Raw genomic sequence first — 144,179 nt, forward strand, 5'->3', positions numbered from 1 at the left:
ACAAGCAAAGAACAGAGATCTATGGATGTTATTGAGGTTTTGTCCAATGCCTTCTAGCAGGCAAGAAGGGAAGGAAAAAAAGATGTCCTTACATTTTAAAAATCCATATATTTATCTTCAACTCAGAAACCTTCAGTTGGAGTCATGCAGGTGCCCCTCAGGTAGAGACAACTGTGTGTGTGTGTGTGTGTGTGTGTGTGTGTGTGTGTATAAGGGAGACAGACAGAGACAAAGAGAGAGAGAGAGTAGTTCTATCAGACCAGAAATTTCTTTTGAGCCACTGACTGAAAATTTAACATATTCTGGAAGATTCTTTTTGGGGTCAAAAAGATATTCTAATGACAACTTGAAGGAAATAAATCTGAAAGAAGTCAAAAGAACTTAAAAAAAGGCTAATACTTGAGTTAAACTAGTCTCCTTGGTTCCAGTCTTTATTGGTACTAATTTAGCCTACACAGAGGATCAGATTAGTCATCTGAAGGCTTGAAAACCCTTAACAGCAGCCATTGCCTCACTGAATTGTCAAATTCAAATGTATCAAGGGCAGAGAAAAGAACAGTAAGTGAATGAAGCTGGATGCTTATGAGTAATAAATGGTGGTGGGGTCTGAAGGAAACTGGAAAATGCATGTCAGATTTTTAAAAATAATGGACCTAGCCACACTTTTGTGGTTCATTTCAGGCCTTAGGCCATCTGTGTGCCTCTGTGGGCTGGTTCAAGTCCAAAGTTTTTAATCTGGCATTTCAGATTCTCTATGGCCTAACATAGTGTCAACAGGGTAAGACTATCACATTCATTTTTAATGCAGCAAAATATAGAGGAAAGATCATTGGGCTTTGGAAGTCTTGGGATTGAATTCCAATTCTACCACTTATTTGGTGTGCCTACAGCCTCATATGATTCATCTCATCATCTCTAATCCATGTTTGTTTTTCATATGTATAACATGAGTAGTAAGTACCCTGTCTTGTTTATTTATTTCCTAGAAAAATAAAATAATATCATTCAGAGCTGTACAACCAATATGGTAGCCACCAGCCCCATGGTGCAACAGAGAAACCAGATTTTTTAGTTATATTTAATTTTAATTAATTTAAATGTAAATATAAATCCTGTTTGATTTAGTTCTTGGTAAACTCTTAAGAATAGTTGGAATAACTTAAATTCATCAACGTACTTTTTTAAACTGTAAACTTTCATGAAATCTAAACACAGATAAAATATTTCTGATGAAAATTTAGCATCCAAATTGAGATGTCTGTACATGTAAAGTACGTCCTGGATTTTGAAGACGTGGTATGAAAAAAAGAACGTAAAACATCTCGTTAATAACTTTGATATTGACTACATGTTAAATAATATTTTGGACATATTGGTTAAATTAAGTGTATTGTTAAATTAATTTCACTTATTTCTCTTTAAACAAATGTGGTTACTGGCCATTTGAAAATTACATATATAGCTCACATTATATTTCTATTAGGCTCTGCTGATCTATATGATTAAAGCTTTCAATAAACTAAGATGTTTTAATCATCAATAAATAGTGCACAAGTAGGTTGGAATATTTGTGAGGACAGGGATTATATCTTGTTCTCCATCAAGTATCTAGGGCCTGGCCTTGTTCCTGGAACAATGTAGGGGCTTGATAAAGATTCCTTAAGCAAATAAATATTTAGATGAGTTAAAATACTTATTAAATAAACATATATTCAAATAGTGTCTTGTTGCATTGCCTGTAAAATGAAGGAGCTATAAAATCATATCTATGTTACTTCTAGCTCTGAAATACAGTAAGACCTGATAAGATAGGATACCATATAACACAGTGCAATGTATTTTCATTCTGTGAAAATGTACAGTCTTTTTCATTTGGCTGTCTGTGGTGATTTTGATATAGTATTTTTACACAATATAGACCAGTACAGGAAAGACAAACAAATCTTTGTTAGATGACAAGATGTAACTCATATTGCCAGATTCTGATTAGTAATGAGGGAAGTTGGAGTAGGTCACTTTATCTTTATTGTTTTTTTATTTTCAGTCAAACCCCTGTTTTATTAGATAGTTCTCCCTTTAGTGGGCTTTCTTGCCTACAGATCAGAGAGTTTTTTTGTGCACATGAATATTCTACACCTTGAAGTGAGAATCTGCCTCTTGGGAAGTAACATGCTTTCTTGGAGAATGAATTGTCACCTCACATTTTCCATCTGTGCTCAAGGAAATATGTTTATTCTTAGTGAACAAGGTGAACCCTTGAGGGGATAAGTTATAGATTCCACTAACCAGTAGGTTCCACTTTCTTTCATTTCATGTGACATTGTATAGTATTCTCTTAATAATTAACATATCAGGTTTCTGAGATCCCTGGAGCTCCTCTTATAAGGGAAAGTGTGTATGGGTGTAAATTTTATACATAATATATGCATATTTATTTCTGTTTCCATGGGAAATGTTATAATATGTTTATTAGCCCTCCATAAAATTTAACATTTGGAAAGACTAACTTTCACTCCATGGAATTGAAGGTGAGGAACTTTACTGTAGAGTGAATTTCTTCGGAAATGAATGGCAACTTGTCATTTTCCTCTGCTTCTTACTCATGGAAGTTCTGAGGATTCCAGTGATTTCCCCTGAGAGATTATCTTCCTTTGGCTGCCATCCTAAGTTTTGAGATGTTTATTCTAGAAGCAATTTAAACAAAAGGGAGGAAATGCCCTGCACTAGTGACTGCATGTAATCATAATGAAAAGTGCTTGATATTGAATCAAAGGAGTAGAAGATGGTGTCATGATTTTAGACTTGGACTCTCACTTCTGGAGATGGGACTCCTTTGGAGAAACTAGGATAAAGGAAAAGCATGTTGTGGCAAACCTGGCCCATGTGTAGCGTACATATTTTCTGCTTTCATCATTTTTATGTCATCATGACCCTGTGGATAAAGAAGCCTGGTGAATTTATGCTAATGCAATTGAAGGTGTTTTTTTTTTTCCTACCTTGTGATGGTGTTTAGTGAATTACATTTCTGCTTTGTTACTTAAATAAAAAAAGAAAACACATGACCATTAGAATAAAGATGGATTCAGGCAGGAATCATCAATGGGTACCAAATCTAGAGGTGGAGGTTCAACGAAAAGCAAAATACGTAATTGCGAAGAATCTGAAAATACAGAAGGGGAACAGTTAACTGTTCAGTGAAGACATGGAACAACGTCTTGGCAAAGTGATAGAAATTAATATTCCCATAAAAGGGCAAGTGAATATCATGGGTCCTGAGATGAGATACTTTTGGAAGAGCACATAATTATGTACTCTTGCAGTCCCAAACCCAATGCATGAACTTAGTCACAAGAAAATATCAGAGAAGCCCAAACTGAGGGACAGTCTATGAAACAAGTGAAAGGCTGAGGGATTGCTTCCAGGTTCAAGGAGACTATAGACACGTGACAACTGAATGCAACATGTGATCCTGAACTGGATCCTTTATCTGAACAATAATTGTTATAAAGGTCATTGTGAGGGCACATGATGAAATCTATATTAGATAGGCAACAAAGCATTACATCAATGTTAAATTGATTGAATTTGATTACTGTGATTATGTAAAACACTCTTTATTCTTAGGAGATAGACATGGAGGTATTGCAGAGTAAAGCATCAAATGTGCAGCCTACCGTCCCATGGTTCAGAAATATACAGGGTGGGTAGGTATGAGACAACACAGCACAATGTTAAAATTTGTTCAATTGGTGTCAATGACATTTAAGATTTGCAACTTTTCTCTAAATTTGAAACCATTTCAAAATAAAAATTTTGAAAAATAAAGCCAACCTCCCTACCACACACACATATGTATGTATCTGTTGGTGGAGAGCTTTCATGGGAGAAGAATTTAGAATACAAATAGTTTGAATATTGAAAGAAAAATATGAAGATGAGCCATGAAAACACCTTCTCATAAATATTGTTGGAAGCAGTCCTTTTACGATGACAAAACCCAGGAATTCTGTGTCCATCGGGATAATCCCATTAAAGAAATTTCAGATGGCTGCAAAGCTCCCAAAATCCAGGGTGTAGGGTGATGAAGCCCTGGTTTGAGGGTTGATTTATTGGCTGGCTTAACCTGTTTTTTATCAGGAACTTGCAGAGCAGCAGTCTGGGTCAAGCTTGTGTGCTGTGCACTGTTCCTCAACAGGGAGAGATTGAGATTGAGCCCGGGAAGAAGCACATTCATTGTACTTTAAGTGTTGCATTCCCAGGGGTGGTGGTTGGCCATACATCTTGTCTTAGTGGACTGGTGAAACAGCAGTACGTGAGCCCCACAGTCTCTTGGGAAGCATGTGGAGGGAAAGTTGGTCCTTCATGCAAGGTCCTTTGCATCTACTCATGAGATTTCAAGTGTGCTAGCTTGCTTTTCCTGCAGACTTGAGGCTGAAGCAAGGCACCCATGTACTCTGTGCACAGAGCCTTCTAGGAAGACTAGGGCTTGTTCACCAGCCCATTAGAGTGAGAGAGAATGGAGCTGTTGTTTAACCAGTCTAGAGAAAAGTCTCAGCGGGATCTCCCTTAACAAACACCTGTAATCTGGTGTTACACCAACACACAGTTAACTCTTTATACAGACCTTTGCAGTGCTCTAGAAGCACCCTGTGGGGTTACATAGGAAGGGAAATCCAGCCTTTTATTACTTAATCACATCACTCAACGTTAGAGGTTTTCATTATCTCATAAAATGCTTGCCAGGGGTAGGGGAAGGTGGTTTAGAAGAAATTTTATTGACTTGCCTTGTTTCCAATTTTGTGAGCTTTCAAACAAAAATACTTGTTCCTCTCTTTATTTGTTGTTTTTAAAGAACACGACTTTTGTGCAGGTTTGGTTCATTTTGTTTTGTCCTAATTGTGACCTGTTTTAAGAATTATTTTTCTTAAGTGTAAATGGCATAGAGAGCTATAAATAATCAATGTGTATTTGATGATAGCAATAATCGTTTCAGAGTGTCATAGATCAAAAACATAGCATAGGATGGAGCTGGTTTTGGATCCAGCAAGCTTTTAAAACTGTTTGCTTTAAAAGAAGAATGAGGTCCTAAGACTAAAGTTTCTAGTTTTCAAAGTGCTGTGCAGAATTTCAACCTCATGATCTCTTATCAACTCTGAAAGGGGACACTTTTGTTGTCTTTGCTTAGTAACACTTTAAAAAGGTTCCATTTTTATTTCAGTGGGTAGCATTGTGGTTTTTTTTTTTTCACATGATATGAATTGTTTTATAAGGGGCTCTCCATTCAAGTTGGGGATTACAAAGCTCTCTACTGTTCCATTTAGTACCAGGAGAAGAAGCAAAAGAACAAAAGAAAAGGAGTTTTTTTTTTTTTTTTAACAGATAAGAGAATACACTAGTGACACACCCAGGCACAACCTGGGGCTTTCTTGCAGGGGGTTCATTTTCCATGAATGTGACTTATTTGGTAAAGTAATATGGACCCACGTTTTCTGATTTAAATTATCTTTAAAAATTCCATGGCTTAGGACACAAAATGAGTGTGAGATTTTTAAGGACCAATTGTGGTGGAGTCAAAAGCGTATGGAAGCCCAGTAATTAAGGCAAATTACGGAGATCTCTTCCCTGACAGAGGGATGCTGATGACTCTTTGGGAAGGGGCCTGCCTAGAGAGGAAGCAGGAGGTTGCATTTCAGGGCAGGGTAAACTGGGGCAACTATTTTGAGTTCTTGAGATGGAGCTACCCTTCAACTGGTTTTCTTGCCTGGATTGTGACTTTCTTGTGGGAGGAGGAAAAAAAGATGTCTTGGGCTTTTGGTCTTCTTCAGCTGGTGTCATGTTTTGTGATGTGTTTTGTGTGTGTGTGTGTGTGTGCGCGTGCGTGCATGCGCATGCTTTGAATTTGAAAATTTCTAAATCTTTTTTTTTCATTAAGAGTCTTGGTTTCCATACATGCCTCTACTGTGGCAGCAAGTCTCAACTGGGAGAGTGACAGGTGACAGAAGGCTTTCTCTTTTAGGGCTTAGCATGAGATCCTTTTCTTCCCAGTCACTGTTCATAGCACTGATGGAAAAGGAGATAATTTCCCTTCTCTGTCTCTTCACATTCTGGCAATTGGACAATTTTCCCTTGGGACCAAAAGCATTAAGCCTGACCCTGCATTTCCTCAATGTGGCAGATTGACTTTGGTTAAAGAATCCAGTGACACTCCCCTGTGAACCCAAGGTCCACTAACTCTGTTCCCGAAATGCTGACATTCTACATGGCTGTCCTCTACATGGTGCTTTTTTCCACCATTTCTTTTAATTGCACTGAGCTCTGGCTCTATTTTAAACTGTGTCCAGCCATTTACCATATTAAGGAAAAAGCAGGTATTTATCCCATCCCATGAGGTGCTGATTGGTTGTAAAATGCCCTTGTAAAATCTGTTCTTGCTGTTAACCTCATTTGTATAAAGGAAAGTATTTGGAATTTGCCAAAATTGCTGAACTCAGGGCAGAGCCAGACACTTGTACAGGAATTATTAGAAAACCTTGAGCCTGTAGGGACCCTAGGAAGTCTTCTAGTATGTTCCTCTGGCTCTGGGTGAATTGGCCCCTTGAAATGGTTATGCCCATTACTGGGCTTTGTCTGTCTCAGCGTCTCTTGGGAGGGAGAATACAAGATTTCTCTTTGTAACCTAACATGATACCTATCAACTTATACACCAAGAATTCATCCTAAAAGCTAAACTAACATATTTCTGGACTGGGTTAAAGCCAATTTTTGGTTGTTTTCTCCTTGGAGAGAGAGGACCGTGATGTAATAACACTCCATACATCACTCAGTTGCTCTGAGGAGCCAATCTCAGTTTCTTTAACCACCTCTCTTCCCTGCTCTTTCTTAAATCTACAATCAGTTTACCCTTTGTCTTCTCTAAGTAATATATTTTTGTGATATCCATGACTCATTTTGTTTTTACATGCAAAATTTTGTTCTGCTTTTGCTTGAGTTTCCATATCTTCTTTATCCATGTGCCAGCTGTGCCAAGAACACACATGTTTTCCTGTGGTGGCACATCCCTGGTGACAGAGATGGTCAGGAGAAACACACACAAAGCAAATAGAAAAAGGATCAGGCATAGGAAGCTGTGCTCTTGCCTGCACCATAAATCAGACTAAAAAGTAAGTGCTCAATAAACAAATTCTACATAAACAAAATTTCATTCATATGTCATTTTGCTTGCCACCTATAGCACTTTTGTTAATAGTAAATGATGTTCTTCTTGGGATGTTTTGAAATTTAAAAGCCATCCCTTTTTTTTATGTCTTTAGAATAATAGAATACATTATATTGGAGATTTTTTATATTGATTCAACCACTTTCTTGGGGTAAAGAATTAACAACTTGGTTGATGTCCGAATGACTGGCATTACCCAGAAGCTATTGTGTTCCCCAAAGTAACACTGATAAGATGAGACAACTCCCAGAATTCCATGGGCTTTTTCAGTTAAAACTAGGATGGGTGTAACTTCTTTACTTCCTGAAGCTGTATCAGTTACAAATATGTGGAAACAGAGCAGATTAAGCTATTATGGAGAATTTTCTTCGGAATAATTAATACTATTTTTCCTGTGTAGACCTGTTCAGTCTCCCCCTCCTCCCAGATATGAACTAAATATTAAAGGTTCATTACATTTCTAAATATCAGAATTCTAACCATGATATTAGGTTTGGGAGCAGGCGGAGTTTCTAGTGAACCAACGAACCGGATGTAATAAAAAACTCCATAAAGAGCTAACTCTTTGCCACATACTTCAAACATTATGCAACATTTGAGGGAAATTAACTTACAGTCTTAGCTTAAAGATGCATGGCTCTAAAGTAAATCAAGTTCATCTCTCCAAATCATGTTTTAGTAAACATCATCCTACTCTCAACACCCCACATTTTAAATCAATGAAATTTTAGGTTTCAACATCTTAGCGATAAGTTTCTTTCCTTCTGGAAGCTTTGCCAGCAAACTGGCTCTCTGCGTGATTTGGTTTCCCATTGCCTTTTTTGAACACAGAACCATCTTGCTCAGTAGGAAACGAGCACATGACTCCCTATGGCCAAAGAGCTGATGTTGTTCAAGGCTTTTTGGTGCAGGGAACCCCTTGCCCGTTTAACTGTACCTGACCATTTGACTTGTCAGTCTCCCTTGTCAAGTAACTCATCTAGAGTCTTGGGTCTTTCTTCTGTCATTTTCCTGGAGATGGTATAAGGTTTTGTGCTTTCTCATCCATGCCAAATAAAAAACTTGAATCTAGACATAGAACAGCTGGAATTCTATTTAAATACCCACTACTTCATACTCATGTTCTCCCCTCCAGTGGATATAACAATCCCTGGCTTTTCATGGCAAAATATTTACAACCCCAACCCTTTCTTGCTTCCTCTCCAACTCTTCTGCCCTTTGCAGGACAATCTTAGATAGAATGATAATTTTTTGGAGTACCATGCTACAGTCTGAATGCCTCAGTGGGGAGGGTTTGGAGGGCAGATTTTAATTACTCAAGTATTTGTTGGGTATGTATCTGATGTTAACCACTGAGGTCAACTGAGATTGGATTGTGTGTCCCTTACCTCCAGAATGGCAGCAGTAGGGGACAGGCTGAGGAAATGGTGTTCTGATGTTATTGGTGCACAAGAGTTATTAAAGATGGCTTCACAATGGAAAATCGGAATGGAACACATGGAACCTGGCTAATGTTATCCTTTTGATACCAAGGAAAGAGCAAACAAAATTATGTCCTTCAATTAAGAGTCACAGTCATCCGAAGGAGCTCTTTCAAGTCTGTCTTTGAGGAAGAAACAGAAGTATTTACTGGCCTGAACAGTCGTTAACCTGGTTGAACAGGCTTCTTAGTATAGACAAAGCCAAACAATTTGAGAAGACAATGGGCCTCTGCTGAGGTGGTGGGACAGATGGCTAATAGGAACTCTTTTTACTTATTTTGGCTCAAATGCTAAAGTCCTGCAAGAAGAAATAATAGCTAGCACTCATTGAGTATTTACTATGTGGCAGGATTTATTTTCAGGCTTTCATATATATCTAATTTAAATTTCATAGAAACCTCTTAGGTTATTATTATTATTATTATTCAATTAGATAAACTGAGATACACAAAGCATGAGATCTTTGCCTAAGTTCATGTAGCCAGCAAAAGATGAAGTCAGTCTGTCAGATTCCAGAAGCTGAGAGCCTTTAACCAGAAAATAGGGTTCCTTGGGATCAGGTTTCCTATGCTACAAACCAGGAGAAAGAAGTACAACATCTTCTTAAAAGTTAGTTTCAGAGCATTTGGGTGATTTTGTTTGTTTGTATATAGGAACCCAGTCATATGATATGGGGGCAGGGTACATGGTCATGTTTAGTGAACAAACACATTTCCTGGAAATTAGCTTGGAGTTTGGAAACTTTTCTGCCTATGAAGCTCTTGTAGGTGTTTTTCTCTTCTAGAAAAACTTGCACTCTGGATTTTGCAAAGCAGAACCCTGGACTCCCAAGACGTTTTCTCTTAAGCTGACCGAGTGAAAGCCCTAGCAAAGTGGCATTTTATAGAAGAGGTTCCATCAAAGCCAGTAAGGCTGAGCATAATTCCTTAAATGTATCTTTCTGTAAACAGGGAGGACTCAACAAGATTTTAAAATAACACAGTTGAGTAAGTGAAACAATTGAAGATATGCATCTCATTTAAATCGAATTCACCAACTGCAACAATATTATCTTATGAGGGAGATTTTGTATCACATGTTCAAAGCTGGCTTTAAGTCCTTAAGAGATATCAAAATAATCAAAGTGTTTTCTTTGCTTTTAGGCATCTTGTGAAAGGATCATAAATGGTTGAAACATTTATGTTGATCAGAAACTACAGTTGAGAAGTGAAAGGAAATTGTGGAAGGAGGGAGATGGGAAGGAGGAGAGCCCATCCAATATTTAGCTTCTGTCTTAGAAATGTTATGCTCTTTCTGCCCCTGATCCCCAACTCCAGCTTGTCGGAGGCTCTTTGGAGAGGAATGTGTCTTTAATGTGAGAAGAATCAGAGTTGAGAAAGGGATTCCCAAATTTGATTATCATAATCACCAGGAATGATTTTCTAAGGTACAGATTTCCAGGCTTCTCCCCCCTGGAAGTTCTGATTCTGTAGGTCCAGAATGGAATCCAGGAACATGAATTTTTACAAATCTCTCTCATTGGGTATCTATGATTAACCAGAACTGGGAGCCACAATCTAATGTATACATTTCACAAATGAGTAGAGTGAGGCTTGGCTAAGATAATTAATATATTCAATTCCTTTTCTAGAGGTGGAGCTGAGACTGGCATTCCTCTCTTTCCTTCCTTCCTTCCTTCCTTCCTTCCTTCCTTCCTTCCTTCCTTCCTTCCCTAGATTCAGTGCTTTTGTCAAGTCTCTGAGTACACATGCACTGGACATCTAGGGATGAGTGTGTGTGTGTGTGTGTATGTGTGTCTGATGTGTAGGCACATAGAGATGACAACCTATCACTTGAAGATGGTAAATATTGGGCTATTAACAATAATACTGTTTTTTAAAAATGCAGTCAGATGAGTAAAAATCTCTGATTGTTGGAATTAAAATGTTAATTTTGTTAAAATAGAATTATTTAGTACACTATCTCCTGGAAGAAGTAAAAAGCACCCCAAAGAGAGAGAGAGAGAGAGAGAGAGAGAGAGAGAGAGAGAGAGAAGAGATACTTTCTAAAGAGTTATTCAATAAAATATTAAACTTACTTTGTACAAGGCTTCCAATTATATACAAGAACCATGCCTTACATCCTAGAAAAACAGATGAGATAGTGAAGAATTGTCCTATTAACTGTGTCTCCTTTCCCCAATCCATTGTTTTTCCACTGGATTTTGAGCTCCTGAGGTCAGGGACTATATCTTATTCTACTTATATCCTGATAATAATAATTCTTTATTGAGAACTTTAAAAAAATTTTAAACAATCCTATTAAACAATCCTTATATAATGAATGTAGAGGAAGCATCTCCTCTGGCCTGGAATGGACAAGAAAGGAGTTCAGGATGAGATGGGACTTTAGCCAAGGCTTGGAGGATGGGTACACATCAGATGAAGAATGGTGAGGGAGGAATGATCTCTGGCAGAAGGAAGGAAGGTGGGAAGGAATCAAGGTAGGCATGCTTGAGGGTCAGGTACAGGATGGTCTCTTCAGAGAACGCTTGGGCATAGAGGCAGTGGGAACTGGCTGGAAAGGCAGTTTGGGGTAGACCCATGGATGGCCTTAAAATCTGGGTTGAGAAGCTTAGCTTTGATTTTTGTCCACCTTGAGGAGTTCTCCAAGACTTTTGAGCAGAGAACATTATGCTGGAAAAGTACTATTCTAGAACACTATGAGCAAGGGAGAGTCTGAGTCTCAGCTTCAAGTATCTGTTCAAAGAAATAGGAAACATTTGGAGGAAGTACCAGTTAAAGAGGAGAGGAAAGGTGAGTTTATCTTTGCTTTGATTGGGTTGTGATGCCCAAGCTAGGTGATCATCTCTAGCAGGCAGTTGGAGCTCTGGGGCTGGAAATAAATATATGGAATGTTGATTTTTAAAGTTGATAGTAAATGAATCTCTGAATAGAATGAGGAGCAGGAAGAACAGAAGGTCTGGGATCAAATCTTGTTTACCTGACATATTTGGGGTCATGAAGATAAACCAGGGAAACAAATAGTTAAATGGAGTCTGGTATGTAATGAGCTTTTTCGCTTCATTAAGGAAATACCCCCTGTATATGATTAACTGCTTAATGTGTTCATCTCTTATGTGTTTATCCAGTGAGATTCCCCCCCCCCCCCACCCCCCACAGACTGCAAGACATTCCCACAAGCTATTTGCCCTCTGGAAATCTTGCCAGAACCTCAAACGTGATATTTCCCAAACTAAACGTGGCTTCTCATTTTCCAAACTTGTCTTGTGTTCTGTGTTCTTTATTTCTAGTGGCAGCACCCCATCTTCCAGGCTCAAAATTCTTGACTTCTTTGTGTATTTCCCTTGCTTTCAAGGCCCAGAAGGTTGACCTCTTTGTGCTCTTTAAGTGTCCAGCCTCTTCTCCCACACCACTGTGCTTGGCTGCAGGTCCTCAGGTCCTTTACCTGGACATGTTGTAAAAATCTTAGTTCATCCTCCCAGATTTACACTCTCCTCCCTCTAATCCATCATACACACCGCTACCATTAGATTCATCTATTTGGCATCTGATCTTCTGACTCACCTGACCCTGTTAAAAACCTTACACAGTTTCAGTTTGCTGACAGCAGTGGTTTCATCTGTGGTCCCCCAAATGAAATCTTATCCAGAAACTCCAGTATGTCAACTAGATAAAAGCAGGCAGTTCTGGTCACACAGGAGAGTATTTTGGATCATTGCCCATTCTGTCTTCACAACACCCAGAACTCAGCAGAAGAGATTTTGAATAACTTCCAGCTCCCGAGCCTCACAGTCATGGCCCTTTGAAATTTCCTCTCAACTTACTTGTTTCCATCTTATTTCCCATTAGTGCTAACCATGTCCCCTACAGTTGAGTCCAAGGGTACTGTTATTTCTGTAAACTCTCACTCTGTGTCCTTCACTCATCTGAATAAAATTCTCTTCTGTTTAGAGTGCCTTCCCTTCCTTTGCATACATCCAAATCTTGTCTTCAAAGACCCACCTCAAAAGCTTCCTCAGTGGAGAGTTCCTCCTCAATCCAACCCTTGCCCCCACCCTTACTTCTAAGTAATTTCTCCTTAAGCCCTCATTGTCCATTATCTGGGTCTCTCTTAGGCACATGTCATTTTCTGTTTTGTATTAGAATTATTTAGTGTCAGTTTTCTCTCCCCTTGTAGACTGCGAATTCCTTGAAATTGGGGTACTTGATTTATTTGTTCTCATATTCTTCCTTGGGGATTGGGACACACTTTGAGCTTGTGGCTCACAGTTATTTGTGGAATGAATACCTGCCTTGTGGGCATCTTGAAGGGAGGGATGAAGGCTTCATCGTTATTATACATTTCCCATCATGCATAGTGCAGGGCTGGGCTTACCACAGACCTCATACTGAGTATATAAAACTGGCAGGCATTTTGTTTTACTTTGTAGCTGTAACATGTATTCTTATCTTTTCAGATACGTTTTGGAAGTCATGATGGGAGACCCTCTGAAGAGCCACAATAGGACAATTTGTTCATCCAGCACAGAGGTAAGGGGAATGAATAGTATTAATATTGCCATTTTGTTCATGACACTCATCGTCTAAAAGAGGCAAAATGCCTGTCAGAGAATTAGAGGCAGGATCTTAAAATGCTTTTCTTTGTTATTCCTCTCCCATCTTAGGTGATCTTTCCAGTAAATATTTTATGGCATGTTACCTTTGAGGTCATTTACTGCATGTCACTGTCTTTAGGGCAGACCTTCTGAAGAGGTCTGGAAAGAATCTAATGGTTTGGAACTTTTATAGTTATGCATCTCTAGTTAGGTGTATAAGTGGTTTGAATTGAAAGAGCCTGGTGTTCTGTGGCAGTAAGCTTCTGGTAAGGGCAGTGGGAAGTCTGAAGGAATAAATTTAAAGTACCAGATGCCCTTTATACCGCTCAACTTCTCTGCATGAGTCAGTCCCAACTTCCCAGCTTGGGTCACAAGTTTATCTTCTCTAAGGGCTGTGAAAGCAGTCACAGTGGCAGGGGATGATGGATGGAGTTGTCTTCAGGAAGGGTGTATATGGAAGTTCTGTTGGGGTCTTGCAATTCCCCAGGAAGTTTCAAGAATTTCTTGAAGTCTAAATTCAATAAATGAAGAAAAGGGGGGGGGGTGTCACATTAACCATTTGACTAAACTGTATACATTTTAGTGTCATATAGGAAACTTTTGATTGTAAGTGAGAAATAACAAGAGGAAAGGTTTCTGTGATTGCTACTTTTGAAAATTAAAAAGAAACATTTAATTAATTATTTAAAGGTTTAATTAAATGCAAGTTATAGTTCCTTGTTTATGTTTCTCTTAAAGGCTTAAATCTCTTAATGCACACAGGCTTAGAAATATGCCTGTTCTAACCTGTTCTTCATCTCTCTTAAAGTTGGAGCTGCCCTGAGTTTTTCATTGATAAGAAAATCACCTGTTTTTCAATCATAACTCATTACCTCTTGAAAATAGAAATAATGTGCATATTTCCTGAAGCAATAATTGAACATTTTGGTGTCATTTCTTTGGTTACAATATTCACAGTAATCATACCGTAAATGCTGGCCCATTTATAGCCATTGGCCATTTAAGATTGCTTTAAAAGGTCTAGGAAAAAAAATAACTGAATTTTGGTTTGAGGTGGAATTCAAAGATCTCTTAACACATAGAAGTTATATACTTCAGCTTCTTTTGGCTTCCAGCTCAGAGTAGGCGAAGGTACAACCGTCTTTGGTCATTCTGAATCCAGGTTTGTCCACCAGGCTGCCTAAGTTTGACCCCAATGAGTTCAAAGTCATGCATGTGAGGTGCACCCATGGGGAAGTCAGTGGGTTCCTTCTCTGCCTTGGCCCCAAAGATTGGTCCCCTGGGTCTGTCTCCAAAAAAGGTTGGTGATGATATTACCAAGGTGATTGGGTCTGAGAATCATAGTGAAACTGACCATTCAGAACAGACAGCAGTGGTACTTTCTGCCTCTGCCCTGATAATCAAAACCCTCAAGAAACCACCAACAGACAGAAAGAAGCAGAAAAACATTAAGCACAGTGGAAATAGCACTTTTGATGAGATTGTCAACATTGACTGACAGATATGGCACCAATCTTTATCCAGAGAGCTCTCTGGAACCATTAAAAAGTTCCTAAGGACTGCCCAATCTGTGGGCTGCAATGTTCATGACCACCACAGTCATGACATCATAAATGACATCAATAGTGGTGCAGTGGAATACCCAGCTAATTAGGAGCTACAAAGGAAAATATTTCAATAAAGAACAATTTGGCAACCAAAAAAAAAAAAAAAAAAGTTATGCGCTTCACATCAAATGAAATTATAGTATTTATCTCAAGCTCTGAATATACAATATAAAACAGGGCTTAAGGACACTGCTTTAGAGTTTTATTGCTTGGTTTAAATTCCAGCTTCTTCATTAATTTAGCTATGTGACCTTGGTCAAGTCATTTAGCTTCTCTGTACCTGAATTTCCTCATCTGAAAATAGGAGTAAGTATAGAACTTGTCTATATTAGTCATCTTTTACTACAACAATGTTATGTAAAAAATAGCTCTCCCCAGATCTCAGTGGCTTATAACAATGAATTTTTTTCTCTCTCTCGGGAGTTTGTAGGTCAATAGTGCAACTTTCTTCTAGGCTAACAGTTTGGTTTAGATCAATTCCACAGGTGCCAGGCTGAAAGAGAAGTGGTTCTCTGAAGGAGATGTCAGGATCACAAGAGGATGAGCCAAGCCATTTAACAATTTCAGTCAGACCCTCTGCTTATATACATTCATATTTCAGTTGTCAGACAAGTAATATGGCCAAATTCAACCCTGAGGGGGTGGGTAATTATGCTTTCCCCATAGAAAGAAATAGGCAGAGTGAGTAGTTGTTGAACAATTATTCCTACCTCACTATCCGAGGGTTCTTGTGAGTGATCACTGATATAATGCTGTATAGTTCTTAGCACATTTGCTTGCCACATAGTAAAAGATCAATATGCATTCCTTATTATTTCTTATAAAAATAGTGTCATAAACTTAAAGAGCACAAAGAACAGAGGAACTTCTGGAAACCCATGCAGACCTTGCTGAGATTCATGTTCCAACTTGCTCTGAGTCTCTCCTTTATTGCCCTACTTCTTTGACTCCTGTTAGAACCTGAAAGACTGTTAGCAATATGAGAATGGAGAGAAGTTTCTTTTTTTTTAATATTTTTAAATTTATTATTTATTTTTGAGACAGAGAGAGACAGAGCATGAATGGGGGAGGGGCAGAGAGAGGGAGACACAGAATCCAAAGCAGACCCCAGGCTCTGAGCTGTCAGCACAGAGCCTGATGCGGGGCTTGAACTCACGGACCGCAAGATCATGACCTGAGCTGAAGTCGGACGCTTAACTGACTGAGCCACCCAGGTGCCCCTGGAAAGAAGTGTCTACATCTCTCTTCCTCATCTAAGCTGGTGTTCAGTTGACCATTGACTACTACTTCTATAATGGTCCCAAAGTGTCACAAATTCTATTTTCTTGGGGCCTGTGGTAGTGAGCTGTAATTCTTGGGGAGTGCATTACTTCTGTTAATTTCCTCCCTCCTTCCCTCCCTTTCTCTATCTTTTCTATTATTTATATTTTAAAAAATAAAATGAGGCTTTCATTTAGTAAATAAATTGACCTCAGTGCTTACTATAACCACAGATTCTTTTTTATTATTAATTTTTTCAGAGACAGAGAGCAGGAGAAAGGGGAACCTGGGGAGAGGAGCATGGGAAGAGAAAGGGGGCAGGGACAGAGAGAGATGAGAGAGAGAGAGAGAGAGAGAGAGAGAGAGAGAGAGAGAGAATATGAATGAATCTTAAGTAGGCTCCGTATGACCCTGGGATTCTAACGTGAGCCAAAATCAAGAGTTGGACACTCAGCGGACTGAGCCACCCAGGAGCCGCATATAACCACATACTCTTATAATGAATTTCTTAGGGTCTTGGAAGCAGACAATGAGGCAGAGTTTGAAATGCAAGATGTTTATTGAGATTAACACCTGTGGGGGTGCCTGGCTGGCTCAGCCAATACAGCATGCGACTCTTGATATTGGGGTTGTGAGTTTGAGCCCCATGTTGGGTGAGGAGCCTACTTTGAAGGAAAAAAAAAGATTAATGCCTGTGAAAGGAAGGACTAGGGAGTACAATTGGGACAAAGAAGAGGTTAAACTGTGGTGCAGGTCTGACGAAGCCTCAGCCAACAAGGTATGAACTCTGGAGCTACAATAGCTTTCCAGAGCTCTCCTGAGTTGGGTCAAGATGACCAATCCTTTAAATTTCTTCATAGATCAGTCATTTGATGTCAGCTGCCCCAAGAAAGGCTTAGGCCTGGGGACTGTGTGGCTGAGGCTGACCCTGGAAGCTCTGGGTAGAAGGCCTACCCGCAGGTAAATAGCCTGCCCTTCCTGAAAAGTGGTCTGTGTGGTGCATCTCCAGGTCAGCCACAACAACCTAGCTCATTGTACATATTTTATAAATGTTGGTTATTATTATTATTTGTGCTAGTTACCAATATTTGTGTATATATACGGTTTTGCTATCTCAGCCCTTTTATTGTCTACCTCTACTGCTTCCCAGTGGGCTATCCACCACCACCATTCTCCCCAGCTTGTCATAAGCTTTAAGAGAGAGTCATGATGGGGGTGCCTGGATGGCTCAGTTGGTTAAGCAACTGACTTTGGCTGAGGTCATGATCTCATGGTTCATGGGTTCGAGCCCCACGTCGGGCTCTGTGCTGACAGCTTAGAGCCTGGAGCTCTTTGAATTCTGTGTCTCCCTCTCTCTCTGTCCCTCCCCTGATTGTTCTCTGTCTCTCTAGGTCTCTCAAAAATAAATAAACGTTAAAAAAAAAGAGAGAGAGTCATGATGGTAGCAAGACCCATCAGATGACAATGGCTTTGGGCCTTTGAGAATACTCCAGAACCTATGTTCACTCTTGAGTTTCCAACTCAGTTCATCTAACTTCAAACAGGCTAGGAAGGAGATTACAGCAGAACCCTAGTGTGGATTTGTGTTCAAGTGTATTAAGAATGATACCATACAATCTCTAAGATATGCCTCTACCATTCGAGGCAGAAGAGACTTACACTTAGAGAACTGGGCTTATAATCTTATGGTATAATAGAGGAAAATAATAGAGGAAAAATACAAATCAATGTGTTCACCTTCCTCTTGTTATAGTTGAGGAAACTGATACATGGAAAGCCATGACTTGTTCAAACTCACCCAACTCTTTAGTACAAAGTACTGGGGTAGAACCCAGATTCTCAGGCCAGTGGCTTTCCATGCAGTTATAGTGTTTAGATAGCACTGGGGCTTAAAAATTTGGGTCAGAGTTGGAGTTGAACAAGTTGTTTCAAGTACTGGTTTACACACTTACAGTGCATGTGATTATGGGCAAATAATTTAACCTCTATGAGTCTTAATTTCTTCATTTTTAAGAGGCCACTTTATAAGACAGTTGTGAGCATTAAATTAGAAATGGATGAAAAGAGTTTAGCTGCTATGATGATAATTTTATTCACAAATCTCTATTCTGTTTTTATGAAAACACGATAGGGAAGTATGCCTGTTATCTCTTAGCACAATGATGCAGTGTGACAACACAAAACTTCAGTGGCATGCAAAATTAAACATTTATGGCTCATGTATCTACGGTCAGCTGTTGGTAAGCCAGCCACCTCTTCTGATCTTGGCTGGACTCACTCACATGCCTGGATGTCAGCTGGCTGTTGGCTAATCTAGGATGACCTTTGCTGGGTCAACTGCAAACAGCTCTTCTTGTGTCTTTCATCCTGCAGCAGACTAGCTTGAGCTTGCTGGGTGATAGTAGAGGCTCAAGAAAGTGGGTGGAGACAATCCAGGCATTTATTTTAAAGTTTAGGTTTGGAATTGGTACATCATCATTTCACCACTTTCTATTGGCTAAACCAAGTCATGAGGCCATTCCTAGAGTCAGAGGAGAACACTACAAAATTTCATGGTGGAACTAAAATGGGAAGGGGAGGGGAAGACCACACCTCTTGTGGGAGGAGCCCCAAAGTCACATGGTAGTGGGCATGGCTATAGAAAGGGGTGGAGATCATTAAGGAAATCACTTTAGCTGTAGGAGATACTTTATAATTGCCTCAAATGACCCTTTGGATACAAGGTCTGTGATGACTCTACTTCATGCTGAATTCTGCTTGGGAAGGAAGATTCTTTACAGTGAGATTCCTTTTTATGTGAGTAAAATAATCCTTCCCTCATCATTATCCAGGGCTGACACCCCACCTCTAAGGACCAGTTCTTCCTCCTTTTGCTTCTTTTATCCACCAGCTCCATAGGAATAAAGAGTTTTTGAGCTGGAAATGACCATCACAATCCCCTTCATTTTTTATGAGGAACTAAAACCTAGAGGTTTTAGTAATTTTCCCATGGCTATTCAGTTACTTAGAAGAGATCCAAAACTGGCACCCACATGGTTGTGATAATCAGGCTCAGGTTCTCTACACTGCTTCATCCTAAGCTTTTCTTCCCAGACTCTCTTTATACTTAGGAGTTTGAGGGAATATCAGACAGAACCCACTGCCTGTCACTCCAACATTATCTTTTTGTTCCTTCAATTTAAACCGTTTGGGTTCTTTAAATTACTTAAGTAAGGCACATGCTCTAGGGAGACAGGAATCATTCTCTTTGTAAACATCTTAGTTATCCGTTAATAATTTAGCAGGGAATGAGAATAATGAGGTGTATGTGTGCATATGCAGTAAAAAGACTTAAGGGGATTATTGGTAAAATAGAAATTATAGGCAGAAAGAAGTTTCTATCTAGACTGAAATGCTTCTTAAACTTTAAGGTACACATGAATCTCTTGGGAATTTTATTAAAATGAAGACTCTGACTCAGTAGGTCTGAGGCAGGGCCTGAGGTATTGCATTTCTAGTAAGTTCCTACTGATTGATACTGCTGGTTCAGGACTCCCTGAGTAGCAAAGGTCTAAAACATTGGTTCTAACAGAACTTTCTGCAATGATGGAAAGAAATGTTCTTTACCTATAGTGCTTGACACACTAGCTATTAGCCATGTGTAGTTATTCAGCACTTTCAATGCACCTAGTGGAGCTGAAGACATAGTTTTTAAATTCTGTTTAATTCTAGTTAGTTAAATGTGGCTAGTGGTGAACTGGTCTAGAGGACAGGATCTATGTCCTATCTCACTCTGAATCACTAGGACATAGCCCAGGACATGCTGATTCTCAATACACATTTATTGTTATGTACTAGGAGCAAGTTGGCAAGGCAGGGACCTCGAGTGGCATGGAAGACATTTCCAATCTGTTCTACCTCTCTGTGCCTCAATTTCCTCATATGTAAAATGGGGGATAAGTGATGTGTCTCTTATAGGACTGTGTATATTCACTAATATTTGTGAAGTTCTTAGAATAGCCTTTGGAACATATCAAGTTCTGTCATGTACACATAGTCTTACCAAGGCGGAACCCCACCTGGATTAAGCTCTTATATATCTTTGCATTCTTTCCACCTCTCAGAAAAGCTGAGGAACTACTTGAGCTTCAAGGTCTTCCGGGGAAGTTTTTTTTTTTTTTTTTTTTTTCCTCACATTGTTGATGCTTCTTGGGACAACTCAACCTTGTTATATTGTTAATCCGGAAACATTTAACCTAACCCTCCATCCCTAAATGGAGCTAGTTCACCAAAGTGTCTGGTGTGAGGGGAAGAAGCGAACTGCTAAAACAATGAGGTCAATCTTCCGACCAAACAGGGTAATGATAGCTGGCCCCACAGAAGATACGACTGCTAGGAAATTCTGCACCCATGTTTATACAAAACCAAGCAGGAAATGTTTGCCAATGGAATAAATAAAGGAGCCTTCTGGTTACATAATGGTTCGTTATGCCCCAGTTTGAGGCTGTTTTGGAATTGTTGCTTGGTCTAGGTTGGAAGTTTGGAGCTCAGGCTACCCGTCTCCTCTTTTGTTTGCTTGCTCTTGATACTTGAAACGCCATTCTTCTTCAGTTCCCTAATGGCCTGAGTTAAAGCTGGACCAGAATGTGACTTCATTGCTTTGGCTTAAGACAGCCCTCATTTGCTTTTGAATATCTCACCTAGGGATAGATTTGGAATGAGGCAGAGGTGATGGGCTGGGGGTGATGGGGCTTAGGGTCAGTTGTCCCATGTGGCTAGAGAAAAGACAAGCTCTAATATTACCAAAACCATTTGTTTGTTGAGATCCTGTTATGTGTCAAGCATTATGCTAGGCACAGTCTTAGGCTCCCACAATAAGCTTGCAGAGTAGGCAATTATGATCCACAGATATGGAGTGTTCTTAAGCAAAATGTTCTAGCTCAGAAGCTAGGATAAGTTAGCCCCAGGTCTCTGTTTTTTTCCCCTCTGTTACATTGTCTCTCCTGGATTAGAAATTAAGGCATATATTTCAATTCAGTTGCTTAAATGTCCCCTGTGTAACACAGGGAAACAAAGCATATTCTCACCTGGAGGAAAAATATCTAGTTGTAAAAAAAAGAAAAGAAAATCCTCATGATTCAACAAATTTTATTTTGTATAGATGAGTGAATTTCTTTTTTTTTTTTTTTTAATTTTTTTTTCAACGTTTATTTATTTATTTTTGGGACAGAGAGAGACAGAGCATGAACGGGGGAGGGGCAGCGAGAGAGGGAGACACAGAATCAGAAACAGGCTCCAGGCTCCGAGCCATCAGCCCAGAGCCTGACGCGGGGCTCGAACTCACGGACCGCGAGATCGTGACCTGGCTGAAGTCGGCCGCTTAACCTACTGCGCCACCCAGGCGCCCCTGAGTGAATTTCTTATAACATATTTTGAACTGGTCACTACTACTCTGAAAGGGAGTTACCTTCTCCTGATCCTAGTAAAAATTCTGTGAAAGCATTTACTGAATGCCTGCTGGATGCAATGGCTGCATGTAAGTCATAGCTGCAGCAAAGTGCAAAGTCCTAACACAGTTCTGACAGACTGGGGAACTTGGTGAAACCCATTTTACTGTTTTGGGCCTCAATTTGCTTAAGTATAAAATGTTGGTGTTCAGGAATCCTTTTTGTTGAGGATTGATTTATTTTCTGTGAAATGCACAGATCTTACATATACAGCTTGAGTTTTGACAAATACATACCCCCATGGGCCCACCACCACAATCAGGATTTGGAACATTTTCACTTTTCCAGAAAGTCCCTTTCTGTTCTTTTCCAGTCAATCCCTACCTCTTTGCTCAGGTAAAGGTAACAACTGTTCTGATTTTTATCACTATAGATTAGTTTTACCTATTCTAGACTTCATGTTAATGGAACCAAACAGTATGTACTCTTTTGAGTCTGGCTTCTTTCATGTAGTACAATGATCTTCAGGTTTATCCATAGAGCCTCACGTGCGAGGAGTTCCTTTTTACTCCTGAGTAGTAGTCCATTGTAAAATATATCACAACTTTTAAAGCCTTTCCTTACTGATGCACATTTAGGTTGTCTCTAAGTTGGGGCATTATAAATAAAGCCAGTATGAAAGTTCATGTATGAGTCTTTTATTGGCATATACACTTATTTCTTCCATGTAGAGATGCAGAAGGGAATCATTGGGTCAGAGAGCAGGCAAATGTTTGACTTCATAAGAAACCATCAAGCAGGGTTTCAAAGCAGTTGTACCATTTTCCACTCTTACTCAAGACTTTCTCTCAAAAGATCAACAGTTCTGGAATGGGATTTTTGTGCTACTTTCTATCAGATCCCCAATTGTCTTTCCCTATCCGGCAGGCCAGCTAGCCAATCTGAACATGCGGCAGGACTCAATTAGTGAAAATTCCATTTTAGATTTGTTTTTATTCACTCATTCATTCTGTCAAAAAATCATTCTTTCAAAAGTTACAAAGATATGGAAGAGTGAAGGACTTTCAAATACAAAGAGTAAATCCAAGCTAACACCATACTTACAGGTGGCTACTCAGTGTGTTTCCCCCTACAATCACGAAAAAGACAAGGGTATCCACTCTTCCCAGTTCCATTGCCATTGTAGTGGATGTCATATCAATGCAATAAAAGGAGAAAGAGAAAAATAGGCATAAAGATTGAAATAAAGAAAATGCAACTTCTTATTCACAGATGGCTTTGTTATCTATGTAGAAAATCCTAAGGAATCTACAAAAAAACTTCTAGAACTAATATGTAAGTTCAGCAAGGTTTCAGTACTCAAGGTTGATAAACAAAATCACATTTGTATACCCAACTGCAAACAATTGACAAATAAAATTAAATATACCATTTACAACACATCAAAAAGCATCACATACTTACATTTATTTCAAACAAAAAATGCAGTAAGACATGTACACTAAAAAAATATAAAACATTGCAGGAAGAAAAGACCTAAATAAATGGACAAATATATTCATGGATTGGAAAACTCTATATAAAGATGTCAATTTTTCTCAAATTCATCTCTGGTAGGGGTTGGCCCACATGGCCTTTTTGTGGGCCATGTGATCTTCATTTAAGCTATTCAACTCTGCCTTTGTAATAGAAAATCATAGACAATATACAAATGAACAAGTGTGGCCATGTTTCAACAAAACTTTATTTACAAAAACATATTATGGGTCAGATATGTCCCTTTTCTGTTAGCCATCAGCTATGAAATGAGAAGTAAAACCAGATGGTCTCTAGGGTTCCTTCCAACTTTCTCTTGGAAAAAAAGATAAAGGGTTTCTTTTCCTCAACATTTCAGATAAAGAAAGCACATAATAACTTATATTGCTGTTTATTTGCCTACTAATTCTCTTGACAACCTCATCTTCATATACAAGATGGTGAAAATAAAGCCTACTTGGTAGCATTGATGGGAAGACTAAGTGAAATAATGTAAAGATGTGGAGATCTGGGACAGAATCATTCCAAGACATTCATATTCCCTATCCCTTATTATAATATTTTCTCATTTGTTTTTAGAACTTAGCTTTAGGGTTTGAAATTTTAAATACTGTTTTCAGTCAAGCAACTGAGACTCAGATGACAAACTTGTGTGTGTCTGGGGAACCCAGCGTCAGGTGTTCACACCTGCCGACTGGCCCTGCTGCTATACTGCCGTTTTGTATAGCTGAAGTGCTGGGGTTTGATCTCTCATAATTCCTACTGTAGACTTCCAGGTGCCTATCTGCGAAGGAATTGGCTTTATCTCAGAGGCCACAGCAAAGAAAGAGTTCAGGAAGCCCTGGGGTGGCAGCCTAGAAACATCAGGCGCTTAGCTCCCATTGCCTTTTTAAGAAGACATGCTTCTTATTGTAAATATTATACTCCAGCCTCCCAGCATAATCCCACATAATGTCATCTCTGGGAAAAGCTGATAAGTGGTGAGAACTTAAGGCCTTCCATCTGTTGGGGAATAAGAGCTGGTAGACATGCAGGAGTTTTCTTCTAGCTTATACAATTGGACCTTCCCTTCATTCACTTTCCTTTTGCTTTCTGGTCTTCAGCTGGCCAAAGATGAAGGTTGGTATGCTGCTTCCTTCAGCCCTGCCCTGTGTGGCATTTGTCTTGCAACTTTCCCATGCTTGTTTCAACAGGAAAAAAAGCAAAGAGATTGACATATAGCTGCCCTGAGGCTAGATTGTCACTGAAATAGATTTCTCCAAATAAAAATAAGGGCCATTTTTGCTCGCAAGGGCTTGCAATGAAACAGAGTTAATAAAAACTGCATGGGAAACTCACATTGCAGCTATAAAAAAATTAAAAAACAGAATTCTTAGCTAAAGTCAGCAGTGATTGTTGGCTCAGGGTAGGAATTAGGGAGGAAAACATTCTGAAACTCATTGAAAGTGAAGAGGGAAGATTTATTACCCTTTATCCATTTGTTTAACCCTTCAGAAGTAAATCTAGAGTCACGCTTGCTTAGAAAGTGATTAAGTCCAGGGTTTTTAAGAGCAGGCCACACCATTTTCTCCTTGGGCATGAGCTGTTAAATACAAAATAGGGCTTCTTAACTAAAAAACAAAAACAAAGGAAAACAAACCTCCAAAACATAGAGTCAATAAAAATCATTGATGAAAATATTCCCAATTTTATTCTTCTTCCTCCATCATCCTCAGTCTTGGTGTGTGGGTGTATCAGAGGTCCCTGAGGTCAAAGATAGTGTATTATTCCAGGCTGAAGATCAGGGACACCTCTCATCACCTTCCAATCCTCAAACCCAGCATCGTCATCTGGAATATCTCCTGGAAGCCTGGAGAAATGGTTTGTTTCTAGAGCACCCCACTGAGGAGGGGTCTTCCCTTTAAGAATGGAGCATCCAGGATCCTTCCAGCCCCAGTGTGAGGTGCCACTAGATCATCAGGAAATGCTGATTGATTATCTGAGAAATTCACCATCTTTCTGTATTCAGGATTCACCAAAACCACTACTTTAATGGAGAACCTGGGGCCTCTATTAATTCCCACTTAGGGCTACCAACATGAAAAATAACAGCATCTAAGACAAGTGGGCTATTAGCTCCTGGTTGCTTTGGGGGAATTTATAAGAATATTTAGAAGTGAGTCAAGGTCCTTTCTTTCTCTCCCCTTCAAACCTATAAATGCTGGTCCCAATTTTCACAGGTTTTTGCTAATTAATGCCACCACTGTGGAAATGGGGGCTGTTCTGCAAATAAGCAGCAACAAATGGGATTTTTATTGCTGGTGGAAAAGTCTGGGGAATAATTAGCAGATCCGTGGAGATCCCCTGACTCTGGGCATCTGCATGGTAATGGCCAACCCTGGAGATCACTCAGGGAAATGGGGTCGGACTTTCTACCTTAGGGCACATTTATATTGTCAGTTACAGCCTTCAAACTGCAGTTGGACAAATGTGGGAAAATATTTTGTGAAATGCTAGACAAATGAACCTGATGTTGACCAATCTCAACTAGGAAAACTGGCTCTGCTTTGCTAAGTGCTGTACAGCAGCCAAGACTTGCAAATGAAATATTTTGATATCTCGTTAAACTTGAGTCCCCAGAGAGGTGCACACACATATATGGATGGTTGACTAGGGTCCCCCTCAAGGTGGCTGGCTGGAGAAGATTACAGAAATGAGAGATTCCTGAGGCCAGAAGAGAACCTGGAGGTCATCTGGTCCAGAGGTTCATAACTGAGGAATCCTTGGAAAGAATACAGGGGATCTGAGAACTTGGATGGGGAAACAATTGCATTTTTGTTTTAACTAATCTCTAATTGAAATGTACTATTTCTTTTCATTTCAACTGTGAGCAACAAACTACAGGGGCATCACCTGTACCCATGATTCTGACACAGTAGAAATCAAAGATGTCTTCATATCACATTGTAAATGTTACAGGTATGATTTATGGTAATCGCTTTTTTGAAATTATGGTGATTATTAGATTTACTGCTAGGGATTTAGTGTTATTAAAATACATATATTAGCGGCGCCTGGGTGGAGCAGTCGGTTAAGCGTCCGACTTCAGCCAGGTCACGATCTCGCGGTCCGTGAGTTCGAGCCCCGCGTCGGGCTCTGGGCTGATGGCTCAGAGCCTGGAGCCTGTTTCTGATTCTGTGTCTCCCTCTCTCTCTGCCCCTCCCCCGTTCATGCTCTGTCTCTCTCCCAAAAATAAATAAACGTTGAAAAACAAATTAAAAAAAAAATAAAATAAATAAAATACATATATTAGTATATTTATGTTTAAAATTATTTTGAATATTGTATTTTATGTAATTCAGTTCCTTATAATTGTATGTATTTTTTTCATCCATTTAAAAATATTATTTTAAAAAGAGGTCATAGGCTTCATTGGATTGTTACAAAGGTCCACAGTACAAGATTTAAGAATGCTTCCTTGGGGCGCCTGGGTGGCGCAGTCGGTTAAGCATCCGACTTCAGCCGGGTCACGATCTCGCGGTCCGTGAGTTCGAGCCCTGCGTCAAGCTCTGGGCTGATGGCTCGGAGCCTGGAGCCTGTTTCCGATTCGGTGTCTCCCTCTCTTTCTGCCCCTCCCCCATTCATGCTCTGTCTCTCTCTGTCCCAAAAATAAATAAACGTTGAAAAAAAAAAATGCTTCCTTGCCCAATCTCTTCTACTTACAACTGAAAAAATGGAGGCAATTTGGTGAGTGGCAGAAACACAGCCAGAACTCACAGTGCTCTCATCTGTTCCTACCATTATAAGAGTACAGGAGAAGAAAGTATCCTTGCTAAAAACAACATGTACCCTTCCTTAAAACCATGTTTTTAAGCATAGGGATCAAAGATGATAAATAATTTCTGAGGCTAATCTTAGCCAGGGAATTTGTTTTCAAATTCAAATATACTATTCTATTTTCATTTCGGGGTGGGGACATTGCCAAGTTAGGTATATGTCATTATTTGAAAAGATTAACAAGGAGGCACAGTGATGTAGGTTATATTTGAACAGTCTCACAGAATACAATATGTGTTGTTTTCTGCATTCCTAGCAACAGTTTTATCTCCTGAAGATTTCAGGAGCATTGAAATGAAAATTTTAATCTGTGAACACTCTAGCTGTGAGCCATGGAAGGTTAAGTGTCAGGCCAATCTAGGGTAGAATGAGTATGGATAATTTGGATTATCATCTTCATATGTTATCTAGAATGAGATGCATTAGTGATACACACATGTGTGTATATCCTCACAAGTAGGAAATATAGGAAGCACATTCATTTCAAGCAACCAATGTCTCTCATGGAAGTGTTAGCTGATCCCACATCCTGGGTGTGAACAGGAGGTTGTAAGAAATTCAAATGAATTCTCTCTCTCACAGTTCAATTAGAGGCAGATTTTCTTCAAGCAATTGACCCTGACACATTCTGGTTTTCTAAATTTCATAACTTGTGGAATTGTAAAACTTTAGCATAAAAAGATGTATATATTATCAAATTCAGTAATTCTCAGATCTTTAGATTTTCAATCATTTTTTCCTTCTGTAGCAATTTATCAGATATGACATACATGTGAATATGTTTATCTTTTTAGAATTTTTTATGTTTTAAGTTTCATTTTGAAATAATTTCAGGCTTATTAAAGAGATAACATATAATATAAATCATTTCAGTATGCCCTCATCCAGACCCCCTAAATGTTAATATTTCTTATAGCCACATTACAGTGATCAAAATGAGTAAATTAACATTGATACTACCCTATTGCCTAAACTGTAGACTTTATTCAAATTTTACCAATTATCCCACTAATATCCTTCTTCTGGTCCAGAATCCAATGTAAGATTTTTTGTTGTTTTTAGTTTCTTCCTCGTTTGTTCTCCTCTGAAACATTTCATTCATCTTTCTTTGCCTTTAGTGGCCTTGAAACCTAAAGATGTTTGGCCAGTTATTTTGTAAAAGTTTCCCCATTTTGGGTTTTTCTGATGTTTTCTTGTGATTCTTCTCAGGTTATGTACTTTTTGTAGGAATACCACAGAAGTGACATGTGCACACTATTAAAAGGCACATGGTGTTGCTATCTCATTACTGATGTTGTTAATTTTGATCACTTGGTTTGACTGGCATCCGTTAGGTTTCTCCACTCTAAAGTTACCAATTTTCTTATTGTAATTGATAACTCTTCTGTGGGGAGTTACTTTGAGAGCAGGAAAAAGTCCTGTTTCTCATCATACTTTCACCTATGGATTTTAATTGATGATTCTTGCCTGAAACAACTGTTAGTTTTATAGGAGAAAGGAGCAAGTTCATTCCTGGGAAGATTCAGTATTAACCATGAAGTCCAAAATGTCCTTTTCTTGAGATACAGATTGTTTTTCGTAATTACTCACTCATTGCCTCATTGAATTCCTTTCTTTTACTGTTTACCCGAAGTTATAAATGCCACGAGAATGTGACAGTTACGAATGTGCACACAATGTAAATGTACTTGACAGACAGGTGTGTTAATTTCTAAAGGTTCTTACTGGATTTCAAGTATTTAAAAACATAGAAAAAGTGCAATGTGGATTCTTTTGTGCACAAACGTAATTTGATCACATGCCATGAGTACAGCACAGCATAATAGTTTATGCCTTCAAGGCCACAGACACCTATTAAGTACACACAATATTGAAAAAAACCTTCCCTGTTACATAAGTATGAAAAACGTAAGCTTCATGCCGCACCCTAATGCCTATTAAAGTGTGCTGGAGCCTTAAGGAGAAAGAAAAGGGGGATTGTGATCGGGGAGTTTCTTGTGTTAACATTTGGCCATTCACTAATTCTTTTCATAGCACAAATCTAGATCTGTAGAAGTAAGCAGATAAATAAAATCTGCCTCAGAATTTCACTCACTGTTTTGGAATGAGATATAAGACTCTGAGATGTATCTGGGCCTTCACCAAAGAGAGAAGGGACTTGCCTACTTGTTCTTGGAATGCACAGGCCAGATGACAAAAAGACTCCACAACAGGGTAATCCTAAAAAAATGTGAATGAGCATCAGCTTCCCACAAGACTGATTTTTTTTTAGGGCCAACTCTTTTAAAAATATGGATATACAGAATAGAAATGTTGGTATAGGAGGGATCGTTTTTCTTTTCCAAGATACCAAACAAAACAATTTCATAAACCTAATGAGGTTATTTCATTTCACCCTTACTTCATAGAAAGCCATCTCTGTTTGTAAGTCCTTCCACTCTTGGGAAACCCAAGTGCTATAAATGTAACACCTCTATCATCTCTCATCAGATTTTACTGTCAAAACTCTTTCCTGATGTCTATCGGAGGACCTGCATCAATAAAAACCCCAATATTTTAAAATACCACCATAATAGTGGGTGCCAAACCTCATTTCTTGACCTGTCCTTACCAACAGTGTAATAAGAGAGTTGGATAAAGATCTTCAAGTATAGTTATTAAGTGTGTTGTGGACACAATGCTGAGAGAGAACACAATTTCTCAGAGACAGACTTATTTTAACTTTAAGATTAGCTTAACATCCAAAAGGTCATGACAACTGAGTTTGGGGCAAATCTAACAAGTTGAAATTAACAGGAGCATATATGTTTGATTGTTCACTTGGATCAGAAATGATCAGCTAGCATAAAGAGAGACCAACAAGGAAGAAAATGGACAAAACCAAAATAAAACCAAACTTTGGTTGGGAGTTTTCACTGCAAATAAACCTATGCTAGAAATGTGGGGTGGCTGGAAATGTAACTTTTCTCACCTATTCCTTGTGGAGTCTTTGAATGCAGAACCTAGTGGCCTAGAAATGAAGATCTTGATCAAATGTTGGGGGGCTTTGGGCTCAGTACATACTGATCAGGTTAGAAGGCTGTCAGCATCTGAATTCTTGAGAAATCCACTGGGCAGATGTTTTCTTGGTGAGTGGAATTGTGTGACTGTATATTAAGTATGACTTTTTACTAAAGTTCGAAACCAGTTGCCTATTTTTTCCTTATGACAAATTTTCAGAAACAAATTTTAAGATAACATAATAACAAGGATGAAAACAAGTAGAAAAAAAGATAAGAGAAACAAAAATTTGGCCTAAAGAATAAATAACTTATGTATGTGGAAATTACACATGTGTTATAGAAAAAACATCTCAGGGGTTTGGAGTATAGGAAATTTAATTGAATGCCATTCAAGTAGAGAGGTACATACAGTATTTTTCATTAAATTAACACTTGCAAATATTGTTTCAAATCCTAATCTGTTGTCAGTGCCAAAGAAATGATGCCTGTTTTTGAAAAAAACAGAATCTAACTATAAAATTAATTTATGGGTTTTCTTTGTTTATTTTTTTGTTTGTTTTCACTATTTTTGCTCTTGACCCAAATCCATGAAATATTTAACTACAGAGTGAAGAATAAGAAATGAGTGAAAGACATATGAGTTGAGAGGTTTATTAGGAAGATTTTCTGCAGAACATGAAGAGAGCATATTTTCCTGGACCCTAAGTCCAATGATCTCCTATTTTATTTTGTTGTCATTACCCCATCTTTCATTAAGGCCATCCAAGGAAACCCATGCAAACTTAGGAAGGAAAATCGGTTCTGAAGATGTACTGACAATATAATAGACAACACAGGGGTAACTCTTAAGAAGGAAGACTTCCAGTAAGTAAGCAGATACAACTATCTGTAAATGAGGTGTTTAAATAGAAAGAGGTTGCCTGTTTTTTCATGATTTTTGATTTTTATTTTGAAGGCTCTGAAGAGTTAGATACACACCAAAACTTTATCTTTGCTATGCCCTAGTCTCTGCAGCAACTGAAGCTGTGAAGCCACTTAGAACCAGCACATAAACTGCTTCTAAATGATCACAAACCTCCTGAGTTTTGTGCTTCAGCTCACTGTGTGCCTTTAAGCAACAGAGATTTAAAAGTCCTGAGATTATAGGACCATAAAAATACACATTTACATGTGGTCACATGCAATGTTTAAGACTGGAAATGAACCACAAAGGGAATGCTTTATACAAGTACAAAAATACAAGTTCAATTAATGACACAGAAGCTCTAAGAGGAACATGAAGAAAACACCCAAACCAGAGTCTCTTAGGAGGCCTGGATGTGTTTTCTGGAGCTGCAAGGATACATGGTTGTTAGCCCCTGCACTTTTCTATAAGTTCCTTCTGGAGCCTTCTGCAGCCATATAAAATGCAGCTAGTAAAACAGGTTTCCGTGGGAGGGAGACTTGGGAGTGTCCGAATTTTCTTCTTCTTCTTCTTCTTCTTCTTCTTCTTCTTCTTCTTCGCTGAACAATTAAGCAACAAAAGCAGTCTGGGAAAATAGAAGATGTTTCAGAGTTGGCCATGCATTCTGCACATGCCAGGGAATGGGGTTTTGTAGCCTTTTGACTCCTAATCCTCTATTTACTTATTGGCTAAGTAGAATTAATTTATGTGGTCTTACAGAATGTAGGCTTTCTTCTCTCTATTAAGTTTCTCTTCTCCCTCTTTTCCAAAAAGAATGGCAAGCTTATCTCAGATGGTTGAAGGCAGCTGGGTGTTCTACTATTGTTTGATTAGAAGACATGATCTTAGTTTAATGAACAAATTATTCAGTTAATTCAAAACAAAAAGCTATTTCAGTGCTCACTGTGGGCCAGGCCTCATGCTAGGGCAGGGATACCTGCTGAACAGTTTATTCAAAGATATAGAAGTATAAAAAGGCAATTACAGTCAGCATGAAAAAAACACATATGGGGTTACTGTATGGGGTTAAAGCAAGACAAGCCATTTGGAGGACTTGGATCTCATCCTCATGTGGGGCTCAACAAAGGTTTCCTGCAGAAATTTAAACTGAGGCCTAGGGAATAAGAGGAAGTTTATCAGGTCACACGAAGTCATCAGAAGCCAGACTCCTCAGGTCATTTCTTGTGGTATTAGGGATTTGGAATCTTACCCCAAGAGCAAGAGGCAAAGGTATTCTTCCTACCTCAGTAATTTTTGCAGGGCTAAGTGGTGGAGGAAACTCTACTTTCCCTGATGTTAACTGTCAACATGTGTCCCCATGATATCCCAATGGGCTGCATGAACACATTATGGCACTATCAACTATGATATCATGACCTTTTCAAATGTCTATTTTGTTTCTTTTCTCCTTTTCTTTTCTCTTTTCTTTTCTTTCTTTAAATTGTACCTACTTGGGGATTAATACATTGTTGGGTAAAGTAATTAAACTTAGCTCCAGGTAAGAAATGAAAAGGGACTCACTTGTTCTGTTAATGTTGGAATTGGGGGAATAATTTGGTGTCTACCTCATACTTACCTTCTGAGCTAGTCTTTGCTTCAGAGTCTGAGAGAGTTGTCTCAAAGGAAATCCACAAAAGTATTTGTGGGTTTAGCCATACAGAGGGCAGGAAAAATCATCTAGCAATTCATGTTCCTTGACATTTCAGAAGCCCATTATCAGGGCCCCCAGGTTACAAAGGGTCGTTTTCCTTCTAAACACATTTCCCTTGAGGAGCAAATGTTTGATAAAATGCTCACTACCCATTAATGCAGCAAACAAGCGCAAACACCATTTCTGACATGGGGCAGAAGTTACAACTGTGGAATCCCAAGCATCAGCAGGCATGGGTGTGTTTTGGAGAGGGGAAGGCCCTCCTCAGATCACATGGCCCAAATAGAAGGAGTACTGGATGTTAGCAGAAGAAGATTGGGATTCATGCTGGACCTTATGAATTATGTGCTGTGTGACTTTGAGCTTTGTGAGGATTAAGTCAAATCAAAATAAATAATGCGTGTAATGTGTTTAGCACACTGCCCTGCAGGTAATGGCAGGCAGTAAGTATTGGCTATTATTGTGAGCTATGGAGTACAGGCCATGTGTTAAAGGACTCCCAGTGGTAAAATTGCAGCTGACTTGGTTGCTGGGTGTTGAGAGGGGGAAGGGATGTAAGTTGCACAAGCAATGTCATGGGGGCAGGAGGGAAGCCCATTTTCAGCTTGTCCCCAAGGTCAGAAGACATGACACAGAACACAAGGACCAGGCTAGAGAGAGAGCTTGTGACCATTCCTGTTATTGTCCCAAGTTCACATTTATTTACATCAGCCTCTACCTGACTACTGCAGAAAGTTCTGGTGTGAAGCCAGTAGGCAGTAGCCCTTTAGCTTGTTGCATTCACAGGACTTCTTTCTTTCCAGGTGTTCCATAGATTCCCAGAACATTTTATAAATTGAAAAAGGTTATTTAAATGTAAATTATTACTATTATCATGTATCAACTGGTGAAGTGGTCCCTGAAGATGGGACATATTGGGCACAACCCAGGTTCCTCCCTCTCTACTCCTTCCCATTTTGAAACACATATTTATGTTTACTGACTGTTCCTGGATCTGGAGCCCAGTCTTTTCCTATTTCTCCTACTTGTTCTTTGCCAAAATCCCAAATTTCATTAAAGGCTATCCTGGGAGACCCAAGCAATGGTGGGAAGGAAATACATTTCTGAAGTCAAAATGTGGGATGGTAGAAAAAGAGGATCCTATTACAGAAATTCAATTTAAATGAACCATTAGGGAGAAGGGCAAATCATCGAGCACAAAAGTGAGTTCCATGTGCATTTGATAACAAGGATGCTGTCCAGTGGCTCATTACATTTCCACGACCCTCATGTTTTTCCTGGAGACTTTGTGATGCTCCCTCAATTTGTTCTCCTTGTATTCATTTCTTGTCTTTCATTCTTTGAGTTGAATACTTTGTGTATATGAGACAGAAGTAGAAATGTGAGGAGGTGTCACCAGATGGTAAAAATGGAAAAGAGGGAAGATTCCTACTGTTGGTAAGGATGTGGGACACCAATGGTGGGGGTATAAATGGATACAAACCTTGGAAAAATGCTTAGTCATACCTACTAAAGCTGAACGTAAGCTACCCTGGGGCTCAACAAGTCTACTTTTCAGTATGTTCTCGGTAGAAATGCATAAAATAGTCACCAAAAGACATGTAGTGGAAAGTTCACATAACTTCAAACTGGGATTCCTCAATGCCCATTAGCAATAGAATGCATGAATAAATTGTGGTGTGATCACAAAATGGGGTGCTCTACAGCATTGAGAGTGAACGACCCAATCTCAAATTATACCCATCCTACAGTAGAGGTAAATCTTATAAGTGTTGGACAAAGAAGCTGGACATGAGAGACAAAGAGTATGATGTCTGATTTTAGGTATAAAAACAGGCACCATTCATTGGTGCTGTTAGATGTCAGGATGGGGTACTTGGGTGGTTCACTAGGTTAAGCATCTGACTTCGGCTCAGGTCATGATCTCACTCAGTCCATGAGTTCGAGCCCTGCCTCGGGCTGTGTGCTGACAGCTCAGAGCCTGGAGCCTGCTTCAGATTCTGTGTCTCCCTCTCTCTCTGCTCCTCCCATGCTCGCACTCTGTCTCTTTCTCAAAAATAAATAAACATTAAAAAAATTTTTAGATGTCAGGATAGTGGTTACCCTTGGAAGACTAGTGGCCAAAAGAAAGCATGGCTGGGAACTCTTGGGGGTGTCCTGTTCTGTTTCTTAGTCTGGATGCTGGTGGCAAAAGTGTGTTCAGTTTGTGAACATTCATTGGACTGTATGACTAAGTGTATTTTCAGTATATCATGTTTCAGTAAAAAGTGTTTAAAGGTTGGCAAGATTATTATTTCTACCACCTTCACAGCCCTAGATACCATTAGCAATTTTTTGCATAACAAAGCTGGCCAGCTGAGCCAAACAGCTACACACAATTCCTCCCGTCTTTACATTTATACTTCTCATACAGAAAAGAGCACTCTCAAGATGTTATAGTCAACATCTTCATCTAAAAGCTGAAGCTACAAACATCACTCACCTAAGGTGATGCAAAGAGTAGCTGAGATCTTGCATATAGTCACAGTTCCTGGTACTGGCAGGAACTCAGAAGGGTGGCAAGTCCTGAACCCCTGATTCATTTTGTAATCAGAGGAGATGGGGGTTGGAAACAAACAATTGCCAAACAACTGTTATGTGCCAGACATCACTCAGAAGTTCATAAGCTGCTATATAAGTCATTTTGCTTAATCCCATATCAACCCTGTGGGGTAAAACTGATTTCCTTCATTGTCCAGAGAAGGTGAGAAAGCCAGTAGGGCAACATCATAGAGCAGAAGGTAACACACTGATGTTGGAACCCGGGCCTGCTTACTTCCAAAGTTTATTCCACCAGAGTACACTGCCTCCCAATTAGGTAGAAAACTACCCAAGTTGTACTTTTAATTTCTCTAAACATAGCGGTTTCCTTCTGAGGTAGGAATCATCTGCTTAGCTGGTTTTAGAGTACCATTTACCTTGTTGAGTTGACTTCGTGGTAAAATACTTTTGAATGAAGTGGGCAGAGGGATCCAGAGAATAGCAGGGAAGTCTCAGAAGACGTTGTGATTTTGGGCTCTCACTGTGGGAGTTGTTATGCTTTGTAGTAATTGCATATTGAATAAATAATTCCAATTTCCATGGAGTGGGATGTCTGAACCCTCCAACTTTTAATACTTACTGACTTATTTTATATGGTTTATCAGTTTGACAACTAAAACACTTTCCTCTTGGTCAAGAGTTTCCCAGGGGTTTAATAGAAAAAGTGGTAGATGCAAATTTGTTAGTATCTACTTTCACCTCCACTGAAAGGAAAATAATAAAAAGTCCAGGTACTGGCCAAAAATAACTTTTACTAAAATAGGCCCAGAAGCCCAGCTCTGGTCCCTGCAACCAAGATATTATATGGTCTGCCTTCTTTGTAAATTAGAATTTTGTCTCTTGGCCTAATGCCTCTGACAACTACACCAAGAAAGGCACGAGAAGAAGACATGGCAAAAGATCTAATATATGTTGTTCCAAGCATTATTCTAGACACCTACAGATTAGATACCACTACTCATAATTTAGAAAGAGAAATTGAGGTCAGAGAGGTCAAGAAACTTGCTTAATGCCACAGAAATATTAAGTGGCAAAATCAAAGTGTAGGTCTATTTCATGGATTGGCAAAAATTTTTCTGTAAACGGCCAGATAGCAAATTTTTCAGCTTTGTGTGCCATAGAGTCTTTACTGTAACCGCTCACCTCTTCTCCTCTTCTGTTGTACTGTGAAGGCGGTCACAGACAATATATAAGCAAGTATGTATAGTCCAATAAAACTTTATTTATGGACACTGATATTTGTATTACATAAAATTTTTATGTGTCTTAAACTATTATACCTCTTTTTGCATTTTTTCAACAATTTAATAATATTAAGACCATTTTTAGCTTGCAGGTGTACAGAAACAGGTGGTGAGCCAGATTTGGCCTAGAGGCCACAGTTAACTGACCCCTGTTTTATCTGATTCCAAAGCTCAGGCAAGCTGTTTTGAGTTAGCAGATTGTTTTATCTAAAGTTTCTTGGAATCAAGACCTCCCTGCCAAGCAAGACTTGGCTTTATGCTCAAAATGCTTTGACTATTAAAACCTTTGGCATATAGTGGAGGGATGGTGAGCGTGTGTGTGTGTGTGTGTGTGTGTGTGTGTGTGTGTGTGTGTTTGTGTTTTGGGGGGGGACAGAGAGACAGACAGAGAGACAGAGAGACAGAGAGAGAGGAGGCACAATGAACAGACATTAATGCAAAAAGCATTAACTAAATGTTTTCTCTTATACCAACTAGCAGATATTGACTTTTCCATTTTCAAAACGTAGAATGTCTTGCTACCTGTTTTTTAAAATAGAAGGGAATTAGTGTGTCATATTGTGACAAGTCAGGAGAATTTGCCAACTCTTTGGCCTCTGGTAGATGGACTCCAATCATTGTCTAATCTGGAATATTGTGAATGTTGACATGGAGTCTTTAGTGGTCACAGGAAGGTTTTCAGATTTTGTCTCCTGAGGTTTATAGATGGCATCTGCTGAGGTTCTCCATATTATCAGCTGCTTCACCAGGTTCTGGGGATGCCAGTTCATGGATCAGGAGGCACAGCTGTGTTTCTAGCTAAACCAGGAGGAATCTTGGCACAGATTCACCCAGGGCAGAAAGGTCCTGTTGGAGAACCATACGTGAAGACATGAGAGAAATAATTGACACCATGAAATGTTAAACTGGAAGGAATCTTCAGGCAAACCCAATTCATAAGAAAATGGACACCCAGATGTTAACCATTTAGTGCTGAAGCCAAGGCTGGTATTTGTGCAAATATTGATATTGCCTTTTCTCTCCTTTATCTAGTAATCGAGGCCTATTTAAAATTATTAAAATGCTTTAAGCTTAGTTTCCCCATAAAGAATTCAAAATAACAATACTAAGCCTGAAATAAATGAAGTTCAAAAGAGTTCTAGTTTCCCTCAATATGACTATGTCTGATACTTTACAAAATAATGCAAATCAAATTCAGAGAATGAACATTTTGCTCCTACTTTGCTAGTGCTTTAAGCAAGTGTATAATCTTCCCAGCCCTTCCCCAAAGTCTCTAGATTAATTTTTGGTGACATTGCTAGGGAACTCCCATGAAATCTTGTGGGTCCATGGAAACTATATATAAGTCTCCAACATATTATGTAGATTACAGAAGTCCTATCATGTGAAAATGTTCTGTTCCAAAAGTCACTTGGAACTTTGGATGCATTTTTCTTACAGAACAATGTTCCAAGGGATGGTTATCTTCCCAAGCCATCATAAAAGCCTATTGGATTCCCCAAGTGGCTGAGCTGGAATGAAAATGCCTGGAGCCTGCTGAAGCCCAAACTTCTAACCCTTCGAGAGACAGCTCGATGGATTGGGAAACCGGTAGAGGCTCTGCCATATCCTGTCCTCCTCTTTTTGGGAGAACTTGGCAGCCCTTGAGTAGCAAGGGAGGAGTGTCTGTGGGAGTGAGGGTTTGGTGGGGAAGCTAAGGTCTCCTTTGGAAACAACGGAGGAAGGCTCCATGTTAAAGGGGAAAGGAGGAGACAGGAAACCTCCATTAAATTGTTTATAACTTGAATTGTTTCTAAGGCCGGAACTGACAACTGTGTTTTTACAAAGTAAAAAAGGATCCACTGAGTTCCATAGCCTTCGTGCAGGCATATACAATACTTAAGAAGGTCAGAGTGCAGTTTTCTGTTGACAGGTAGATTTCAAAAAGCTGAGTGTTGGGACAGCATATAAACCCTTCCAATTTGAAGATTATTGAGGGTTATTGCTGATGCCATCTGAACAGGGTTATAATAGTCATGGACTGTGGAATGGTTCAGATCGCTGTCTAAGCATGCAATTATTTTGCTTCTGCAGTTAGACTAGGGAAAATATTTTGCATTCTATCAGCTGGGCCTTTATTGTTTTTCATGTTAGGACAAATGTTCTTTGAGAGGTGGGGTCTTGTTTGAGGAAATGTCAAGCTGTCCAGTTTAGATTTATTGGTGAGTGTAGCAGGTGCCAAATGTTTCAAGAAGCTGGTGTATGCATTTTTTTCCCTTCTTCCTTGGAAGACTTTTCTGGAACCAGGATATGTTCTCTGCAGGAAGAAAGCAAGTGTGTTACACTTAAAACAGTGTACAATAGAAAAACCTAAAGAAGGCTTGTAGTGGATGGATTTACATAATCTGAAAGGTATTTTATGCACTAAGTTCCAAAGTTAGGGAAGGCAGCTAAACAAGGAACTGTCATTTAAGGCACAGGCTTGTGGTAAATGGTGTCTGGGTGGCCAAAAGGCATGATTTATGGGGGTATCATAAGTCTTGCTGGCTCTAAAATATTTGCTGTCCAATGTTCAGAAATTCCCATCTTTGGCATAGTCCTCAGAGGAGCACTAATTTAGCTCAACTTCCCCACCAAGTACCCCACAAGCAGGTCAAATTCAATGTGAGCCTTTTGGCAGGGAATGCTTTGGAGGATTATGCTTTATCGTAAAACTTGCTAGGAATTTTGCATCTTCTCCATAGTATACTCTAATGTTCTATTTAGTTTAAAAATGTCACCCATCCTCAAATCTTTGAGCAAAGCTGATGTTCCAGGAGGATGGACCATGTTTATCCTGCATTCCTGACTAGTCCCCTGGTACACTGTCTTGTCTCCTTGGCAGGAGGTAGATCCTCTTTTGTAACATGAGGACTTCAGTCATTGCCCAATTGGTGGTCCAGCCACCATCCTTTGAAATACACAGATTATCTCTTAGAACAGAAATGTGTGAGTTTGTTTTTTTTTTTAATTTTTTTCAAAGTTTATTTTTGAGAGACACACAGTATGAGTGGGGGAAGGGTGAGAGAGAGGGAGACACAGAATCTGAAGCAGCCTCCAGGCTCCGTGCTGTCAGCCAGAACCTGATATGGGGCCTGAACCCACGAACTCTGAGATCATGACCTGAGCTGAAGTCAGATGCTTAACCAACTGAGCCACCCAGGCACCCCAGTGGGTTCATTTTTACATTAAGAGGAGGTCATTTGTCAGAAGTCATTGTCATTGTGGAAAACAGTACTCAGTCCTCTGAGGAATTAGAAACTAGAAAACCTTTGGTGATGGGAAAGGGGAGTCTTGAAAATATGCAATGTTACCCTGGGAAGGTAACTTTGAGGGGAGATACAGGGGATCTGGGTTGGAGGAGGAGGAGGAGTATAGTTGAGCTGAGGAAGAAACAGAAGGAAAGAAAAGGACGGAGTTGTAAGTGGCAAATTTTGCCTGAGATTTTCTTAATGGCCTTCCACATTTCCAAATCTATCCCCAACCTCAATCCCATTCCTCCACCCCATCTCCAATTCCTGTATTCCAATGGCAACATCAGTGCCTGAAGACTCAAGTCAACATATCTGGTATGCTAACTCATCTGTGAGCAAACCTACTCATTCCTTCCTCCTACTGCACCACAACTTGCTGGTTTCTATGCACCTTTCTGGCTTCAATCTTCACACCATTGACTATCTGCCTCACTGTTACAGCCAGAGCCTGAAGTGTCTTTATTCTTTTCCTTCTCCCCAACTTCGCATGGACACATCCCACCGATCATGAAGTCTAACCAAGTGACCTTGGAAACAATCTTTTATTCTCTGTAAAAATACAGTTTCTGTAGGAAACACTCAAAAGACTGAATGGTAGAGAGTTTAATAAGAGCCCCCCACCTCCCTCTGCAAAGTAAAGATGAGGAAGCTAAGAAAGAATGACGAAAGGCCCAGGGTTAACTATGGGATGCTATTAACATCTTAGGAAACAAGGGGCAAGGTGGCAGTGGATTATCAAAAGTACTTTATATGTGAGTCTGGAACCATGGAAGAAGGGCCACCCAATGGGAGCTGAAATGACAATGCAGCCACTGTCAGAACTGTGGTGGACAGGGATAGGGGAGCAGGGAAATAATCGCTCTGACCACTCTCCCTCTTTCCACCCTCTGATCTTCTACCCATGCTTCTTATTGCCAAAAACCAACCAAAAATCACAGGGTATAGGAGTTTAGTACTGTGGGCCATAGGGATCAGACTCTTGGGGCACAGAAAGGGCTGAGATGGGAACAGAAGGGACCTGGTGAGGTAAGCAACAAGTGGACAATAACAAGCCCAAATTCATCTTCTCCCTTCAGTACTTGAAAATTCAGCTTTAGTTCAAGCCCACTGACTCTTTCCTGGATGGCTGGAAAAACTCTTTCCAATTGTCCTAGTTGTTTCCAGTTTGTGATCTAATTTAATTTTAATAACCAACAGTATGGAGGTTCTTCAAAAAATTAAAAATAGAACTACCCTCCAGCTCGGCAACTGCACTACCAGGTATTTATCCAAAGAACACAAAACTGCTGATCTGAAGGGACACATGCACCCCAATGTTTATAGCAGTGCTATCAATACTAGCCAAATTATGGAAAGAGCCCAAATGTCCATCGACTGATGAATGGATACAGATGTGATGTGTATATATATATATATATATATATATATACCACACACACACACACACACACACACACACACACACACTGGAATACTACTCAGCAATGAAAAAGAATGAAATCTTGCCATTTGTAACGATGTGGATGGAACTAGAGTGTATTATGCTAAGCGAAATAAGTCAGTCAGAGAAAGAGATTATCATATGATTTCACTCATATGTGGAATTTGAGAAACACAATAGATTAACATAAAGGAAGGGAAGGAAAAATAAGACAAAAACAGAGAGGGAGGCAAACCATAAGAGACTCGTAAATACAGAGAACAAGGTGAGGGTTGCTGGAGGAAAGGTGGGTGGGGGGTGGTTTAAATGGGCAATAAGCATTAAGGAGGGCACTTTTTGGGATGAGCACTGGGTGTCATATGTAAGAGATGAATCACTACATTCTACTGAAGCCAAGACTACACCATATGTTAACAAACTTGAATTTAAATAAAAAGATTTTTTAAAATTCCAACATTTCTTAATAATTTTAATGCTAACAGATAGTATTCATGTTTAAGATATATCCAGGGAGGGCACCCACAGCTAGCACAATACTCCATGGCTGTGGCTCCTTTCTTACATGCTCCCACTCAAGAGAACACATGGAACTGGGAATAGGACTGATAACACCTGATGATTACAGAATTATCTGTATTTCATTAAGAAAAATCACTTGCAAACTCTGTTTAAAATGATTGGAAACAGATTCTTGAGGCGTAACAGATGTTTATAGTGGGTTCTCCATAGATATTTGTTGAAAGGATGAGTGTTATTTGTGACACACACACACAATAGTGGATCTTTACACATCAATGTTTTGAATATAACTACATATCCATAAGTAGATCTACTGTTCTAAAATGAATTTCTATGAATCTGATCTTATTACTCTACTATTTACACACTCTGGTGGCCTACCATTGCCAAGAAACTCTTAATATGGTGGAAAGATCTCTTCACCAACCCAACCCCCCACCCTCACCTTGATCTTACAGTTACCTTCAATCACCTCTCCCAACACAGTTTGTTCCCCATCTACACTGGGCTCCTTATCAGTCCTGGAAGATATATTTAAAGCACATGATCTCTGTGCCAATGCATATTCCCTTAACATTTAATGTTGTTATGGATGCTGACCCAAATTCCAACTGCAAGCACCTGACACTCTCTTCCCAAGGGCCTCTCTAACCACCAGAACCCACTCTGCCCATGCATGGAGAAGGCTTGAGATGCTAGGAAGTTCATGGCCCCTGGAAGCATCTCTCACTAGTAGCTTTCAGCAATGGTGTATAAATACCTCAACTCCCTCCTCCTCAGGTGGAGGAGGCTCCCTGAGTCACATGCTCTACATTGTTTCACAGAGTTTCCCCTGCAGAATTAAGTTCCACTTATCCTCAATAGTAACTGGGGCTTGGTGCATCCTTTATGTCCTTCCTTTCTTTCCTGTCTCACTTCCCCACTTCCCTACCAGCATTTTCTGGGATTACCTCCCAAATAAACTACTTGCCGTGGAGTCCTTAGTTCAGGGTTGGCATTTGGAGTAATCTAACTCAAAAGACATTTTAGTATTCTCTTTCAGTGTGGTCTTGCCTTTACATATGCCATGATTTGTGTCTGGATTCTCCTTTCCTTCTTTTTACAAACATTTAAATTGATGCAGGAAAAAAATAAAATAACATGTTAAAGTCCCCTTCATTTTGTGTAAATACAAATGTAAATGCATATACCAATATATTTTTATAATAATTAATGCATTGAATACATACCTGCATAGGCCTTTTCACATTAATGTAATCAAATTACACACATTACATGTACTGTACTGTAATTTGCTTTTTACCCAATGGTATGATACCCTAATATTCCACAATATAGTTTGAGTGAACTCTAATTAAGCATTTCTCCTCTTGGACACTTCAGTTGCTGACACTTTCTCCACTGTGATAAAAATGCTGCAATGACTGTGTACATATATCTTTGTTCACATGTGTTAGTCATCCCACAGATGAATGCTTCTGCCTAGATTTTTTAGTTGTAAGTAACAGAAAGCCCAACCCAAACTAATTTAGGCCAAAAGCAACTTTATTGGCTGAGAGAGTGAATCTAACTTTACAATCAGATATCAGGGAGTTTCAAGAGGTATCACTGGACTATTCCCCTTCCCACCTCTATACTGTCCATTCTTAAGGCCTTCCTTTCTAGTGGCAAAATGGCTGCCAGTGTGTCCAGGCTTTGATTCTCAAAAGTTCAAGTTCACTGGAAAACAGAGGCCAATTTTCTTTCAGTAACTCCGGAAAATGTCCCTGAATTGTGTAACATTGATTTATATGCCCATCCGTGAGCCAATTATTGTGGCTAGAGGGATGTAATGCCTTTGTTAGCCAGGCCTGGGCACATGCCCCCTTGTGACATGGGCTAGAAATGGAGAAAGAAAGTGATTCCCCAGAGTTACTCTTGCTCCTGTTACTAAGGGGAAAGGAACACTTCACTGCAAGGAATCCAGATGGGTTTTTGCAAACTAAAATACAGGGTTAAATGGTGTGTGAATTAAAAAAAAATTGGTAGTTACCACCAAATTGCTCTCTCGAAATTGTATCTCAATTTATATTCCCAACAACAACAGCAATTGAAAAGCCCTCTCTCCACAAACTTTAGACACTGGGTATTATCAGTATTTTAAAATTTAGCTGACATGATAGCTAAAAATGGTATCTTGCTGCTCTGATTTCCCTAATCCCTGGTCATAATTCAGCTGGGTTGCTCTTTTCTTATTATTTGTGTCAGGTGTCTATATATTAAGGAGTGTATTATTTTTTTATTTTAGAGAGAGAAAGAGGAAGTGTGTACATGAGCATGCATGTGAATGGAGGAGGGGCAGAGGGGGAGGGAGAGAATCTCAAGCAGGCTCTGTGCTCAGTGTGCAGCCCAATGTGGGGCTCAACCCTGAGATCATGGCCTGAGCCAAAATCAAGAATTGGATGCTCAACCCACTGAGCCACCTAGGCACCCCAGAACTATGTGCTTCTTAAGGGTGAGGACCTCACTGTAATCCATCATGACACTTATTACAAAGTGGAAATCAATAATTGTTTCTTATGTGACTAAATAAATGAATGAGTGAATGACTGAGAGAGTGAGAATAAATGAATGAGTTAATAATTGTGTTTGCCTTGTTTAGTACTAGGACCTGACAGATAATGAAATGTCCCTTTTCCAGTATGTTTTCCTGGAACTTTCTTTTTTTTAATCTTTAAACAATGGATATTTATTTTTGAGAGAGAGAGAGAGAGAAACAGAGAGAGAAAGACAGAGTGTGAGTGGGAGAGGGGCAGAGAGAGAAGGAGACACAGAATCCAAAGCAAGTTCCAGGCTCTGAACTGTCATCAGAGAGCCTGATGGAGGCTTGAACTCATGAACCTGGAAATCATGACCTGAGCTGAAGTCGATGCTTAACCAACTGAGCCACCCAGGCCCCTCTGGAACTTTCTCTTTAAAGTTTCTCAATTAACCTTTCTCTTTCTTTCTTTCTTTCTTCCTTTCTTTCTTTCTTTCTTTCTTTCTTTCTTTCTTTCTTCTTCTCTTCTTTCTTTCTTGTTTATTTTTGAGAAAGAGAGAGAGCCTGGGAGGGGCAGAGAGAGAGAGGGAGAGAGAGTGTGAGTGGAGGAGAGGGGCAGAGGGGGAGAGAGAGAGAGAGAGAGAGAGAGAGAATCCTAAGCAGGCTCTGTGCTGAGTATGGAGCCCAACATGGGTCTCAATCCTATAACCAACCACGAGATCATGACCTGAGCCGCAATCAAGAGTTGGACACTGAACTGAGCCACCCAGATATTCCTCAGTTAGCTTTTCGGTAAGCTGTGAATTGAGTTCATAGGGGGCATATTGTACTGCACTACTTTTCTGAAGTTTCCCTCATATTGTCTTGAATTCACTCATCCAATTGATAAGAGCAAGTGGCCTACTGTGTATGATTCAGAATCACACACACATTTACTCCTTCTGAAGTGGTAGCCCTGGAACTCTGTTGAGGCCTGCCTCTGCCACAGGAGTCAGCTAATATGTTGCCCAATTAAAACATCCATCCAGGATTTCACAGGGACTGGGGAATCATTGTTTTTGGCTGGAATCCTGGGTTTGAGGTTTTTTCGTGTAGGACTCTGAAAAAGGATTTGGAAATGTTGTCTCTAATCCCAAAGTATGTATTTGGGAGGCTGCCTTCAACATTACCCACCTAATAACTCAGGCTCCGGGGCCCATTTCACCTAAGTGCATTCATTCCTTTGATAGAGTCTAAAGGAACTAATCCAGGAGCCAGAGTACCTGGGTTCTAATGCTGGATCTGATTCACTGCTTGCAGTACCATTTTCCTTATCCTAAAATGAGATGTTTGGATTTGACGATCTCTCAATCCCTGTCCAACTCTAAAATTCTGAGTGGGATTCTGAATCCTGCTCTGCCACCAACAGTGTGTCCTCGGAGCTTTGCCCATTACTCATGAGAATGTCAACGTCTGGGTAAATAGATATTTTGGGGTCAGCTCTAAAAATCCCAGAAGTACATATCAAATGTTGGTTTTGGCACATGGACAAGATGGAGCAGGGCCATGTCAGGCATTTCACCATGATAGCTGCTGGAAGGAAGGGCCAAGGGAGGCAGTCTGGGTGAGATGCTTGGAACAAAGAGGACCAGCTCAAGTCCCATGGTACAGATGACCCTGCAGGAGAAGCAGAGGGTAGAGGCCAGCAGTGGACCTAGGTATCACAGAGAAATCATTAATACCTCAGTTGGAAATGGCTAATTATACTGTCTCAAAGCCACATTCTCAGACAATAGGGAAAGCTGTAAATAGATCCATATAGTTATCCAAGCATAGCAAAATGAAACCAAGGGAAAGCCAACTTAAACAGGCTTAACCAAAGTTTTGGGTGAAAACGATAAATGTTGCTCATGCCTTCATAATGGGAAGCTCTGTTCAGAATACTCACAATGGGGCCTTTGGAGACAGCTATGGGTTCATAGTCTGGATCTACCCTCCCACTAGGAGCCAGCTCTACAAAGAACCAGAGGCAAAGACACTTTTAAAGGGGTGGCCTCACACTTTCGAGGACTTGCAGCATTGCTCCATTGTTACTTGAGTGGCAAAATTAAAAACAAACAAACATGTTAGCCCCTTAGGACCACATGACTGAGAATTATACCACATGACTGAAAATTATAAAAATATGGTGGAATCTTCTTAAAACTTTTTAAAAATTTTGACACAAGTTTTAATTTTTAATTAAGTTTTAATTTTTAATGGAAAAGTTGCAAAATAGTAGAAAGAAGTACTATGTGCCCTTCACATTCACATTCAGTGTTTTACTAATATCCCCTCTTTTCTTTCTTCCTTTCTGTCTTTCTCCCTTCCTTCTTTTCTCCCTCCCTCTCTCCCTTCCTTCTTTTCTTCCTTCCTTTCTCCCTCCCACCCTCCCTCCTTTCCTCTATCCCTCTATACGTGTGTGTGTATTTCCCCCAGAATTCTGAGAATAACTTGAAAGATATCTTTTTACCTTTCAATATTTTGATGTATATTTCCTAAAAACAAGGACATGCTCATATAATCACAGTACTATCATCAAAGTAAGGAATTAACACTGACATAGTACTATTATCCAGTTTATAGACTTCATTTACTTCCCCAATTATCCCAATAATGTTCTTTAAAGAAAAAAAAATTTCTGGATCTGAACTGCATTCAGTTAACACGTCTTTAGTCTTTTTTAATCTGGAAGAGTTTCTCGGTATTTCTTTGTCTTTCATGATATTTTTGATGAATACAGGCCAGTTTTTTTGTGGAATGTCCCTCAATTTGGGTATGTCTGATGCTGTGGAATTTCCTTTTAGCTTTATGCACCGCCTACTGAAGTACTAATGCCCAGTTGGGATGTGAATGGCTGCAGGAAGCATTTTATCCAGCCCAGCTCATGCAAATTCTGCTTTGCCTTGTCTTGAGGGGTTTCCTCCCCATACTTCTCAAATATGGTTTCTCGTTCTGCAAGGGTTTTGGGAAAATCAGATACTTTGCTCATTGAAAGTTGTACTTATATTGTTGCCCACACGCATAGTGTTGGATTGGCAGATGGATCCCTCAATTCTATCACAGTTAAATTGTAGGAGGCCACTGAAAGCAGGCCAGAGGAATATTTGTGATGTATAGGTTAGCTTCTTTGGGAAAATAAACTTTGAGTTCTGAACAAATCTAAGTACACATTAATTTCTGCAGTTTAGCTGGCTCTTTGCAGGTGGTTTCTACTTGTGATTAAGTTTGCTATCATATAAATCCATCTTGGTCTCTACTTGGATGGGCTTTACTATTTAAGTCCCCAAATATCTTTACTCTAAGGCAGTCTCCCTATTAGTTGGTACTGTGGAATGAAATCTGGAAATGAAAATGTTACAAACTTACAGTGGATGTAAACGTGATTTATTAGGCTCATTACTCCCACATTTTGTTGTCAAATGGGTGGAGTGTGGAAAAGATGGGATGCTGTGGAATGAGAGAACTACTTAAAGTGTTTCATCTGTGTCTTGACAGACATATGAGGGTATCCTCAAAGATTGGGGCATTTCTGGACAAATCTTCCAGCCAACTGAAGAATTCTGATGAGAACCATGGCACTAGAAATGCACTCATTGGGGCATCTGGGTGGCTCAGTCAAACATCTGACTCTTGATCTGGACTCTGTCAGATCTGGTCATGATCTGACAGTTTGTGAATTTGAGCCTATGTTGGGTTCTGCACTTATAGTTTAAACTTGCTTGGCATTCTTTCTCTCCCTCTCTCTCTGTCCCTGCCCTGCTCATGCTCTCTCTCTCTCTCAAAATAAATAAATAAACTTAGAAAAAAATGCATTTATTGTTACAAATTGTAGTTGAATCTGAGACTGCTAAAGATGTCATCCCTGAAATTAACCTTAGCAATTTCATTTATGTGGAAAGGGCATCTCTAGCTTTAACCAAAAACAAGAAGTCAACATATATAAATACTTGAATGAATAACTTAATTCTCAGGACACAATAAAATAAGAACTAAATCAGTTCTTGGAACATAGTTCTAGTTACCAGGTCTTTGAAATCATAGGAGATTTGTAAAATTTCATTTCTGTACAGTGTGAAAAATATTCTCATGTTTTACAGATCACTGTGATTGTTGATATACCTCCCTCTTAAATCAACCAGTCAGTTATTACTTTAGGCGTAGTGTAAAGAATACTGTTCTAGAAGCCTGAAGAAAGATATACTAATTTATTAATTTATCAGGAACTGGCTACTAACTGTGTGATAGAGATCACATAGCTCCCAGGGACAAAAAGAGATGTGAAAAATAGTTCCTATACTTGAGGAGCTACAACTATAGGAAAAGCTAAATTGAAATTTTTCTCTAACTTTTAGTGCAGCATGAAGCACTAAAAATGGAAGCGCAGAGGATCATGGAGTTAGAGGTGGACAGTAGCTAATTCAGGTGGAATTGGTATGAGGAAGACTATGGTGAGAGATCCCAGAGGAAATTGTAGTTCAGCTGAGTTCACAGAATGGATAGATGTCCTCTAGGTAGATGAGACAGTCGAATTCATCACAGCAGAAGCAATAACACATTTAGCACATGAAGGTAGGCTGCAGGCTGGGATTTGGGGACTGTAAGTTGTTCAATAGAAGTGGAGGTGGGGGAGAAGTAGATGAAGCTGGAAAATTAGGAAAGGGAAGATCATAGAGAATCCTGTAGATCATGTAAGGAGCTTGGAATGTTATCTCAAGTTTACTGAGTCATTGAAGGGACTTAACAAAAAAAGCAGAGTTATAGAATGGCAGGTGTTGGAAGGGAGATTGGCAGAGATTGGAGGCAGGCACAGCAGCTAGAGCACTGCTGTGATATAATATTGAGCAGTAATAATCACCTAAACTAAAGTAATGGCCCTGGGAATGGATAAAATGGCACAGATTAGAAAAGTATTTCAGTGATGGAGGTATTAAGATTTGGTGACTGATGGGATGTGAAATTTGGAAGAAGCACCAGTTAGAGACGACTAAGATTTCAACCTTCCGTGACCAGGAAGGTGATGTTACTGTTCATTAAAATGAGAAATCCACTAGTCTTGGGGAAGAATGATTAATATGTTCAGATTTCTGTGCATGTGGAGTTTGATGTTCTTGAGGAATGATATTCCTCTAATGACATTCCATAGGAAGTTGCTGATTAGGTTCCAGATCATTGAAAGAACTAGAGTTGAAGACAAGATGTTTGGAAGCCATTGGTAAGCAGGTGGTAATAAAATGAGTAGGAAGAGATGAGCCTAGGAAAATGTGTAGACTGGGCCAGGGAGGTGATAGAGAACAAGCATTTCTTTTTCTTTTTATATGTTTTTTAAAATGCTTATTTATTTATATTTATTTTTGAGAGAGACAGAGAGAGAGGGAGAGAGAATGTGGGAAGGGCAAAGAGAGGGGGAGACTAAGGATCCATCTGAAGTGGGCTCTGCACTGACAGCAGTGAGCCAAATGTGGGGCTTGAACCCAGGAACCTTGAGATCATGGCCTGAGCCAAAGTTGGGTGCTTAACCAACTGAGCCACCGAGGTGCCCCAGAAAACAAGCATTTCAAGAGTGGGATGAGGAAGAGGGTTCTGGCAAGGAGAGATTGACAGGGAGCAATGAGGGAGGTTGGAGGAAACCCAGGAGAGACGGCACTCATGGAAGATGGTGAAGGAGCAAGTGCTAAGTGTGTCATGTATGCAGAGAGATTCTTATGGTAAAGACAAAAATGGTTTGCCAATTACAGTTCACAGGGAGAGAACTTTGTGTAGGTTTGGGGAGGGGGTGGAAGTTTAACAACAAAGATAAGGAGATTGGCAGAGGAAGAGGAGACAGTGAGCGTAGGTGAAACAATCCAGAAGCTTGTTGGGAAGAAGACAGAGAAGACAACGCTTAAAAAGAAGACATAGGTTACAGGAGAGGGAAGTATGAATTTATATGCTGGAGTGAGAGAGACTGGTAGAAGTTCTGGAGAGAGAAATGAGAAGATTCTGCATTTAACAATGCTGCTACAGGACTCTGGGAAAATCTCTTTGCCTCTCTAAACTGCAATCTCTAATTTCCCTTTTGGTTTTAAAAGTTGTGATTCTGTGGGGAGTGTATGCAATTTAAGAAGCACATTTTGAGAAATAACCACTTAGAGAAAATATCAGAGGCTTTTTATATTTTTCTGAAGATTTTGTTAATAGAAGTTTAAGGTCTCCAGCAACTCTTGATTTTAGAAAATATAGCCAAATTATGGAAAGGGCCTAAATGTACATCAACTGATGAATGGATAAAGAAATTGTGGTTTATATACACAATGGAATACTACGTCGCAATGAGAAAGAATGAAATATGGCCTTTTGTAGTAACATGGATGGAACTGGAGAGTGTTATGCTAGGTGAAATAAGTAATACAGAGAAAGACAGATACCATATGTTTTCACTCTTATGTGGATCCTGAGAATCTTAACAGAAGACCATGGGGGAGGGGAAGGAAAAAAAAAGTTAGAGAGGGAGGGAGCCAAACCATAAGAGACTCTTAAAAACTGAGAACAAACTGAGGGTTGATGGGGGGTGGAAGGGAAGGGAGGGTGGGTGATCGGTATTGAGGAGGGCACCTGTTGGGATGAGCACTGGGTGTTGTATGGAAACCAATTGGACAATAAATTTCATATATATAAAAAAAAGAAAATATAGCCCTTGGATCTTCATTCCATCCAACTGCACTCATGCAAGGGACTTGCCTTCTATTGTAAGCATGTCCCAAAGTCCTCAGAGATTTTGCAGTTTTGCCCCACTGTGTCTACATTTTCTTTTCTTTTTAAAAGCCAGCAGTTTACATAGGAAAATTCTGCTATTGGATAGCAGAAAGGGCACTTATTAGAAACTGGAGTGTATGTGGGGCTGGCTCAGTTGATTAAGCGTCCAACTTTGGCTCAGGTTGTGATCTCACGGTTCATGAGTTGGAGCCCTGCGTCAGGCTCTGTGCTGACAGCTCAGGGCCTGGAGCCTGTTTCAGATTCTGTGTCTCCCTCTCTCTCTGCCCCTCCCCCACTCATGCTTTGTCTCTATCTCTCTCAAAAATAAATAAGCATTTAAAAAATTTTTAAAAAAGAAATGAGTAGATGATGTGCATGTCAGTAATGTCTCTGGCATGTGTGTACCATTGGGGGTAGGGGTTTTCCAATTGTGGCAGGGAAGAGGAAAGGATAAAACATGAGATTTGTTCTGTACCATTACTTTTTCATTTTGAATCTATTTCAAGCTGCATGGAATAATGTCCGAAATCAATTTCAAGGCCTCTCAGGAAGAATGAGTAAATGCAAGCTATGCTTAGGTCTATTATCTAAAATCCACCTTGAAGCAACTAGCAATATGGCTATTTTTTTTTTCATGATTCCTCCGGATTTATTCTGGAGACATTCTATTTTTATAATATATGTATACACATACATATATGTGTGTGTATATACATATATGTGTGTGTGTGTATGTATGTGTGTGTGTGTGTGTATGGGTATACATATATACTTTTTCTTTTTTTCTACTCAAATGGTATCATACTATCTACAAAATTCTGTATTTGCTTCCTTTCCTGTCAACAGTACATTTTGGAAATTTGTTCCATATCAGTTCAGGTAGATTACTTCAGTCTTCTTAATGATTGTATATTATTCCACTATATGGATTACCTGTAATTTATTCAGCTGGTTCCTTACTGATGGATCAGATGGATTAGATTGTTTCCAATACTTTGTTATCATGAGCCATTCTGTTATGCCTCACTTTGCACATGTTCAAGTACCTGTAGAAGAAATATCTAGAAATGCTATTGCTAGATCAAAGGGTATGTGAAATTTTAACGTGTAAATATTTGAACAAGTTTGGAACTAGCATGAAAGGCAACTGATTTGGACCTAATGAATCAGCAGAGAAAGTAGGATGTATGTCACTGGAATCAGATATGTGGCCACACATCTGTTTACTTTAGTAAAACTAAGGGGTAAGTCAAGACAGAATAGTTTACAACTTTACTCTTCTAGAGCTAGTGACCCAAAGGCAATTGGCCATTGTATGGCTAGTGTTCCTGAAAATCTGTCCTAGCCAATGATATGGTCCATGAGGTTGCACCTACACTTTGTATGTGAGATGCCTAACTCCTGGGAAAAGCTCAAAGTCTTCCCATTGAGAGGGGAGACTCCATCGACTTCTGCCTAGAAGCTTGTAGTCTCAGGCAAGTGGCTTCTGGAAGCCAAGTCCTGGATTAAGCTATAAAGTGGGAACTTCAAGGTGAAGGGGCAAGTTATGAGACTAGTTAAGTAGCATATCAAAGATGGAGCAGTAACAATAAAGGCAATTCTCTATTCAGATAAGAGCTTGGTATCTCTGTAAAACATTTTCCCACCTCCTGCCCCCGAACATCAAAGAGATGGGTTAGACAAGGCAAGAATTGGGTGTCATAAAATCAAGAAGCTTTTCTGCTTAAGGTGTCCCACCCCTTGCAATCAACTCCCCATTGGAGCCTCAAACCATAGTAACATTTCCAGGGCCAGAGTCCCCAAACACCAGGTGATGTTCCCACAAGGCATTAGGTGTTTGTTTCAACAGAGAAAGATAAGTAAATCTAAAACATCACCTCTGGTAACAGGAAACCCCCTTCAATCTCCTGCACTTTAACACATGAAGCATTTCCCCTTGGGTTAGCAGGTAAGGTCTAGGAGAAATGGGCCTGGAGGAGAATGTTTGCACTTCCCAGAGGAGACATAAGAATGTAAAGCAGGGAAAGAGCTATGACTTCCCATGCACCTGTGTTTATTCTTTTATCAAGGAACACTGGAAATGGGACACTGGAGGATCTAGTGTTCCTGGAGTCCAGGAAATACAGTGTACCATGGTTAAATCAGAGAGTCATGGGTTCTAGATCCAGCTCCTCCATCCTCTAGGAGATTGACTATGGATTTAACCCAATAAGGCTGAGTCTACACTATAAAACAGAGGTAATAAGAGTAAATTTATCTCAAAGACAACATGGGTAGAGACTTGACATACTGCCTGGCACATATGAACTTGTTGATAACTGTTAGTTGTTATTATTAATATGAATCTCAGAGACAGTTGTGTTGCAGCTTGGTTTTCACCAAAGCCAGAGTTGTAACACCTATCGTTACAATCCCTTGGGTAGCATCATCTGTTTGGTTTATCCTCCTTGGTACATATATGACTTCTGTATGTGCAGACATGGCCCAGGTGATTGCATTGCATGGTAAGAAGATGCAATGCAATTTCACATAACTGGAAGTTAGGCTAGTGGGTTTTTTTTGAATGTTTATTTATTTATTTTGAGAGAGAGAGCAAGAGAACACATTGATACAGACAGGGGAGGGGCAGAGAAAGAATCCCAAGTAGGTTCCATGCTGTCAGCACAGAGTCCCATGTGGGGCTTGAACCCATGAAATGTAAGATCATGACTTGAGCCGAAATCAAGAGTCTGACACTTAACCAGCTGAGCCACCCAGGTGCCCCAGGCTAGTAGTTTTTAAAGTGTGCCTCTTGGACCAGCAGCAGCAGCAGAATCTAAAACTGGTTAGAATCCACTGCAGACCTAATCAATTAAAATCTTTGGGGAGGTGGGGCTCCCCTACCTTACTTCTCAAGGCCCCAGGTGATACTGAGGCATGCTAAAGTGTGAAAACATTGATCTAGATGCTGGGATGCTAGTGAACTTACCTACTTCACACAGGAAGCTGGAATGGAAGAAGAAATCCAAGATGGCATGCTCATAACTCTTGGCCAAATTTGGGTGAACGGTTTAACAACCTTGCCTGTTCTCGTATGCTCACTTTCCTCTTTGGCTGGGAACAGCTTGTCAAGCTGCAGATATTTCCTTTCCTCTTTCTGTCCCTGCTTCTCTCCCACAAGACACAAGATAGTTCCTGCCCAGGCATCTCAGATTACCATTTCTTCCTCAAAGCCAATTAAAGTTCTCTAATCCCTCCTGTGTTTACTGAAAGGATAAATTTGATCGGAAAGGATGAATGGGAAGGGCAAAATCCTAGAAGGGCTTGGGAAAGGAAGTTTCTGCTCCAGTGGTGGGAACACACCCTTTCTCGCTAAGCTCATTATGAACTGGTGCATTTTTGAATCAAAATACTCTATCTAGCCTGCCTCTTTCATCTAACGCCCTTGGTTGTGCTTTCAAAGTCAGCATCTGACTTCACCCTTGGTATTAATACTTTTGCGATTCTTTTTCCCAAATACATCTCAGGGACACCACAGTAATAATTTGAATCATAGAAAATATACATTCTTTCAGGTTAAAAACAGGTAAATATCAGCAATTTCTTATGATTCATCTTAATATATTCACTCCAGGCTGCTTATCTAAGAGCCATCCTTCTATCTTAGTCACAAGGGAAGGCAGATTATTTTCTAAGGATGTCTAGACAGCAGATCATCTCCTTTGTGAGACCACCTAGAGTTTGTACAAGGAACCTTCCAAGTCTCACTTTCCTGATCCCTAAAATTGGGATGCTATTACTTTCCTTACAGATTGATGTAGGATTAAATGAGAAATCATGCAAAGAGTGCCTGGTGTGCTGCCTGAATTCTAATTGGTATTCTAAACTTTAGTGTCCTTTTTTAGTGAGGCTGGAGGTAACCCTCTCCTACGTACCTATTGATGGTGAGCTTCCAAATTATACTTGATATGCATCTGGAAATAAAGGATCTCGATATTTTTAAAAGGCTCTTAGATAGAATGCTATGTTATGAGATAGGAAGACGGTGAAATATTTTTTTCTGCCTTAAATAACCATTATTATTCTTCATTTCAGAGAAGTGTCAGATTAATTTATTTATGTATTTTGGAATCTTAGTAAAAGAGAAAGCAGCCCAGTAAATGAATGAGGAGAGTTCCAGCTTCATCATTAATCATATTATGCAAGCTCTGAATGTCTCTGTTTTTCTGTCCTTTACATGAGGATTGCATATATACCTCATCTTACCTCAGTGAAGTTGGAAGTGAAAGATAGAGCTAATGCTTCATGAAAGTGCTTTGGGTTTTTGCAAGGCAGAGATGTTTTATAGATATAAGGTGTATTTATACCATGTAAGGATTGTCATTAATCTTTGATAATAGTCATGACATCAGGAAAACCTATTTTATGTTATAGCTCAAAAGCAGAAGGAGAAATGAAGAAAGGGTTTTTTTTTTAGTTTTGTTTTCCAGGAGAACTGTCATCACCTCAGAGATGTTTTAGAGGGTGTAAAGGGAATGTTCTGAATGCCCTTTAAGAGCAAAGTTAAGAGCTACCTGCACTTCATGCTTCCTCCACTACACAGTGGTCAGAACCCTGATCGATTATCTTTCTGGCTAATTACTAGATGTTAGGAAAGGTAAGCTGGAACTTCATACCCTAGAAGTTAGGCTGTTGACAAGAGACACCGTGGATTTTCATAGACAGGTGTTGATTGGAAATTTGCATGTGTTCCCAGCCAGTCTTGTTTTTGGAGCCACCCTATTCTTGGAAGTAAACAAGGAGAAGCAATTTAACATTCCCATTGACCAAATGGCTTGCTCCGTTGATGTAAAATGTTCCCTGGCTTATTCGTAAACAGGGATATGGTACTGTGCATGAGCAATGAATTGGGAAGCTTCACTTTCCTCAATGTAAAGTTGTTTGTGTCTGTAGAGAGATGGGAAAGTGATGTTTGAATGGGAGAACTGGAGTGTAAGGGGTTTGTATTTTTTCTTTGCTAAGTTAAAATGCTGTTAGCTTTTTCTTAATATCAAATGATTCAGATGAAACCCATGCACATAAAGAGAATCGTATAGGACTGGCAAAAAAAATATTCAATGACCTAGGTTTTTGCCACCCACCATGAGAGGATCAGTAGGTTTGACTGAGTACAGATTTGTACTTTGAATACCTTTGTTCCTTAAAAATATTCCAGCCATTGTCACTGATGCCCCATGCATGGGACACATATCCAGTCCTTCTGTGGACATCCTTTGTTTTTCCTTAAAGAGTAAAACATTGTAAGTATGGCCTAGTCTTCCTCCATTCTCTTGCTACTTCTTTGCTCATGACTGTGATTGCATGTTTACATGCAGAGCCCTGCGTTTTTGTTTTTAAATAGTGACGCAGAAGTAGAAGCAGATCTACAAAAACCTCTCAACCAAACCTGTGCTAGTTCCAGCCACATTCTTTCATCTCTTTTGGAGAAGAAAGCAATCAGTATTGTGCTAACAGTGCTTTGGAAGCGGTTAGTTGAGCAAATGAGAAGTGAATTAATATCCTTACCAGCTAACCCCAAAGCAAGTCAGGATGGGAAAATTTCCTAGTTGCACCATTTGATGCCAGCAAGATGGTAATTAAGGGTTTTTTCTTACATTTTTAATTTGGCAAATACAAGTTTTCTTGTGTGATTCTAAGTAGATTGTGGGTTCCATAGATGCAATTTGGCATCAAATATATAAGTATATATTTTAAAACAGGATTTGGCATTTTGGCTTGATTAGAGACATAGGAACTGAATGTTGAGGTATGGTCAAGGGCATTGCGCTTGAGAACTGCCTCTGTTCTTTCAGCTCTTCAGAAGCCCACACCTCCCCCCTCCTCCCTGAAATAACTTTGCAACCAAAGCAGAAAGCCTGAGTTAGCGTCACTATTTCAGATGTCATTGGAGGAGCTTGAGCTGGGAGATGCTTTAACTGTTAACAATGACTTCTCGCTAAAGATCCCAGTGTAAAGATGCCAGTTGGGGTGCCATGCTGATATTCACTAGGTTTCCTAAATGCACCTAAGACAGCAGAATTGGCTCTGCAGCCTTTGGAATTGGCATAAATTACAGATGGTACCTCAGTCCAAACCAGCTTTTCCCCTCTCCATGCTGGTCTGAGCTGTTTTCTCTCAATTCGGTGTTTTCTCTCTCTCTCTCTCTCTCTCTCTCTCTCTCTCTCTCTTGTTTTTAAGTTTATTTATTTATTTTTGAGAGAGAGAGAGAGAGGCAGAGAGAGAGGAACAGAGAGAATCCCAAGCAGGCTTCATGCTGTCAGTGAAGAGCCTGATGTGGGGCTCCATCTCACAGTCTGTGAGATCATGATGTGATCTGAGATCAAGAGTCAGATGCTTAACCGACTGAGCCTTCCAGGTATCCTGCAGTTTTCTCTTTTTAAAAAGAATCCTCTGAGACATGGGGCATCTGGGTGGCTCAGTCGGTTAAGCATCCGACTTCAGCTCAGGTCATGCTCTTGCAGTTTGTGAGTTCGAGCCCCACGTCGGGGTCTGTGCTGACAGCTCAGAGCCTGGAGTCTGCTTCAGATTCTGTGTATCCTTCTCTCTCTGCCCCTCCCTGACTTGTGCTCTGTCTCTTTCTATCAAAAATAAATAAACGTAAAAAAAATTTTTAAAAAAAGAATCCTCTGAGACAATAAAGCTGTAGCACAAGGGTCTAGGGATTTCTGCTAGTTTACCAAGAGCATTACCTAAGGGAAGGCTGCTCAACATGGGAGGGTATGAAGCGGCTGTTCTTGAGTAGACTGTCTCCATTTACACTGAAGTTCTGCCACTTGGCAGCTGGGCATCCTTGGACAAGGTATTTGCCTTCAGGTTCCTTATTTGTCTGATAGGATGATGACAATAGGACTGTTGTGAACATTTGGTGAGTGGACATGAACCCTATTAAGTTGTCAATAAACATTAGCTAATAGTATCAGTGATTCTACTGAGGAGTTCAACTGAGCAACATATTCGCGTCAACCTGAAATATTGAAACAGGAGAAAGGAGCCTTATGAAGACGAGTTTGGAAGGAAAGATGTTTCTAATATGAGAAGAAACCATGTTACTTTCTGTCGTCTTTACTATTTGGTCATTGGAAACCACGTCCATTTTGGGAAAAAATGTTTCAGTGTAAACTGTTCTAAACTTTTGCATTTTCTATACAAGAGTTGTGATCACACTTTAAAGTACTGAGATGTTCTGGGAAGAAGGGAACTGGTAGCGAAGAATAAGAGAGATGATTGGTTGGTAGGAAAGGAAGGCCTGCAGGAAAGTTAAAAAAAATTCAGGGGAGGTCTGAGTCAGTAAAGAATTCTGAATTTTGGATAAGCATATCAGCTAAGACTTATTAAGGAAAAAAAGTGAATTTTATGGGAGGGAACATTAGGGGATGAATGGAAACATTGTCAGTAATTACCATTGTTAAATTACTGCTCTCCTTTGTGTTGGTCTGGGTTCCCTCAAAAGCAGACCCTGAGACAGGTAGTTGATTTGGAAAGTGACCTCAGAAAGCGCGGTAAGGGAGTGGGGAGATTGTGACAGAGAAGAGGGAAAACCAGTACAGGCTGCATTGATGAGCCAGTTACTGCTGCTGGCTACTGGGGCTCTGTCCTGCTGGGGACCCTCTTGGGAGCCATGTGGAACAAACCTTATAATGCCAGGGAATCTTGGGTATTTATCATTACTGGTTCGGGATTGCCATGTGGTGTTAAACCCTGGCACTTCTGGGCTGCCTTGTGCATGGGCTAAGCAGATTCTCACAGTACTAGAGAAAATGCTCAGAGTAGAGAAAGCCATCAGGCTGAGAGGCAGAGAGATGCTGGAGCTTGAGTGGGAGGTGGCCAACTTGCAGGGGAACTGGCTCCTGCAAATGCGGGTGCAGGTGAGCTGAGGGAACTGCACTTGCTATGCCCAGTGACATAAGAGCTAATTTTCACAAGAGGAATAAATAAGTGGCAGAGTTGGGTATAAATTCCTTGTTTTTCTGGTATGATAGAACTATTTCCTTAGATTACTTCCTTTTTCTTCCCCTTTTTCTTTTATAGTATATCTTATATTCTCTTTTCTGCCTTTAATGCATTATCTTATGTTTTTAGATTTCTTTATGAGGCCATTAAGGGCAGAGTCTTATATATCTGTGTAACTGGCCACAATATCTAAAGTCTGCTAAAAATAGATGGTTAATAAGTACATTGAATGGCAGATTTTTTAAATCCCAAGACAGAATCTTTAGATGTCACCTAGTCCAGCATTCTTATTTTACCTCTGTGTGTTTGGCCTCCCAAGGAGGTCCTGTATATCTGCAGAGTCTTTTAAATTTTTGTATGGGTAGCCCTTTTCACATATGAAGGACTTAGGATTCCTTCCTTCACAGAGAGAAAAGAGCACGGGCAGAATGCTTCCTAAGGCTAGGAAGTAGGCTTGAAATTCAGGAAACAGTAAATTTCTGTGTTTGGCTGGAAATGTTCAACAATTACTCTTGGTACTCATAATTTTGCCTCATACCCGACAGCTTAGCTCAAAATGTTGACTCTGAAATTCTAATACAAGGAATTTTAACCTTGACTTTTGGAAGAGATCATTTAAAGCACCATTGAGAAGAGTTACCAAAGCCTCATTCATAGGAACAATTTTTCTTACTACATGTGAGAGAGCTCATTTTCTTCAATTCTCAACCCAAATGATTTCACAGAATTCAGCCTAGTTCAAATGGGATTGCCATATATGGATTTTATTCAGTATCAGGTCTTTGTATCTTATAAAGATGCTATGGAAAAAAGTGGATCAGAGACTGTTTCTAAAAATTTTTCAGACTTACTTTTATTGTAATACTAGAGAGTAGGAACTTTGTCTTTGTTCTCTAATATAATCCTAGCACCTAGAATATTTCCTGGCACTTAGTATGTGCTCAATCAATAATTATTGACTGAACAAAACAAAATGAATAGTTTTTTTTAGTAGCTCTCAGAGTATGTGGTTCTGACAGCAATCAAAGTCTATGTTCTAGATTTTCATCCTACCGAACCACAGTTATTGTTCTAGGACCTGAAAGATGATCAATTCTAGCCCTTCCTACTATCATATATAATCACTCCTAGACACATACACACACAAGCATGCATGCGTGCATATACTTAAACATGCTTAGACTATCTGGGCATGTTTTCTTACCTGATAATTTGGAAGGTGTCCCTGCTGTCTGGGTAGGGTAGGGCCATTTGAACATCTCCAGATATATATAGGACACCATTGTTGATGTTCAACAAATATTTATCAAAAAATTACATGAATGATGAAAGTTTTAATTTTTATTTCTAGAGTTCAAAAAGAATTAAAATTTTACATGACATGATTTGTAAGAGACATAAGAATGTATAAATCCATCTTTAACAAACAACTTGATCCTCTGAAATATCTGTGCTCACATTACATTTAACACAGAGGCTACTAAAAGATTTAGGTCTTTACTGCTTCTTAATAGTTTGAATAGATTCCAAAATGGTTTAAAAATGTCCTTTGAGTTTCCTAATTCATATTAACACAGTACTTTTTCCTTATGGATATTTTGTTTTATTTTATTATTATTTTTTAAAGCTTATGTATTTATTTTCAGAGAGAGGGGCACAGAGAGAGGGAGAGAGAATCCCAAGCAGGCTCTGCACTGCCAGCATGGAGCCCGATGTGGGGCTTGAACTCACAAACCCTGAGATCATGACCTGAGCTGAAATAAAGAGTAGGACACTTAACCGACTGAGCCACCCAGGTGCCTTGGATATTTTATTATACAGACATCATTTCATTAATTTTCTTAGGGTTCTGGTCTGTTTATTACAGGACTGATAATCTCCATAGTTCTTCTCTGGTGAGCCTTTGCTTCATTAGGTATATAGCTCAATAGAGAATTAACCCATATTCAATTAACTTTGTTAATTTTGAAGGAATTAGAACATAGAGTTTATTGAACTTTTCAAACCCTATTGGAGATCATTTGCTCTTTTCTGAATGGCACAAGGGGACCCTAGCAGCTTGTCATGCCTCATGGTCATCACTAATGCAAAAAGCATTATTGCATTATGGAAGTGTGGCTGTGCCAGCTCATAACATGCCACACACACTGATTTCTATGTATTGAATATCTAGTAGGCCCAGCCTTTAGGACTAATCAGAAGAGCTTTTTCCTATTCATATCTAACTGCCACTGATTATGCCACATAAGTAGATAATAAATACATCAATTAGAAATTGTCACCCACACTGCATACCACGTAGATTACAGGAATTTTGTCTCATGGTTAACTAAAGTGTGAGAAACTTATTTGCTAATCTTTGTGTTATGTATTCAAAGACATTTCAGGGAATGATGCCGAATTCCAACAATGTGAGTTGCAGAGCCTTTGTGATTTTTGACTTTGCCATTATTCCATCACCAATGGGCAACTTTAAGGCACGGGATGTTGCTTTATTTGACTTTTATGTTGTTGTTTTGGGTCTGAATGCAGTGGATGCTCTCCTTTCTGGCCTTGATATATTGAAGGGAGAAGTTAACTTCTGTCAGTGAGCCACTTCAAGAAGGAGCAGTTGCATTTTGGCAGCTGCAGAATTCAGATACTTCTGTAGCCATTTCATGTCAACCCCAAAGTTGATAGATTTATTACAAGCTGGGCTCTTGGTTTTAGTCAAAATAATCTGATTTCCTTTCTGAAAAAAAAATTTTTAGTCCATTTCCTTTATTTTCCTTTTTTTTTTTCTGTGTCTAATCAGCCAGATCAAAACTTCGGGGCCTTCTTAACCCTAATTCAAACATCACTTTAGAAGTTAACACATTTGAGCTCCAAAAGCAATGCTTTTAACTTCTGTCCTGTGGTCAGTAAGGAGCTAAATCGATCTATAAACAGTGTCAGATGGTGTCTCACACATGGCACTTAAGAAACCTTACTCCTGATAGTGCCTTGACCTTGGGGCCCCCTGATCAGGCAGTCTCAGTGACACTGAACAGGAAGGCATCAAAGAAAGGGGCTGTGAGGTCCCGTAAGCCTAATAGCCACTGAGCCTCCAGGAGAGTGTGTTGAAGACAGGGCAGGCATGGAACTTATGTGGCCACTGAGCATTTTTAATTCAGCTAGTTGTATGACTGGGGGAGTCAGGTTTCAGGCTCATTTCTCTTCTACTGATTCCATCTCTCTTCCTACCTATTTTCCATTTTATCTAGAAATTTTACTTTGGGCCTGATGTCATGCAGGGGTGCCTTTCAAGGAAGCCAAAAGAAGGCAAGCTGAGAACTAAGGATACTCAAAGTAGTCTCTGAGGATACCAAGATGATCATTTGCTGAGTAGAAGAGCATTTGGATATAGTAAAAATCCTGCCAAGAGTATCTGGCAAACTGTTACTTTCCCAGAAGTTCCTTGTAGACAGTTTGGCTAAACACTGAGAAATTCTGGTGTTTCTGTCTAAAGGTGTTCTGTGACCACAAGAGGGTATGTGCTTGGACTGTTTGCAGGGCATTCTGGGAAACCTGCAAGCTAATGCCTCCACCCCCCCCGCCCCCCCCGGCCCAGGATTGGTGTTAGTGAATCAGCACTCAGTTTCTTGCATCCCAGCGTACAATTCTGAGGTATGTTCCATACAAGCCTCTCTAGGGAGCCCTGTTGGGGTTGTGCCTACAGTTTTGCATAGAAACTTGCTCATGGACACACTTTGTATAGGCTTTTTTTCCCTTCCTTGTCTCCCCACTGTACTCTCTCACTTGTACTTCCTGGGATACTTCCCAATAAACTACCTGCGTGCAAGTCCTTTTCTTAGGACCTACTTTTGGGGAACCCAAACTACACCAGAGTTAGATACAAATTCAGTTGTCATAGCAAAAAGAATCTAAGGGAACCCTTGAAAGCTCTATTTACACCAAATTCATCCCCCTTCCCCATGCCTTGGTTTGGATTCTCCAGAAGCAAATCTTAAGATAAGGATTCTACCACAAATATTTTATTTGAGAGGTGATTCCAGGAAATGCTGGCAGCAGAGTAGGAAAGTGAGATAGGGAAGGGACAAAAGAAATAAAGGGAGTGTTATCAAGCCAATTACCACTGTGGGCAGCTGGGGCCCAATCCTGCTGAGGCACTCTGGAGCATTGTGTGACTCAACATTGTCCACCCAAGGGGTGAGAAAGCTGGGGTGTTGATCCACCAAACCCTCATCCATCACTGATGGAAGACTACTCTAGAGATTCTTTCCAGCACTTCTGAGATGATCTGCATTTGGGCCAATTGTGATCTTGTGGCCAGAAAAGAAGACCTCAGAAGGACAGTCTCAATTTGCAGTAAGCAGCCTTTGGGTATAGAGATAAATGCTGAGAGAATTTGGGAAGTACCTCAAAGACCCTGCTATACCAAGACTCTAAATGTACACCAAGACTCTAAAAACATACAAATATGTCTCTGAAATAAGAGCAAATGCAAAGGAACACTCATTCTCTCATTCAACAAATGTTTATAAAGCGCTTCTTATATGCCAGTACTGCAGAGAAATGTGGAGAAGGTTGTTTGTGTTGCTTTTGGTGACCATGCCGGTGTGTGAACACTTTTCTTCTGTAAGTAGCTCCATGGTGACCAGCACAGAGGGGCAACTTTTAATTCTGATGTGACTTCTCAAAGCCTGGATTCTTGAGTTCATAGGTTATCATGCAGACCATTGGACTAAGAGTTAGGAAATTTCTATTCTACTTCTTCTCTGCCCTTGACCAGCCATGTGACCTTGGAAGAGTTATCTTGTCTCCCAGGACCTTGGTTTCCTCTAGTGCTAAATCAAGTAGCTGGCATAAGATGTTTTGGGGGCCCCTCCTACCTCAAATGCAGTGGCCAAGGACCCATGTGCAGAAGTGAGTGTGGCCACGGGGTTACTTACTGTGAGCAACCTCCAGTCCGGAGGCATTTCAGGTCAAGGGATATCTGGGCTGTAATAAAAGTTAAAACTGAAAATTTATTTTTATAATTAATAGCAGTGAAGCTTAGGGAAACAACATGTATTGTGCAAGCTCATCCAGCTAATTAGGGGGCAGAATTAGAGCCAGAACATAGTTTCCTGTTACTTAATTGATGGATATTTCTATTAATCTATGAATCACACTTTTTGTAGCAAGCTATAAGGAATAAGCATTCTGAGATGGCCGACTAATTGCTAAAGAATCCTACTTGATGCAAACACTGTGATTGTGAAACTAAAAGACATTCTCATTTAAGGGCTCAAACCAAATCTCAGAGGCTGCGGCTCTTTAGAAATGCTCTCCTGCTGAATTGGTTCTATGTGCTGCCCAATAAAATTCCCAGTCCCTTCTATAGGGATTGCTACTAAGTGGAAAGGTGAGTCAAATAACTGGATTAAAAAATCCAACTTATATATATTTTACCATGAGTGTTTAGATCATTAGATAACACTACTGTTACTTAGCCTGTGTTGGTACATCTTCAAGATGTCAGGTTGATAAAAGGGAAAGGCAAGGAAACAGAATTGAGGAAAGAAATGGAGAAACTAGACACTATAGAATGTGAAAGTAACTAGATGTGAATTTAGAATGTCAAGATATCCCAAAACTGCTGCTTTCTATGTCAACACAAATGAGTATCTTGATTTAGTTTAGCAAATGGTAGGTGGTGATACTTTTGGCATCACATAAGACTGAGTTCAGGGTAGTGGTCACAGGGTGAACTAAAGGTGTTATGCAAACCGCTGCCTATTTTCTGGCCCCATCTTCATGTGCTATATAGTGTCCTATCTGAATAAAATTTTAAGTATTGGAAAATCCAGCATAGTAAAAAGTCCATTCTTGATTCTTGTACGTTTCATGGACCAGCATCATCAATATCACTTGGGAATTTGTTAGAAGTTCAGAGTCTCAGTATTGACCCCAGATCTACTGCATCAGAATCTGCATTTTAACAAGATCTCAGGGGGATATGTAGCATGTTGAAGTTTGAGAAGCATTGTTGCAGACAAGAAGTGCTACTCAAAATAAGTGACTACTTCCTTGAGTGGAACCACTGAAAAATCTCTCAGCCAAAAATAGACTGCTCAAGGAGACCTTGCAAACAAGTGGAAAAACTGAATGTAATTCAAATAATCAATACGATGGTGTAATGCTTAGTGTTGTTGTGAGCTAATATTGAAACAATGTTAAATCAAACACATAGCTTTTAGGAAAAACCTGCTTCAGTTTTTTTCAGATGTGAATGTACAGGAAGATGTTATCTATAGTTATACCTTAGTTCATCCCACAAAGGATAAAGGTATGTTTCTATTAAGCATAACAGTTATTATTGCAGAGAAAAACACCAGACACTGTACAAGGGGTGTTGTGATTCCCCCTCAGTGTCTTCAGATTATTCATGAAATAGAACCATTAAAACTAACAAACTCCCTCCTCATCTTTGAGCCCATAGAGGTAATTGCCATTCTTAGTTCTGAAACATCTTCAGCCTTTTAATTAGAAGTGACTATGAAATATTTGTAAAGGAAGGGGATTAAAGTTGACTTTTTCTTTTCTTTTTCAAAGACCACTGAAAGAACCATTTACAAACAAATCTCAACTAAATACACTTTGTTGGGAGAAATGTTTAAATTTCTAAAGAGAACAAACTTTTAAAAGCAACTTTGATTTGATAAGCATCCTTTCATAGGCAGGGTTTAACAGATTAATTACAAATCACTTTTTATATCCATGCAAAAGTATGCAGTACGTCTTCAGAGCTAACCTTGGAAATGGCACACTGTGACTCCTGTTATGTTTCATTTGCCAAAAGCAAGCCATGTGACCAATCCTATGTTCAAGGGATAGAAAATAGACCCCAAACCTTGATGCAAGAAACTATTAAATCACATTGCTGAGGGAATGGAAAGGAAATAATTGGGAGAAATTTTGCATCTATTTACCACACCAGGGTAGGCTGATTGCTTTAGTAAACAAACCCCAAATCTCAGGTTTTTAACATAATAAAGGTTTGTTTTTTGCCTGTACTATAGTCCAATAAGGATGGGCAGGGGGGTGGGTGAGGGGCTGCATTCCACACAGTCCTTCAGGAACCCAGGCTCCCTCTGTTTAGTTACTGTGTCATTCAAGGCCATTCAAGGCCTTTCATGGAGTCTTCTGTTTCCAGCCAGTAGATGAAAGAAGGGAGCAAATATGTAAAAGGAACATCTCTTAATCATCTCAACCTAGCAAGTGACTTACATATCACTTCTTCCCACTTTCTGATGGCTAGGACTTGGTCACATGGCTGCATAGAATGACAAGAGAGGTTGGGAAATGTGGTCCCTCTGTGTTAGGGAGGAAAAGGGAAAATGTTTTGTTGAACACTTAGGTAGACTCCACTATGGTTTTAGATTCTGTGACCGAGGAGCTCATTCCAGGAGAAGGTTCACTGGGGCGCATTTAAAAATGCTGATGCACGACTTTGTGGGGTAGACAAAGTTTAGAAAGACAAGACCATAATTAGGAAGGGGAAGCAGGCCCAAATACCTATATAAATACCTGGGATAGGAGGCAACAAGTCTGGGGAAGGATTTGGAGAGATGTTGGGATGAGGTGGGCACTTTGGAGTCAGTGGAACTTTAATAGGAGGAGACAGGAGTGAAGGGCAAAGGAAAAGCTCTGAGCCACATGGGGAAACTGGGTTTGTTTGCTTGTTTAACATTGTTGCCTCTAGTGGGGCCTAAAGTTGATGCCTTAATGTAGGACGGGTATGTTAGTGCTGATCAGAATAATGTACCCCTTAGGGCTACATTAAAAAACTATGCTCAGTGCCTCATTTGCACCTTCAAAATATGCACATACATGTGTGGGCCAGAAAAGGCTGCACTCAGAACATGCATTCTTATGTGAACTGCAAGTAATTGCACAAGCAAACAGGAAGTTGCGTAGGTATGCAGGCAGCCGCCCGTTGGAGAGGTGTGTGTTGGCACAGGCAGGCGTGTGCCTTGTCCATTTGAGTATGGATTTTAAAAGCTTCTGCTGAGGGAAAGGAGGGAAAGCAGGCCTCTGGGCATCTGCTTCTCTAACTATGGCTGCAGTTTGTCCTTCTCAAGGTTTCCTTCCTGGGCTGGGCCAAGTTCAGGGTATGTTTGTGGCTGTAAGAAAACAGTACTATTTCAAGGGCTTCACAGGAGGGCAATGCAGGGGTGCTATGGTCTGAAGGTTTGTGTCCTTCTGAAATTCACATGTCGTGATCCTAATACCTGATGTGATGGCCTTAGAAGGTGGGGCCTTTGGGAGGTGATTAGGTGTCAAGGGTGAAGCCCTCTTAAATGGGATCAATGTTCTTAACAAAGGAGTCCCCACCAAGCTCCCTAGCCCTTTCTGCCATGGGAGGACGCGACAAAAAAATCTGTGACCAGGGTGCTTACCTGACCGTGTTGGCACCCTGATCTCAGACTTCTGGCCTCCAGAACTGTGAGAATTGCATTTCTATTATTGATAAGACGCACAATCTGTGGTGTTTTGTTATCAAGCCTATCAAAGAGAAAGTGTTTGAGGCAGTTCATTTGGAGGTATCTTAGTTCTGTGCTAGGAGTTCTTTGTTGTCTTTTTTGCTAATTCCTGACCTATTGAATAAACTCTTTTGAAATCCTCTTTGCTGCTATCTCTGTGTTCTGGTTCTCCTAATTCTGCAGGCCACTCTCCCCACTCTTTATTCAATGTTCTCCACCTCTGTTTGTCCCTCATATATTTCCCTGTGAGTCTGTCCTTAACCATTTCTGACTTTTTGGATGAGTGCTATCCAGTAGAACTTTCTATGATGGTGGAGATATTCTCCATTGACGCTGCCTAGTACCAAAGCTTCTCATTGCATGTGGCCAATTGAATATCTGACGTGGGGCTAGTGGGCCTGAGGAACTGAATTTCAAATTTTATTTAATATAAATTTAAATAGCCACATGTATCTGGTGCCTGCCATATTAGAGAGCATAGCACTAGAAAAGTCTTTATGGGTAGTAATTTCTCCCTTAGTGTCAATCACCATCCACCCCATTGATCCCGGTCTGAATCTCTTGCACTACCTGTTCTCCTGACCCGTATTTACAAAGATCTGCAACATCTTGACCTGGTTGCTCTGTGGTCCCCTCAAACACCATGTGGTTAATGTTTAACTCTTTATCTGTACCCACAATACACATTTTCTCCCAGTATTCCTTCTATTACTTTATCCTTGGTCACCCTTGTTCACTTTTTAGAACACAGTCTGCTTACAGCATGCATTCATACGTTATCATTCAGGTGGATTCTAAACTTTCACAAATTTGGGGGCCCTCTTTAGGAAAAAGCATACAAAAATGTGAATACACAATTAGATTCAGGGCTTTGGAAGGGCCTGTGCAGGTGAGGGAGGGTCTCCCTGAAACTTAAGCGTTATTCACTTTATTATAAATTGGTCTCATTTTATTATTAGAATATTTTATAGTTTTGAGGTTTGAATCTTAGTTTGACCACTTTCTTGCTGTATGAACTTGGGCATGGTACTTAACTACATTGAGATTCAATTGGCTTATTGGGGAATAGTAATACCTATTCAACTGGATTGTCACAAAATTAAATAAGATAATATATGAAAAGATCAGTACACCCAGAAGGTATTCCCTGAAAATAATTTTATTCCTTTGTTTTCCTTACATCAAGAATAGTACCAGCAATTACAATGATAATAATAGTAGCTAATCTATCAGATACTATGTTCAATACTTTACGTAGAATGTCTCATTTACTCCTACAAGGTAGGTACTCTTCTTGCTCCTATTTCATAGATGGTATAATTGAAGCCCAAAGAAAGTTAGCAATGTGCCCAAATTCTTACACAGTGGTAAGTAGGGAAGATGGGATTCAAACTGAGGCAGTTGGATCCCTTGGGCTATTAACCTCATGTCTTGAGCAGGGCATTCAGGATTCTTCACAACCCCCTTTCTGTCAACATGCTGAATTCCTTCCACACACATCTCTGTTCTTGCTGACCACTAAACATACCATGACTTGTATGCTTCATTTTCTTTCCTCAGGCTGCTTCCTTTCCCTAGAGTACCCTTCCCAACTCCTCAGTCTCCTGTGTTCCCATGGGCTCCATCCATGTCCTATTCTAACAATCTTTATTGCTGTCACTGTAAAGGAGTTGTTGAGAGATTTTTTTTTTTCCCTCATACAATACAACATCCTTTCTATGAGCATCAGGGATGATTAGCTCCTGAATAACTGGGCTGTTTTTCTCTCAGGGGGTCTTTAAAAAATATAGAGGCCTCCCCCCACTCCCCCGCCACACCAGGCCACATATATCAGGATGTTTGGGTTGTGTTGAGATTCACTGACTTAAAGGACTATGTTTCTCTCTTTCAGGTGGCTAGTAGAAGGTCAAGAACCAAGTCCTAGCACAACTCTGCAAGGATACAGGAACTTGGGCTTCATTTTGTCTCTTAGTCTTATTTTCCTTCACTTTTCATTTTAAATTATACATCACCTTGCTTTTAGGTTTACATTTTTTTAGGTCACCTAAATTAATTTTGCAATCATTCGAATTGCATATATAGATGATGATGATGATGATGATGATGATGACAATGACAGATTTATCTAGAATAACCAGAAAACTCTACTGACAGCTGCGTAAGCATGGTCCTATCTCAAATTAGACAGGGGTAGAAAACACAGGATGAAATCAAATTGGAAGTCTTGAAGAAAAACGCTCTTCAAATCCAGGGACAGTAATCACCCTAGAACAAGTCTGTGACCATGGCCATCTAAATGCAGTTCACATGTGGCCATTCATCTGATGGATTCATCTTACTTGGACAATTTGACCTAGCTTTATTGAAATTAAAAACTCTAAGAAAGGAGTATTAAATGAAATCTTGTAAGACATACAAATTCCTTTTTATATTTGAAACTACTGACCTATACAAATACTGTGTCTGACTCTACCCCCCCCCCCCCCCAATTCTTGTTATTTTGGTGACTTCCTGCTCAGGTGTCCTGATCTAGTCAGGTAATGATCCCTGAGTGCATTGAGCACATATGCCAGATATACTGCAGGGTTTTTAATTTTCCCATCTGCTGGCCTTTGCCCTGACTCATCTGAAAGCCAGCATAGAGGTTGTGGCTGTGAAATGGCTTTTTGTCCTCATATTTTAGGCTTGTTGAGGACCCCAAATCACAAAATAGAGAGGAGTGGCTGGAAGAAGAGGGCCTGGCGAGATTCCCTTGGTTTCCAGCCGGCTTCCTGCCAATGCCTGCAGATGGTGGGGGCTGAGGGCAGGCTCTCAGGTGGGGGCCCATATGCCTCTGCCGCCCACTCAGGCCCTGGCAGCCTCGTGTGCCCAGAAACTCCTTAAAAACTGATTATCCAGCCTGTCTCCTTTGTGAGCCGGCTCATTACCATTTCATTGTGTTGTGGCAATTCTTACCGCGCAATGAATATTGACTTCATGCTTGCTTTTCTAACTGAATTACAGGGGGACAGTCTGAGGGGCCGCATTGCTTGCCCAGCTCCAGCCGCCCTGGCAGCCACTTGAATGGTCTCAAAGAAAAGCTGTTTGCTTGAGCATTTAGGGATAACAGAGACCTGTCACAGGCTGCTACAGTGATTTATTAAAAGACAGGAAAATGGGAGAAAAGACCCTTACTTATTTCTTGCACCAGCTGCCTGCTGGCTTTCTTCCATCCCCTGTCTATCCCTCTCTCTGGCTCCTCTCTTTCTTTCTATTTCTTCTTCCCTCTTTTCCTTCCTCCCACTTCCTTCCTTCCTCTCTATTTTTTTTTCACCCTTTCTGCCTATCCCTCTCTCCTTGCCACTCTCTATCTCTCTCTGCCTCCTCTTTGTTTTCATTTTTAAAAGGAGAGAGGTAAAATGATGGCTGCGTTTTAGGCAGGCACTTTCAGGGACCTCTCTGCTTGCTTCCTACATCTAAACGTCGCACCCCAATAAAGGTAGCCGGGTGCATAAGTTTATCACATTAAGGATACAAGGGGGTGGAACACTTGCGGACGTGCACATCCATGCATGGACATGCACGTGCGCACGTGCAGGCATGTGCAAAGCACGTGCACACACTCACAAGCGAACACATACTGCGAATGGTACCCAGCTGTCCTGGAAAAAGGAAGTTCCACTCCGAACAGGAGGCAGGTTGTCCTTCCCTTCTCACCACCCCCTGCTCCCCAGACACACTGCAGTGGTCCTGGCCTCCTGAATCCCTCCCCTGAAGCCCTGTCTGTCTTCTGAAGAAGCTGTCCCAGCACCCTCCTGCCTGGGCTTCTCTAGGTACTGGGTTTCAGGCAGGGTCTTTCCAACTAGATCTGCTTGTTCTCCATCCTGGATTCACTTCCCCTGTGTCTCTGATGGCCTCTTCCTGCATAGGACATCTGAGAGGTGCAAATGTGGCTGGTGTGAGGGCAAACCTAACAAGTGATAAAACAAGGAATTGCCTTGGATGACAGTCTGCTCAACAAACCAACTTACAGACCCCTGAGCAGGCTGTTTCACGGAGACACTGGGATAGGAAGGAGAGGGATTGCATGCTGGGTGACCCTGGGCATGCTGGCCACTTGTGTGCTGTCATGGGGTAAGGGGTTAAGAGGACAGCTGTTCAAAACTAAGCCGCAGGGACTGTGTTTTCAGACCTTGTCTGAGGTGCAGGAACATAGGCCTCTTCTTCGTGCTTTCTAGAAGCTTTCCAAACATGAGATTTCCTTGGAATCCATACACTGTCTGCTTTGCTTCTGGAGCTTATTTCTGTAGCCCCCTCCCTTCTCCAGCTCATTGTTTGCTCTATGGACTCTGCTGTTCCCCACCTTTCATTTTGCTTTTCCCAAATGCCTTTGGTCCCTCTTATCTCCATTCATGAGGCTCTAATTAGACTCCTCACAACCCCATAAATCAGCTGCCCCTCCTCCTCCGGTTTGCTTCCTTAGTGGAGGCATGCAAGCTCACCTTTCCGTTCCCAGATGACAAATCAGCCATTAATCTTGGTTTGGAAAACGTTTATTGGCTGACTTCCTTCAGTAGCTTCTGAACTGTTTGCAAATACAGAGGAGGGATTTTTGGTGACCTCAATAGAGATAGGAACTCACAGGTGGATTTGTTCTCAGGTTTGATTTTTTTTTCTTTCCGTTTTTTCAGAGAAGGGTAAATACACAACTCTGTCTTTAAGTGCTTGTGGTTTCTTATTTTTGAAAAGTTTTCAGATCTTCCGTTGGGCTGAAATGCATTTGTGTCAGTCGGGCTGGTTTGCTGCTATGTATGCATCAAGACCGGGTGGCCTGTTGGGGTAAAAAAAGGAGTGGCTTGACTGGGTGCTCAGTGACTGAACGGATCAAACAGGGTGTTCCATGATGTTTCATGGTCAACAGACAATGGCTGGCTGCATAAGAGTCATCTAAAAGTTTAAGAATTGGAGTATTGGGGTGCCTGGGTGACTCAGATGGTTAAGAGTCAGGCTTTCAGTTTCTGCCAGGTCATGATCTCACAATTTCATGAGTTCGAGCCCTACATCGGGCTCTGTGCTGACAGTGCTGAGCCTGCTTGGGATTCCCTTTCTCTCCCACTCTCTCTGCCCCTCCCCTGCTCATGCTGTCTCTCTCAAAATAAATAAATAAATAGGGGCGCCTGGGTGGCGCAGTCGGTTAAGCATCCAACTTCAGCCAGGTCACAATCTCGTGGTCCGTGGGTTCGAGCCCCGCGTCAGGCTCTGGGCTGATGGCTCAGAGCCTGGAGCCTGTTTCCGATTCTGTGTCTCCCTCTCTCTCTGCCCCTCCCCCGTTCATGCTCTGTCTCTCTCTGTTCCAAAAATAAAAAAAATAAAAAAAAATAAAAAAGAAAAAAAATAAATAAATGAAAAAAATTATTAAAAAAACATATTAAAAAAAAAAAAAGAATTGGAGTGCTTTAGGCATCTTTCTCAGCCTTTAGGTTTTCCCTGCCTGATTCCCAGGTGTTAATAGTGCTCTGGCCTCCCTTCTTAGGCTCCAGGAGGGTGGGTTATCTTATAGTCCAAATTTAGTCTCTGGGAAGGGATGAATTCATTTGAGGTGTATCTTTAAGGGTGTAGGAAATAAAGCTGGAAAGCTTGTGGGAGGGTAAGAGGGATATCTCTTGGGGGAGAATCTGCAAAGATGAGGTTTTCAAATGTCATGGGATAGAAGTGGGAAAGATTTGGGGTGTTAGATCCTTAAGGGACCCATCTCTGCTTTAACACAAAGGAATTTGTGATCTGGGCATTTTGGGTATTGGGGGCAGGCAATGGGAGAGATGTTTTCATGGTCCTTGGGCCCCATGTATTGTGCCTTAAAGAGAAGATTAATAGGGCTTTGTGACCTCAGTGCAATGGATAATCTTAAAACTTAAAGCCCTTGGGAAATGATATATAAAGTGGTCACCAAAATAGTGATGTAAGAGTTTGTAATCTTGATGTTCACTGTCTGGTGACAGGCAATTTTGCCTGCTGGCTCCCCCCCCCCCGCCCCCTCCCGGTTAATTTAGACTGAGGATTACACACTCAACTGATTAAAATAAAACATTTTTAGTCACCAGAGCTTTAAAAAAAGGAGGCCACACGTGTTCTGTAAAGTGTGTTCAGCATCTCCACCCTTTCTTCTATAAATATTTTACGCTTGTCAAATAGGTGGTGTTTCCCCCATCAATGGAAAGTCCTTGACGATTAGAATATTGTCATTTTTATCATTGTCTCATCATCTCCTTCCCCAGGATCACCTCATCTTTTTTTTCATATATTTTAATTGATATATAAATTCCTTACAGTGACATTCACAGATATTTAGTATGAGTTCATTTTTTTTTTGGTAAGTTCATATCCATGTGTAACCCACAGAACATTTCCATTACTCCAGAAAGTTCCTTTGGGCTCCTTATCATACAGTCCTCCTCTCCTTGCCAAATGCAAATATTTTGATTTCTACTCACATAGATTCATTTTGCTTGTTTTAGAACTTCATACTGTTAGGATCATGCAGTATATATTCTTTTTTGTCTGGCTTCCTTTATTCAACATACTGTTTTTGAGATCGATCCATCTATAGATGATTGCGATGGCTGGGCAGATGATCCAATCCACAGAATTCATACTCCCGTGGAAAGGGTCATTACTATCAGGGTCCATGGGATACTACTTTTACCTTGGATAATTAAACTATTAGTTCCTACTTCGAACAAGTGCCTGAGGATAAAAGAAACTGCCTATCTAGTATGTGTGTGCAGGGGCTGGGAGTAGGACGCACTGCTTTCTTTCTAGTGCTTGGAAGGTACTTTTTCTTGGAAGCATTTTTACGTATAGCTTAGGTCTCATTGAAACAGTTATATAATTACTGTACTTCATTCAGGGGGTGTTCTTTGTTGGGGCTCCTGCGGGCTGGCTAGGACACCTATCCTTTGTGCAGATTGTAGCTCCTATATGACTTGCAAATGAATTCAGCTTGTTGAAAATGAAGGGTTGCCTTGATTCTGGTTTTCTTTGTCCTGTCACAGGGCCTCAGGTGTAAATTCTGGCCCTGGAGAATTTTCTAGATGTGCATATGTGCTCTGTGTCTCCCCTAATCTCAAGCAGCTTAGGTTTGACTGGTCTTGGTCAAACATTCAGTTAATTCTTAGGTGTTGTACCAGGCTAGCTGCTTAGGGCTAGACCTTAGGCGCAGCCCAGAAAGTCACCTTAGTATATACTTAATTTTACTACCTTTGCTAGCGGTACTTTGTTAATTATTAATGTCCTGTGCTTCGTAATTGAAGATAACAATACTGTCCCTGGGGTTTTAAGTTTATAATTCCCTGAAGCAATGCTTATGGACTTCTGCAGTTACATTCTCTCATTTGGTTCTTAGACATCACAGAATTTTAGAGCATTGAATGCTCTTTTAGGTTATTTTTTAATAACAGAAATGAATATACATGCCAGAAAGCTTCACTGATTCATGAAAGTCACCCCACTAATTACTGTCAGTGGCTGGATGGCAGAGGGGGAAGACCCTTGCCTTCTAGACCAACATTTATTTAATCTTTGTACAAATATGGATGCCAGGACATCTGTGTATTACAATAATTGACTTATAAAGTCCCACTGATAATATGTGTCCACTACATTCTTCATAAATGGGTGATGATTGAAGTATATTTGGGTGACTTGGTGAAAAGATATTTTAACATATCTCCAGTTAGTTATACTGTTTGACATTAATAAAATTTCTGTGGTCAGGAAATTTGAGAATCATTTGTAGTTCAGCTCAAATATATTATTTCTTGCTTTTGGCCTTCTGTATTTGATAAATCCAAACTCTGACTCTTTAGTATTTAATCTTCAGGTAAAAGAGGAGAGAGGTGGGTAACCCCCATCCTTGCTCAGAGTCTCAGGAGACCCTCCTGTTGATGCCCTGTGAGAGTGGAACATGTGGATATGAGGGGGAGTATCTGGCCTTGGCGGTTATGGATCTGCTGGCTATAGAAGAAGTCGACCTTGACTGTGAAATAGAGAGTTTAAAAACCAGCTTTGCCCAAGGGCTCAAAGCTAATGATTCCAAAGTGTTGACTATGGTATCAGAGTAAACAATAGCAGGCTTTCATAGTGTTTACTTAGCTTTGCAGCTTACAAAGGAATTGCATGGGCTTCCATCCACACCACATTGCTGGTTTGTATCACAGCTCTCCATTTTGAAGCAACTTAAGTGATTTTGACCTTTTGTTTAGGTTGTGGGTCAACGCAGAAAGGAAGTTTTCTATAAACCACCATGATGTTTGTCTCAAATTGGAATGGGCATGTCTTTGATTAGGATTCCTTTCATAACCAGGAATGGCATCAACAGACTGCAGAGAAGTGTCAAACAGGAGGGGCCTGTGCCTTAAACTTGTCAGATGTTCACATTCCTTATTTTGTTAATCAGAAGCATGGCAAATGATGTGAGATGTTTAATTATGGTTTAAATCATTCAAGTGAAGCATGTCCCATTCAAATGTGCTTATTCTATTGTGTGTTCCTAAGCAGCATTAGGTGTACTGGTCTTATACCCAACGGCTGTGGTGGAATTTCTCAAGTGGAGACATTTTTCTCGAGTTTCATCAAACAAGTTGAGTTTGAACTCCTAATTGCAGGTAGTACCATTTTCAGAGGCTGGTACTATGTTCATACAAAATTAGCTATGTGGACTCTGCCCAGAGCTAATAAGTAAAAACTGATGTAAAATTAGCATACTGAGTGTGCTGGATATTATTATTGTTATTATTATTCATTTCTCCAAATTCTTTTTGAGATGTGAGGGGAAGAAATGTACATCCATTTTATCAACCCAATTTTACTAATGTAGAACCTGAAGTTCAACAGACTCAAGCAGTGTAGATTAAGTCATCCAGTAGCAGAACTGGGACTATGTCCTGAGTTTCCCAATTCTTGTTCCTGGCCTTTTGTCAGATGGCCACACTATTCAGGGCACCATGCCAGCCTCAAGTGGACTGTCAGATCTTTTTACTCTGACCAAAATGGCAGCTATGCTCTGAACCACGTTAAGTCTTGTCACCACCCATTTAGGTTTATTCCTACCCCATTTCATCCTGTTACCACACATAAACCCATTAGATGCCAAGTGATTGCCACTGTGGCATTTCTTCTGCAACTCCCCGTATTTTACACTTTTCTTGACCCCTTCTCCCAACAAAGTTTACCTGTCCTTTGTTCCACTCTGACTTGAGAAGTGAAAAGAAGATAGCAACAGGGGTTGTCATGGCATCATGCATATTGGAGCCCCTCCTGGAGAGCAGATGACATTCTTTAAGGCCTTGGATCAAAGCAGACCTGCAGACCTATAGGCTTCATTCTAAAAAGTCAAGACCATGTGGTATGGATTGTTAGTCTTGAATAGTGAATGAATGAACAAACGAATGAATGAATAATTAGAATCAATGTATTTATTTTAAGGGGGGAAATTAAGGCCTAGAGAACTAGAATAGTCTGAAGTCCAGAGAGTAAAGCCTGCTCTTCTTAAGGCCAGTCATGCTACTATTTTTCACTGACCTCCTTCAGGATCAGTTCAGGTACTGTTTGTTCTACGAAACCTTCCAGAGAAACTTCACCCTCTCTTGTTCAATCTCTTGCCTCCCCTTGAAACATTATTCTTTCTGTACATCTTAGCACTTGATTCCACTGAATGCAGCACTTTTTAACGTTCTATTTTGCATTATTCACATCTAAGCTCAATTCCTAGTATATAAAAAATACTCTATAAGCATCATTGAAAAGTGAAATACAAAAGTCTTCCAATCTTTAATACCTGTGAATCTCACCTCCTGAACAAAAAGGTAGACATCTGCCTTCTATTTTTGTTTGTGCTTATGCAATTCACAAATGTGCCACAGGCACGTAGTAGGTGTTCAACAAAGATTTACTGAATATAATTGAATTTCCTGGTAGCTGAACAACTAGACAGACTGGTAGATAGATATAAATTAGCAAAGCAGATTTAAACCATGTGTTGATCATTGAAAAGTCGTTTCATTTTTAGCCAAGGTAAATGCTTTTTTAATGTGTAAAGAAATCTATAATTTTCTGTGCTTTGAATTAAAGCTTCTACTTCCCAGGTTTCCTGCCTGCTTCTGGCTTCTCTTAATGAGCTAATTTACCCCACTGAGGTGAGAGATTTCCTCTTGGGAAAGGGTTTAGCTGTGCCTCTCTCACATCCAGGGCCCCAGAGCGTTTCCTTACAGGGCTTTAAACACTCTGAACGTATTTAAGAGAGAAGCCAAGAAACAAATCTGTTGTTTTAGCTTTATTTCTCGAGGCTCAACGGCTCGGCTTTCCTCTCTTTGATCACACTCACTGGATTGGCAGGCCTGGAGACTGTGCGAGAAGGGCTGGGTCTCTTTAGGAAGCTCAGTTCAGGGGGACCCACCCAGCTCTACACAATGAAAATAAAGTTGTCAAGCCTTTGAGGTGGCTGTGCAGATTTATTCTTCCTGGGCAAAGTGGTAAGACATTTATATTTTTTAAAAATGCTTTGATGAACTTGATAAGGAAGCCCGGGTTTGAATGTGGAAAAACATTCTAGAGCTTTTTCCACTGTTGAACTGGGTTCTCAACATTCGTTGCAAAGCTTAACCTGTGGAAATGAACTTTCCCTTCAAATTAATGACAAGACCATAAAGGGAGCCATTTGGGAATCACAGAACACATGCTTACACTATTTTAGAATATAAGCTTCCCTGAGACAGGAGGTCTTAGAAGTTTTCCACAGATCTTGACATCTTCACACATTTCCCAATCCTCAGCTGGCAGTCTTCTGATTGCTCTGTTATGGTTCCATTACTTACATCACTAAGTAAGTATGGTTCCATTACTTCTATTACTTCCACCAGCTGAAGCAATGGAAGATGCGATTTTTAATTATGCATATAATGGAAATAGTTTCTGTTCTTCTGAAGTCCAAGTGTTGTTTGTCATGGAAGAAGTGTCCTACACTGTTCTGAGTGTATCTTGGTCACATTCAGGTCTAGGAAAGGAAATGGAAATGGTTGTAAAGTATCTTTCTCTTATATTCCAGAAAGACTTTTTATCCAAGAAACATCTGCTAGCATCCTTGAGATGGTGCTTTCAACATGCTTGAATTATGCAGACCACTATGAATGGCTCTTAAAAGGCTGTGAGCTACAGACCAAAAAAGACATGGGCATTTACTGGTTGGTAGTGGCAGAAAATCTACAATCATTGGGGGAGTTTCTTGGGAACATCAGAAAACTGTCCTTCAATTCTGTTATTGGGACAGCTCTCTTTTGGGTTGCAACTGGCAATGTGTCTCGGTGGAGAACCTATGGGCTTGTGACAGATGGAACCAGGTTTGAATTCCTTTGTAGGTACTTATTTTCTGTGTCACCTCAGGTATATTCTTAATTCTTGCTCAATTAGCTCAACTGTAAAATCAGGGTAATTGCATTTTGCTGGTTGGAGCTATTTAGGTTGTAAGGATCAAAGGTAGGCTCAGGTTACACTGGAGATTAGGGCTTGCTATAAGAGACACAAGCGGTTAAGGAAATGTAGCAAAGGATAACCATGCAGGATACAGTAGCCCCTTCATAGGAAGCCCTGCCATATTCGTGACACAGTTTCTTTTCATCTCCTCATCTCCCTGAATGCCTCTCTCCCCTATGTTTTCATGGCTTTTACTTCTCTTTTACTCCTGTTGCTCTCTCTTTGTCCTGTCTTGCATTCAAACCTCACTAACAGAGAAGATACCATGGAATCTTGTTACTAACCAAGAGGAAACCACCTATTGGTCAGAGTTGTCATACCAGGCTTCCTCAGAGTTGGCTCAGCCTAAGGATGGTTGCCTTTGGCTCAGGATCCAATCTCTGAAACCATCTGCAGTAGGCAGGCCAAACAGAGTCACATGACATCAACATGGTTATTTTATTCAGTAGAGGACTGTGCTTGATAATCTCCGTTTGCCCCTCCAGATCCATTTTCCATTCTTTGCCTGGCTATGTGCCCTGGGTGCCTCTGTAAACTACATTGCTTGTGCCCCACTGTTGTCTTATTTCCTATTCAGTTTAGCTAATGGGAAGCATTGGAAGGACATCAGATGATGGAGGAGAGAGAAGTTGGGGTATTTATTCTTCATTTCCCACCTGGCTGTGGTTTTGACAGTGCCCAGTCTCTGTTCTATCATGGCTATAACTCTCTAGCATTTTATTGACAGTCCCCTTCTCCAGGGTAATGGTTTCCCACTTATGCTGGATCCTAGTTGCTTCCCTTAACTTTGACCACAGTGTTGTAAATAGTCCCTTCATTCAATCCTTATCAATAAACCCTTTGAGCGGGCCAGGTCTTACTTGATGGATTCTTGACTGATACAGAAAATTAGGTGTAGGTAGATCTAACCATATCACATGCTGACCAAGACAAACGCTCAACTTCAGGGATAGTTGTAATAAGTAAATAGGTTGATGTTTCTAAGAGCCTAGTACATCACAAGACTCAATGACTTGAAGTTCCTATGATTATTACTTTTTCCCTCTTTGTGTGGAAGAAGCTAACCAACACTATGTGGTTTGGAGACATAAAGTCCTGGAACATGTCCCATCTAGTTTCTTCATCTAGTTTTTTTTTTAATAACCTACAAGTGGTCATTTTCAAGATGATGGGAATGATGTGAATAGGCTCCCAGTGGCACAATGTTGAATTTTCTGTAGCAAATTCAGAGAGATGGGAATATGACAAAGCTTTGTGGCCTGTTGTTTAAGGGCATGATATGAGGCACCTGTTGTTATTACGTATGAAGAGGGCAGAAGTCGTGACTCAAAGTGTGAGGGAATAAGGACTGGGGTGGCTCTTGTTGGATTGCTGCTGTTGTCCCTTTGCAATAAAAAAGTTCTGGGCAACCAAGAGTCTGTGACACAATATCAGGTAAGAGATCACATTTATAGCTAATTTGAAAAAATTCTGAAGTGTCACACATGGAGGGCTCCTCAGAGATAGCATAGTTCAAGTGTCTTCTTGTTTAGGTAAGTAAACTGAGGCCTAGAAGTCTCAATGCCTAGGTCAGGGATGACAAATGTGTGGTACATGTATGACCACTAGTTCTCCTATATCTTTGACAGGTATAATCAATTGAGCATGGCACTGGTTCCCATGTAGCCCAAACAAGACCTCAGATTCCTTCGACTGAAGTGTTCTCTCTCTGAAACCTCTAAATTAAGATAGGCACCACCTAGAATTCTAGTTTCCATCCCTTGGAATAGAAGCAGTCTGTCACTCTCAGACCTAGGGTTTAGTGATTATAATGCTCGTGAGTGATAGAGAGCAACAATGCTGACTTTGCCCATTGAATCGTGAGTTTTCAAGTCTCATAATTATACAGATAAGCTGAAATATAGGTTGTTGTTGTTTTTTTTTTAGGTACCATGTACCATGGTGCCCCCTTCTCCACAGCTTCAATTTCCATGGTTTTGGTTACCCACAGTCAACTGCAGTCTGGAAGCAGATGATCCTCTTTCTGATGTATTTTCAGAAGATCAATAGTAGCCTAACATTATGTTATAATGCCTGTGTCACTCACCTCACTTCATCTCATCATGAAGGCACTTTATCATCTCACATCATCACAAGAAGGGTGAATGTGGTATAGTAAGATTATTGAGAGAGAGAGAGAGAGAGAGAGAGACCACATTCACCTAACTTTTATTATGGTATTCTGTTATAATTGTTCTAGTTTATTATTGTTGCTAATCTCTTACTGTGCCTAGTTGATAAACTTATCATAGACATGTGTATATAGGAAAAAACATAGTATATCTAGGATTTCGTACTATCTGCAGTTTTAGGCATCCGCACCGTTAAGAAAGGACTGCTCTAATTCATAATAAGCTGCAGCAGCAGGTGTGACAGAAAAGGGGGTTGGATGCCTACCTGTTCATTTAGCATTTGTCTGAAAGTTACCCAGGCTTATGATTTCTTTTTTTTTTTCTTTTTCTGCCTTACTTTGGTCTATTTACCTATTGATTAAGACCGCATTGATAAGGCCACTTAGAGGAAATGTAAATCAATCTCCTTTTCTCCTTGTTTGGCTAAAATGTTTGGTAGGCCCAAAGTTTCTAGACTATTTGCTTTTTGTTTTAGTTATTCATTGTCATTTACCTGTTACTCTGGTGAAAGACAGCATTGGTTTTTTTTTTTTTTTTTTAATTTTTTTTTCAACGTTTATTTATTTTTTTTGGGACAGAGAGAGACAGAGCATGAACGGGGGGAGGGGCAGAGAGAGAGGGAGACACAGAATCAGAAACAGGCTCCAGGCTCCGAGCCATCAGCCCAGAGCCTGACGCAGGGCTGGAACTCACGGACCGTGAGATCGTGAACTGGCTGAAGTCGGACGCTTAACCGACTGCGCCATCCAGGCGCCCCAGACAGCATTGGTTTTAACAAACAACTGTGCTCATTTACTCTCGTTGCACATCATTCAGGCATTTAAAAGGACCATGAAGATTTTTCTACTGCTTTCAGTAACCAGTGAAGTTGAAACATGTGAACATGCTGTTTTTAAACTACAAAATAGCAATTTCTTATGGTTCTACTTAAAACTTAGCACTTACATTTTTGCATTCTTATATAGAAATCCCTGAAAATTTAAGTCCACAAATGATGGAACTTAGTAGCTGACAAGATTGTTTTTGTCTGAGAGAAATTATGTGACATACAATAATAACCAAAGATATCTGTTGTCATTAGGTCAATGTCAGAGCAAGAGAAGCCAGCCCCATCAAGCCCAGTGATCTGGTTCATGCTGCTCAATGATTGTAAGACCCAGGCAGAGCAGATGCACTCAACAACTCCAGGGGGCACCTTTCACATTCCAGTTAATGTGTGTAAAGGTCACAGAACCAAGAGAGCATCTTCTTCTTGCTCTAAGTTACCACCATATAGAGTAAATATTGTAAATATGGGCCCTGAAGACTTACATATTTAACCTAAGTGAGTGTTGGCTAGATTCCATATGTACATAGTCTCTGATATTAATGATGAAAATAAGACAGACATGAGGAAGATTCAGGAGTCTCAGACTGTCTCCCTCTGGGCTACATAAGCCTTGTCAAGGGTTTTGTTTAGAGTTTTATTTCACCCAGGTGTCTAATACCTGCCAGTTGTGTGCATTGCCATGATGCATTTGAACCCTGTGAAGATGGTTGCCATCTGGCCCTTAATTTAGAGGTTTCAGAGATAGGAATAAGACTGCAATTAGGAACTTGGGCTCTGGCCTCTGAACTTAACAGGAATAGGGTTCTCACCCCAGCTTTACTGCCTCTAGGGGTATGTGTAAGCAGTTTACTTTGTCTTCAGCCTCAGTTTGCCAACCTACAATGGTGACAATAACTGGACATTTTTCATAAGTTATTAGCTAATGCAGGTAAAGTGCTTCGTGAGTAGATATCTAATACCGAAAATTGTTGGTAGTTGTTACTGGTGTGACACTTCCCCAACACACTTTGTAAAGCAGGCTGCATGTTGTGCTCTGCCCAGATGGCTTTTACCTGCTGGGTGCACCTATGGCACCTTCTGCCAACAGCTTGAACCTGTGACTCAGAAGGTTGCTTCTGGGCACTTGGGGCTGCCTCACCACCTGAGAACTGGGAGGACCTGGGAGTTTACATTCCTTGCCAGCTTGGCCATTTGTAGCCAAGCACCTATGAAAGTCCAGCTCCTTTGCCTTAATGCAGGACAGACTGAGGTGGAATTTAGGCCCTCGAGCTTCCCGCGGGATCAGGCAGAGTTTGGAAATCTGTGGGAAATGTCAGCCCTTGCTGAGCTTCTTCCCCTTTCCTGCCCAGTGACCCTGTACCCGTTTTCTGCTGAAAGCACTACTTCCTTATGGAGATCACTGGCACATGAGTCCCTGCCTCATGAAACCTGACCAGCCGTGGAGAGTATTGTGTTTCACCCACACCAAACTTTCGAGGTAGGAATCCCATTTTGCAGATAAGGGAATGGAGACTCAGGGGGCCACCTGGCTCTCCAGAGCTCACTCGGTTCGTAATAGCACCTGGACTCCTGCCTCCACTTTCTCTGTCCTGGATGACGGGCACCTGTCCCCAAATCATTTATCTCCATTTCCCCAGTTTCTTAAGAATAGGGCAAAGGCTAGAGTCAATGATCTTATGAGGCATTTGGTAATGAGGAGGCAAACTTGAACTGGGTTAAAGAAAAAGGTCGTAAATCTTATCACAAAGGCTGGATCCTATTGCTTTTGAAACCACGTGGCAGAGAGATATTCTCTGATAGCAGCAAGAAGGGCCTGGGAGGGAACCTGAGAGCTATTGTATTTCTATGTGCAGGGTATAGTGCAGCCTGCTTGATGCTGGCATCGGCTTGCTTCGTGCTTGAACCACTTATTAAAGTCTAGACGCAACATAAAAGCATGTAAATTGGTTCCAGCCATCTCTAGTAAAAACTTCAGCTGGAGCTGGGAAGTGATTGGAGCATCTCTTGGTGTAATTAAAATTGACTCTTAAAGTTTCTTTAGCTTAATTGGTAACACTTTCTTTGGAGGTTGGTGAAAGCGTCTTGCTGGGAAGGTTAAATGCATTTCTGTGTATAAGATCAGAATTCAAATATAGTTTTATGGACACATTTACAGTTATGCTCTACCCGGGTGGTCTTTTTTTCCTGTATCTTTTCTATTTAAGATTTATGCTGTCATTCACCACAGTCTAAATGTGTTTTGATAAAAAGAAAAAAAATGAACCGTTGCTGACGCATTTCAAACAGAGAGTTGGTAATATTTTGAAGCTTTCAGTAAATTGAACGGCAGTTTGGCTTAACTCAAGCTCCCTCCTTCTCCAGAGCCCTTCACTTTGGAGTCTAGTGTTTGAACTTTATTTGTTATCCAGAAATTCAAAGTGGCTACTACTCTGCTGCTAGGTCCAAAGGTAGGAAGCTGGGCCCTTTCTAAGATGATCATGTCCTTGGTGTGGCCAAACCCATTTGACCCCACTATCTGAGAACTCATGAGTTTATGAATGTGGATGTGTTTCTATGCACTGGGACTTTTTCCCCTTGGTTTTTCTTCTTGGGTGTCCTGTATTTATAATAGATTCTTATGGTCAAAAGGCCTAAGCCCACCAGAGGCACCTGGGTGGCTCAGTTGGTTAAGTGTCCAACTTTAGCTTAGGTCATGATCTAGCAGTTCATGAGTTCGAGCCCTGTGTCAGGCTCTGTGCTGATAGCTTGGAGCCTGGAATCTGGTTTGGATTCTGAGTCTCCCTCTTTCCCTGCCCCTCTTCTGCCTGTGCTCTGTCTCTCTCTCTCTCAAAAATAAATAAAACATTTATTAAAAAAATGAAAAAAAAAGATATCTTGTTTAATTTGCATATCTTTGACTAATGGGGATGTCCAGGTCTTCCTTTATTATCCAACTCAATTTTTTCCTCAAGCAAATCACTTGTTCTCATCCTTTGCTCACATGGCTATGGAATCTTTGTGCTTGAGAAACACTGATATGTGTTGTATATGTGTCATAGATGTTAAGTACATCTTGATCTTTGCAGTTTTTGAAGAATGGTGTTTTGTTTGCTTTGTGCACTAGGCAATGTGAGCATAGATACCATTTCCACTTAGTTTTTAATTTTTTTGAAAATTGTATTTATATATTTTGAGAGAGACAGAGACAGCATGAGTGGGAAGGGGCAGAGAGAATGACAGAGAATCCCAAGCAGGTTCTGCAAAGTCAGTGCAGAGTTTGACATGGGGCCTGAACTCACAAACCATGAGATCATGAACTGAGCTGAAATCAAGAGTTAGACAATTAAGCAGCTGAGCTACCCAGGCACCCCTCCACTTATTTCATGTCAAATCTGGGCATTCTAGAAGGGCAGTAGTGGTTTCATGAGATGGCATTATCTCTGCTTTCCAAAGAGACAGACATGCTCCCCAGCTCTGATACAAGTGATACTTTCCATATATCAGGTGTCAGCCCAGGTCATATCCACATCACTTCTTTGTATATGGAAATCCTATTTATCCTTTAATGCCCAAGTGAAACATAACCATCTCTTCCAATTTTCTGGTCTTCTTCCATTGCTGCTTCCTTTTTAATAACCCTGAAGCTCTATGCTTAATTTGAGAGAGAACCCTTCTCAGGATGTAGAAGAGAATTAGTTGGGAGGAAATTTTCAAGGGAGTTTTATTTTCTTGTAGAACCAACTAGTAAAGCTATTGAGGTTCATTTGAAAATGGACAGAAAAAATGCAGTTGGGTTTCTAAGCTAAACAAAGAGTAAAAGGAATAGTTTGTTGTGTTTTCTTAGCCTTCTGCAGGTAGTTAAGAGTGTGTGTGTGTGTGTGTGTGTGTGTGTGTGTGTGCATGTGCATTGGCCTAGATTCTACTGAAAAGCAGACCCTGAGGCAAGGATATGTGTGCAGTAGGTTATTTTGGGAAATTATCTCAGGAAGTAGGAATAGGAAACTGAGGAAGGTGAACCAATGAGGGAGGGAAAGACAACATCAGGGTGCATTATTGAGCAGGTTCTGGCTCTGGGGAATTGGGACTCAGTCCAGACCTGCCAGGAGCTATGTAGAATTGTCTTCTGAGAATAAAGGAGTACTTGTGCACTGGTTTCTGTCCCTCATTGTCCAGGGTGTTCCATGGCTTCTTAATTCTCTCACAGTTGCAAGCTTGCACATGTATCAGAATGGCTGGTTGGGTTCCTGCTGGAATTTTACATGGCCATGGCAGAGAAAGCCATAGGACAGAAAGTGAGAGGTACATAGTGCAGCTGAGGTTAGGTGTCAGGTTATGTCCCATGCATCCAGTTGCCACAGCAATACTGCTGTGGATAGGTGGAGAGACTGAAGGTAAGGCACAAGAATGGTTAGATATAGCATGTGTGTACCCTAACTTCATACATGCTTTTCCTTGTTTGGTTGGTTGACTTGGCACATGAGGAATCCATTTACTCTAATCTGGATGTCTTGTTCTTTTAAAAAAATTTTTTTAAAATGTTTATTTTTGGGAGAAAGAAAAGTGGGGGAGGGGCAGAGAGAGAGGGAGACACAGAATCCAAAGCAGGCTCCAGGCTCTGAGCTGTCAGCACAGAGCCTGATGTGGGGCACGAACTCAGGAACGTGAGATCAGGACCTGAGCCAAAGTCAGAGACTTAACCAACTGAGCCACCCAGTTGCCTCACCGGATGTCTTCTTTTTGAATTCATACCCTCATTTTCTCTTAGTTGAGTTACTTACCATTCACTCCTTTCATGTCCTGTGCCCTCAAGGCCTCACCAATTGGGACAATGCATTTCCCCCACCAAGTGATTAGTTCAAGGGAGGGACATGTGATACAATCAGAGTTAAGCAGATCCATCAAGACTTTTCTGGGACTGTTGGGAAAGACATCCTCTCTTTTCTGTTGGAAAGATGTTAAGACTGTAGCTTCTGGGGTACTGCTCAGAGGTTGAGAAAAAAACAAAGTGGAAAACAGGTTCAAGATCCAAGCAGGACCAAATCAGGTCCTGATGGGATGGTACTTTAATTCTGAGAGTCAGCTATCCATAGAATTTTTCAGTTACATAAATCAGTGAAATTTCTGTTTTTTGCTGAAGCCAGTTGACTTGGGGTTTCTGTCAGTTACCACCAAAAGAGACCAATAAATACCCCATTTTAGATAAATCTATTTAACTTCATTCATTCATTCATTTATTCAAGTGATATTTATTGAGTGCATATTCTGTGCCTGGCACTATGAACAAGTTGAGTTTCCAGTTGTGTGGAGAAGGAAGTTCAGGTCTGCTGTACTCCCTGGAATACAGAATATACTGCCTACAGGTAAGTATGGCTATGAATGATAGCTGAAGTGCCAGGAGACACAGAGGAAATTTTATGAATCTCAAAATATCCCAGGAGGTGGCAGAGAATCAGGCCTATGGGAAATTGTGTGTGTGCCTGTGTATTGGGGGGAATACATTTTATTGATGATTTATAATGATGGTAGTATTTGTGGAGTATCTAGAAATGGTCATCAAATATAATTTTTATTATTTGATGTATCAGTTATCTATTGCCACAATAATGCAACATAACAAGTAAGCCATAAAGCCTGAGATGCATATGACAGTAAGCATTTTTGTTCACAATCAGTGGCTTGGCTGGGTGGTTTTGCAGATCTGAGCTAGGCTCAGTAGGGCTTAGTCCTGTGCCTGTTATCAGTTTCAATTTGGCTGGGTAGCTTTGCTGATCTTGGCTGGACTCACTCCCATGTCAGAGGCCTTGACTGGGACAAGTGGGGTTTGCTCTACAGGTCTGTCCCTTGAGCAATCTAGCCAGGGTGTGCTTACATGTAAAACAGAGGAGGAAAACACTAAGTGGAAACATGCAAGCATGTTTTAAGACTCTATTCAAATCACCTCTGCTGGTATTTAGTTGACCAAAATAAATCACATGACTGAGTCTGGGGAAAAGAGGTGGACATTGCACTATTGTGTAACCAAGGGCAGAGATCCAAGGGGAGGTGAAGAATTGAGACCATTTTTGCAACCTGTCTACCACATTGGGTTGACTTGTATATAGTTCATTAAAATAAATATTCATATAATTGGTTTGGTTTGTTGGAATGTAGACCATTTAGTCCCTGAGATCCCTGAATAATAAAGCTCTCCCTGGAAGAGTCTTGGTCAAGTCAGCTTTCCTCCAAGCACATGGGATTTTTCCTTTTCTCCATAGAAAGAACCCAGTATTTTGAGTCTTTTTTTTATAAAAAAGAAAAATGTGTCTTGGACTTAGAATATCCTGTCTTCCTTTATGGAGCTTAAATTTCCTAAGCTGGAAGCTGTGTATGTATTTTTTTGCCAAGGTCGACTCTGGGCCTATGGTTTCCACTGTCTTCTTGAAAGAAAGAAAAAAAAAAACCAGCAAAATTCCTAGGGCACTATACTATATCCTTATTCCATATCTTATGTAGATTTCTAAAAGGGCTGATTGCTTTGGGTATGCATAGACCAGAAGAATTATTGCAATTGGCTTTTTAAAGATTATTATAAATTTACTTTTGGTTTTCTGATGTTCTGCATTTTTATAGTTTTTGGCCTTTACAATCCCAGGAAGTTTTATTTAAAACAAGTCTCAAACTTTTTACTCTCTGTGCTTTATAGAATCCCAACTCTAAAGGGTGACTGGGGTCAAGACAATGAGTAGGCTTCTACATGTAGCTACTATTTTTGGTTAACTGCAAGTGGGTAGTCTAGATTTAAAACCAGGCTCTACTACTTATTAGTTGGATTGTTTGAAGCAGATTAACGTATTGTTTTTAGCATTGGCCTTCCCTTCTGTAAGTTGAGTGTCACAATATCTGCTTCACAGTGTGATCATAAGGGTTAAATGAGGTGATGTATATAAAGCCCTTTGCCCAATGGACTTAAAAAGTAGTAAGTGTTCAGGAAGTGGGGGCTATGCTTACCTTGTGACTTTATCTCCCATTCACTGTTATCAGTAGTGTCCTTGACATCAGCCATAGGCCTGGGATAGTTCTAGGAAAGACCCCATCAGGTGGGACATGGCAGGCGGAAGCACATGGAGGCAAAGCCTTGTCCTGCTTTTCATGGGGGTTTCATGTGTCTGTTCCCATCAGTATCCAGCTGCTCTTCTCCTGTCTCAGATGGGAGATTTTTCCTGCTTCTGCCCCCCATGTCCTTTCAAGGGGTCCTCACTCTCCAAAAGGATGTTATGAAGATCCAGATATGAAGATGAGTGTTTCTCAAATTTGTCTGCACAATGGAATTGCCTAGGAAACGTGAAAAAATACTAATGCCTGAGCCCTACCCCCTAAAATTCTGATTTACTTTATCTGGAGTGGGGCTCAGAGATCAGTGTTTTTATAAAAGTCCTCCATGTGATGCTAATGTTTAGCTAGAGTGAAAACTATAGGGCCAACCTATCTCAGGGCTTTTAAGCAAAATTTCCTAGTTCATTCTACTTTTATTATCATCCTACTTCTTATCATTTGGTTGCTCCAGCCTGCAAACCTTCCTTTTGGAAGAGATGTTTGTTTTCTCAGTAGGAAACCAGCATCTCTGGTGAATAAGCTAATGGCTTTATCATGATGTCCTGGGAGCTGCTAGTGCCTTAAAAATCATTAGACTTTTAGGCTGATTGGGGAATTTTCCTTTACGGACCCCCAAATTTCCTCCTGAAACGTATTACCCACATGTGTGCAACAAGAACAATTTCACCTTACACGTAGGCAGTGATTTATACTCTTCAACAAGCTTTCACATTCGATACGAGAGGTATTGCAGTATACTGAACTGTCCCAAGTTAGGACTTGAAACATCCAAGTTGCACTTTTACTTATGTCACTAATTTGTTATTGTGATTTTGGCCACATCTCTTAAATTATCTGAGAGTGTTTCCTTACCTGTTCCCTTTAGAGAATTCCAGCGTGATGTCTAAGTACGTCACTTGGTAGATGGGGAAACTGTGGCAAAATGAGTCATCAAGTCGTATGCCAAAGTTTGGGACTTATCAATGTCAGGCACCCATGGCTGAAGTTCTTAGCCCAATGTAGGTACTACTGCCTTACACTAGCAGATTATCCAGAGGGCTGGAAGGTGTGCTGTCTCAGCTGAAAGAAATGGGAATTAAAAGGACCAGCTCTGTGTAGATACAGTAGGTTCCTTCTGCCTCCCCAGTCCCATTCCTCTGCCTTCTCTCTCACTCCCTGGCCAATGGGCTGCCTGTGAGCAATAGATTCCCTTTTACAGGTGCAGCTGAATAGTCACAGAAGCTGAAAGCCTTCTCTACTGTGTTGGTATTTGCATGTGTGTTCTTATCTACTTCTTTGAGCACAGAGTCAGAGTAGAGACTGCCTAGATGTTTCCCAAATGTGCTTTTACTTCTTCCTGGCACATAACTAAATGACATCCTCCAGCCTCCCTTGCAATTAGGTTTGGCCATTAACTGAGTTCTGGACAATAGAAAGTGGGTGGAAACAATGTGTGCTGCTTCTAGGCCCTCGAAATCTCCCAGGGGCATCTTCTGTGAACTTTCCATATCTGTTCTTTCCACCATGGAAGCCATGTATTGGAAGACAGTGAAGCAACAAGATAGAATGTAGGTCCTTGGATCAGTTTGAAGACAAGCTACCTGAACAAGAAAACTTGAACTGAAAATTATGTAAGCAAAGAAAAAAAAATCAAACCTCTGCTATTTTGTTAAACCTTTGGGATTTTAAAGTTTGCTTGCTCTATTCCTTTAGAACTAACTTTGTTGGAATAGAAAGCATTGGTGGTTTAGTGAGAAGGTTCCTCTCACATCCAGAGTTGTCTGTGGCATCACCTGAAACCATATCCTTCCTCATCTCCTTCCTCTGCTCTGTGCTATGTCCCTCACTCCTACAGGTTTCAACTGACAGTCCTCCCTTATAAAGCACGTGAACAAGAATCCCCATCTCAGGCTCTGCTCCATGGGCTTCTGATCTAAGCACCTCCCCCACCCTGCCCCTAGAATAAAAGCTTTAAAGGGCAGGAATGTACTTTGTTTCATTCTCCACTGAATTTTTAGTTATCCAATGAATGAATGTATAAATTCTTCATATGTGTAAGTAACTAGACACTGGATAAATCTAAGGAAATGTAAGTCATGGATTTGGCTTTGTGTTCTATCAAGTCTTATCTAAACGTTTTCTTTTCTATGAACTTTAGAAGAAAGTAGACAATTTCATAAAATCTGTTTCTCATCTTTTTTCTTAATGTGCAACAATAAAGTGATAATACCATTTATTTAATGCCCTTATTTTAAAATCCAAGTGAGATTTAATTGTGGAAGTGATTTTTAAGATAATTTGCCTTTTCCTCGATTAGTTCTTTATATGCTTTTTAAAAATTTTTTTGGAAGAGTGGGCATCTGAGAGATTTTTTTTTTTTTTTGAGTAAAACTTGGAAAGAATTTCATATAAATTGTAAGAGTTAGCCTGGCTGTAGAAGCAAAGAATGTATCCACTTTAGAGACCTTTTAAATCCAGACATAATTCCTTTAAAGAACACTCTACCAGACAATGTGGCCATTGCTTTGGAAGGCCTGCTTCTGGCACAAGGGAAGCAGGGGCTTCTCATTCAAGCAGTGGGAGAGAAATGATAAAGAGCATGCAAAAAGCGATTGCTTTAAGTGTATTGGCTTTTCCTTTCATATTTGCAGTGTGATCCTATTATTTTGAAGCAATGAGGTCATTTAAGTGTGCCTGGCTGGAGGTTTGCTGTTTTCCTCTATTCTTTCCTTTAAATCTTTTTGTCAACCATGTTCTCCACTAGCAGAGCAGCTGTCTGGATAGTTATAATCCCATTAAAAAGGCCTCTATTATGTCAATAATATATTTATAGAGAAATTAGTCACCTGGGGTTGTTGGGTGATTCTTCCATTTAGATATATTGTACCCCAGAAAAGTAGGCCTATCCTCTTCTTGTTAGATAAGGTCCGCTGCCTTGTCACGGTGCCATATTGGCTGAAACCGATTAGCAATTAACATGGAACATGCCTTCCTCTGTTGTAAAGCCCCCTTAATCTTTGCCACTGATCATATTCCTTTCAAGTTTTGCTGATAAAGCTGAGATTGTAGATGTGTCTGGATGTATGGGGCTTATAGTATTAAGTGAAAATATGACCGGCATTAAATGACCATCCTGATGGGAAAGGTGGAGCATCTAACCACAAAGACTTTCTAAACCCGTTCAAGTGTGTTTGAGCCATGTCCTAAAATTAGGAATACATCTTCCTGCGCAGATTGCATTCTTTTTTCTAAAGAGATTTTACATTCTTGCTGTCTGAGTTCAGGTCTAATTATATTCTCCTAAGAGGAAAGGCAAGAGGCTGAATTGCAGTAAAGGAATATATCAGATTATTAAACTATCTACCATTAGTGGGTTGAGGTTTAGTTTTTGGAAGCTCATCATGTTTTGCAAACCATAAAAAAAAATAAGGCACTTTTTAGCAGACTTTGTAATAAAAGAGGGTGACATTGAAGTCAATCCATATACTACCACATGTCCTTTGTACTGATTTTTTATTTTTCAAAACATGAAGGATTGATTTTTGAGACACCAAAAGTATCCTCTTCAAGGATGACCTCAAGGGCTCTCTCTCACTGCAGAAGAAGCCACTGGCTAGCTGGTGCTTGCTCGCAGAGTATTGGTGGGAATTGCAAATAGACATGCAAAGAAAGGCAACCTTCTGAGTTTCAACTGTTGTTATCAACTTTCAGTGCCAAGTAGACTTTCAGAAAACCCTAATCAAATTTGCAGAGTCGACCAAAAGATTTAAATAAAGGGGTGTAAAGCAGACAAGTGAAAAAAAAACCCAGCATATTTATATAGCATAGCTGAAATTTCCTCAGCTGTTTGGAATTATTTAAACATCAAATTCAAAGTGAAATTCAGAGAAACAGGAGGGTTGGTCAGGTCTTTAGTTCTACATGTCAGATGTTCTGAAAGTCCCTTTTGGTTCTGCCCTCAAACTCCTCCCACTTCTTACCTGGAGAAGGTTTCTCACTGGTCTTTTCTATGTTCTGCCTCCCCTGCCCATTATATAACACTTTGTCCTATTCAGAAAATATGTACTCCTCTACCTTGGACATATATGAGTTTTCAATTGTGAAAACTGGAGCCAGGGCATAGAGCTCTTACAACATTGAATTGCATAAGTTCAGGAAAACTGGTTATTTTTGTACTTTCATAAATCATGCATTTTTACAAAACAACACACCCGAGTGATAGTCATTTGAGAAGCAATCTGTGGCAATTCAGTGGCCCCCATAAGCTCATATTTATTTTCAAGGCCCCAAGGACTCAAGATGCCATTTGCCCTCAGAGCTGGTACATGGCCATACGATGGCACATCCTATCCTGATCCTCATTGTATCCTCTCAGGTTTACTTCTCCTTGTGACTGCAGGGGAATTCTCTGAGGGCAGAATATTCTAGAGCAGTGCTGTCCCATAGAGCTTTCTCTGATGATGGAGATAATCCCTGCACTGCCCTGTCAGCAGACACTAGCTACTTGGAATTCGTGGACACTTCAAGTATGGCTGGTATGACTAAGGGACTACATCTTTAATGCTATTACATTTTTAATTAATTTAAATCTCAACAGCTTCATGTGGCTAGTGGCCAAATCCAGTGAAGTAGGGAAGTTGTCCAGTAGCCAAGATGGGGGAAAGATAGTATGAATCACATATCTTGAGATACAGTACAATTTAGAGCCAGACAAGATGGGTTCAAATTCAACCTCCACTTTTTTGGACCATGAAGTTGTGGTGGTTACTTAATGCCTCTGTGCCTTAGTTCCCTCATCTGTAAATTAGGATATGATAATAATAATGTCTACCTCAAAGTATTTGTATAACAATTTATTGACGGATTAATAAAAGACACTTAGAATAGTGCCTAACATATAGACAGAGTTAAAAGTAGGCAATACCAATGGCATAATTGGCCCAAGATTCTGCTCTTGGAACTAATGACATAAAATTGGGAAGATTAAGTAAAATGTTCAACTTTTCATAGGTGTTCAATCACAGGAGTTTTCATCCCTCCTTTCCTTTCAGCATTATTAGTTGATTAAATCTAACTAACAAATAAGACTGTTTTGTGCCACTCTTGTCCTGGGGCCTGGATATAAAACAATGAACAAAACATTGTACCCGTCCTTGAGGAGTTTATATTCAGGTGAGGGAGACTGATGAAGATTGAATATAAACACGGCCCCAGCTCTTTGCCCCTCTCTTTGTCATGCCCCTCCATTATATGACTTTGAAGCACCTCTTATCAAGAAGAGTCCTTTTCTCACTCATAAATCCAGGGTAGTCTTGTGACTTGATTTGACCAATAGAATGTGGCAAAAGTGACATCATGTCAGTTCTCAGCCTAGAATCCAATGGATCTTGTGCAAGTCCTTCACCTGCCCCTTCTCTCTTTCTCTCAGAACCTGGCCCAGCTGCTTTGTGAACAAGTTCAAGCTGGCCTGCTGGAGGATAGAGACCACACGCACATGGAGCAGAGCCAAGTTTGCCCAGTTGAGACCGTCCTAGATCAGCTAGTATCTGCACAACAGACCACAGATAGAAGAGCAAGAACAGCTGGGCACAGCCCATGGGCTGGTGTTTGAAACCACTGAGTGTTAGGAGGGATTTATGTGCAGCAGTCACTCACTGATACAGAGATAGTCCAATCAATGTGTCAGCAATCATTGTATAATCTTAAAGATAAATACAGGGCCTCAGAGGAGGCTTGCTAATGGAAGACATTACTAAGTTAAAGCCTGGATGATAAAGAAGGAAGGGGATGTTTCAGGCAGAGGTATAGCATGAGAAACCTGGACCTTAGCAAGAGAAACTCCCTTTTTCCCTGCATGCTGTAAGGGGCATATACATAGAAATGTTATTCTCCTCAGGGAGCTTCTTATGTAGATATGATGTCAAGATTCACAAAGAGGCCAATTATTACATAAAGTGAACTTTATGAACTTCTGAGTTCAGACTCTGGTGCAGGAAGTGGAAAGAGCACAGGGAAAGATCAGTAATGACTGAAATAAAGAACCGGGGAGGCTACAGAGATAAGTGAACTATATGGGACTTAAAGAATGGGTAGTACATGGCTGGGAGTACAGGAGTGAGGAAAATGTTCCTGGAGCCATTTGGGGCATCTTGTGGGAGAGCCTATGTGGTCATTCCTACCCACTGAACACCTACTGTGTGCTAAACCCCTGTGGGAGGAACCATGCAAGAAGAAGAAGCAGGAAACACTACCTCATCTTCATGAAATTGAATGTTATTATGCTTGCCTTTGGGGTGCCAAGCTCCTTTTTTTTACATCTTGACTTTTGCGTAACATAAGCTCAGCCTATCATTAATTTCCATCTGCATTGTTGGGATGTTGCTTTGTGGAAGGGAGTAGAGAGAACCATGAAACTAGACCAATGAGTACAATTTTAGATGTTCTCCATAGCAGCTCAGGGCTTGGTTGCTGTTTTTTCCAGGAGATATTGTCTCCTGACTGCTTTTCAAAGAGACTGGGGTGTTCCCTTTCTTAGCCCCCTTAAGTGTATATTTCATGCTGAGCTGAAGATCAGAACCCCAGGACATTGGCGCCTATTGAGAACTTTATCTTCTCTCCTTAAGGTTTCTACTGAGCTTGCTTGGGATTTAGAGGCTTATATGGCGTTTTCTTAGCCAGAAGACTTTGTAAAGCTTGATTATCAGAAATAAACAAGAGCACCCCCCACCTTCTGAAAATAGTGCTTAGAAAAACCTTAATTTGGAATGAAGGACAACCCAGACAGTTCTGGCATGAGCTCAGAGCTGGCAAACCTATGCTGAAGCAGAAAGTTGCTTATTTGTGAGAGATTTATTTGTTGAATCATAAAAGAAAGCTGCCATCAAAACTAAGCCCAGACATTCAGGGACATGTGTGGAGATTATTAACACTGTCTCCTTTTTCAGTTTGCAAAGTGTTAGGACAACAGGGTTGGGGAGGGCAGGGTCATAGAGTCTTTTTAAAGACCTATATGAGCCCCCATGGCTAGTGGTGTCACCATCTCTAACCCTGTCTGCTCTTATCTAGGCTTTCCTCATGAGCTCTCAAAGGCATTTGAAAATAAACAAGTGAGAGAGTTTCCCAAGACCATCCCAGCAATCCACTCTGATACTTGCTGTGACAACGGGCCAAGGCTGGCCCCTCGCTATGATTTCTCATGGTCTATGACTCTGAGATTCTTTTCCTTTTTAGTTCAAGAGTAAAATTCTACACATTAGTGTCAAGTGCTCTGGTCAGAGATTTTGCCTTTTGCCACAATTTTAGAGAAATATTGTTTGAATGGAGATATATACTTTTAATATCATCTGTGGCTTCTGGATCCAGAGTCTCTTACTCATTTCAAATGTATTTCAGTGTGCGGTGTAGTTCATAGGCTAAAGGAGAAAGTTTCTGTGATTAACTTTTTTTTTCAACTTATAATAATCATTCAGAAAAAATTACAATTCATGTTAGATAAAGGGGACATTTCTATAATATATATAGACCGCCTACATATTAGTAAGAATAAGCCAAAAACCCAATAGAAAAATGGACAAAATATATGATCAGATAGTTTGCTAAAAAGCAAATTAATGAAACAAATTTATTTTGTATATATAAAAAGTCACTCAATCTCATCCATAATAATAAATACACATGTTAAAACTATAATAAGATAGTTTCCACTTCCCAGATTAGCAAAGATCCAAATGCTTAATAATATACTTGGTTGAAAAGATGTAAAGAAATTGGAACTCTCGTACATTATTAGTGGCCATGTAAATTGGTATTAACAATTTGGAGGACAGTTTGGTAATAGCTACTAAAATTGCAAATGTCCTTTGACCTATTCTACTTCTACTTCTAATTCTACTTTCTAGGAATTCTAATTCTACTTCTAGGAATGTATCCTACAGAAATAACCACACATGAGTGAAATGACGAATGCACAGCATTATTCATGGTGGCACCATTTAACTGCAAAAGGGTGGGAACAATTCTAAATGCCTACCAATAGGGGACTGGCAAAATATATTATCATATACCACACAATATTATGCTGTGGTTAAAAAGAGTGAGGTAGATATTCCTTTTGTACTGCTATGGAATAATATCCAAGATATATTATTATTAGAAAAAAAATGCAGGGTGCAGAAAAAATTGTGAGCTATCATCAGTGTAAAAAAGAAAAAGAATGTATTGGTATGTGCATAAAATATCTTTGGATACATACACAAAAAAATGGAAATGGCATTTTCATGCAGAAGGGGGATACTGGGTGGTTGGAAGACAGGAGGTGGGGAAGAAACTTATATTTTACCATATATCCTTTTGTACCCTTAGAATTTTGTGCCATGTATATGAATGTATGGCCCATTAAAAATCTGAGCTTAATCAGAATTCCCAGATAAATGTTTCTTTTAGAATTTTCCTACCTAAAAATTTGGAATTGTTCTTCCTCAAGCCCATCTGAGAGACTGTTTGCTGTCTTCTCTTCTTTGTCTAATCTAGTGCTTAGCAGAGAATAGAGGTTCACAAATATTTGTTAGAAATATAAATGAAGGCTTAGGGTGAGTGAGGTGACTTCACACAAAGTATCCATAGTAGGGCTAGCTTTTTTGCCTGTCATGGTTTCCAGTGGCGCAATTTTATATTGAAATTGATCACTTCACTTTTTAAAGAAATACTGAAGAAAAGAAATGGGCTACTTGAGAACGTGGTATCAAGAACTTGTAAGACTATATTGGTGGAGCCACTGTGCTAGCCACAATCATGGTCTTTGGTCACTGATAAATTCCTTCTGACAGGATGGAGACTGAGAAGAAGATTCTGTAAGCATGGCCTTGACAAGTGATATATAGTAAAAGTTTAATAGTTGGTGTCTTGGGGGAAAAAAAAAATCAAACCCTAATTTGTAGTGCTTGCCAATGTCCATGGTGTAAATATTCCCACTGTAGCTGACTTCAAGCTACTCATGTGACATGTCTGAATGTGAAGTTGGGAAGAGATGGTAACAATTGGCTCCTGTGACAAGTGCCAGGTTCAGCACATCCCTGGTTACAATAGGCAAGAATTTCCTGTCTGTAGTTAACAACAGAGGCTTCAGAATGTAAACAGACTCTTTAAAGAACTGGAGTCTAAGAAATATTTTGTAATTCTTCTTAGCCAGTGATTCTAGAGGTGTGGCCTGTGCAAATTATTGGGTTTCTGCCCCCAGACCTACAGAATCAGGGACTCTGGGGATGGGGCTCAGCAATCTAGATTTTTAAAAGCCCTTCAGGTGATTCTGGTATATGCCAAAATTTGAGGACCATTGCTTTAAGCCTCTGTTTTCTCTGGGAATGGACAAGAATATTGACAAATACAGGTACAGGGGTAAACAGAATAATGATTATGAAGTACTTGGCATAGGGTATATAAACTGTGATAATGATGAAGATATTTTCTGTGGCTCATCCAGGCATTTAAGAGGCATTGAGTTTGAGATACGCTCATTTTCTTTTCTTATCTTAGAGGGGAAGAGATATACCAGAAGATGTATCCATAACTTTCTGTACAATTGGACCATGTGTAGTTTCTTTTATTTATTTATTTATTTATTTATTTATTTATTTATTTATGAGAGAGAACACACAGGGGGGGGGGGGGTAGAGGCAGAGGGAAAGAGAGAAAATATTTTTTTAATTTTTTTAATATTTACTTATTTTTTTTGAGAGAGAGAGAGACAGTGTGAGTGGGGGAGGGGCAGAGAGAGAGGGAGTCACAGAATCCGAAGTAGGCTCCAAGCTCTGAGCTGTCAGCACAGAGCCTGACATGGGGCTTGAACTCATGAACTGTGAGATCATGACCTGAGCCCAAGTCGGTCACTTAACTGACTGAGCCACCCAGGCACCCCGAAAGAGAGAGAATCTTAAGCAGGTTCCACGCTCAGCACACCAGTCTCGAGCCTGATGTGGGGCTCGATCTCACAATCCTGGGATTATGACCTGAGCTGAAAACAAGAGTGGATACTCAGCCAACTGAGCCACCCCAGGCACCTCCCATGTGTAATTATTTTAATCCTTGTAGCATCATTTGGGAGAGGTGAATACCAGCACTATTTCCCTGTAGCATGCTTATGTAGAGCTAGATGCCTCAGACTAAAGCCAGAGAGGCGATTTCTCCTCAGTGTCCAGCCCATTGGCAGCCCATAGCCTCAACTGATTAAACCAAGTTGTTTCATGTGCACCAAAACCCAGCCTCCATGAAAAAAGGGATACTGGGAGATGTGGGGAACATGTTGGAGAACTAGGACTATAGACTCAGAAAAGCCTCAGGAAGCAATACTTGTGGTTTTGGAAAACATTAATTTCATTTGTTGAACACCTATTACCTACCAGATATTGCAACATGACTTCTCACCACAGGTACTATCTCTATTTTATAGATGAAGAAAATGAGATGGAGGGCTCCCGTAATGTGTTCAAGGTCACAGGATAGACAGTTGGTGTCTTGGATATAAGAAAAGACACAGAGCCAGTCTCTTAACTACTATTGTTCCCTTTTCCTTTTTACATCTTCCTTTTACATCTCAGGCCTGTCAATAATACAGATCTTGGGCATAGAAGGACCACTAACTCTTGTTGCAGACTTTTTTTTTTTTTTTTGCCTTTAGGCATATTTCAGAAATTCTCACACCAGAATGGTTCATGGCAGTCTTCCCTAGGCACAAAGATGAACTTCCAAGGGAAGTAGTGCACTGAAGTGGTGAGAGCATGGGGTCCTGCACACCTGTGGTTGAATTCTGTCCTTACTACTTATTAACTCTGTAACCTTGAGTATATGATTTTTTTCCCCTAAGAGTCTTAGGTCAAATTCCTTAGAGGTAGAGCCTGAGATGGAGATTTTTGTGCAAATGATTTATTAAGTGAGCAGTCTCAAAACAATCTGAAATAGAATGAAGGAAGCAGGAGAGAGATAGGGAAGATGCTGAGCAAGAATGAAGAATCTGGCTTCACTGGAATCTAGCTAGCTTCAGCCTGCTCCCACAGGGAGCACTGAAGTATAAACTGTACCAGAGTTGGTCCCAAGGAATTAAATTTTTTTTAAATCCCTGTGTCAGTCAGTTTTCACTTTTTGTATAGGGGCTTCCATAGAAGGGTGCAATCTCCCTCTGAGGTGTTTCTATCATAAGAGGGTGATTATCAGGAGAAGGGGGAAGCTCTGAGCTTTAGCAGCCATTATTCACAGTTGCTAGGTCTAAATGGGATCTGGATAGGGCAATATAGCTCCTACTATAGTCATTCTCAGATTTTTATTTTTATTTTTGCATTTATTCATTTATTTATCTACCTATTTATTTATTTATTTATTTATTTATTTATGAGTGCATGTGTATGCAAGTGGGTGGTGGGGGATAGGCAGAGAGAGAGAGCGAGAGAGGGAGAGAAAGAGAATCCTAAGCAGGCTCCCTTCTCAGCATGGAGCCTGACACAGGGCTGTATCCCACGACCCTGGGATCATGACCTGAGCCAAAATCAAGAGGCAGATGCTCAACTGAGTGAGCCACCCAAGTGTCCATCAGATTTTTATTTTTAATTTTTTTTTTCAACGTTTATTTATTTTTGGGACAGAGAGAGACAGAGCATGAACGGGGGAGGGGCAGAGAGAGAGGGAGACACAGAATCGGAAGCAGGCTCCAGGCTCTGAGCCATCAGCCCAGAGCCCGACGCGGGGCTCGAACTCACGGACCGCGAGATCGTGACCTGGCTGAAGTCGGACGCTTAACCAACTGCGCCACCCAGGCGCCCCAGATTTTTATTTTTAAAATGAAGATACTAATGCCCACTCAGTGGAGGTCTTGTAAGTGTTAAGTGATATAATGCATTCTAAGGATTAAGCACAGTACTAGGTACAGAGAAAACACTAAATCAATGCTAACTTTGTTTTCCTTCTTTCCTATTGAAAGTGAGTCACTTCACCTCTCTGGTTGAGGTGAAGGATATTTTCTCAAAGGAATCAGCCTATTCCCTGTTCCCCCTCTACTCTTCAGATTGTAAGAATATTAGGGGAGGGTATTCACTTTTTCACTCAAAAATATATATTTAGCATTTACTATGTGCTAGTTACAGTTCTAAGTGTTAGGAATATCATCGTAAATAAGACAGACAAAATCCCTGGTCCAATGGGGCTAATATTCTACTGTAGAGGACTAGACAATAAGCAAAGAAATTAGCAAATATTAGCTGGTGATAAGTACTATAAAAATACCTGTTGGGCAAAATGACTGGAGAGCTACATTAGATTCAGTAGTCAGGGAAGTCCTTTCTGAAATGGCATTCACTTGAAGGTCAAGAATGAGTTGGCTACTCAGAGTTATGGGAGAAGTCTATTTCAAGCAGAGAGAACAGTGATTGGAAATGTCCTAAAGCAAGAAGAAAGTTGGCAAATTCTAAGTGAGGAGGAAAAGCCAACATGCTGGAGTAGAGAACAGGGGACAATGATAGGAAATGAGCCTAGAAAATAAGGTTGAAAGGTAGGTGTAGGCTAGGTCCTTCAGAATCACAGTAAGTTGTTCTTTTTTTTTTTTTAAGTTTTTTATGTATTTTGTGAGAGGGAGACAGAGAGAGAGAATCCTAAGTAGGCTCCACACTGTCAGCATGGAGCCCATGTGGGACTTGAACTCACAAACCATGAGACCATGACCTGAGCTGAAATCAAGAGTCAGATGCTTAACTGACTGAGCCACCAAGACATCCCCCACAGTAGGGTGTTCTAAGAAATTTTGATTTCATTATAAGTCTCAAGGGAAGCCATTGGTGAGTTTACACAGGAGAGTGGAATGAACTTATATATATTTTAAAAAGATCATTCCAACTGCTTGTGAAGGACGGATTGTAGAAGAACAAAAATGGAAGCAGAGAGACCAATTAGTAGGTCATTGCAAAGATAATGCTGTCTTGGAGCAAGGTAGTGGAACAGAGGAAATAGATGTAAATGGATTCAGGAAATGTTTTAGAGGCAAATTCTGTAGGCCATATTGACAGATTGGATGTGGGCCATGAGAGAAAAGGAGAAATCAAGGATGTGTCCTACATTTATGGCTTGAGCTTCTGGGGCAGATGGTTTAGCTATTTACTGAGATGGCAAAGACCAGGGGAGAAGCAGGGATCTTGTATATCACAGAAAGCAGAAAGAAAATGAAAGAAAAGGAATATTGCCACCATGTACAAAATAAAATTAGAAGAAAATAGAGTAAACAAGAGTTTAATACTATTAGCTAAAAAATGTGATGCCTAATATTATGAGATGAATTGAACTTTGAAAAGTCTATTCAAAGGAATTTGGTGTGGTGATCAGCATTTTCAGAGAATGGCAAATGCAAATTTATTCTTCCAGTTTCTGTAAGAGGAAGCGTCTGGGGGTATTTAGGTTCTGGAATTTTGGAAGGTCTGAGGGTTTACTTACTTTAAGAATTATTGTTTTTTTCTCTTTCTTTCTTTTCTTTTCTTTTCTTTTTTTTTTTTTCAAATCTAGTCATCAAAGCCGTAAGTACCAGGGATGAAGTTCTTTTCAAATAGGGATATTTTCTGAGTGGTGTACTTTGAAAATCTCAATAGATGGGTAGAAAAAAAGCAAAGTCTCAGCTTTTTCCATTGGCCCAACTTCTTTTGGGGGGACAAGAGGCGGGTGCTACCATTCTCTTTCCATCATATTCAGTAGTAAAAAATCATGAAACAAATGTAGCATTTCTTTTTCAAAGATTTAAAATTAAGAAAAATATTTTGGGGTTGGAAACTTGGGAGCAATGTGCTGTGCTGATCTGTCTGTCCAAGACCAAAAATTCCGAAGAGCTTAAAAGAAAACAAAACAGAAACCCTCCTGTAGCTTTGTTCCTGGTTAACTCTACGTCCTTCAATGCAGATCTTATTCTTCCCAGTTAGGCCTCTTTCTATTTTTAATCTTTTAAGAACCCCAAAGGTTAAATAAGGAAGATTAATACAGAAGTTGTTGAGATATTTTTCACGTCCATGTTGTTATTTATCTGAAATCAGCTCCCAGGGAGCCAAGGGAAGGATTGGGAATTCTTTCAGAACTATTTGAAATTATTTAGTGGCTATCAAGTTGGAGTTGGGACCCTCCAGTCAGGAATTTCTCTTGTTTTCTGCTCCTCCAGTGGCAAAAGGATAAGAGCTTGGTGCAGTTGAAGGGAGATAATTGTAGGTCCTATTTGAGAGTTTTGATTATACTAAATTCTCTGTCACCCATGAACTTTTCTGGGTGGCTTTAATTTGAAACCATAATAGAATCAGCCAATTCGTTACATCAGGAAACTATGCCCAGTTCCAATACGATTGAGATGACTAGATGGAAATGCATTATTTCTTGATATCTACTATACTCCTCATCCTACACTGGACATGTTAAGCTTTATTATTGTACTTATTCCTCACCTCAACACCTGAGTATTATAATTTCCATGTGACTGCAATCCTGTCTAGCTGGATCTGACACATGTGGCTGTATATGCCACATAACAAATTTCCTCAAAACTCAGTGACATAAGACAGAATTCATTTATTCTTGCTCACAAGTCAGGGAAGTAGCTGGGATGGGGTGTGTCATGTGAATTCATTTAGGAACACAAGGAAAGTTTTTTTCATGGAAATGGCAAGAGAACAAAAGGGCAAGTAGAAACTTAGTTCTGAAGGTGGATGCTCAGAACAGTCCTAGTATCACTTTTATCCACATTCTCTTGGCCACAGTGTGTCTCCTCACTAAGCCCAAAGTTAAGGGTTGGGGAAGTACTCTATGCCAACATGCAGAAAAGAAAACTATGAAGTTACATGGAAAGAATATGGTTCAGGGAGCGGTGAATTGAGACCCAAAATTTGACCTGCCATAGTCAGGCCAGAATCAGACCTGGAGTTCTTATCCAGTTTTGTCCAGCTCCATAGTCTGTGTTTCTTCCTGTGTCCAAACACTCCTTGTTCAATCAATGACAATCTTACCATCCATGTGACTCCGAGTCTCCAGGGTGGATGTTCTGTTTCCATCCTTTAAAAAATCTGATATTCTGCTTTAAAAATTTTTGTTATTTATCTCATTGAATGATTGTCATTTTTGTGGTCCTGGACTGCAATCAATCCACATGATTTGGCTCTGTTGTAGAGTTGGAGGTGTAGTCTCATGGAGGTTCAAAGAATCTGTTAGTCTGCAAATATTTTTGCTTTAATCATGGATCGTCTCAGTTACTAAGGGCCTGGGATGCTGCTGCCAATGGCTAAAGCACAAGAGAGTGGAACTTTCAGTCTCAGTGCCCTGGGTTTGGTTTTCAACTTTGACTGAGGTTCCTTGCTGCTGTCAGAACCTACTATTTCCTCTTTAAAAAAATGGTTCACTTTCAAAAATACATATAGCCACATTCTCTTTTTGGCATATAATTCTGTGAATTTTGACAAATGTACACAGTCATGTAACTACCAACACAACAAGTTATATCCACCACCAAATTCCCTTGTGCTGCCCTTTGTAGTCCACCCTCCTCCACATGTCCAGCCTTTTATAGAATGCCATATAAATGGAATCATACAGTGTAGCCTTTTGAGTCTGGCTTCTTTCAGTTAGCATGATGCCTTTGAGATTCACCCATGTTGTGTGTATCAGTAGTTCATTCCTTTTTGTTTCTCAGTAGTATTCCATTGTCTGAATGTATGGCACATTCTATAGCTGGGGAGTATTTGAAAGTTTGTTTCCAATTTTTAAGATTTTCTTTTTTTTAATTTGAGAGAGAGAGAGAGAGAGAGAGAGAGCAAGCATGTGAGCAAGGAAGAGGGGAAGAGGGGGAGAAAGAGAGAATCTTAAGCAAACTCCACTCCCAGTGTGGAGCCTAATGTGGGGCTTGATCTCATGATTGCAAGATCATCACCTGAGCTGAAATCAAGAGTTGGATGCTCAACATACTGAACCATCTAGGAGCCCCTCCAGTTTTTGATAGTTATGAAAAAGCTACTACAAATATTGGCATATAGGCTTTTGTGTGAATGTACTTATACATGGAATTGCTGGATTGTATGGAAGTGTATGTTTTAGTATTACATCTCCCTATTGGAATATTGGAATCCCAACCAACCTTTTAAGAAACAGCAAAATTGTTTTCTAAGGCAGCTGCACCATTTTGCCTTCCTACCAACAGTGTCTAAGAGTTCCTACTGTGACTTTTTATTTCTCTATTTTCCTCTCTGCCAATTACTTTCTTATATGAATTTTTAAATTCAGACCCATGCCATCTCCTCAAATTCATTTTATATTTTTGCCTTCCTTGGTAGGTTAAAAGAGGCTGTTGCCTGGATCAGCTCTGTTTTAGAATGAAGTATATCACAGTTCTCTGCATGGTGCAGTAGATGAGAATATTAGAGTTCTAGTGCATCAAATTGGAATATCAAGTGCACAACTTGCCATTTGTGCACTGAGGATTATGGACAGTTTTCTTGACCCTGGTGACCTCAAAAAAAAAAAAGGTGCTGATGTAGACAATATGTATAATTTCTGTAAGGTCAAATTGATGATTTCTGGTGTTTTAGCCTTAGTAGCTTACAAAATTTGGGGACATCAACCTACCATCATTTCTGATATTTAACAAGCCAAATTCCTGACTTTGGCCTTTACCATTTCAATGTGACCTGGCCCAACTCTCAATTGCCAGTATGTTCTTTTCACTTGAAAAGGTTCTTCTGGGGCACCTGGGTGGCTCAGTCGGTTAAGTGGCCGACTTCGGCTCAGGTCATGATCTCACAGTCCGTGAGTTCGAGCCCCACATCAGGCTCTGTGCTGACAGCTCAGAGCCTGGAGCCTGTTTCAGATTCTGTGTCTCCCTCTCTCTGACCCGTTCATGCTCTGTCTCTCTCTGTCTCAAAAATAAATAAACATTTAAAAAAATTAAAAAAAAAAAAAAAAGAAAAGGTTCTTCTGCCATCAAAGGCCAGTCTGCTTACGTACACCGCAAGTTGGAGTGCCATAAAATTAACACCACCAGGAGCATCCTTCAAACACTGACTGACAGAAGAAATAGATTGAATTAATGTATAAGCACCCATCTCCCTTACCTCTGGCTGAGATAATTCTTAGGTTCATGGCTCTACACTGATTCCCAGAGCTCCCCAGTACATTTAAGCTCCAGTTGCCTACAGTATAACTTGCTCAATAATGCAAACTTTATTCGTAGCCTTCCCTTCCCTGTTTGATTTTTCCACTCTCTTGCTGGCCCCTTTAATTCCCATATTAGTTACTTGAAATCAGTCCTTAACTCTGTGTCTACTTTTGGGGGAACCCACACCAAGTCTGGCATATTCCTGATTTCTCCTAACTCCCTTTTTTGGTTGCCTGCATCCCTGACATCCATGTGTTCTATTCTCCATTAATGGAGTCTACTCAAACTCATATCTAGTTCTCCTAGTCCTGACATATAGTAAGTGTCCTGCTCTCCTGCGGTCCATGAACAGGATTTAGCATTTGCTGTGGTGGAAAGGTAATGGCAGTGGGAGCCATATCTTTGTAAAGTTGGGTAAGTCATACAGACTTCTCCAATTCAGTTATGACATATGTAAAATGAGGTTAGTGGGTCCTATCATGAAGATGGTTTTGAACTTTAAAGTTCACATGGGTGCTTAGTGAACAGTATAGGTCATCAGCATAAGTTGGTTCTCTTGTTTCTTGTTGTCTGATCACTTTGAAAATCTTCTCTCTTTCATGGCTGGCCACTTTTCAAGAGCACACATCAAAGTCAGTCTGTTTTTGTCTATGGTATTTGATTTGTCATTGATCTAGGAATGTGACATGCTATAGTTCTGCCATAGTTTCTGTCTTAACAGATTATTTTAATAAAACAAATAATTTTTTTCAGTGGTACTGATTAGAAATTTAAGCAAGAACTACAAAGTGTTTTATAAGTGTATATTGAGATTAGGTGAAAGAGGAAAACAATGATGTGAAAACAAATGTCTTATTTCTACTTTGAACCTCAAGAATAAATAAAAGAGATAAGACTCAAAACAAAACAGAATCTTAGAGTTGGAAATAAGAGGAAGGGTCAACCAAGTAACAATGATAGTAATAGCTAATGTTTATTGGATACTGAAGATGTTCCAGGCAGTGTTCCAAGTGCTTTAGAGATGCTACTTCCACAACAGCCTTCTAAAGGGAGTTCTATTATCACCTTGCCACATTACAGGTAAGGAAACAAGGCGAGAGAAGTTAATTAACTTGCCCAAGGTGACATTGCCAGTAAGTAATGAAGGAAGAATGAAACTTGGGAGGTCAGATGCCAGAGTCCACACTTTTAACCTTTGTGCCATGTTGCCTTCCCAGACTGAGTATCCCTGTCATGGAGAATTGATGATTTTTAATGTATTTTGTTTCATGTTTAATAATCTTAGTTCTTTATCTTGAGTGTAAATCAGCTTCTAAGCTGATTTCTTAAACACTTTGATCCTAGTTCTAACTTTCGGAAAAGATTATTTCTATCTTGACAACCTTTTGAGACTTACTCCATCACCCCTGGATTTTCTCTCCTTCAGAATAAATAGGCCCTAAAAATCCCTGCTGTAAATCACTTGGGTTGTATGTGTACTCATGATCATAAGAAGGCTGCTGCATATCCCTTCTGGTCATTGCTGGAGTTTTTCACCCAGGCATCAGTTTCTATTAGTTTCCTATTATGCATAGCTTTGTTAGGCTTGTTGTTAAGGAAGAAAAGTTCACAAGGACTGAATGGAAATAGAAGTTCAGTGTTCTACAGTAAAGAATGAAGAACTCCTGAAACAATGAATACATGGGTAAATATACAATGGGCTTATTTTCCCATTTTATTATTATTATTTTTAAATGATCATTACTATTTCAAGCAAGGTGAGCATTGTATTCTGGGATTTACAACATATATGATAACAATCACATAAATATGGAAGGGAAGTAAAAAGAAAAATTCTGTTGTAAGATTTCATACATTAGATGTGATGTGGCCTAATATTAATTCAAGGTAGATCGTGATGAGTTATGAATAAATATTATAATTCTTAGAATAATATCTAATAAAAACAACCAAAGAGGTAGAATTAGAAATATAATAGAATAGATAGAATACTAAACGATACCTGGCCAATCCAAATAAAGATGGGAAAGCAGAAACAAAGGAACAAAGAAAAGTGGAGCAAATATAGAATAAACAGCAAGAGTGTAAAGTTAAACTTAACCATATCAATAATTACATTAAATGTTAATGGACTAAGGCTTCTCAAAAAGAAAAGGGAGATGACCCAAATAGATAAAATCATGAATGAAAATGGAATTATTACAACCAATCCCTCAGAGATACAAACAATTATCAGGGAATACTATGAAAAATTATATGCCAACAAATTGGACAACCTGGAAGAAATGGACAAATTCCTGAACACCCACACTCTTCCAAAACTCAATCAGGAGGAAATAGAAAGCTTGAACAGACCCATCACCAGCGAAGAAATTGAATCGGTTATCAAAAATCTCCCAACAAATAAGAGTCCAGGACCAGATGGCTTCCCAGGGGAGTTCTACCAGACGTTTAAAGCAGAGATAATACCTATCCTTCTCAAGCTATTCCAAGAAATAGAAAGGGAAGGAAAACTTCCAGACTCATTCTATGAAGCCAGTATTACTTTGATTCCTAAACCAGACAGAGACCCAGTAAAAAAAGAGAACTACAGGCCAATATCCCTGATGAATATGGATGCCAAAATTCTCAATAAGATACTAGCAAATCGAATTCAACGGCATATAAAAAGAATTATTCACCATGATCAAGTGGGATTCATTCCTGGGATGCAGGGCTGGTTCAACATTCGCAAATCAATCAACGTGATACATCACATTAACAAAAAAAAAGAGAAGAACCATATGATCCTGTCAATCGATGCAGAAAAGGCCGTTGACAAAATCCAGCACCCTTTCTTAATAAAAACCCTTGAGAAAGTCGGGATAGAAGGAACATACTTAAAGATCATAAAAGCCATTTATGAAAAGCCCACAGCTAACATCATCCTCAACGGGGAAAAACTGAGAGCTTTTTCCCTGAGATCAGGAACACGACAGGGATGCCCACTCTCACCGCTGTTGTTTAACATAGTGCTGGAAGTTCTAGCATCAGCAATCAGACAACAAAAGGAAATCAAAGGCATCAAAATTGGCAAAGATGAAGTCAAGCTTTCGCTTTTTGCAGATGACATGATATTATACATGGAAAATCCGACAGACTCCACCAAAAGTCTGCTAGAACTGATACATGAATTCAGCAAAGTTGCAGGATACAAAATCAATGTACAGAAATCAGTTGCATTCTTATACACTAACAATGAAGCAACAGAAAGACAAATAAAGAAACTGATCCCATTCACAATTGCACCAAGAAGCATAAAATACCTAGGAATAAATCTAACCAAAGATGTAAAGGATCTGTATGCTGAAAACTATAGAAAGCTTATGAAGGTAATTGAAGAAGATTTAAAGAAATGGAAAGACATTCCCTGCTCATGGATTGGAAGAATAAATATTGTCAAAATGTCAATACTACCCAAAGCTATCTACACATTCAATGCAATCCCAATCAAAATGGCACCAGCATTCTTCTCGAAACTAGAACAAGCAATCCTAAAATTCATATGGAACCACAAAAGGCCCCGAATAGCCAAAGTAATTTTGAAGAAGAAGACCAAAGCAGGAGGCATCACAATCCCAGACTTTAGCCTCTACTACAAAGCTGTCATCATCAAGACAGCATGGTATTGGCACAAAAACAGACACATAGACCAATGGAACAGAATAGAAACCCCAGAACTAGACCCACAAACGTATGGCCAACTCATCTTTGACAAAGCAGGAAAGAACATCCAATGGAAAAAAGACAGTCTCTTTAACAAATGGTGCTGGGAGAACTGCAGAAGGTTGAAACTAGACCACTTTCTCACACCATTCACAAAAATAATCTCAAAATGGATAAAGGACCTGAATGTGAGACAGGAAACCATCAAAACCTTAGAGGAGAAAGCAGGAAAAGACCTCTCTGACCTCAGCCGTAGCAATCTCTTACTCGACACATCCCCAAAGGCAAGGGAATTAAAAGCAAAAGTGAATTACTGGGACCTTATGAAGATAAAAAGCTTCTGCACAGCAAAGGAAACAACCAACAAAACTAAAAGGCAACCAACGGAATGGGAAAAGATATTTGCAAATGACATATCGGACAAAGGGCTAGTATCCAAAATCGATAAAGAGCTCACCAAACTCCACACCCGAAAAGCAAATAACCCAGTGAAGAAATGGGCAGAAAACATGAATAGACACTTCTCTAAAGAAGACATCCGGATGGCCAACAGGCACATGAAAAGATGTTCAGCGTCGCTCCTTATCAGGGAAATACAAATCAAAACCACACTCAGGTATCACCTCACGCCAGTCAGAGTGGCCAAAATGAACAAATCAGGAGACTATAGATGCTGGAGAGGATGTGGAGAAACGGGAACCCTCTTGCACTGTTGGTGGGAATGCAAATTGGTGCAGCCGCTCTGGAAAGCAGTGTGGAGGTTCCTCAGAAAATTAAAAATAGACCTACCCTATGACCCAGCAATAGCACTGCTAGGAATTTATCCAAGGGACACAGGAGTACTGATGCATAGGGGCACTTGTACCCCAATGTTTATAGCAGCACTCTCAACAATAGCCAAATTATGGAAAGAGCCTAAATGTCCATCAACTGATGAATGGATAAAGAAATTGTGGTTTATATACACAATGGAATACTACGTGGCAATGAGAAAAAATGAAATATGGCCTTTTGTAGCAACGTGGATGGAACTGGAGAGTGTGATGCTAAGTGAAATAAGCCATACAGAGAAAGACAGATACCATATGGTTTCACTCTTATGTGGATCCTGAGAAACTTAACAGGAACCCATGGGGGAGGGGAAGGAAAAAAAAAAAAAGAGGTTAGAGTGGGAGAGAGCCAAAGCATAAGAGACTGTTGAGAACTGAGAACAAACTAAGGGTTGATGGGGGGTGGGAGGGAGGAGAGGGCGGGTGATGGGTATTGAGGAGGACACCTTTTGGGATGAGCACTGGGTGTTGTATGGAAACCAATTTGACAATAAATTTCATATATAAATAAAAAAAATAAAAAAAAAATAAAGCTACTGAAATAAAAAAAATGTTAATGGACTAAACAGTCAGATTAAAAGGCAGAGATTGTCAAACTGGGTGAAAGAAATAAAGTCTACCTATGTTTTATTTCCAATATAAAGACACAAAGAGGTTAAAAGTAACGAGATGGAAAAAGACATACCCTCAAAAGAACTGAACTACATAAATTGGGGTCTCTGCTTCATCTGAAGCAAGAAGTATAGGGTACCTACAGATGTTCAAATTCAACAGAGAAGGAGGCAGCATTGGAGGAATGACTCTTTAGAGTAAGGAAATGCCAAATGCTTATAGATGCTGAAACCATTTCCCCAAAGATCCAGTAAGTTTAGGAAACAATTGAATAATGTCTTTCCATTTCTGTTTCATAGAAAACTGCCCAAAGTAGCCATTTTCAGTGGGGGCAAAAGTGGTGATTTTTCTGCCACCTCCTTGTGGATAGCTTTTCAGCTTCATACAGCATCTGGGCTATGAGCAGTAACAAGTCACATGACTATGACCTGGGTACAAATTTCCTTCACCAATTGGGGTTTGGTGATGGATTTAGCTGACTGCCATCTTTTTTCCTGATTCAGTATGTCCTCTTTTCCTGCTGACCCCATGACAGTGGCTGTTGCCAAAGCAAACGATAACAGAATATAAGAAAGAGAAACGAGCTATTGGCATATTTATTGCTCTAATTTTTGCCAGTGGAATAAAAGGTACAAAAATGAAAGAGATGCTGTTGCATCTTTGTTCGGCATACTTTGCTGTGAGCCTGTTATTTGGTAAAAGTAAGTTTTCTGAGTGGCAAGATCTTTTCTACACATGAAGCACATATGCAATGCACGCTTGGCTCTTACCAAGCTAAGAAAACTGCCAGGATTCTGTGAAGGAAAATGGGTCCTGCAGTATTCCTTCTCTCCCTCTGACCTTCTGCTAAAACTCATGCTTAACATCCTTCCAAAAGGCACTCAGCTGGACAATTACAGGGATATAATTCCATTGACAAAATCGATGGTTTCAGGCCTGCATATTAAGTGAATTTCAGATAAAGTGGAGATGGTCTACAACAGTGATACAGAGTTTGGGTTGGGGGGGAGAAACTTTCTGTGGTGAGTGGTTGTTTTTCTGGGAGTGACTTTAATTAACTTGTCTTCTTTAAGCCTACATACTGGAATGGTTCTTGAAGGTGGCATTTTCCCCAGGCTGTTCAAAGGGAATGAAGGTGACAGTTGAGTTTATTCTCAGCATTGTTAATTTGGTTGATGTTGGGGCCTTTCCAAAGAAACCACTAAAGCTATCATAGAAAATTAAGGATAACACATTTGAGGATCCTGGAACATTTGGCTCTTTTAGTGGCCTGCATAATGTTGGCCAAAAAAAAAAAAAAAAAAAAAAAAAAAAAAAAAAAAAAAAAAAGAAAAGAAAAGAAAAAAGAAAAGGATGAATTCATTATCTCCAAATAGTGGAAAATATTATAAACGGCAGTAAATGAAGTAAATGGGAGTTTCCACTGTAATGTACTATTCTTTAAGCCAGCCACCCAGAAAGAACACAATTTGGTTTGCTGGGTGGGGAATCTTAACTGAAATGCAAGAGACTGTTCTTGGGCTCCAAGTGCTCTTTTGGAATAAGGCATTCCTTCTGCCGCTGTGGATCTTTTGGTTTATTGCCCATCTGGACTATGCATGTTGAATTGAACCCGAGTAGAGCTCTCACCTCTTCAACTTAGATCTGACCTTAGGGTGTTGCTTTCCTGCCTGACTCAGACTACAGAAGAAAAGAAAATAAGAGACTAACCTCTCCTTTTGTGAGGAAATGGTCTCTCTTGCTTTTGGATGCCTCTCCTACTCTGGCTGCCTTTCCCGGCCTACAGAACAAAAGCCATGGCTGTGTTTGCTTCTTGTCAGTAGGATGCATCACTAAGCATGTCTGCTCAGGCCTGGGCTATGACGCTCTTCTGCAGACCCACCCTACTATCCTGGGGGCTGAACTTGTGAGTTTACAGCTTTCCCACACAGGACCAGAAGGCCACATCCATCACTGCCACCACCATCTCCCTTTCCTGCTATAAAAGGTCCATGAAGGGGATCCCCCACCTTCACTGGCTTCTTGACACCACCTTCACCTAAATGAGTGAGTTACCAACTGGCCCAGACTAAAGGCAAGGTCCATCTGATGGATTCTCTTTTGTTCTTCTGGCTAATAAAGTGGGTCATCTACAGGATAGCATCTTCTCTATCTTTCTTTAATCTCAGAGACTTTTGAGAAATTGTGAAAAATATACAGGTCATTATAAGCTCTTGGTATCTGATATTTGCTATGGATTCTAGAAAATAGAATAATTATATCTATATTTATATAAATTTTAAAATAAACTCATCACTAGGGTTTTATTTTCTACTTTTTATTCTCAGTACAAACTATCTTATACTGAACAAAAAACAGCCCTTAAATTTGGTCTGTAAATTCTTGCTGGTCCATGGAAATTGAGGGGTACTGATGCCAAATTCAACTCTGCAAGTATTGTTGAGAACTCACTATATGTGAATTCCAAAAGAAATACGAGTCACAGCTTCAGATCTTAATAAGCATAAAATCTACTTGAAAAGGCAGAACAAATACATATGGAACACCTTATATGTATTTCCTCCTTTTTGCAGTGTGTACATGCACAATACACATACATGTATCCATGTACATACATATGTATGTGTTCACACACATACTTATATGAAAATGCTGTGCACACACACAGACATGTACACATACTTATGTATAGTTACACAAATATGCATGCGTACATTCATATGTTTACATACACTTACATACAGACATACATATACAACCATTCACATACACTTACACACATATATACACATATACACATATACATTCTCAAATGCATATACCTACTCACACAAATGTATACACATTCACACACATGTACACATGCACCTGCTCATATACACTCAAACACACATATACAAACTCATACATGTATACACACACAAATACACATACATTTTTTAATTTATTAGTTAATTTAATGGCTAGAACCACTAGATCCACATTAATAGTTGTATATGTTTATTTCAAAAATTATTTTGACATAGATGCTTTTAGTGTTTCACCATTAAAAATGGTATTCATATTTGTTTTGAAATATATGCATTTTTTTAAATCATGTTAAGGGACTTTATTTTTGTTTTACTATGGGATGTTTTATTCTGAGAAATTTGAAAAATACCCCAAATTAAAATGAATAATGACAATATTAATTTACCTCCCAATCAGAATTGAAGATTGGAAATGTTTTGTTCTATTTGCTTTGTCCTAATTTAAATGAAAGAAATAAAGCATTACAGAGAGAGTTGGCATTTTCTTCATTTTCTGCCTTCAGTTTGTTCCTATGTTCCAAACCCAGAGGAAAACATGAACTAAGCACATATCTTTTTCACTCTACTTTAATAATATACACATGTATATCTCAATGAATAATTTTCATATTTTCATGTTTGGAAATTGGACATAAATGTCAAGGTGTGTATTATCTGAAACCTGCTTTTTTTCTACTCAACATTTTGTGTGGAGTTCTGACTGAATAGAAAGAGTTATGTTACTTTATTTTAACAATTGTATTCTAGTGTGTGAATATATTATCTTAGTTATTCACTGTTGATGTAATTTTGAGGGCTTCCCCCCCCCCCCATTTTAAAGAGCTTTGTAATGGAAATAATTTGACAAATTTGTTTACAGACATATGCAAGAATATTTTGGAATATATACTCGGAAGTAGAATTTCTCAGTCACAGTATGTAGGTTTTCAATTTTACAAGATAGGGCCAAATTTTTCTTCAAAGTGATTTGATCAATTTAAACTCCTTCCAGAATATATGAAAGTTGTTTCCCTATATTCTGGTCATCTTTTTTTTTTTTTTATATATAGTTGCGGATGTTAGCCAATATGAGGATGTGAGGTGGTATTGTATGGTTGAATTTATGGGTCCTAAGAACTTTTCTAAAAATGGAAATAGGGACACCTGGGTGGCTCAGTTGGTTAAATGCCAGACTTCAGCTCAGGTCATGATCTCATGGTTCATGGATTCGAGACCTGTGTTGGGCTCTGTGCTGACAGCTCAGAGCCTGGAGCCTGTTTCCAATTCTGTGTCTCCCTCTCTCTGTCCATTCACTGCTCACGCACTCTTTCTCTCTCAAAAATAAATAAACATTAAAATTTTTTTAAAAAATGGTTTTTCTATTCAATGCCTTTCCTGAATAGAATATTTTTAGCGATTTGCATTTTAAATTAGGTTTACTGACTTTTTATAATTGAATCTTATGATTCCCATAGGTCATGATTTGTTATTTGTTAAATGCATTGCTAAATTGCATTTATTAATACTTACGAGTTTTTCATATCAATATTTATAAGTGAATTTGTTCCATTTATTTCTTTTCTCAGATTTTGGTATTAGTTAAGTTCTCTTCATAAAAACTTAACAAATATCCTTTCTTTAGACTCTGGAACATGTTGTGTAGTATAGGAAAAGATCTCTTTGTTTTCAAAAGTACCGTTTGAAAAGTTTGCCCTTGAAACCAGCTGATCCTGGTGCCTTTTGGGATTTTACATAGGGTAGTTTGGGAGGGGTTTAGGGAAGATATAGATGTAACTCTTTTTAAATATTCATAGTTTCTTCCTTAGCTATTCATGCCAGATTTTTCTACTTCAAATTGTTTCAACATTGCTAATTTTGTCCCTAGAAAGTTAGCTATTTTCCCAGGTTTCAAGTTAATTCACTTATGGTGAAAGTCAAGTGTATTACTGATCTTCCAGAATGTATAAAAGGCTATTATATCTCAATAATAAAAAGGTAACTTAATTAAAAAATAAGTGAAGGATCTGAATAAATATTTATCCAAAGAATATATATAAATAGCTGATAAACATTTGGAAAGATGCTCAAAATCATTATACATTAGGGAAATACAAATAAAAACCACAAAGAGATACTTTACATCCATTAGAATGGCTATAATAAAAAAGACAATAACATATATTGGTTTAGATGTAAAAAGGTGGGAACCCTCATACATATTGCTAGTGAAAAGGTAAAAAAAAATGCAGCTTCTTTGGAAAACAGTTGGATAGTTCCTCAAAAAGTTACAAATTGAGTTATCATATGACCCAGCAATTCCACACTCAGGTATATACCCAAGATAATTGAAAACATATGTCTAAACAAAAAAATGTATACAAATGTTTACAGCAGTAGTATTCATAATAGTAGAAAAATGGACTCAACACAAATGTCCATCAACAAATGAAAGGATAAACAAAATATGGTATGGTCATACAATGGAATATTATTTAGCCATAAAAAATGAAGTACTGACTCATGCTATAACATGGATGAACCTTGAAAGCCTTATGCTACGTGAAGGAAGTAAGACAGTAAAGGTTACATATTACATGATTGTATTTATATATTCAGAATAGACAAATCCATAGAGATGGAAAGTAATTAGTGGTTGCCAGAGGTTGAGGGAGGAAGAACTGGAGGTGACTGCTAATGCACATGAAGTTTCTTCTTGGAGTGATGGAAATGTTCTGGAATTGGATAATGGTGATAGTTGCACATTTATGCCATAAATAATTGAACTGTATTTATATACTTTAAAGTGGTGATTTTTGTGGTATTTAAATTATATGTCAATAAAATATATTAGTGATATTAAGAACATAGAATCTTAGACCAGGGAGAAATTTTAGAGGTCACAAATTTCAAATGCAATCTAATACTAATGGTCCTGGGTCTTTGGTTGAGGTATTTATTTCTCTAAACTGGAGCTTAGAGCCATTCAAGGGAGATGATTCAGTTTTTGACCAGATATAATGACTAGAAAAAGTTCTTTTTTTATTGACTTGAAATTTTCCTTAAATGATCTCCCACTGATTCTTATTCTGGTGTAATGAGTCAAACAGAGGAAACTTCTCTGCCACATACTCTTCCTTCACATATTTGAAGATGGAAATCATGTCCCTCCTAAGTCTTTTTTCCCAAAAAATGTTAATTTAGGGATAGGGACATTACCAGAGGTTTAATGTTGTGTCTTCCCCTTTATTGTGTTTATTTAGTTTTTCTAAAATGACTGCAAACATCATCTTTGTTATGTAATAGGAAGAAAAAGATACTGAAAAAAATGTGCCCTCCCAAATTGAGAGTGACTTGATCAGGGCATGGGACAAGGGATCTGTTTATTTACTTCTTACAGGTCTAATTTTAGGCAAAATTGTAAGAATTACAATGTCAGCTCAGCCATGCTCCCACTCTTCTTCTTCCTCCAACCTCTTGATTGAAGGCCTTCTTCTATGTTCTCTTACAAATCTGTTCTTAGCTGGATTCATTCCTCAGTTGAAGGCACAGGGAGACAGAAATGGAAGACGCAACCCCTACCTTCAGTTAACTCAGAATCTATGCCCTCCAAAAATAACAATTTCCCTTAATAACTTCTAATTTTGCAAACGTAGCAAAGAGTAGAAAGGCTTATTCTCATGCAGAAAACTAGGATGAATAGAAACACAGGCTAATAGGGAGCTTAAAAAAATTCCACATGTCCAATGCAAGGAGTGAATGAATGTGTTTAGAATCCCAGGGAAGAAAAGAATGCCTGTTCTTTCTCCTTGCCCCAAATGTGCTCCTTGGATAAATCTGTCAGACACAGAACCCTGGGAAGGTGGACCCTATGTCTGACCCACTGTGCCTGAAATTGGGATTCTATCCCTCCCCTCATTGACTTATGATTAATAGAATAGCATGATGGTTAAAAATGAAGACTCTGCCAACTGACAGCCTGGACTTGAATCCCAGGTCCATGTCTCATTTTCCTCATCTGTGACACAACTTTATAGTGTTGCTGTCAGGATTAGAGCTAATCCACACATATGTATACACACACAAATATATGTCAATCATACATATATGTATACACACAGAAAGAGAATGAGAGACACAGAGAGAGAGACAGAGAGAAAAGGGAGAATCCTTAAAGTAGTCCTGACACATAGTATGTGCCATATATATCTATATAAATGTTAACTACTGACATTGCTATTGTTGTTGTTGTTACAGGTAGCGTGTTTGGGTCTAAATCTTCTGAATTCAGTGTATACTTGATACTTACAATATATCTCAATTTGGGTGCTAAATTTTCATTTATAGTTGAAAAACCCGAACCTGTTAACTGATCGTTGCTTTGGTTCAATCGATCCTCAGAGAGACTGTTCACTCCCTACTTAATCCACCCATGCCTCCTGTTGACCTATATTTGCTGTCTCTATAATTCCTCTTCCAGCTTTTGACAGCACAGAGCCACATTGCAAAGTTGAATAGGGCGTGATTTAATGAGGCAGCTATAAAACCTCAAAACCTCCCTAATCCATAGGGCAGTTCCTGACTGCTTTGGTTATCCCCAGCCCCTCCTGTATATGGGCTGCTGGAGCCTCATTTTCATGTTCCACTCCATGGCCTTGTAGGTGGGACTCTGACTTCCCTCTATTCCTTAAGGCTGGCAGCTCCAGGGGAACACAGTGGAATGTCTCTTCTCTGCTTAACTGTGTTATATGTGCTTTGTGTTCTCAACCATGCCTGAGGTGAGTCATCCATTCATTCATTTGTTCAATTATTAATTCACTCAGAAAGTCTTTACTGAAAACCTACCACATGCTGCACTTCGCAGGTAATGGAATGCAGTCATGAACTAGACAGACATTGGCCCTGCCGTCACATAGTGAGTAGGGTATATGGTATTGAAGATGGTTTTGACTTCTTAGTGTCAAGTTTAACTCCCAGATTTTTTTCCGATGCAATCTGATGAAAAAAAGGCATTTAGGTAATTCTAGAGGAGAAAGATGTTGAGGGTGAGGTGGCAAATGAAATAAATTAATTTTAATACTATTTTTATTTAACCAAATACGTCCAAAATATCATTTCAGCATGTAGGAAATTCTACCATTTGTGACAATATGGATGGACTTTGAGCGCATTATGCTAAGTGGAATAAGCCAGGCAAAGAAAGACAAATACTTCATGATATTACTTACATATGGAATCTTAACAACAACAACAAAAAAGTCAAACTCATAGAAACAGTAGAAAAGTGGTTGCCAGGGGCTAGGGGGTGGGGTGGGGAAAATAGAGAGGTTGGTAAGAGGGTACCAACTTTCAGCTGTAAGATGAATAAGGTCTGAGGATCCAGTGTAAAATATGGTGACTATAGTTGATAGCATTATGCTGTATAATTGAAATTTGGTAAAAGAGGGGCACCTGGCTGGCTGAGTTGGTAGAACATGTGACTCTTGAACTTGGGGTTGTGGGTTTGAGCCCATGGTGGATGTAGAAATTACTTAAAACTTAAAAAAAATTTAAAACATTACTTAAAAAACTTTAAAAAAAAAGAAATTTGCTAAGAGAGTAGAACTTGAATGTTCTCATACACACAAAAAAGGTAAACATTTGAACTGATGGATATCTTAACTAACTAGATGATGGAATCCTCTCACAATGTATGTATGTATCAAATCACAAGGTATACACTTTAAATATCTTACAATTGTATTTCAGTTACACCTCAATGAAGCTGAAAAAATATTAATGAAAAATTGACCCTTTTTCACACTAAATATTCTAAATCAAGTGTATATTTTATACTTACAGCACATCTTAATTTGAATACTAAATTTTCATTTGCAGTTGAAAAGTTTAGGGTTAAAGTAGATTCACATTCCTAAATTGTTCCAAACATAATTAAAAGTATTCCAAAAACAGAACTATCATTTTTTTAAAAATCTGAATAAGTTAAACTAAAAAATTTATTTTTTAGTTACTGAATTGTACTAGCTGCAGTTAGGAAGGAGGAAGAGTATGTAGAAGGAGAAGAGATAGATGCTGGGTTATGTCCAAGGGCCTGCCTCTCTCAATGCTACTTCTGAGACTTCAGCCATGGCTTATTGTTCATTGTCTTAGATTTGGGCATATGATGAAGATCCTAGGCCATGTTTGCAAATGGGGCCACTGAGATTATCATTGAGATGTAGATATCCTTTTGCTTGAATACAAGAGTATGCACATATTTACTGAGCCCTCCTGATTCCTTGGAGGTTTGTGTTAACTTGGCACATACTCCATCTCTTGGTCTGCAAATGCCAGTGCTCTCCTGAGATTCCTTTAGCTACACCATCTCCTTTAGCTTGCAGAGTGGGTGTGGTCTCTGAATCACTTCAAGCCATCTGATATGGAAACCCAGATCCTACACTGCTTTCTCCAAAAACTCCTCTCATAACAAGTATTGTTGAATTTGGGCACCTTAGTAATGGTTGGTGTCAGTGACAAAGTAGACAGCTGTTAATGATTTCTCTGGCTTCTCTCTGTCCCCTAACCCTTCCTTTCTTTTGCATTGCTCTCTTCTTCCTTGCTCAGGGACAAATACATTGCCTGGTTTTCCTGTAACAGTTTAGTAGCTTAAATTGGTTCTTAGTGTCTTTCTCTAAATCCTAAATGTCTTATCATACCCTTTCACCCAAAACAAACATACAATAGCCCTCTTAAAAAGAATTTAGGTGAATCAAATGATCTCCCCCTCATTACAGTTGTTTTCTGAGCTGGGTCTTTTATTCTTAATCTCATCCTATATCATGGCTCATGTTTATGTTCCCTGCAGTGTCTGCTCACAGAAAGTGGTCAGTTTATATTTGTTTAATAACTGCCCTTGTTTCCTACTTCCCATAAAGCCTCTCTTCCAGAGGGAAGTTGAACTAATTTCTCCTTTGCCCATTTCATCCAGGCCACAGACAAAACCACAGCTCATTTGGTGGCTGAAGCTTACTGAAAGCTTCCTTTCCTCTTGATGCAGCCAGTTTATTTAATCACATGGCAGTGTTGGCTTGAGGGTAGCAAGGGTTGTTGGAACAGTGATTGCTTACCATTGGGGAATAAGGGCCTTGCCTTTAGGATTTAGCATGCTGTGGTCCAGGAAATTGAATTTTTAAGTCTACAGTCTTGCAATGAGTGTGGTCAAGATGGGAGTACTGGGTGATTTTGAGTATCATCAGGAAACAAATAATTTGATTATTTGGGATGTATACTGAAGACTGAGAAAGAGAATAAAAGTTTGCATATCTTTATTTTTTAATTTTTTAAAAAAACATTTATTTTTGAGAGACAGAGCATGAGTGGGAGAAGGTCAGAGACAGAGAGAGACACAGCATCTGAAGTAGTCTCCAGGCTTTGAGCTGTCAGCACAGAGCCCTACATGAGGTTCAAACCCATGAACTGTGAGATCAGGACCTGAGCTGAAATTGGACACGTAAGTGACTGAGGCACCCAGGCACACCCAAAATTTGTGTACCTTTAAAGGGTAAAAATCAGAGAAATGCCAGTGGCCTATGATACCATCCTATAGGCAAAGCAAGGTGGCAGTTTGAGTTGTCAAAAATTATTTTCTTCATTCATTTATTCATCCATTCACTCATTCATTCACCAGGCAATTCCAGGTCAGCATTTATTGAGTGATTGATATGTATCAGGCACTATTCTAAGCCCTTTACTTGCACCAACTCATTTAATCCTTCAAATAACCCTATTAATCTGGCACTGTAAGAAGTTAAATTGCTCAAGCTGGCATAGTTAGTAAAATGAGGGAGCCAGAATTTGAGCCAGGATGTCTGATTCCAGTATCTTCTTGATTTTACCACTAGATACATAGGTAAGCAAGACTGGGTTTCTGTTCTCAGGGACTTTACATTCTAGTAATTCAGATAGCCAATAAACATGCAAGTAAAAATTAAACAGGAAATTGTATTTCAGATAATGAAAAAGGGTAGCATGATGATATTAACTGGGAGGCCAGTGTGACTACTTTAGCTAGATGGGCAGGCATGGTCACTAAGAAAAGACATTTGAGACAACATGCAAATAATAATGAGAAGCTAGATTCGTGAAGATCTGGAAGGAGAGTGTTTCAGGCAGAAGAAATAGCTAAAACAAGTTCTTACTGTGCTTTTAGTAAAACTGTTGATGCCCTGCCTAGATCCCCTTCCCTGGGCTAAGGGAGCATGCCTAGCTGCTGTGAGCATTGGCTAGTATTTGCTCAAAACTGCAGTTACCCTCGGGTGAAAGAAAATGCCTGAGGGTATGTCCTTACTTGGGATTGAGCCAAATCCAATGGCTGTTTGGTAGCATAGTACAATATGCTGGCCTCCTGCCTTAACTGGGGCCATGGGATCATCAGACTGAACCTAGTGGAGTACTCAGTGGAGATCGCATGTTTGATTGGCTTCCTCCTGTTCCATGTTCTGCTTTCTTCACTCCTTTGCAGTTTTGTCCTGAGATCCTTCCCTCAATAAACCACATGCACAAGAATCCCCTTCACCCACAAGCTATGCTGCTAGGAAACACAACCTAAGACAAAGGGAAAGAGTCTGGTGTCATGGAAGGACAGCAAGGGAGACCAGTGTGGTGGAAGCATACTGACAAGGGAGAGAGTGTCAGGGCATGAATACACAGGGGAAAAAGGAACAACTGAGGGGAAACTACACAGCCTAGATAAAAAGCTTATCTTAAACCCTGGAAATTTTACAATGGGTGGTCTATTCTTAATTTCAGCTTCCTCACTGGTGAATGAATCTGAAAGCTGACACATTTTTTAATTAAAATGATACACAATGATAGTTAAGGGAAAGTAATGGAATCATTTAATTATGTTTTTCTCCATGAAGGCTTCCCTTTAATTGTTCTTAACTAAGGGTGTTTTCTCCTTGCTCCTCCTATTTCTTTAGCAGTTATAGTGTGGTTTTGATCAGATACTTCTTTTAAGATGGGAGGATCAGTTCCATAGCTCCCTGCTTTCTTCTGGGCAGCCCACTTTGCTCATGGCTTACTGCCACCGCAATGGCCTTGATTAAGCAAAGGTCAAGGAGCCACACAGCACCAGGGAGGGCAGAACTCCATTCCCTGCTTGCACTCAGTTCCAAGCGGATATGAGTGGGAAAGAAAGTGTAGAGTGACTGTTTGTGTGAGAATGATTACCTTTCCCTTCAGAGAGCCTCCTGGAATATGGAATAGATTAGGATACTCGGAAGCTGTGAATGCTGCAGATAATGCCCAGAGGGGTGGTGAGCATCCCAAGGGCCCAGGCCTCCCTGATTTCAGGGAGAGGCCTGGAATTAGCGGGAGGCCCTTGATGAGGAGTCTAGGCTCCTGGTGGAGGAAAGGAGCTTTTCTTCATTCTTCTTTGTTCAAAAGAGAGCCTGTTTTTCCCCCTCTAGTAGGAGAGTGAGACACAGGCATAGCCAAACATTTATTAACTCTTCTTAACTTTCTTAACTCAGGGAGGGAAGTGTTAGTATCAGTGTCTTCCAGGAGAGTATCATTCACAAAGTTCCTTGGGATTTGAGGATGCCATAATTAGGAATGCAGATCTATGTACTCACACTAAAAAGAAAAGTGAGTCTTAATCGCAGAGAGGTACTTAACAGACCCACAAATAATCGGAGGGACAGAGTCCACATGGATCTTTTAATTGATGGAAGTAAAGCATTTACAGTATGAACAATAAGTGGAAAAGAGGTCACAGCTTTTCCTGATTCACTGTGTCCAAGCCACACACCCCCATCACTTCCTGTTTCACGTAATGCCATTGCGCCTTGACTTGTAGCCAAAATAAGTACTTAATTTTCTATCTCTAGGTGTGCAAGCAATATTTGCCCAATTTTTGGTGATGTCTCTATCTGTTATCAGTGTCTTGCACAGTGTAAACTTCATGAGGACCAAGAGGCAACATTCAGTGCCAAGCACAGAAGTAGGTACAACTTTGCTGCTTTGAGTCCAGATCAGGCCTTGTTCCCTATCTCATACTCTTCCTCCATCCAGATAAAATCACCTTTTGCTTCTACGTACAGGCCTGCTGGGTCTCAGTCTGCCACTAGTTCCTGTTCCCAGGAGAATCATACAAGAATCTTCCTCAGTGTTATGCAAAATTGTTCCTTCCTAAAACATTAATTCTGTTTTAGTTAACCAGAACTTGAGGAGCCAGTGAGCCACTGGAAGGATGTCAGTCAAGTGGCTGGAGGTGTTTAGCAGGTGTTGGAGATGTGGTCTGGAATTTAGGAGTGAGTCAGAAGTAGGGGCATACCATTGGGAAATACATAGTGAGGATGGAAACCAATGAGAATCATTATGGGGTAAATGTAGACAGTGCAGTGAGCAGAGAATAGGCCAACACTGGTATTTTTGAGAATAATCTCTACTAAGTGATGGACAAAGAATAGTGCAAAAACACAAGAACACTTCAAATTAGCAGTAGGAAAAGTTGGAGGCAAAACAACATTACAAAAACCAAAGAAGAGAGAGGTTCATCTTGAGAGGCAAGAGTGCTACTGGGAACACAAGCCGAGGGGCAATGAATTGAGGCCTTGGGTTTTGTCGGATTTTTGAGAAGACAATTTCAAAAGATAGAAGCAAGAAAGAACTAAAATGCATGAGACTGAGGAACAGGCCTCCCTTTTTTTTTTTTTTTTTTTTTTTTTGGTGTCTTCTAACTTTTGTGCTTGATGATATTCAGACAATATCATGTTTTACTGAGGAATAAAAAGAGGAGCCAGAAGACTAGGAGGGAGGCTGGCAGAAAATGGTAAGGCTAGAGATTGGAATGTGGATCCAGAGTGGGTGTTATTGGTGTTTGTGTGTTTATTTCTTTGTGCGTGAGAAGGTTTGAACATGTGTTGAGGAATTGGACAAATAGCCATTGGAGAGGCAAAAACAGATCAGTCATGGGAAGGAGGCCACAGCCTGATAGGAGGCAGGTGAAGGGGTTAACCTGTCTATGTGGCAGGGAAAGTTCCTCCAAGATGGGCGGGAAGGAAAAAAGTTTGGGTGATGATCCAAAGAAAACTTAAGGAGTTTGGGAGGAAACTTGTGGGAGTTCTCATCAGATGTTCTCAATTTTCCCAGGGAAGTAGGTGGAGAGGTCATCTTTAAGAGTAAAGGGGCAGGGGAGGAAATAGTGCTGGAGGAGAATGAAGGCAGTGAGGAAAGACTGTGGTGGTGAATTCCATGACAGGGAGAACACCATGGATGATAAAAAGGGTTGTAGCCAGGGGCCTAGCCCAGCTACCAAGGTCCACCTTCTCTGCTTACTCTGTTTCAGTCCCCTTTGGCTCTGTTGCTGACAAGGGCCAGGAGAGCCTTTACTTGCTCAGAGATTTATTGAATTGAGAGAGATAGTAAAGGGGAAAAACTTTGAATTGCTTTAAAATAGCCAAGAAGTCTTTATGGAGGAGGAGAACATTTACAAGGGTTTGATCTGAGAACATAGAGAAAGTTGGAGGAATAATAAGGGATCAGATGGCCCTCTCTGGAAACACATCCTTTGGTTTTTTGGGGAGAAGCAATTATTTCTCAGTGGGTTACCCAAGTTCCTCTTGTTCCTTCATGGTTTCACTGCCAGAAGTTGGTTTGTAACCCATTTTAGCCACATTACCACATCTTACCTCTGATAAATGATGGATTGGGGATTTTTCAGGTTATGTGTGTTTTTCAACTATCAGCATTATGATTGATGGAATATTTTCATAGCAATAAGTATACTTTAATGCTGTCTTCAAGCCAGGGGTAAAAGTTTTAAAAGTCTTTTGAATACATTCTTATCCATGATCTTGACCTTCAGTTTGTAGAGACTTCCTTATTTTTTTTTCCAGTTTTGGTGGAGAATGTCTCAGTCTGGAAATCCAACAGACATTATCTTCGTTAAATTGCACACTGAAAACAGTGGTCTCCATAGATATATGAATGTGGTTCTGTGCCTCTTAGTGTGTTAATTTGAATCTTCTGCAGAGAAGCCTCAAGGTGAAGTATTCAAAAATAACTAGTGATGTTTAGATTGCTGATAATTAAGCTGAAATAATTGGAACTGGTTATAGAATTTGCAGGTCTCGCTGCAAAATGAAAATGTGGAATCTTTGTTAAAAAATTATTAAGAATTTCAAGATGGCAACAGTGGAACATTAAACCAAGTGTGGGATCCTTCTAAGCATGGGGCCTTGTGTGACTGCATGAGTCACATGCCCATGATGCCTGTCCTAGAGACAATCCAAAAGCAGCAACACAAGTTGCAGAGACCTCCCCTACTTTCCCCATCTCTTGCCACTCACTACTGAACTTTAGTTTTGGATATTTGGTATAAACCCTGAGCTGTGTTCTCCTTTAACTCTCTCTTTTTGTGTAAAAATTGGATGAGGCCAACACATGACTATTAGGATTTGATGCCCTGGGGACCTAGACAGGGAGCTGGAAATAGGATAGTGTGGTGGATGGAGCTGGGCACAGGTCAACCTGGGAGGCGTGTTCCAGTATGGGATTGCATGTTGACTCCTAAGTAATTTTAATTTTTTTCCAGAAGTGATTTTTTTTCAGAATTGCCTACGAAGTATTATCCTCTTGTTTCTCTGACAACAATAATTTGGCAGCCAAAGCAGCCTGTTTAAATTAGGACAGTCTTGCCAGAGAAAAAGAGCCCATTTTGCCATTGGGCGTAAGGTTCCAACTGGGAGTGACTATATGTCCAATTTGTGATCTTTCTCACAGTAGAAATCCCTTGCTCTTCTCTGATTTCTGATGGAAAATATTCTAAGCCCTGATTATAAAGTTTTAACCTCAGTGATGAACAGCCTGATAAATCTCATCTAACTTAAGAGGTTTGGAGTGGGGGAAGAACTCTCCATCCATGAGATTTTTTGTAGTTGCCCTAGGAAATATATCAGGGGTGTCTCATCAGAGTGATAATGAAGTGGCAGAGATTTGAGATTCAAGCTAGACTGTGGGTTACAGTGAAGCCTGTTAAAAATTAGATGCAAACAACTATGCAAGTTCAGAATCAGTAGGTCAGAAGCCAAAGAAAGGAAAGAGAATTGGCAGGGAAGGGCAGCCCAATCCCTGGAGGACATAACAGAGAGTTGCTAGAAGGTTCAGGCAAATAGTGTCTGGGAGTGTGATAGGAACTGGGAAGGGAGGACATGGGGGAGGACAGAGTGAAAGAGCTATCCCTGTAAATGCTTTGATTACCAAGGCAATTTGGTCAACATTTCCTTATATTTCCTCTAAAGTATATGGAATCCAGTTGCTAAGCAGAGATGGTAACTGTTGGCTGAAATGGGAATGGTGGGAGGCAGAACTAGAGGAGGTTCTGTAGAAAAGAACACAAAAACACTTAACTATGTAGTGCTTGTCTTTGAAGGGAAATCTTTGCATTTTCTAATTTTGGCCTGATAAAAAACACTCCTCAAGGGCAAAGACCATTTATTATATTTTTGTCCGTCTATTCTATAGCATGTTAAAGCATTATCATGGTCTCTTTCTCCACCCCTTATTTTATTATGGAGGCATAATTTGGATACAGTAAAATACAAAAATTTGATGACTAAGCTTGATGAATTTCTGTGTGTATATACTTGTATAACCACCATCTGGATCAAGGTAGAGAAGATTTCTATTCCTCCAGAAAGTTCATCTGAACCCCATTCCTTGTCAAAACCTACCCCTTATCATCTTTTATTCTGTTCATCATTATGTCTGGAGATTCATCTGTGTTATTGTGGGTAGCTGTAGTTCATTCTTTTGCATTGCTGAGTAGTATTCCCTTGTATGACTTTTCCAAGATTTCTCTCTTTGTTCTCCCGCTGGTGGGCATTTGGGTTGTTCCCATTTAGGGGGTATATGAATAAAATCAGTAAGAACTTTCGTGTGTGTGTGTGTGTGTGTGTGTGTGTGTGTGTGTAAATATATATGTTGTCATGTCTCTTGATGCCCTCCTCTTTTTTTGTTAAGTTTATTTATTTATTTTGGGAGAGGTGGGGGAAGGAAGAGAGAGGGAGAGAGAGAATTCCAAGAAGACTCTATGCTGACAGCACAGAGCCTGACACAGGGCTCAATCTCACAAATTGTGAGATCATGACCTGAAATGAAATCAAGAGTCAAGACACTTAACTGACTGAGACACCCAGGCACCCCTTGATGCCCTTTTTTTTAAACACTTTTTTAAAATTGGAATCCATGGTATGTCTCTGTCTTTATCCTCTTCCTATTTCATGGAATTCTTCTGATGTCCTCTGTTGTTTTCTCCTTACTTCCTCAACTTCTAAATGTTTGATGTTCCTACACAACCAGTTCAGATCTTGGCTCTCTTTATCTAGACTCACATTCTGGCAAATCTACTTCAGTCTCATGACTTTAAATACCATGTCCTCATAATGCCCAAATTTGTATCTTTAACCCGAGATCTCTCACTTAAACTCCATAATTATATATACATACTTTTTTTTTTTTAGTATCCCTACTTGTATATTTAATGGGCATCTCAAACTTTATGGGACAGAAACTGGCTTTCTTATCTAACCTTCATGATCCGTTCTACCCCTGGTCTTCCTCATCTCAGTTGTGCCAATTCTATTCTCCCAGGGGCTGAAGTTAAAATATGGGAGCAATCATTGATTCTTTGGTTTTTCTCCCACCTTACATCCAATTCACCAGATAATTCCATGGAAGCTACTCTTAAATTCTATCTCTTAAATTAAAATCCAACCATTTCACCACATCTACTGCCATCTCCCAAGACTGATACCTTGCTTCAGCCTTTGTCCTACTATCATCTTTTCTTCTCAAAGAAACCAGAATTATCCTTTTTAAAGCATAAGCCAGACCACGTCATTTATCTGCTTGGAATCCTTCAAAGGTATCTCATCTTATCCATAGTGAAAGTCAAATCTCTTACTATGATTTCTAAGGCCCTACCTTAGGGCCCTCTCCGTGCTTTCTTTTCCTACTCTTTCCCCCTTGCTCACTCTGTTCCAGCTGCATTGGTTTCCTTCGCATTCTGTGAATAAGCCAAATTTCCACCTTGAGAATTTTGCCCTTGCTCTTTGCTTTCCCTGAATGATACTCCCCCAGATACTTGCACAGATTACTCCTTTCCCTTCTACAGAGTCTATCAAATATCATTTTATTATAGAAGACTCCTCTGATCACCTTCTTTAAAGCAGTAACTCCTCCTCACTCCATGCCATATTGGAAGGATGTATGTTGACTTGTTTGTTTATATCCTGTCTTTTATAAATAATTCTTTAGAATTACCCTTTATCTGTAAAAACAAATCATTTAAAGAAGCATACTTTTCTCTCAAATTATGTTATAATTTCAAGGAGATTACATTTATTTTTATCCTCCACAATGCTCAGTGTATTGATGTTAATGCTTTTTTATTGAATTTGTGGGTTTTGTTGAATCATAGAAAAAACTAACACCTTAATCAAAACAGCTGTGGAAAGTTGGTGAAGTTAATAAAGGGATTTTTTTTTTTTTTTTTACCAGATACTTCTCATATAATCTTGGGCAAGTGGATTGCTGACCCTTTCTGAGTCTCAGTTTCCACATCTGTAAAGTAAGGGGCATAATTTTTTAATATTTCCCTCACAGATGAATTCAGCATGAATCAAAAACTTAAAGCAGACTATCTGGCATTTGGAATTACAGACACCTTTTTGGACAACATTAATTTAGATGTTACATAAAAGCATATATAAACTGTAAGATGTAGTACAAAGTATGATTTTAAAGTATTAAGGTATTGAGTAATTGTAATCTTGGACATCTCTATCTGTGGATGGCTCTGTTTATACACGGGTTTCTACTCAGTCATTCTAATAGTGTGTGTCTGGGTGCAATGTAGTTATTACATGAAGTCTCCACTTTTCTGGAACCTTCTGTTACATGCCTCTGGTCTTCGCAAAGTGATTGTTAACTTCCAGGTGGCCTCCCATTCTGACTCCGGCAATGGGCCAATTTCTTGATTCTATCTCACAATGTAACTTCCAAAGTAAATGCCTATTAAGCCTTTGTGTAAACATTCCAGGCCTGTAGCAAAATCAACTGAACATAAATCACACAAGGAAAGGGGTGTAGGAGAATGTGTAAGTTTGAAAAATGAAATAATACAGTGCAGTTTCATTGTGGATCTCTGGCCTCAGTTACCTCCACTAAGACTTTCTCTGGTCTACATCACCATTCATCCTCAGAGATGGTAGTTTTCAGTTACTCCAGTGGACTCTGCCCAAATATAGAGAAAGTAAGTTCTTCATATATAAAGGTACAAAGATGCCTATTTACAAATGGGCTAAACAGGTGTTCTAAAAAAATTGTTTTGAATGTTTATTCATTTTTGAGGGACAGAGAGAGACAGAGTGTGAGCAGGGGAGGGACAGAGAGAGAGGGAGACACAGAATGTGAAGCAGGCTCCAGGCTCTGAGCTGTCAGCACAGAGCCTGATGTGGGGCTCAAACCCACAAAACATGAGATCATGACCCGAGCTGAAGTCAGATGCTCAACCAACTGAGCCACCCAAGCACCCCTAAACTAGTGTTCTAAATAAAAGCCAGGTTCTACCATCTCCTCATCACTAACTATATTTTGTTCATGTTTAGAGGGTTTGGCTAGAAATCAAAGAGAGTGGTTGTGATAAGTTTGGTTTTGCTTTGGTATTCCTTCCTTCTTTAGAAATGGATGGCAGATAAAATTTCTTGATTTTACAAATTGATCTTGGAAATTTTTTTCCTTTGAAAAGAAGGGTAGTAAGATGAAATGAAAGCTCTGCCTGGAGGGATGAAAGGGGAGTAAAGGGCAGGTATTTGACAAAAGGAACTTGATTTGATTCCTGCCTTGAGCGGCTCAGGTGTGCATTATGTCTTTCAAGTGTTAGCTTGTCAACTTTACAATAGTTGCTCCAAACTTTACTTTTTCTAAAAATATGACCCAGGAAGCATATATGTGAAGTTGTTCCTATGGGCAGGGGTCAACCCTTTTGAAGGTAGACATTTTCAAATAGGTTTTCAGATTTTCGGAGTAGAGCATTTCAGCTCAGAGAATGCTTTCTTTTCTACATACCTAGAAGGACCTAAAGAAAATGTCATGGTGTTTTAAAATGCCTTTTATTTTAGTAATGAAATATGTTGTCAACCTTACTCTTTCTTCCTTTTGGAAATCAATGTAGAAGAAAAGAGCTCATCAAAAGGGATTTTGATGCTATGAAGGGATGTCATAAAGTTTGATAAGCTTTGGAAAGACCCAGAAAGATCACACAGTATCCTTCTCTAGAAGGTAATTCAGAATATGTTCTCCTTGGCTGGGCTTTTTGGTTCTGTCTGAATGCACAAGGTGGCCAAAGAACTTGAACACTTGCACTGTATCCTTTAGTCAGTGATGTCATTGCCCTCTCATATTCCTTTGGACACACCAGGAGGTCACTTACAGATAGTTTTAGTATATGCTGATGTCTTTCTACATCTTTAAGCCTGAATGCATCTGGCCCTGCCAGGCTGCCCATCCTATACATGGAGCTTGCTGGAAGTCTTTGCTATGTGATCACTGCCCCAAAATTGTCCTCAATAATGAGGGATGGAGTTGGTGGATAAATTTTCCAGCTGCCTCCACCATCAGAGGGACAATTCTACGGTATGTGGTATATTCTGTGAAATCACTTAGAGGGTCCCCAGTGGGATTGTACTAGTTGCCCACAGCAGTAACCTGTTTGAGAACACACCCCTAATTGTTTAATTTCTTTCCCTGCCTCTACTGATACTTCATATCCTATGTAAACTACTTGTACCCAAATATTTGTCTCAAGGTCAGCTTCTGAGGAAACCCAAACAAAGACAATATCTGACCTCCTCATTTAAGGAATTGGTTTGGCTAAGCATGGAATCTTCCAAGCCTTTATTTCTTCAGCTATAATAGTTTAATAATGATGATGATGATGATGATGATGATGATTATAATTATAATTATTTAGCACTCACTATATACCAGGCATAGTTCCAAATACATACATATATATGTATGTATGTGTATATAGTATGTGTGTATGTGTGTACGCTTAACTCTATGAGGTGTGTATCATGACTTTTCACATTTTACAGATAAGAAACTAGAAGCATGTGTATGGGCAGGTGATTTGCTCAGCTGTCAAGAAGCCAGTAAGTTTTCTAGCTGAGATTCAAACTCAGGCATCTGCAACTAGCATTCCTAACAGTTAAAGCCATCCTGCCTACTCCTTTAGAACCAAATACAATAATGGACATGAAGGTTGCTAAAAAAAAATAATTCTATGTAAATGAGAAGAATGATTGTAACTAAAATCTTCCTAACCTTATCTTTTTACAACTCTTGCATGTTGAGAAGACTTTTAGCAGAAGTAGAGGCTAGCTCCACATTCACACCAGTCACTGAAAGCTGCTTACAAAGCAAGTGGCTTGAAGAACTCAATCTAAAAAAATATTAGATTCCATTTCCTAATTATTGTTGTTTTTTTACAACATCATCATGAAGAAGTCTATTGCCAAGATTAAGGAGGTTTCATTGCAATGGACTGTAAGAGCACTGGAGCAGCTGATACACTGAGGTGTCATTAAAAATTCTATCACTATTGAAGGATAATCTCACTGCAGGCAAGATTGCTTTGGGCGTGTGTTCCAGTTAGGTGCCAAAAATGCTAAGAGTTGGAGAAAAGAGAGGAGAAAGTAGAGCTATGTCCTCTGTATGTTTTACTGGGTTAGAAGGGAGACAGAAAAACAGCAGGAAATGCTCATTTCTTCTCTTGTGATCTTTCAAGGACCTCCCACCTGAACAGAATGGTTGAGCTTTGCTTTGGTAAAGGAGACTTGCCATTGAAAAGTCTTCCAGTGGAGTACAAGTCCAGTTCTGTACAGCTCTTGAGTAGCTGCTGGGTTCAGTGTGTGGGGGAAGGGACAGAGAAGGTCTGAGAACAGGTGTGGCTGCAGCTTATTATGGCTGAAAACTTCACTTCTAGGACATCTCTAGCATGAGTAGTTCAGAACCCTGAGCAAAGCAGAAGCAAAAAGACATTCTGTTTCTTCTTGACTGTCTTCAGGTAGGCTGTTTCTAGAGGGGCATAGAGGTGGTCACGATGTGGCAGGAAAAATAGAAGGCCTGGGAAAACTGTAGGTGTTGCAAGGGCACAGAGATGGGGAAAATAAATTCAGGATCCTGAAACTTTCTGCAGCTCCTCAATATATGTCATGGGTACAGTCAATGATGGAGTTGACCTTGGTTCACTTGGTGCTTTAGTTAACTGTCTCCAGGCTTGGCACACTGCCACCTATCTAAGGCAGATAGGGGAATAAACACCATTAGCACGTTGATAACTGTTTGTTTTCCTTCGGCATTAGGACTAAGAAAAATAAAGTGGGGAGGGTATTAGGCCCTGGAGTAAGCCTTTAAAAGGTTTCCCCTTTTGATTCTTTTATGATTGTCTATTTATAACGGCAACAATCACAACAGAGAAAAAAAGACTTCAGTCACCCCTGGGACACATTTTGTCAAAATTGCATTTAAGTACTTTTTATTTATGAGCAAGAAGCATTATCTTTTATTATGTCTTTAAACCAGTGAGGGGAAGTTGTGTATAAACCAAGGTGTTGCTGTGGCCTGTTGTCTTTTTTGAATCCCTGGAAAGGATCACCAAGAAGGATGCTCTAGATAACACTGTCTGCCAGGCAGTTTGCACTAGAGGAAAGAGTCCTTTCTGAAGTCCATTAAAGATGATTCATTACAATTGGTCATAAACATGTTGTGTTTTATTACTTAAATGCATAAATCATACATTGACAGGTAGTTGTATGTGAATACTATTTTCGACCCTGGGAGGACTAGAGAGGTACAAGATGTGATTATTATTCCCGAGGAAAGTCCAAGTTAATTAGGGAGGCAAGACTATCATGTGTGCAATAGTTGAAAACTACACAAAAGCAAGTGATTGAGTAGTGAGTTATAAAATATAGGCTGCAAGTGTTGTGATTCTCTCAGTTGTGACATAAGAGGTATCACGGAAGGTGGCAAAGCTTGAGACAGTCTGGAAGGACTGGTACAATCTGAGCAGGATGAGGAATTGTGGAGAGGTCATTCTAGGTTAGAAGAATGGTGTGCATAAAATAACAGAGATGGAAATGCACATGTATGTCTGGGACACCTAAAATAGAGCAGCCTGCTAGATGCAGGAGCAAATGACGGGGGCAAATGAAGGGTGAGCAATAAGATAAGATAGAACAATGTCAAGGTGGCGAGACAGGATTTATGTGTTCCAAAATTATGCATTCACCTCTTAATTCTACTACAAATCTACATGAGATAATTCTGTTTTGTCCATTTGCTTATTGTCATTTTGTTTAAGGAGTAATTTGTGTACATAACACTGTATTAGGTGACATGATTTTAATTTAGTCTTCCCCAGAGACAAACCCTGACACAAGAAATCCAGGGTAAGTAGTTAATTGGGAGGTGATCCTAGAAATCTGTATTAGGGGTGTAAAAAGTGAGGCAGGGAGGTAGAGGAAGGCAATAAGGTCAGTATATTTACCAATGTGGGCACCTGGAGGTTAATCCTGCTGTGGATCTCTGGAACTCAGTGTACAGTATTTGACAGAATGTTCCTGCTTGAGGGGTGAGGGAATTGGGGTATTTATCCACCAATTTCCTTCAAGTCATTGACTGAGGGCTCCTTTGAGGGCATTGGCTCCTTCACACTTTTATTCTAGGAGAAAAGTCCACAAGTAGATGTTGCAGATGTTTGCAATAGGCAATCTTGGTCCTAATATGGCAGTTAGATTGGAATTAAGAGCCCCTGTGTCTTAGCTTGGCTGAGAGGTGGCCTACAAAAAAGAGAATTTATTTCTCACTGTTCTAGAGGTTGGAGGTCTGATATCAGAGTGCTGGTATGGCCATGTTTTGATGAAGGCCCTTTCCCAGGTTGCAGACTGCTGACTTCTTGTTGTATCCACACATGGTAGAAAGCAGAAGAGGTCTCTGCAGTTCCTTTATAAAAAGGACACTAATCCCATTCATGATGGTTCCACCTTCATGACCTAATAACTCCCAGAGGTCCCACCTCCAAATACCATCACTTTGGGATTAGGGTTTTAACATGAATTTTGGGAGGTCACAAACATTCAGTCCATTGTACTGTACTACCAATCTCTAATGAAGGAAAAACTACCCTGGGACATGAAAAAGTCCTTGGCTAGCCATTCTTTACCTTTTCCTGTTTCTTTCTATATGGTCTGCTCTTGCACAGCAAACTGGAAAGGACAACTGTATAGTTTTGTATGTGAATGGAAGCATGAGTGAGAGTTTTAGTTATAATAGGGCTCCCAACTGGGCTGGTTTATGTCTAGTCCAATGAGTTTCCAACACAGGCTGTGAGGGAGGTTAATAAATATGATAATGATTCAGATCTGAAGGACCCAGAGCAGTGATTCTGGGTTAGGCCCTAGGTTTTCAGTGGGCTGAGTTCATGTTTTAGTTTCACAGGGAAACCAAGATGGCCTTCTAAAAATTCGGCAAACAAAATATGCACCCCCTGCTACCACCACACACATTCCTTCCTCTGCCCTCCATGACATGTAGCATTTCCACAGGCTAGATAGGAAATATAAATTCAGTCAGGGGTTTAACTTAGTAATTTATTTTTTCTCTCCATCTGCAGCAACACTCTATGCCAGTTGGGTTATGATCAGTGGGAGAGAGATCAATTAAAGGGAAACCACAGTAGAGAAAGCATTTAAGAGCAACATTCTTTCTTACTAAATTTTAATTTTTAAAATTTGCTTTGGGTTTTGTTCAGTTAATAAAGAGCAGAAAAGAAATAAGAAAGGAAAACCAAACAACATTTTGTTTTTCCATATGTTTTTGTGGAATCCTGGAATTAGAAGGAATCTTGAAAGACCATTCTGACGGTTTTGACTTTCCATCAATATTTGTGAAGTTGAATTAAAGCCGTATTCAATGTGAAAAAATAGAAAATATACAAAGAGATTTAAGCTCCCTCAATAATCTGGTATTTTCCTGTTCATTTATCCATCCATCCATCCATTAATCCATCCAGCCACGCACCCACCTTTTCCTTACCATTAGGAAGTTCTTTTATGTCGAATGCTATCAGTGCCAGTTGCTTTTCAGTAAATGAAGAGGAAAAATCTCAATGTATTATAAGAATTAGTGTGAGTTAGGTTATTTATATCATCTCTTTCTGATGAGGGTTTGTTTCTGGGTGTCTCATTTAGCATTTTTCCCCTAGATAACTTCTATTTCCTCTTTGTAATCTAAGGTCATATGTTTCTTTTTTTTTTTTAATTTTTTTTTTTCAACGTTTTATTTATTTATTTTTGGGATAGAGAGAGACAGAGCATGAACGGGGGAGGGGCAGAGAGAGAGGGAGACACAGAATCGGAAGCAGGCTCCAGGCTCTGAGCCATCAGCCCAGAGCCCGATGCGGGGCTCGAACTCACGGACCGCGAGATCGTGACCTGGTTGAAGTCGGACGCTTAACCGACTGCGCCACCCAGGCGCCCCTAAGGTCATATGTTTTTTAAGAAAAAAATATTTTGACATGGATGAAAATTTTTACATATATACACATATTTGTGTATGTCTACACACATTTTCTTACATATATACAACCTATCTCTAGAGATTACTCAAGACATGTTGGTTTTCAGAAGGAAAGGTAACTGGAAAATTGGGACCCAATGACAGGAGGTCAATTTTCATGAACTTCTATACTTTAAAATACTTTAGAATTTTTAAAAATGTGATTGGGTTATCTATTTAAAAAAGAATTCTTTGAGGGGTGCCTGGGTGGCGCAGTCGGTTAAGCGTCCAACTTCAGCCGGGTCACGATCTCGCGGTCCGTGAGTTCGAGCCCCGCGTCGGGCTCTGGGCGGATGGCTCAGAGCCTGGAGCCTGTTTCCGATTCTGTGTCTCCCTCTCTCTCTGCCCCTCCCCCGTTCATGCTCTGTCTCTCTCTGTCCCAAAAATAAGTAAACGTTGAAAAAAAATTAAAAAAAAAAAAAGAATTCTTTGAAAAGTTACCTTCCTTTATCCCATCCAATTATTTTCCATCTTAATACCTGATGATATTTTCTTCATGTCACACATCTCTGTCTGAAATTCTTGATCCTTTGTTTACTTCTCTAATATCCTTCCTAGACTGTAGATCCTTTGAGAGCAGTGACTGTCTGTATTGCTGACTTTCCCGGTGTCAGCACCTGGAGCTGTGTAGGATGAAGCATCCGACTTCCCATAGATTGGGTGGGAAGGCAGTGTGGGGTAGGTGGCATGTGGTATGGACAAAGGGCTCCTGTAGCCAAGACCTCAGAGCCCATGCAGTGTTCTCGGTGGAAATCATAATTCCATAATCTTGGAACCCTCCAACAAATCCAGCCTTTTATTGCCACCATTATCACAACTGAAGACCAAAGATGCAATGGGAGAAAAACCAACAATCAGGAAACAAAAATAAACTGAAGACCTTGCCATTTCATTTGTAGTTTCTGGTGTTACATATTCAGATGTGCAGCATAGTTTATTAATACAAAAAAATCAGAACTAGTTCAAGTGTCTGTTGACAGGTGCATGGCTGGGAAAGTGTTGGAATACTGTACAGATATTATTATGAAGGGAGAAAATTATAAATTGACTTGAAAAGATAACTAAGAGATATAAAGTGAAGAAAGCAAGTTACAAAATAATATATGTAATAGATTCTGTTTTTTAAAAACGTTATGCATAAGAAAAATTAAAAACAAGGGAGAATATGTGCCATGTGGTTGGCAGTGATTGTTTCTGGAGGACCTAAGGGAATTTCACCTTTTATCTTAAATATTTATATAATATTTGAATATTATTGTTCATAATTTCTTATTTATGAAATTAGGACGAATACGTGAATCTACATTGGTATATATCACTGTGTATAAATATCTGAGTTCCTGACATGGGAATCTTATAATGAAGAATATACACAACTTGCATACAGAACTCAATAAAGGGTAAATGACGGGCAACTAAAGTCTGGTATATGGAAAGGAAGAGTTCCAATCAGGATTCATGAAATCTGACTCTTGGGAACCGGAAGAGTATATTCATTTGACATTGGTGTCTGAAAGAGAAACCATATCAAGTTGGAGATGGGGGAAGAGAAGGATGGTTTTCAGAATATGAGATCTCAAAAGTTAAATTTCAATCATGTGAATTTTAATAATGTTAAAATAATAATCCAAGGACTAAAATGTCTCTGCAATGGGGCTAAGAAGCCATGTCCATATACCACCCCCTATAAACACCTGCTGTCTTTGTTATTATGTCCTGTTCTTGTTTTCTTATTTTTTCCTGATACAGCTGAGACAACAAGACAGGGTGGTCCAGGGCTGGGAGTGGAGACACGTGGATTCTAGTCCTTCCTCTCCTCTGTACATGCCCTGGAACTTTGGGTTGTCCACAACCTTTCCCACTTCCTCAGTTTCCCATTCCCAGCAGGAGACTGCTCCTGCTTGACCAAGTTCTCATGGTCTCAGACGAGGGTGTATATATCATGGGATTTGGATTTTTCTTAGACGAGTAGTCTCTATAAAAGTAAAAGTAAGTGTGTGTGTGTGTGTGTGTGTGTGTGTGTGTGTGTATCTTTCTAATCTCAAATTCTCTTTTTTTTCTGGCATCTTATCCAGAACTTTCTATGGTATTTCCCCCTATTCATCTTCACTGTGATGATCATGATGCAACATCAAGGCTGGAGGAGGATGGAGGATGTAGACACCATCTGGTTCAAGTTTCCAAATGAAACCCAGAGAAAGCTGAATAAATTTATCTGCGTAGTTTTTCTCCACAGGAACTACCTGAGGATTTTGCTAAATTGCAGATATTATTTCCATAGGTGAGAGGTAAGCCTGAGATTCTGCATTTCTAACAAGCTCCCAGGAGATACCAATGCTGCCATTTCACCTTCTACATTGCACAGTGTACTTGGGCGACCACAGGTGCAGGACACAGCTTCTCAGAGGTAGAGGTTGACTTTGGCCCAATTTCCCTCACTCATTGTCCAGTGCTCTTTCCTACAGAAGGCATAATTATTAACTCAGTTGCTGTAAGACCTAAAGGTAATCACCTATAGACCTAAATATGAGAAGTTTTGTGTCAGAATCACTTGGGGAAATTTTAAAATTTAGGGTGTCTAAGCCTCTCTCCAAGAATGGCCATTTGGAAAATACAGGCCTAAGTCTGAGAATTTGTATTTTAATAAGGCTCCCTGATTATTTTGATTTATTCAGCTCACGACCAACTTTTGGAAACCATTGTCTAAGTCATTTAGGAATGTTGAACTTTATCTGATACCATCTGAGTGTTAAACTTTAAGTTGTTATTTTGTTAGTGCATATTGATTCCCTGTGTAATTCTTATCACTTCCTTAACCACTGGGAAGATCAATGTACTGAAGAAAAATCATGTGCATTTATGACTGCCAATCCTCAGTAGACAAACATACACAACCTGAGCCTGAGGGTGAGCTGTTAGGCATGTTATATCTTGGACTTCAAAGACACCTGGAAAACCTTTTCTAGAAATGCATTTACTACCATCTTCTTTCTCTGTGTATTTGGCTTAACAAATCCTAAATATCATCGTAGATGAAGAATACTTAGGCTTTATTCCAAGGACATACATTGAGAATGTTAACTCATGCTAATTCCAGGTAGATTTTTCTTCCTTTTCGTCATTTTTATTTATTTATTGACTCTGGTGACAACCAAACAACTGTGGGATTTGCTCTCTCACCATCAACATCCCCATTGCAGTCTATTTGGGGAAATCATTCAAAAGCAGCCATATGTTGAAGGGGTTGTGTTAGCCAAGGAAATTGCACATCCATCTGGGGAGGGGTGCCACGTTTTGGGTTTTCTCTCAATCATCTATGGCTCTATACTGTTGTTTCCCCTGCAGTACCCACAACATGGATCCAATAATCTGTCCTTCCATAACACAGTTCAGAACATGCCTTTCCCAAGCTTCCCAGAAAGAGTAGTACTTTGTCCTAGCACCTGACCTCCGGCAACAAGAGAGTCTTTCATATTTTATCAGCAATTAATTGCAATCATTGCTGCTTTATGACCTGACAAAGGCCTTCATCTCTATGGTTCAGTCATTGTTTCCTGTTCTTTGGTGGGGCTCAGTGATCACCTTCCTGCTCCACTGTTCACAGAGGTATTAGCCGAGATGAATTTTCCAGCCTGCAACTGGGTGAGGCAGTGGCTGAATCACGTGGGTTAAGTTTTGACATTTAATAAGACATGAGTTATCTTTGAACAATGTACCCTGCCTCTAGCCTACTGCGGGCAACTGAGAACATGCTTTGCCTGCATAATGACATCTCAGTAATGGAAAGAAAAGATGATTATTCAGAGGCATTGGCATCTAGGGGAAAATTTGGAAAGCATCAGACTTGGCCTGTTGTCACTTTTATTCTACCTCATTGAGGCCTCATGATAGGCCAAATAAATGATGGATGGATGATAATATGGAAAGTAAAAAATGGGGCACCAGGGTGATAGGTGGTGGCCTCATTCTCCTTAGCTAATGATGAACTATCCTTTATATCTGTCATATAAAATTATTTGGTGGCACTCAACGTACAAATAAAAGCATTTAAAACTCAGATGAAACAAGTTTGGATGGTTAAATCACCTCCAATAACTGTCTTAAGAAAATGGAACTGTCAACATGTTTGAGAAACTAATTTATTGTTCTGGCAAGAAATAGAGACAATGATCCCAGATTCCCAGTATTCTCAGAGTCTACTTGAGCATTTTCTATGTCGTGCTCTACATACAGTTCTTATTTATTTTATTCATGTTCATCTTGTTTCCCAAATAGACTCTGTGTTTCCCAAAGGTAAAGAGCAGGTCTTCATGTTTTGATTATTTTCTCTGCTGTTTACACACACCATGGAACACCGTTCCCAGCATATAAGAGAAACTGCTATTGTTAACAATAGCTACATTTAGGAGCCTCGACTATGTGCTAGTTATTAATCTGAATGCTTTTAATATCAGCCCATTTAATTCCCACCACAACCTCTGAGATGGACATATTATGTTTCTTTTGAGACTGTGGGAAGGATGTTAAAACTTGCATAATGACAAGGCCCAAATCGAAATATGAACTTGTTTTTAGGTCTTTTTCACTATACTGTGTTATAGATTGCTCCATTGTTGATAAGCTTTGTTCTGGATCCGAGATGCTTCTTCTTAAATTAAAGTAGACCCTGACTATCTAGGACTAGCCTCAAACCCTTCTTAACTCAGTAGGTAAATGATGTTGTGTTGAGAAACATGTAAATTGAGGTCTGATGTGAGCAAAGAGGGGGTGCATTCTGCTGTGATGCCCTTGAATTATTTTTGTGTTTTTGATTATTCCTCCTGTGTTTTGGATTTGATCATTCCCCAAGTGTTTACCTTTGGATTATCCAGGATAAAACCAATGGCTGATTGAAACCCTGCTATACTTATCTTTCTCAAAAACAGCCCACCTAGAACTTGAAAGAAACAAGTATTGGGAGAAAGGCCAAGGGGATGAGGGTCTGCTTACCCTGTGAGGTTAATCTAATGATGGAAATCCATCACTGCTTGACTATATTTTATCGTAGTGTGTATTGGGTTCAAGGCACCACTTCATTAAGATCTACTTTCATCAGCTAGAAAACTCTTGTAATTTACTGATTTTATTAGAACTGCCTAAGGCCTGATATTACTTTTCAACACAGAACTTCTGGCAGCTTTCACTAACCAACTGGAATTGGCATTGGGATAAAATTATCTGCAATCCCTGATTTATAGTGCTTCCCCCTCCCCAATGTGTCTATCTTTCCTATTTGTAAAACAAAACACTAACGAAAGATGTGCTTCCATTTGGTTGAGGCCTTGGGGGTGATCTTTAGTTGTTGGGCTGGTCTCTTACCAAACCTAGCTGGAAACCTAGAAGCAGAAAGCTTTCTGTGCAATTGCTTCTTTCAACCAGTAAGTGATGTCATGTGTGGGAAGAGGGGAGATAGATTTAGCTCTATCCTGCTATTATTTAGAATGAGATCCCAAAGACTTTTGGTGGGATTAGATGGTCATTTGTTTTATTTGGATAAATGGAAAATTCTATATGCACCTTATAATCCAGTGGCACCTTCCCTGAATTTTCTATAAGGCAACAAAGGGAACACAAATGTCTTCACAAGAAGGAGACATAACTTTTTGGGGGAAAATATACCAGTTAAATGATCTGGAATATTCTAGGATATTTGTGGTAAATTGGTTGTAAGAAACTCCCCAATTTTTTATCACTTTCTATACCTATGCCATTGACAGTGTGATCTTGCAGCTCATTCCATCAGGAGTGGAATCTATTTCTCCTTCCCTAGAATCTGGGTCAGCCTTGTGACTTGCTTTAGCTAACAGAATGGAGCAGAAGGGGAGGTGTGCCCTTTCTGAGCCTAGGTCAGAAGACTTGTATGCTTTTGCTTGCTCTATTCTGCCACTGCCACATGAACAATCCTGGCATATCCTTTAATAGGATGTGGAACAGAAATAAGTCATCCTAGCTGAGGGTATTCTAGACCAGCTGCTGGACCGGTTCTAAGCCAATCCAGCAGCTACCCTCAAGAACATCAGCTGCAATCATTTAAGCTTGGCTTGAATCCACAGAACCACCCAGCTACTCATTAACAATAATAAATTGTGTTTTAAGTCACTAAATTTTTGGGTTGGTTTGTTATACAGCAAATGCTAACTGGTACATATTCTGATTTTAAAGATTAGTTTTTTTGGATAATTTACATGAATAGAGCAATGGATTTGGCATCTAGTAGGTAGAACTGAAATATCAGTTCTTGTCTTCCTTTCCTTTCTCTAAAGAGATATACTCCCATATTGGAGTTTGCAGATTCCAGCCAAAAGATAGAATAGCAACTTGGAAGTCACATCACACAGTTATACATGAGTTACCATATTGTGTAACATTCTGTGGAGACAGAGAGTGGTTTCTTCCTAGGCTGTATAGATATTGGTATTTGTTTCTTACCTTCATGAATAGCAACCCTTGATGTCATCTGCTTTCTGGGAGAAAAGAGGAAAGAGAGCCTTCAAATATTTAAAAAACATACTCCTCAGGTATCTTAGGAGTCCTCTTTAGCATATCGAAGTCCCTCTGGAGGCTTCTCTTTTGACTTTACTTCCCCCAACTTCATAGTATATAATGAGTCACTCTTTACAACCGGCTGCAGTTCTTTCTCCGCATGGGGTCCTGTCCCTGTTCTTTAATAAAATCACCTTTTTGTGCACGCGCAAGTACACACACACACACACACACACACACACACAAACATACCCCTGAATTACTGGCAAGTAAATGATACTGATTCTGGTATATATAAACTTTTTTTTTTTTCTGTAGATAAAACTTGTTAAAATATGGAAAACACTCTATGGAAAATAAGAGTCCTGGGTTTATGTGACCTTGTGCAAGTTATCAGCTTTTTCTGGTCATCAGTTTTCTCATCTACAAATTGGGAAAGTTAGCTTCTCCAACATCGCTTCTAGCTCTAATCGTCCATGACTCTTTTGGCAGCAACGTAGTAAAGTTAGGAACATAGATCCATACACTCTGAAATCTGGCTTGATGCTTTCTAGCTATGTGGCCTTGGGTATATTACTTATTCTCTCTGTGCCTCAGTTTCCTTGTCTGAAAATGGGGCTGCTTCATGGTGTGATTCTGAGGATTACATGTATAATCCATGTAAACTGCTGAGAACAGTGCCTGGCACAACAGAAAGTGCTTAACAAATGTTAGCTATTATTTCATTTGGCAGAGAGTCATGTCTTATGCAACTGCACTTTCATGGGATTTAAATGATGAAAGTTCAAATGGTGAACATCAACCCAGTAGATAAAACTGCCACATTTTGGAAATTCATACACACACAAAGAGTCTTAACTGTCCTTAGGTTTTCCATTATTCAAAAGGTTTTTCTCTCAGTTGGGCATGGTGTCTTACACAAATAAAATTTACCACTTTAGTTCTGAGCTTATTTTTCTCTCCCTTTTACTGCTACCCTTTGGCAACAAGTAATAGT

This window comes from Herpailurus yagouaroundi, unplaced genomic scaffold, assembly GCF_014898765.1.
Source record: "Herpailurus yagouaroundi ecotype Mexico unplaced genomic scaffold, PumYag 196, whole genome shotgun sequence".
NCBI lineage: Eukaryota > Metazoa > Chordata > Mammalia > Carnivora > Felidae > Herpailurus > Herpailurus yagouaroundi.